Source organism: Glandiceps talaboti, chromosome 2, assembly GCF_964340395.1.
Source record: "Glandiceps talaboti chromosome 2, keGlaTala1.1, whole genome shotgun sequence".
NCBI classification, from domain to species: Eukaryota; Metazoa; Hemichordata; class Enteropneusta; family Spengelidae; genus Glandiceps; species Glandiceps talaboti.
The window spans coordinates 23,423,161-23,567,339 of NC_135550.1; the positions used below are offsets into that span (position 1 = coordinate 23,423,161).

The following is a 144,179-nucleotide window of genomic DNA, read 5'->3' on the forward strand; positions in this document are numbered from 1 at the left end:
TGCGGTTTGGGTTACACGGTGACTCAACGAGCTTAAGCCGAATGGAGTGCTTCCTTTTTGTAAGAACATTTTGAATGTACTATTGTAATATAACGACGGTTTTATTATTTGAATGCAGAGCATGAAGATTTTTTTTATATTACCCATATTACTGCTTTTTTTCCAGAAGCATATTTGTACCATGTATGGTCTATTTATGTTAACAGGCCTTATTTATTTGAACGTCTTATTATGCATTTTCGGTAAATTTATAATGCACCTATTTATCGGGTATCTTGATAAACATAGATATATATTATAAACTTATGTTAAATTATGGTTGTAAAATCATCTACAATTTGGAGTGTCAAGTTTACTGTCGTCTATTTCGAACATTAATAATAATATATTTTATGTCATTTTGACTTGTCTTTTTACAAGAATCGAGAAGTTTTGCTGATGTTGACAAGCAAAGTAATTTGTTGGACATTATTGCAATAGTTAAACGTTTTCCCAACATTACAAAGCAGTTTCAAGTTTTTACATTTTGACAATGTTTTGCTGAACTGTGATTTTGATCTCCCACATGCCAAAGTAATATTGAAGGGGGAGCTTATTCTGTACTGAAATTTACTGGTAATAACTACTTGTTTACGTTACGATGGGACTCTCTTGTGTGACACATCGTCAAACTAAAAACTTGGTTGTTTTAAATGTACTTAATATTTGTTCGTGCATTTTGTAAAATCTCATCAGTGTCGAAGTAAACAAACGCAATGTTGGGCTTTATTAAAGTAAATACTCGCCTAGTGTTTTCTTTTTTAAAAAAATCGTGTGTGGATGTAAACTAAGCTCTTTCACATCAGTCCATCCCCTCTCTGCCTATTTATGCATAAGATTTGTCTTGTGTGCTTCGCTTACATGTAAATAAGTAGTGACTTCCTGTGTCATCAATCATGAAAGGAGTTGTCCATTCACTGTATAGAAATGTTTTTGCCAAAGGCTGGCCATTTCTTCCATTATTTGTGTTTGGTCCATTGTCTGTCTGTCCATACAAAGTTTGTCAATACGTAGACATTTACTGTGCTCAACGTTCGATGCAAATAAGCACAGTACAGTACGTTCATTAGCATGCTTTACACTTTTCTTGTCTCAAAGTCCTTGCCTACTTGGGCCATTCACCTCTTGACCTCCATCTCGCTAGCGAGGTTTTGGCGGGCTTTCATGCATAGCAAATGAGGCCTTTCAGCGCTACACTGTGTTATGCTATATAATTTGGTAAAGTGAAACACGTGGTCACATGGGTGGGGGTTTGCTACATGAAATTGACACTATGTAGGGTATTTGTTTCAACTGAAATTCGCAGTTTCACAACAACAAACACGGCTAGCTGCAATACTTTCTTGCATGTATTCATTACATTTTGTTTGGGTGTGCGATATCTTTTGTGAGTGGGAACGATGATTCTATGTCGAAAGAGACTCTAAAGCCTATAAACCAGATTATAAAGTCGGGTGATGTAATTGTCAGTATGGTGAAATTGCCAGCCGAAGTTGCCTGCCGACAAAATCAAGCAATACCGTGCGTGTACCACTCATTCAAAACAGACGAACATAAATTTCAGCGTTAAAACACGAGCGTCCCATTCCAGACATACAAAGTTGATACAAAATGTAGCACACACTGTCTGCTAGTGAGGGGTATCGATCGCAAAGAACTTGTGGACTTCGCCATTCGATGAGAGGGATAATAGCCGCTAGCATAGTAGACATGTCAGACAGAATGTATTGCCATAGCATGCATATTCAGTGTTTTGTAATTGTTAATTGTGTATGTTCTTCCGAACACGTCTAGGAGAGTGTAATACGCAATTTCTTTATACACCGGAAGTGATACAAACGTTGTTCCTTGATTCAGATACCCTACGCGGAAAGTGACTAATGCATGCGACTGAGTGACGTCACATGTATATATACGTATATCGTGTCTTTTGAGAGTAGTCGTCCAGTGCGCACATGGTTTACGCATCATAGATGACGTTTGAACGACGCAACCACATGTTTTGGTTCTTTATCCTATGAATTGTTCAATCTGTTTGAGGGGTGTTGTCAAAGAGAAAATGTTTCATGTTTGTCATTTTTTTTGTGTTTAATAACCTGGGGGCTATCTTAAAATTAACCACGTGATATGATGAGACAATTTATTGTCAGATAACATAGGTGCTAACTTGAAATAACAAAAAGGTTCACAACGCACCGTTTTGATAATCAAGTAACGTGAAAAGTGGAAATTCAAATAAACCCTTACTTTGTTTTCAACCAGTACCAGAAATCGATAGTACATAGTCTTTGCATAAACGTGGTCATCCTGGAACATGGAAGTAAATGACACCTATCGCTTCGCTTCATATATTGACACTTGTGTGCGTTTGTTTTGGTACGTAAGATCAGAACATAGTCTGAGGTTGGGGGGTTATTTCCTTTCTGTAGTTCAAGAATACATCATGAATAAACATTTCCCTTTTACAGCTTGTAAACCAGTCTTTTTAGTTTTGACTGACTTAATTGTTCGTTTCTTTTGTAAAATTTGAATACATACATCGTCCGTCAACCATATCACAGGCCATGCGCAGACAGTGACAACTATTTAACAAGTTCTGCTTGTGGGAAACGTCAGAAGCCGTGTTGTCATTATACCAAATTTAATCAATCTCTTTGAAGAGGAGAGTTTGTTTCCTGGGCCCAAGGATAAGTAAGGCTTTGTTAGACAACGTATTCAACAAAAGTTTGAAAAAGTTCAATTAGCATACGTAAAGGGGTTTAATCTACAGCGGGTCACACCATGTGAACCAACACCATTGAAAAACACTATTGATTGCGTATTTTAATGTGATCACGTGACAGAATACCAATACAGGGAGTTTGGTGTAATGGAATTCATTCGATGGCTATTCACCAACATAATACGGCATTGTTAGTCGTGGATGTGTCTCACATGATAACGAAGGCATTTCATTTGCCTTTCTTTCGCCTTTGGGACACTGACCACAGGACATTACGATCGATAATAACGTAACAACAGAAACTTTGAACACAATATTTCTTTTAATTCTTTCCCCCAATGTTTACAGTGTAGTGCGGCTCGCTGGATAGCCTTAGGAATTAAACTCCTACGACGTTTTAGTGGCATCGCCGGTTAATATTTCGGGAATCCAAGATTTCCCTCAAACGGGATACCTGGTGCATGTAATGTTAGGGTTTTGGCCTTTGAGTAGATGTGGTACAAATTTCGAGACGCCATAACATAGACGTGTTATACAAGCAGATCAAACACTAATACACCGTACATAAGAGTTCATTTACCAAAATTTCGAAAATAAAAACAAAACGATAAAAATAAAAGTTCTCGAAACGTTGCATGCAAGCTTATTACACGTATGGCAACATGTATTATGTCACTGAAAACTATAGACCATGTAATGTGACATGACTATATAATGGAAGTATGACGTTTGTTGACTGGTGTATTTTTAGCATAATAGTTTAGCTAGCTCAATCGTCAATTTATTTACGACTTCTTAACTTTACGACATCGTATTGATTTGTAACTTTCATTTCATTAGTAACGGGGAAACCCATGGACTGACGAACTTGTCGAATATTGTGACGTGAGAAGCTGTTTTCAGCACAACGAAACATGTGCCACAGTACGTACCACGTCAATGGTCAACAATAGCAATCCAAACAGTGGGAGGGCTTAAAGATAAAGAGGATCACGTGAGAACTTGGGACGATCGGCGTAAACAACTTTAGTTCTATCATACACAATTGTCTATCGTTCTCATGCATTGACTGTTGTTTGGTTTGGTTGGTATTCAAAAATGCTCCAAACCACAAAGCTCAACGTTCATAGACATACAAGAAAATATACTTTTAATACAAAATCTACAGAAGTATTCCGTAAAAAAATGTTTCGACACTACGTTACTCCAATAGCGGTTCTCTCATAGTGTATTGTATGGCGACGTCTGATTTGACATTTTCAAACTGAGCAGAAAAGCAAGTCACCACGTTCTACATCACACGCCACATTGAAAAGTTAATATTAACGAACTTGAACCCCCCCCCCCCTTTCAGAAATGGCCTGACAGCAAAGTTCATTGAACCCACGTTGCGATGGCAACCTTGCTTCCTCTTCGTACCACGTGACTTGATTGCCGATTACGATTCGAAACTTCATCGGCTAAAATGTCAGTGTTAAAATCCGAAAACGGGAAGTTATCGACACAAACAATCAACCCCGCTCCATTCATCTAAATCAATTGTTGTGATCTATGACCCCGATAAAGCTTTATATATAGTTTGCAAATCTGATTTTTCACAAATAGTCAAATCATTGGTGATTTTTACTTTTATTTAATACTGCTTGCAAAGTTGTATCCGTTAAAATAAGCATGGACCCTTATGCAGGTTTGTATGTATGTATGTATGTATGTATGTATGTATGTATGTATGTATGTATGTATGTATGTATGTATGTATGTATGCATGCATGTATGTATGCATTACAGTTGTCATCCATGTTGTATTCCAGTCCATACATTTGGTCTTGGTACTGGTAGCATATGATAAAACTTTACAAAAGGGCTTGTTCTATCACTGTAGCAATATGTCAGTGTCAAGCTTTTAATTTCTTTTTACCCCAAATAGTCCCTCCAAACACACTCACACACACACACACACACACACACACAGTCTGTACCATTTAAACTTTTAAATACAAATCATAAGAGAATCTTCCATGTGTCTTTTGTAATTATGCACCATCGTTGCCTACTTGCAGTTGCCAGTGTCAATGTTGCCCAATTTCTATTATTAGACACAGCCAGACAGCTCCTTGACTGTAAACCTACACTATTTGCCTTTATATGTAATATGTAATCATTGACAGAGTGCTGAGAAAATAATGCATGCAACCTGCATTGAACAACCTCACTTTTACCAGTACAACAGACCCAGCATTGCAATACAACTTGTAAATTGTACATACATGTATTCACATACCTTTGGACAATCCCATGCTATGTGTAACAGTTAGTTTGATTACAAAGTTGATTCTGAGCAGGGGATTACTATGGTATAGAAATACTTTAAGAGATACTTTGCTAAAAGCACATCTTCAATTGTCATATGTTGATTTTGTACAGTCTAGAGACTATCCATTGGGTTTGAATCTTAAAATATCTTTACCCTGGAAAGATATCTTCAGATTCAAAGCCAATACCTAGTCTCTAGACTAGTACTAATTCTGACTATCTTTGCCACACTATAGTAAATAGATACATGTATGTTGGCCAAAAACAAAAGATGGTGATGAGCAGATTTCACCTATCTTGTGATAATGATACATATACAGGAGCACCACTCAGCAAAAGGTTCATTCATGACACATACAGAACTGGCTATCAGATGACATTGAAAGCATAAAAAATAAATGACTTTGGCTAATAACTTCCACTTTTCATAACATTCAAATAATGGCAACTCCTTACAAGTTATAAAAAAATATCTGCTTTTAAAAACAACATACTTGCTCTTCTCCCAGGAGACACACTGAACACTAACCGAGATTTGAAAAAAAAAGACAATTAGGAAAATACAGGTAAAAATTCTAAAATTGTAATTTTTTTTCATATGTAAGAAATAATCAGTACTATTCATTATTCATATATTTTAATTAAAAATAATAATTTATTAAACTTAAAGATGATAGCAATGGCATATACATCTGTACAATTTTTTTTCTCAAAAAAAATACATTTCAATTCCTGTAATATATATGGCAGTGGTAGCTTTAAAGTTGAAACAACAAAACTTTGATGGAGTCTTTAATCATTCATTTGTTGCAGTCATTTCCATACAAAAAATAAATATTTTTTTCAAGACACATCATACCTTAGTCTAAGTGCTACCCATGGTACTGAATCGGCTCTTCACAAAGAGAGATCTTGAGATTTGATGCCACAGATAGCACTAGACTAATCACACCATGTACTGGGTGATGTAAATATTGCGCAATCAGAGATGGAAGTCAAATACAAAATAGACACTTTACGTTTTTATTTGGAAAAGATATTTTGAAACAAGAAACCCAATTGAAAACACTAGTTGCATGGAATCATAGAATGCATAGTATTAGGTAGAAGTAGTAGACAAAACTATAATGAATTTTTTAAATTTCACAACGTTGTATCCAAGGCTATGCTTCAACAAATACCATTGATGGCCTAAAATGACTTTACTGCAAGGTTGACAAAGCTGTGTGTGCTTGCTTGCTTTTTTCTCTACATAACAACTGGTGGTCAGGTAACAAAAACGTTGTTAACATTCCTAAAGAAATTCAATAGTTTTAACAGCTTCATTAATTTGCATAAACTGAAGAAGAAGACTTAAATGTTTTTGTGCAAAATGAAAAGGGTTGTTTTTGTTGGTTAAATCTACAGATTAATTTATCCTGCACAGCCCTTGATTTAGTTTCAAAAGAACATTCAAGAAGGTGTCTGGCTGAGACAACCTTCCATTACTGGCTATCATTGACAAACACTAAACTATACTATTTGTTTGTTTTTTGTCTTGTCAGTGTATTTGCATATGCTAAGATCACAGATAAATTTACTATAATTGTTTTGAAGGTCTCTTATGTAGAGTACAATGTCCACTGTCAGATAAGCCAAATCATGCAATTTCCCCCAGCATCTACAAAGATTTATTTTCTTAATAAGGAAATGAACTTAAATTTGGAATCTTCCAATCAGTATTTTTTTCAAAGAGAACAATCTTTTAAAACTATCTTGGCATCTATTTCTGTCTATGGGGTCATAATCGCTTCCTACAGCCACCACACTGTTTTAGACATCATATTCCAGACACTCTTTGAAACCTGTTATCGCTATCATTTACGTGTATGTATTATTCATTATTCTACCCAGAGAGACACACTAATTCTTTCATCTGAGTTCTTGTAAAGACTAGCAATCACAGGATGAATTGAACTCTGTGGCCTGTGTGTGTCTCGTCTTGTTTGCATCATCAAAGAAGTGCGGTCACTTGTCGTCTATTAAAGAGTTCACTCCCTGTGTGAAAAAAAAAGAAAAAGAAAAAGGACACGCAACTTAGTGAAAATGCAAATGACATTAGGTTGGTCCAGCCACATTATTACCCTACACAATGCATCATGTTTTAAAGCTCACTCAAGCTATTGAAAGCAAGTTGTTTGTGCACTGAGTAAAGCCTTCAAGTGTATTGACTCAGAGTTTAGGAACTTACAGGTGGTTAAGGTGCCCTGTAGTCTACTGTGACCCCCTTGTTATTCACTACTGTGTACTGGTAGAGTGGTATAGAAGACTGACTCAGTGACTGCTCCTTAGGTTTTATACTCACCCATCCACCCACACCTATATTGATTCACTTCACAAACACACATCACTGCAGCCTAACAATTCATTTTTATGATGTCATCAGGATGCTAAGTTATTACCGGATAGGAAAAAAGATAACCACAATAAGACTTTATCAAGTTTTTTGAATGGTAGTTAGCCAATTATCATTCTGTACTGTCGCGCTCTCTTTAACTATTCCTTGAATCATTTCATTTTACAAGTCCAACAGAAAAAGGAGGTAATTTTCTTTGTGGCCATATCTATTTTATCCTATTACCAGTATAGTGTACATGAAACATCCCATACTTAGCATGTCTAACGTTATCATTACATTTCTCAAACACAAGTGACAATGTATCAACATGCAGCACACTTTATTTTTTACTTTAAAACCTCAGTTGCCATGACTTTTAGACACTTTTGTTAAATTTGGCTTTGGCCAAATACATCAAATCTTTAGCAGAGGCAGTTTAAATTCTTGTGATTATTTAAAGTACCTGTCTATTAGTTGTTGATGATGTAATGCATGCACACAGGCTTGATGTCCATGTGTAAACAGTACAAATAAATGAGTCAGACTATTCAATCGTTTGTCAACATATTATCAATTTGTAGGACGCCAATGCTGATAGGGTTTGATCACTATCCACCAAATCACAGCTAATAGAGCTCAAATTATCAATGGTCTCAATTATCAACCAATCACATGACTATCTATAACTACTAATACTTGATAATATTTACAACCAGAAATGTGGCTCAATGTTTGAGTAATAATAAACAACATAAATCAAAATTAGTTGGCAATGGGTGATTATCAAACACTGAAAATATTGACTAATGTTTAAGTAGGGAAAAAGGCTTGGTCTACCTAGTGTTACATCCTCTTTTAAAGTGATTATTTTGACTGTTTTTATATATCACCTAGAAACATACAAGGTAAAATATGTGAAAAAGAATCCTAGAAGGGAGTAAGAATTGGAAAATATAAACATCCTATAATCTTTGATTGAAAAAAATGATTTACTTTTTTAAAAACATGGAAAAATTATAGAAAAAGCTGATATTAGACCCTACCAAGTATTTATCAAATATGTTAACATTCACTACACCTATACTACTGATTCTAATTCAGATTTTGCTGTAAAATTCCCTGCTACCATATTTTCAATGTATTCTGTGGTTGGGATATAAAAATCTGAAGATGATACTTGCTACAAAACAAGACACAACCCAAAAATTTCAACTTCAATTGACTTTTAAAATTTTAAAATAGAGACAGGGAGGGAGGAGAGACATACATACATACATACATACATACATACATACATATATTATACATAACATACATACATACATACATACATACATACATACATACATTATACATACATACATACATACATACATACATACATACATACATACATACATACATACATACATACATACATACATACAGACAGACAGACAGACATACATACATACATACATACATACATACATACAGACAGACAGACAGACAGACAGACAGACAGACAGACAGGCAGGCAGGCAGGCAGGAGAAAAGGGTAAAAGATGTGAGGAAAGAGAGTACTAGAGTAGGGCAGAGAGCAATAGAGAATATCATGATAATTTATGGTAAGGTTTCCCAATCAGATATTTTCAAAGTACATTATTTACAATAATCATAAAACAATTATGACCTGTGATCAGTTCCTCCAAGCTCATGTATATACTAGATGTGCACAGCCTAAAAGTAGGTAATTACTAATGGATTTTGCAATCCTCTCACAAAACTTTCGTCTCAAGTGGTATTTTAGGTACAAGACTATGAAGATTTACATTACTAGTAATTTAATATGGCTTTGTTGAAAACTTAATACATTCACACAGACACCGAAAATGAAAATAAAGTCCTATTGAAAAAAAAATTGACACTTTGCATGACTAAATCTGAATTTTGTGGCAAACAACAAAAGGTCAGAAAGAGTCGAGAAATAATATAAATTATGAGGCATTCATTCTCTTGACTGCCTAATCATGTTGTGGGTCTGGGACCTGAATGGTAGCAAACACAACCTTTACAGGTCAGGAGACAAGGTCATCTGGATAATTCATCTTGTTGCCTAGCAACATTATCTACATCTGACAGCCTACAAAACCACATTGGTCAACAAGTACTTTCCTCTATCTGTTGACATCTTTGCTTGATGTGTTGATGAAAAAACAATGATAATGGTATTCCAGACTTGTTTCAAACTATAGCAAATTTACAAATATTTTCTAAAGGGCATGTCTAGAACATACAGATGGCATTTTTCAACACAGTCTGCCTTGTACCTTGGCAGCATCAGCCAATGATAAAGGATATTGTAAAAAAACCATTACACTTAAAAATCTGTTCCAGGTAGTATCACCAAAACACAATCTTAGATGTGAATGTACTCTGCACCCGTCACTATAACCTATTCTTCACTTTGTATGCATGTCATACACACACATAAAAGAATGTCTAGCAAACAACAGAATTGACCAACACACCGGCAACTCCAGGGAACAAATTCAACTCCATAAACAAACTCCTTCAAAAAAGAAATTTATAGCAGTATTCTACTTTGACATTGTGAGGCTATTCAATCCTGGCATTGAAGTGGACTACTGAAATGTCATCACGTTTTGGTCATTGACCTGATCCATAAAAGAACTGAAGCCCTCATAGCCACTATCAGTTTATTCATTAATAATTGACAATCTATATAATACCACTAACTGTATCATCAACTGATAAAAAAAAAACTGAGGCAATCTCATCAACTGGCTCTTATATCATGTCAGTCAGACTAAAATAACTTGACATGATATGTACTACTTGTGTGAAATTCCATTACACAGACAAGCCTGGCTGAACCACTTGTTGATGACTTACTCAATGTATGGTTACATGTCCCCATGTCATGGTTGTAGTCAAAATTCACAGAAGCTGTGAATAACTAAAATTTCATTTGATATTTTTTTGGCTTATTTGAGGCACTTTAATATTTCCATTCTTTTTACATGCTAGACATGTGTACTTGTAATTATCAAGGTGTTTGTCCTCTGCAAACAATCAATAACAATACCTTAGTATGATATGTAGTATGTCCATGCAAAAGTTTCACTATAGGTATATGTATATGAACAAATACATACACAAGTCTTTGGGCACAGTTTTCCTTTTTTTTTTTAAATGTGTAAAAATTGTAATTTTAGTTGATGCTATTATGGCTGTATACACGAGGTGTGCTATTGAAGTATGATAACACAGGAACACATGCACTTACTTAGACATGCTGATTTCAGTAAAATATTTCATCCCATACTCTTGTGTTTGACAAACTTGTTCAATGTCAAATTAAATCAACACAATTAACATTAGAACCTTGGGTGCAAAGTAGGGTTTTTTACTTGATGAACTGGGCATGGGTAAAGAGATGAACATTAGTCACTCATTGTAGATGCTATAAATTGTGTATGTGTTAGGGAGTCCACCTCTCTAGTTTAAAACTACTGGGGGGGGGGGGGGGGGGGCTACTCCCCTATTTTGAGTATACTTATATGTGCGTATTGTAGCCCTTTGGTCTAAAATGGGGTCTGTTTTTTTCTAGCTCAAGAGTCTAAAACGGGGTCCACTTTACATTCTTTTCGATCTTGGTTGGTCTACTATGTGGTCCATTGTCCTTTACCAATCATAACTGTCATTAATTGCCCCAAAATGTTGGGTCCTAAGCAAAATGTATTTTGGTCTATACTTTCATTTGTTAAAAACCTGTAATGGTCTAAAATGGGGTATTTTGGTTTTTGGTCAAAGGGGGTCTAAGATGAGGCCTGGGGTTTCCAGCACTGGCCACACACTCCTACCAGAGCTGACAACTAGTACAACCCCCGGGCATCTACTGTTCACTGCTCTATACACTCTTGCTGACACTCTAGCCGAGCAAGAAAGTGCAAAGTCATGTCAGTAATTGTCACCTACAGACACATTCATCATCAATTCTAAATGATGACAGCTTGTATATCTAGTTAAAAAATACCATTTTATAAAAAAAACCAAACATTTCATACTGGAGGCATCTAGTCTAGAAGTCCTTACAGTTCTATAATACAGCAATATCTTTTTCAGGTCCGACTATACAACAGTATTTAATAAATACTTGGAGAGTATCCAAACTTTCCTGAGGTACTTTTATTTTTTTCATGTCAAAGACCCTATCTCCATTCAGATAATTATATATGTCAGTAATTGTAAGAGCAAGTCTCAGTGTTTCCAGGGTATAAACATTGTGGGGTTGAAGTACTCATTTGCATAAATACTGTAGTACTTTCTATAAGAGGCAGAGGTGTATGACCGATGACCATGAAGTCCTTTAAAATAATGATCTAGACTTTAACCACAAGTGAGTTATTTAAGAGTACTCATACCCACTTGTCACACAGACATATCCTTGGAAAAACAATACTCTTTGTTCGCCATTTCAAGCATTTTCAAATGATTTAATCGCTACCTGTATCTTAAAAACAAACTTTCCAATGTAGTTATTTAACATACTCTGCTATTCCGTTGAGCTTTACAACACTGGTAATATTTCTCCAGCGCTAAACATAATATACAGATCTTCACCTCCTGAGAGGAGGTATGTATTTTACAGGAGTGATGAGATGGAGAAGTATTAATATTTTTACCACCTTGCAGCTGGTACAAAGTCTAAATGTACTTAATACATTCAATGATAATAAATAAAATATTGCATGTAATATGCCTAAATCCAAAAGCTACTTAGTGCTGTTCTCATCATATGTAATGATTTTAGTTCTCACTTGAAAGTACAAATAATGGCTGTTATGTTACACTGGTTATGTTATGTTATGTTATGTTACACTAGTTATGTTATGTTATGTTATGTTACACTAGTTATGTTATATTATGTTATGTTATGTTATGTTACACTAGTTATGTTATGTTATGTTATGTTATGTTACACTAGTTATGTTATGTTATGTTATGTTATGTTATGTTATGTTATGTTATGTTATGTTATGTTATGTTATGTAAGTGTTTATTAAGGTGTCCTATGTGGACTTAACAAATTATACAGGACTTAAATAAAATTTACAAAAAGAGAGCCACATCCAGCCCTCTGGCTGGCAGGACACAAAGAAATTAAGAATATCAAATTAAATACATACATAAATAAATAAATATCACATACATCTCAGTTGTAAATAAAGTTTTTCCTATAGTTAAAGACCATCATGTATAAAGTTTGCAGTATCAATGGGAAATTTTATCATTAAATGTTGTAGTTTATCATATATGTTCATATGACTGAAGTTTGGCATTCAAAGTTTTATTTTATCCGGGAATGCTTTCCTGAGATCCATGTATAGATTACAATAAAACATAAAGTGTACTTCATCCGCTGGTGAATTTTGGCAAAAGTCACATTTCCTGTCTTCAACGTGAAGACCCCAAAATCTGCCTGTTTCTATTTTAGTTTGTACCAATGTGCTCCATCAAGGTCTTATGTTTAAAAACTTCTGAAGTAGGCCCCATTTCAAAAATAGAATTCACCATTTAGAAATAGAACTCAATGTCGATGAAAGTTTTATAAAATCAAAATGCAGAAAAGTAACCATAACTTGGAAAATAATCCTGTTCAACCCTTTGGCAATGTCTTCTTCTTTTTCCTTTTTTTTGGAGGGGGGGGGGGGGGGGGGGGTAAAGTGATAAAAGTTACTCAAAGTGATACATCAAACTTTAATTTATATATTTAAAAAAATCTCAAATTTTGAATTTTTGGTAGAGACCATAAATTATGTTGACAACAACTTGACATCAATTAGCCTGTTTACAACGTACACTGTACATCGTTAGCTGGTTGTACCTCCTTAGCCCTCGCTTCCACAGCTTGTCTTGGGCTAGGGAGGTACGACCAGCTAACGATATACATCTTCACAGTGCCATCAACTTGCTAGACATCAATAGCATAATTTGTCATACTTGACTACTGTCTTGAGAGTACACAAACATTAGCAGGTACAAGCATGAAACCAACATATAATTTTAACCAAAAATTATAAAAGAAAAGGGCTACTTTGGCTCGAGGGACAGTGTGAATGTTTTCATGGATTGTGTGGTCTGTGAACAGTATGCACAGAATGGAAATTTTTTAATCTTATAGTAATTTGTAAGTTAGTACTCCCCTCTGATCTCATAATTGGTCGGTGTGATTATGCAGTTAATACTATACATGCAGAGATTGCAAGATTTTAACAATTCAATAAGCTCATCGATGCATAGTGATGTAAGACCTAGATATTCTCACGATTACAGAAACCTCAAGGGGTAAAACACCATATTTTATGTTGTTTTAGACCTGTAGGCGGTAAACGTAATACTCACAATGAAAATGGGGAAATTTGATCTGTGAAATGGATTTATTTCTCCACTGCACTTGTCTATATCCCACACCCATTACAAAAGCATTTATTCCTTGTATATAGTCTACAAACTATGTAACGTTTGATTCCTGCATACACAGATAACTAACACACAGTTATCTGTGCTGCATACAAGTAGCTGAAACTCTTGTGTTTGTAGAGCGGATGTAGTCAAAATCCACCCGTGTATAAATGACGGTCTAGGCAAGCAAACCAGTAAACCGATTACAAAACTAAATGTCAAGTGCTGTACTGTGGAACCTATGGTTAACCCCTGTAAATGCAAGTTGATTTTTTTTTTTTTACATCTTGTTGTAAGCTTTGAAAATTATTCTAGTATATCGGGGTATTATGAGTAAGTTGAACTTCTGTATAGCTCTCAACTTTGAAAACCTTCAACTACAAGTTTTTTTATTAATCTCTACTTACTGCATGCTAGATCCTACTGTAAATCCACGCCATTCCAGTTTAGCACTTTTATCAAACTTTGACAGGTATTTAAACCCACCACTTGAATAAATCATGAACCATCAGATATATTCATGATTATCATCTCAGTCTGAACAAATTGTGGTAAATAAGACCTGAACTTATGACAAAACACTTGTTCTAATCTTAACATAAGTTATGAAAATATACCAACGGGGACCAGCCTGAAAGTGAATGTTTGGAATATGAGAATAATGTTTAACAAGCCATCCATGCTGAAAAACTTGATACTTGTGGTATTAGATAGCAATGAAATAAACACCTTTCATGTTTTCACTGAATGCCTGAAAACACAACAATCAAACATTTTTGAAAGGGGTGGGACATTTGCATGTTTGAAAATGACTAATATTTTGAGATTTTCACAGATTTCTGTCTGATTTGCTATAAAAACAAAGATTGTTTAGTGAGTCACTCACTTGCAATGAGATTTAATCCACTCCATACTAGAAATATAAACACATCTACAAAGCCATAATTTTGGAGACTGGTTATAGTAAATTAACATGATCACTTTCAAACCTGATTCTTCCATGAATGATCGAGTTGAGCAAAACTATTTTTCAATACTTGACTCTAAACTTGAAATAATATATGTCTAAAAGTACCTGAAAATTAAGATATGAGTTCATTAAATTTTGGCTGAAAAAGGGCGGGAATGAACAAAATTGGTACCGTGAGAATTTTTTTTTCAGATCTCCATATAACATTTATAACGTGATTCAGTGAATTGTCGGAAAACAGAATAATTAACCAACAACCTTTACAAAGTGGAAAAAAACACACAAACAAAGTTTAGTGCCTCTTCGTAACTTTCCCTAAAATGTGATCATCCAAAAGCCACTCAGACCCAAAATTTGGAGGGGAAAATTACTCACAGTTCATCTCAAAAAAAGGCTACAAAGGAGAGAGTCAAGGTTTAAAGCAGTTTTCAGGTAGTTTTATTATATTTTGCTTCACCTTGATCAATAAATCTTAAATCTAGCCAGACTTACAAAACACAACATTTAACACCTCTACTACTGATCCCTAGATTTAGTGGTTTAGTCCTGGGATCCGCCCCCTTACTTCTCTTTGAAGCAACCAAGCTCTGTTTGTCTGCCGAACTGAGTTGTAATGTATAGCGTGTTTGGTGACATGTCATTCGGAGAGGTCATGCACTGCAATTCTGTAGGCGAAAGAAAACTGGCATGATCTCACAACAATTATTTATGCATTTAGTTCAGTAAGTGTCTAAATATAGAAAAAGGGATTGGCTCCATAAAAAACACAGGAGTTTGAAAACACATAGTCATACCTGTGGACAGTGTACCTTTATCTTTAGTAATGTGAGTCACAGATGGCTAAGGCTAAGTTGAGTATCAACTTAGTGGTGAGTTTTTGCAATCACTAATCAACTGACACAATACCAATACACCGTACCACATGTACGTGGTGACACAACCTGATGAATATATATATATATATAAATAATATATTGTGACCTTCATTAGATTATATCACCTTAGACTCTATTCAGTCACTATCTGCTACCATATCTACAGAAAGATCAAGTTGTGGTTAGAGGAAGGGACTTTTCCTAGTTTACCAATGTAAATTGAGACATAGACTCCCGAGATAAAATGTATTTCATGTAAATTGTGTACTGTCTATCATTTCCATCCTCTGAAGTAAAACTGGGAAGGATACCACAATAATATGCATAGGTTGAGTCTTGACTGTCAAGAAATGAAAACTATCTCTAAGTGTTAATGTCAACAATAAATCTACTATTAAGAAATCCACTTCAAGTTTTATTTGCTTCCTTAAAATCTAAGTCTGCATCCTGGTTATCGGAGTAAGATTTAAGGGTCTCAGCAACCAAACAAATCAAACCCTCCTCTCCCTCTTAAATAAATAAAAAACAAATTGATGACAAATGCATCAAAGTCACCAAAATACTATTACTACTACTAGTAGAGTGTGTGTAGCACATTATGTACATGGTTGTTGACAAGTTAGACCCAAAGTAATACTATACCCCCTCGTAGTGTATTTGCATAATTCCACCCTGTCATAACGTACTCTGCTCACCCTTTGGCATTTTGACTGCATAGTCATAATGTTCAAAAAAAGTTGCGAAATTGGAGGAAGTATCCAAAGAATGAGACATGAATGGGTGAAACGGCTAAAAACTATACTGATCTCAGTCCCTTTGGCATATTATGCATTGTCACCACTTTACAAAAAGTTGTAAAATTTGAGAAAATACCCAAAAAGTAACAGGAAATGGAGTAAAACAAGCAAACTAACTACAAAACTGTAAAACAAGCTGTTTTGGCCCATCATTATACATTGTACACTTGAGAATTTGAAGTATACAGTTGGCATTTAATTTTCATATTTATAGTAACAAGTGCTCTTCATTTTCCTGCAACATCATCATTTTTTGAGTGACAGTATTCTCATAAAATACTGTGTTCGTGAAACATGATCGGTTAGATTTCCTGTCCATGCAGGAAGTTCCAACCTTCAAGTTTGTGGTAGGCAACTGTGTTGTCGTGAGGTGCGGATCAAACCCTGTCACCTTATGAAAGATTCCATTTCAATAAGTAGAAACACATATAAGTTGCCAATTAAAACAAAAATGTGAAAATAACACCATTTTTGTCAACAATTCCCTTTTAAGTGATTAAAAGTCTTTTTTTGTGAATGGTGTGTAAAAGTTGACTTGGTACACAAGTAGGGATCAGCAGTCTTTGTAATTAACAGTAAGATCAAACTGACAACTTTACCTGTGGAAGTGATGATATGTGATCTAAGATATTACAAGGAACTGATTTCTGACCTAAGATGTTACATGGAATTGATTTCTGGTGTAACATAATACCTTGGATGTATACTTATTGTCTTCAGTTACCTGTTACAAATGAATCAACTTAGATGTCATTTTTTTCCATGAATTCTACTGTGGACAACACGAATGAAGGAAATCATAGCTATCAATTAAAGGTGACAATGCAATCAGTTGGAAATGATTCAAAGGACACATGTGACTGTGACTTGGGGGCTTTCCAAGACGACAAAAGATACCGTCTTCCTTGTAAGGAGTTAAGGAGTTCGACATAACCGGGTGATGACACCAACGCTGCCTTCCTTTCCTTTGATGCACACTATGGGTCGTGTATTGTGCAATGTCAAAAGGGCAAGCACGAGGATTTGAAGTGGTTGAAAAAACAGTCTGTCGGACAGCCTGCCCTAAATCACCATACCTGTGATCATCCACATTTGCAGTCTGAGTCTACCCTCAGCACAGCAAGGGAAAACGAATGAATGAATGAATGAATGAATGAATGAATGAACCAATGAACGAACGAACAAACAAACAAACGAATGAACAAATGAATGGATGGATGGATGGATGGATGAATGATAGGACGGCAATCAAGTAATCAAAGCAAGACAGAACAAATGAATTAATTTATGCAAATACTGACAGTTAGGTTAATGTATATGTAAATGAAGATAGGTAACAACCTAATATGTTATTAATACTCAGGTACTATTACTCATTCAAAACGAACCAAGAACTGGGCCAAAACATTCCCATACTTGGTGATGATTTCTCTATCTAAAATAACAGCATTCATTTGCACACCTTGTGACAAGCCATTTGTAGACATTAATGAATGACCTTATGATGTAAAACAGATAATGATTCATCCACACATCAAAGATAGCTGACAATAGAGATTTCACACAATTACTCACATCCGATTAAAGAAACTTTTTGAGTAGCAGAACAAAGTCTAAAACTTTATTGGAGACAAACTGTTTGCCATTTTCACGACTACATGTGGGACTGCACTCCACTGTGGTGTCAAACCATGAAGGCTGACCGGTGTTTTCTTAGTTTGAATACCTGTACTCTATATCAAGTGGGGCAAATCAAATAGGGCATCTAAGCTTTTGCACACGGCACCCTACTGACATCATCGATATTGATTAGTGTCTGCAAACTTGCACAGGTCAACAAAACTGGCCTCATTTACATCACAATTAACTTATTAAATGTAATCTCAAAGACTGAGTTGTGTGGTAACAAAACATTCCAGCACATACCCCGAAATGGATTAGTTTTTTTCTCTGCCATGATACCTCTACCTTGAGCTAATCCTTATGAAAAATACTTTCATGAACAAGTATTTCAAACACAGAAATGAATTGTCTGTATTTTTTCTTTACAAGGTAATATGTCTATAGGGTGTGGCAAACTGATAGGGCCAAACAATGTGCCATATATATGTAGTCTATTCACGCACCATTTCAATGCCATGCATTTTCATCTCCTTACAAACTTGGGTAACACAATTATCAAGAATCCACGAAGAGCTGCTCTGACTATCACCACTTGGAAAATCCATAGATTTTGACAGTCATACATTGTTCAAAGCACTGCATACATCGTTCTGTGTAGGAACTAGACTATGCCTATCAGTACAGTGCACTGATAAGACTGGCTAAGTCAATACCTGGTTAATGATCCACATGTGAAAACAACACATAGTTGGAGGACTAAGGAAACAACACACATTTACAGCAAGCTATTATCCAAAGTTCAGTTTGTTACTGATAGGGACAGGTTATTAGCAAACAAAGTGTCAGGTAATCTAAAACAAAAAAACTTCAACCCCATTACTCTGTTTTGACCCTTATATATTACCTGTCTAAGCATGTCCATATTTTTTCAATGAAATATTGCCCATTCTCACACACACAGGTGCCTACCAGACAGTCACGAAAACAAGGCTTGACATAAAAGGGCAAAGAGTTACTCAGGTGTATTGTTTGTTTAACTCACTCTGTCAATATGAGCTCATGACTAGACTATCACTGTCAATAAATACCTTGTTTGGTACAAAAATCTGTTGGCAGTGTTTGCACCAAACATCTCAAACAAGGTAGATTTTTTAGGTGTTGTAATATAATACAACTTCCCTTTCACACACAAAAAAATTGAGTCTATGCTAATACTCATGTCAGGAATAGATTCGCATGTTTGGTTTTCAGTAGAAATCATGACAGCCCATACTAAGGTCCATGTCCTCTGGGTAGATGGTTTAGATAGTGATGTAGTTTCATATTTGGAGCTAGTACATATGTAGTTTTGGATGATGGGTGTCTTGTTTTCTTGAAAATGAAATGTCAATGTGGTGAACATGGGTTCCAGACTATAGTTTTGAGGAAATGAAATGTCCTGTGATGAGCAAAGGTTCCAGACTAGTTTAGGCTGGGGTCAGATTTTACAGAAGGGGGGGGGGGCAATTAAGTGCTTGACACGTACCCCTCCCACGCTCTCCCTACAAGCTATCATGGGATGCCATTTCTGCCCAGAAACAAGACTGACAGAGAAAACCTTGCTAGCTATAAGTATCTCCATAGTATAGATTACAGCCCAATGTGAGACCTTTTTTGCAAAGCCCACATATATTTGTAAAGAAATCTCTCATTGTTATGAATGGACGCTGAAGTTGGTTTCCACCTCTGAAGTGGAGCTGGGGTTACTGTATATTACACATTAAAATATGTGTGGCCGGGAAGGTGGGGAGGTTTGAAAATTCTTGGGTACATTTCAGGGGGGCATGAATTTTTTTGAGCGTGCGAAGGGAGGGGGTCTGCAAATATTCTTTTGACCAATAATTTCTCCCTAGCCCCCCCCCCCCCCCCCCGGCCATAAATTCGGAACCCAGCCTTAGTCTAGTGCTATCCTTCATGGAATCTTTCAGAGATACCACTTTGATGGCCAGACTAAGACTTATAGCTCTGAGTTGAGGAACTATTCGCATGATTAGTCTAGATACGGCCCTGTACTATCCACTGAATCTGAAGATATCTTTTAATACCCACCATGAACTATAGGAAATGAAATATTCTGCAGACAGCATGGGTCCTAGACTAGTTCTAATATTACAAGGAACCATAGGAAATGAAAAGTCTTATGATGAGCATGGGTTCCAGACTAAGAAACTATAGGAAATGAAAAGTCCTGCAGACAACACAGTAGCATTGGCGGTACATTCAGCACTGTAACAGGCAAAACTAGTTCTAAATAGTCTGGATGCCAACATGGTATCTAAAGAAACTATAGAAAATATAATATATGTGTGGTGAACAAGGCTATACTAAAAGAGGCTACAGTAAATGAAATATCTGTGTTGAGTAAGCGTTCCCGGCAGACTAGTTCTAAAGCTAATGTACACTAGTGCAATAGGAGATTAGCCCAGAAACTTGGCTATCTAGCTTGACAATGTTCAATGTTTGGCTCACACCAAGCCAGATACCCAAGTTTCTGGGCCAATAAGACATGAAATGTCCTGTTGGTGTAGCATGCCTATCTATTGGCATGATGAGTCTGACACCACTATATCATTCTATCATCAACATAGACATTTTCACCATGTCGACATGACAGACTGACTAGGCCTGAGACTTGACTTGGTGTTACTATCTCAAGAAGCTCTCCACATGCTCCATATTATCGTAACACCAAGACAAGTCTCTGGGCTATAGACAGCCTATTGGAAGGTGAGTGCCAAACCTTAGCCGTAGCCAAAATTGGTAAATTGTGTATCTGAGAGTATATACTAATGATGTAGCATGTCATTCCCTTGCCAACACTGATATAGTGCTCCATCACATCACAGTCTTGGAGTACTCATTGAAAACTTCACAGCAAAAAAATAGATGGATTTTTGACTAGGCTGGATAAGATGATAAGTGAACAAAAATAGTTTTATAAATGATAATTTAACATTGATAATTGCTAAGTTTAAAGTGACCCTAAAAAATCATAAAGTTGCAGACTGTGCTCCTTTAACCAAAAGTATACCAAGTTATCATAAATGTTACAGACTGTACATATGTGCATTTTCTCCAACAGTACAGAAACCTGTTGCTTTGTCTGTTTCCTTCTAATCTCTTAAATAATGCTGACATGTCCATCTTGTTCAATTATATCTGAAAACAGCTCATTAAAGTAAGATTTAAGATGACATGGTGACCATGAATTTCAAAGCCTCAAGGTCTGTTAGTTTGTGTATTTGTTTATTCTCAATTTCATGGAACACATGTAGCATGTAGTAATGGTATATTAAACACTTGTTTTAATGTGCATCAACTGTCTCCCATCTGAATTAAGTCTTTCCAGAACCACAATTTTGTGCTGCAAAATTTCTACATTATAAGTCGTACATGGTGCCACATATGTGGTAATTTGCATTCAATATCACTCAGGCAGGTGTCACACACCGCTTCAAGTTTGGATGAGGGTGGTGAGGTCCTCACTCAAACAGTACATCTAAAACTAAAAGTCCATATTTCTTCACTTATCCTATTTCTTTATTGACAAAGAACAGCAAAGAAACGGAAGAAGTAATCAACAACAACAACAACAACAACAACAACAACAACAACAACAAAATATATATTCAGCCCAAACTGTCACTAGCACACTACAAGCAAGCTGGACTTAATACAAAGTTATGGCTAGCTTGGGTTGTCCATGCCCTGGGCCTGAGGAACACTGGACTTGAAGTATCTTGAAAAGTATATGGTTCCTGGCTACTTTGCTACATCAAAGGACTTCAGTTTGTGGTCTGAGGTTGCACTAGTATCATGATACATAGTTTACCAGCAATATTAAACTAATCTTTCCCTTATCATGTACAAAATTGGCTGACTTATAATAGATAACAATTACCAACATTTCCTGTGACTGTCTGTCACAGATTTGGCTCTTTGAAAGATAACATACAGCCTAATGTTCATATTATCTTATCCTCTACAGTTCAGAGCTTGCTGTCATAACAAATCCACAACAAACATTTCTTTTTTTCTTTAAACTTAAAATCCCCTTTCCGCTGAAAATTCTGTAAGTCAAATTGTACATTTTTTTTTACTGTACTCCAACAAACCCCTCCCCTCCTCTTCTATTCATTCATCACTTCATGTTTATCTATTGAATCATTGTTAGGTGAGAGAGAAAAAGAGGATGAAAATGGGAAAAACTGCTTGGAGATTAATAGAAACTGTGTGCAATAATCAACGTTCATGTAATCAGCTGTTTTTACTGGGTTTCATATTTCATGGATCCATTTCATAAAACGATGAAATGTATGAATACTTTTGAAAGTTGATGAGATTTTAATACACTGGACTAACAATCATGCAAATATGTAAGTCATAGTTAGCTTGCTAGCAGTAATACACGTACTATTAGCTGAGAGACATAGCTATCTGACATAACATACTGGCTCGTTCTGGCAAACAATATTGTCAAGCTGGGCTATAATACTGTAAGTAAGTACCAAGCTGAAAAATGAGATGCTCACAACCCAATATTTCAATTTCATACCCCATTCTGATTTTCAGGTGTTCCTTGATTAATGGTGTCAGGTATTATTTGGTAGTGCCCGCATGACCAGAATCCCTGCCATCCTGTCCTAGTATGAAGACAGTGACCTGGAGGTCAGCATTGATTTCATACTATATGAATTCGTGATAACAATGTAAATATTCATTTGGAATATGTCAAAGGTTTCACAGGGTACGATTTGATAAGCTTAGTTTTTTCTAAATAACTGTAGATAAAATTGCACTACATGATCAAACATGATTATAGAGATTTTTCTCTCTCAAAACATCATTCAGTGGTTTGAGAGAAAAAGAAATAAAAAGTCCTGTGTTGGTAAGAACTTGAAGCCCATTCTGAAAAAGTTTTATGGTAATGTAGTGATACAAGTTTATGAAAAGCCCCTACACAAAAGCATTACAGACAAAACTTACTATTTCTCCTGTGCTGAAAGTAAAGAAAGCATGTGAAATAACTATGATTTATCTATTGCTAGATTGCAGCTACCTCTGTAACATAGACTACACAATGTCTGGGGATTCCAGTTATTAATCTCTAATACTGAAACATACAAATAATTTGATATGTCAATTTGTTATGGATATCATGTGAAACTATAAGTGATTCAATTTAAATCCATCTGTGATATTGTTTCCATAACATCATGAAACAATATCCTATGAATGTCCAGCACGGCAAAGTGTTCCAAATCACAAACTGACTTCAAGATAAATGATACACAACTGGGATATTGTTAAGTGATAGAATTTTCGAAGACTGGCAATGAATGACTATCCAGTTAGATGTTGACTACAGGTGCCATTGAGTTGAACAATACATATCACACTGACTGACGCAAACATCTTCACACTGTGATTAACAGCTACTTTGTGGTTAACCACTGGAATTACTAAGAAGTCAGGCCCACAGCAATCGTGTCTTACATGAATACACCTAACACCCCCCCCCCACACACACACACACACACCCACCCACATCCAACTGCCTTCCATCCCATCCCATTCCACCCATTTCCTCATCCCCTTTAAAAGCTAAATGAACTGAATAATGCCTCCCAAGTAACATTTCCATAGCATTGTGTATGTGGTATGTGAAATTAATATGCACATCGGCAAATTTGCAGACTTTACAAACAAGATGGCCCTTGAGGGCTATAGCATCCTTCAAAAGAGAGATAACTTCCGTACCTTACCCAGTACCCTTGAAAACCAAATAAATCACGTATACACCAATAAATACTCAAGTAACTGCCCCTGTGGGAAAATTAAACCGTACAAAAACAGTTTAATAATGTCTAATGTAAAGAGGAGAGTGAGCAACAATTCTTAAATACCATTACTAAAACTTTATCTGATAATCTCACTCTGAAAGCTTAGTGCTTTACTTTGGAACTGGTGATTTTCACACACTGGTGTAATGGGTGACTAGCAATAATCAAACATCGGCAAAACAAACAAATAATTCTAATATGTTCATCCATAGGAGGTGTTGCAACACACATTACCAATGTCTCTGTGTTCAGGATTCAAACATATTGCCCGATTATTGATCCATGTTAATTCTTACAGACATGCTTAGCCTACTTGATTGACTGATAGTGATTTGTACATACATCAATCAATTGTTGCTGGTAGCTCTCATAGGCGATCTACTCTACAGTTGCCTGGTTTCTCTCACCTGCACCTACACTACACCTTTCTTCTATGCAACTCCAGAGGGCTCCCCAACAGGTGAACGGACTGGTTGAACTAGTCAAGCAGAAGTTACCTATTTCAAATTTTTACACATAAAGGGCTATTAAATATTTTTTTTTAAACACCTGCATGTCATATCGTTTATTCTACTTATATTGTGTTTTTCTTTTGAACGCCACACCTAAGTATTTCTACTTACTACTGATGCAGGTGTTACCCGTCATGTGATGAAACATTTACAGGATAATATGATGGTGTTTTTTTACTCTAGAATTTATGTTGCAGGACAGATGACAACTTTAATCCTATAAGCCTAACATGGATTATACACTTGCCAGGGAGTTGAAGAAGTATAATAGGGCATTGTGCCAATATAGGACTGTGCCAAGGGTACATCTGTGTCTATAAAGCTCTGCTCTGCAGGAAAAGGGCTCAATATAAAACCTCATTATTATAAGTACGTTACACATCATTTATATATCATAATTCATTTTCTCATTTTATGAGTTGGTCAAAGCCCTTAGGTCAAGTGTCACACAGCAAGTTGTCTAAACATTACACTATTTTTCAATAGGTATGAAAGTCAGTCCCAAAACTTTCTTCATAAATTCTCTGGTGCTGACTCCCATAACATGTTATGCAGTATATAATTATAAGAAGCTTTTACACCCTTTCACAAGAAACACTAAGCTATTCAGTATGTTTAAGAAGAAGTTTATCCAGTGTCTATTTTCTCCTTGAAGATACCAAAAGTCTGTTGGCCAGCTTTCCAGTTCTGTCAATTGTTAAATGTAATTACATGTTTGTAGAAACACTAAAGAGATGAGATCTCGATTATGCAGCAGTTGCAAAAAAGCTTTTATGACAAAACAGTTACGATCTCAGCCAAAACATCCTAGGCTAGGACATTACACAAACATATGTCACTGTGTATTAAAGTGGTAGTACCACTGACATGCACAGAGCGCTATAAATGATTACTTTTAACTTTTTCTTGAAGAGTTGACAACCACATGAAAAAGCAGACAAGTGGTTGAAGGTAAATTATGTTGTGGTGATGTGGTTGATAATTGTTGTCTTTGTTTGCCTATCGACAAATCACAGCACCAAGTAGATGGTGTTGACAGATCTTTGCTGCTAGCAAAGCATTGTGGGTGAGTAACTGTGACACTTAGATCTGTCATAATGCCATTTGAACTGAGGGCCACAGTTGAGAATAATCAATCAAATTTAAAAGTTTACACTGTTTTGCCTAGGATGTATTTTCCAGAAGTAGGCTTCAAGACCCACAACCACTTGTGTGGTTGCTTGTAAGAAGTTAAAGGGACTGTCACCCCTTTTATTCAGACATTTTGAAATATTTACAAACTTTTATAACTTATTGCCTCTAGAGTCTGCTAATTGTTCTGATACACTTTCAGACAGTTTGGAATGTCGTTTCTAATTTTGGAGATGAATAATTTTCAAGAGGGCAATCATTCACACTGAATGTTAGACTGTCGACAGTCTAACTGACTGTATTAGTGACTGATACCATAGATAGTCTATGCTGATACTAACTGTTTGCAGGGGATTGTGGGTTAGACATGATAACACCTGTATAGGTACTATTGATGAAAATAAATATTTGAACATCATCACATCATTTTTCTCTGCAAAGAATACATAATACATAGCAACTACAATGAATTCAAGGAGGGATTTTTTATGAAACTCACTTTCGCAAAAACTTGAAGGCTCACTTAGATTTGGTTTAAACTTTCACGTAAAAAAACCCAGATGTCTAACAGAGCTATAGAGAGTTAGTCCAGAACAAAAAAAATGATCCCATGTCATATTCCTGACAGCTTCACTGATAACATAACACTAATATGATGACCAAGGATTGAAATATAGCCGTCAATATTCAAGATCTGAAGCATGTCACACATTCCTTGTATTTCCAAGAATCCTGTATGATAATTTCCTTGAAAGGCAGTTCAGCTGAACATCTTTACACACAGACTAGATAAGTATTCAGTCAGTCATCTACTAAATACATACAAATATTATACCCTAAACATATATAAATATGTCATCATTTCACAAAACTCATTTGCAGAAAAAATATCAGCATTTGTCTTTCAGATTTTCTTGAAATTGTAATTCTGAAATTTCTGCTGATTTATTGTATAGAAATACTTACTACAAGCCGACATATACAAGCTTTAATTCATGGGAAAATTCAGCATATAATTATAAGTACTTTATATTGGGACTCAAATAAGTATACAAGTTGCGTCACCACCTCACCTCCATCCCCTTACATCACTTAATTTTAAAATCAATATGAGGTCACCTTTCCAAATACAAAAAAATGTATTGGAAGGGAAATTGATTTTGAAGAATCTGTTAAACCTTATAGTGAATCTATTATTTAGCTTTTTGGTTTTTAGAACTTTTAATTGAGCAGTATTATTATGACAACACTTAAAGACCTTTGCCACATTTTAAAGTTTAAAGAGGAAACTCACTTTCTACTGCCTCTAAAATGTTATTACCATATCATTAGGTTTACAATACCCAATATTGGGAATACATTACCCGATACAGTGTACTAAAACTAGTGGTATATCTAATTTCCTGTGTATACAGTTTCTACAACAGCATTCTATATCAGGACATCTTACCCTGTATTGTCTTGATCGTGATGACTGTCTTTCAGAAAGATGAGCAACATGTATAAGACATACTTCATATGAATCTATGACAAACATTTACATCTGTCTTAAAATGATTCAAGCTAAAATCACTGCCTGATTAATACTGGTACAATGTGTACATTACTCTGTATATTACTGATATGACTTGCTTGTCAAAGTTTATTGTCTTTACTTTTTACGGTCATCCTACCAGTATCATTTTTCTAAGTAATGATGAAACTACACTCCATAAAATATGTTTTAGCATTAAATAATAACCTTCATAAACGCTACTTCCTGCTATCCACTTACACCCTACCCTAGTCCTTCCCTTTGAAACGTATTTGTCATTATAACTTTGAAACATGTCAAAAAAAAAGAAATGAGAGAAAGGAACAGAACGATAGACAGAGAGACAGACACGTACAGAAAGAGAGAAAAACGTAGACAGAAACAGTGACACACACTTATTGACAAACAGACAGACAGACAGACCGACAGAGATACAATGAGATAGAAGAGAAACAGAGAGACAAAGTCAGAAGTAGACAGAGAAAGAGCAAGTTAAGTAAGTGTAAGAGAGAGATACAGACACAGTGAAGTTTTCAAAACAACCACTACATAAACTCAAAAACATGCACTTATCTGTCTTGTATATTTTTGTGAATTTCAGTACTATTTCTACACTCTCTCTAAAACAAAACAAATACCTCTTGGGTGAACACAGCTTAGCATCACATGGTGTCAAGAGGCCAGTCATTGGGGTTTGGAAACCTTAGAAAAAGAACTCTAATAGTTGATGTTAGATATTCCTGTATCACTACACTGAAAAGAAACCCAAACAAATACAAGATATACTATCAAAAATAGATTACATCTACTAACACTGTCACATGTGACACACCAATTAATAAATTTAAAGGCATATAGAAATAATATCCAGTGGTTTTATGAGTTGTACGGAAAACCCTTCCTCAAGAAGCTATTTAATCCACAGCAATGCCCAGAAAGTGGGTAGTGTAGACACTTCAATGATTGGTACAAGCTGCAAACTCATTGTAGCCACATGTGATACGATACAGGTCACGCTTTTCACATGCTCTCTGACAGCAGGCCTGCACCAACATATACATGTGTATAGTGTTACAGTGGGTTGGTGTAGGCCCACTGTCAACTTCCGCTGCCAAGTAATCTTATCCATAGGTCAGCTGCCTATATCCTATTTTCACTCTCTGCTTCCTGGATGATCTTTGTCTTGTACAATATGCTGGAAGCTGATAACACGTACATTCTACACTTTAGACAAAATATGAATTGCATAACACAATTCATATTTATAAAATTATTTGTAGTCATATTGTTGATTGAAAATGAAAGAATAACTGCCTGACCATAAACTTAAGATAAAAAATATGCAAACATCACATATTTGGATAAACCTTACGGTACTTGTAATTCCAAATTGAGCAAGATTTGATATCCATCTGTTGTTGGGTAAACTCAAAAGAAACACTACAACTTAGTAATCGGGTAAATTCACAAATGTACAAATTACACCCACTATTAAAATGTCCTGCTCTTTAGAACAGTGTTATCTGATTTGTCTGAAAAACAAAAAATATTTTATATTTTAAAAATTCCTCCAAAGTTGCACTAGCTGCAACTGAGATATTTTTCTTCATCATCATGTAACCAAATGTACATTCTTTACTAAGTGGTCAGTTACTTAAAAAAAAATTGAATCTGTTACTTAGTGGTCAATATTATCCATGGGTGGTGTAGTGACAAGTTTAAAACCTTGAGCAAAATCTTGGTTTTGAATCTGTCACCATGTTAAAAGCTGTACTGATTGTAACTGGAATATAATTTTTTGATCCAACAACCACAATGTATTCCCTGAAAATTGTTAAAATACCAATAATTAGATATTGTACATATTAATCAGTGGTCAATCTTTTCCATAAATATTGCAATAACAGGTTTAAATCATGATAGCCGTTGAGGGCGCTGATTTTTAGGTATGGACCCAAAAATCAATATGATTTTATTTATCATATATACTTCTACAAAAAATATGTTCACCCATAGATTATTCAATACTGTTTAGGGCGTACGATATTATCGGTAAGTTATTGCATCTAACAATACATTTAAACAAATATGTTCAGTTGCAGCTAGTGCAGCTTTAAAATGTAACAGAGATGACTTTATACACAATTTAACATTTAAACATTCTTTCACTACGAATATGTAGACTGCATTTATGATAATTTTGTAAATGTTTATACTTTTGACAAATATTTTGACAAAATTGATGAATGAGGAACATTTGTAAAGATGTTGATGAAAGCAGAGTTGAGAGGTGTCCAAATGATTACTTTCCTAAAGATATTGTCAATCTGATATTTTATGTTATGTAGTCCTGGATGAAAAACATTTTTATTAACTGAAAACTGGAATGTAAACTTTGAAGAGATCATGTCAGCAACTTTGCACCCCCATAAAAGTTATAAGACACACACAATATAGGTTGTGAGGAGTCAACAATTAAGAGTAAACTGAGAATTTCATTCAATTAGTTTTGGCGGGAAAATGCTCTGTACTAGAAAGGTCTACAGATATTGATAGAAATATTTTCATTCAAGCAGTTTTGACAAGAAGAATTTTGTACTACAGAGGGGCTCTAGATCTTGATAGAGATACTTTCATTCAAGCAGTTTTGGCGGGAAAATGGTGTTTACAACAGAGGTCTACAGATATTTTCATTCAAACAGTTTTGGCAAGGAAACACTACTACAGAGGTCTACAAATAGTGATACAGCTATGTTCAGTCAAGCTGTTTTGGTGGGAAAAAGCTGCGTACTAGAGAGGTCTGCAGATCTTAATACTACATATTCATTCAAGAAGTTTTGGCAAGAAAATACTTTGTTCTACAGAAGTTATTGACACAGCTCTTTTCATTCAAGCAGTTTTGGCGGGAAAAGACTTTGTGCTATCCCAGTGTACTACAGAGGGATCTAGATATTGATAGAGATATGCAAACAACACACAAAAACCAATCTCACTATGGCAGCAATGTCATCAACAGACACAAATTTGGGCATTTTCCATAACATACAAAATCAATGTTTCATATCAAAATCATAACTGATTTAAAATGTTTTGAGGAAGAAAGTTTGAAAATCAAGTTATTACTTTAAAATGGCTATATTTTTTTAACTTGTGGAAATCACTATTTCAAAGTCTCAAATGAATCAAAACCCATGACACACACACACACACAAATTGTATCCCACAACATCTGATAATACTCAAAGATTACTGAATAGAAACTAAAACTGATGAATCATGTTTTATATCGATAGTATGAAAAAATATCAAATTCAAAAAATATAGATTACATTTTACAGAAAGTGAATTTTTTACAACTAGAAAATGAGGGTTAACACATTACGTCAAAAACATGCATTTTCTTCTCTTCTGGGAAGTAGAAACTTATTTTTAAAAGTTTCCTTATTGGTCTGCTCGATGATTAACAAAGACTTTAAAAGCTTTGCCACATTCAATATGAAGTGTTGAATGCAAGGCTTACTTTTCCAATTTTGTTTTAATCATAATTAAAGTCTATGACATGTCTAATTAGCCTGACAATAAACAGTCTGACAATAAACACAGTTGTCTTTCAATCATCATTGACACAAAATGCTGTAAATAGAAAATGTAGTCACTGAAAAAAATGAAGGTCACCATCACAGTACTTCATTATCCACAAACAAAAACAAAGTTGTAAATCATTTTAATATTTATGGACGACACATACTTCCACAAGACTGCCTCTACAAAATTTGGGAAAGCGCCCCCATGTGGTGATTGTGAGAAAGCATGTACATTTGGGGTTTTCAATATTTCAACATTCACTGTTTTCTAAATATTAACATTATTTTTTATCTGGTTTTTGTTCATTCTAGGAAGTAACTTGTCAAATATGATGATCATTTCTAGCACTTTCTAACCACTAATTACCATGTACTCTGTGACTGGAAAGCAACAATGTCATTCCCAATCCTAGAAAATTTCTCTGTAGTTGAAATGCAGCTTATAAAGTACATCTGGTTAGTTTGGTATAAGTTTATATATCCGTTTAGATAAAACTGCCAATTTAATGATTTTTAACAAAAGTTACTTTCACAGACCAACAATGAGGACAGATGACATCACATATGAGAGTTTCACATGTAGTTTGTGATACAATAGGTTTTGATCTAGTTGCCCTTTGACACTGACAGGACTACCTTGTACACAATGGTGTAAAAGTAAATATATGTATCACTTTTTCAGTAAACATTACTAGTACATAACTTTTTGAATGCCCATTTTCATCTAGTTCTTTAATGTGAGAATTACTAGTAAGTATAGTTCAGTACCTCTGCCAGCAAAGTTGAGGGGGAGAGGATTGTTTTTAAGGAGGTTAAAGGGGAAGGGGGTTGTTTTTAATATTTGCTTGTATAACAGGATATCTGAAGAAGACGAAAGATGGATTTAGGTGAAATTTTGTGGAAAGACTGCCTATGAGTCAAGGACCAATTCATTTGATCCAGAAATATTACAAAGGAGTCATTATCATTGAGAGATAAAATTATGGATCCAGAAATATTACAAAGGAGTCATTATCATTGAGAGATACAATTACGGATCCAGAAATATTACAAAGGAGTCATTATCATTGAGAGATAAAATTATGGATCCAGAAATATTACAAAGGAGTCATTATCATTGAGAGATAAAATTATGGATCCAGAAATATTACAAAGGAGTCATTATCATTGAGAGATACAATTATGGATCAGAAATATTACAAAGGAGTCATTATCATTGAGAGATAAAATTATGGATCCAGAAATATTACAAAGGAGTCATTATCACTGAGAGATCAATGATGGCAGAGGGATGATATACTAAGTGTTCTCTAGCTTGTAAGTATAATATTAGTTAGTATTTCTATGTGTGCATCAATCTCAAGATCTCTATTTATATCTAGCTCAATGAGGTCCTGAGGTGAAGTCAAGAGATGATTCAATACCATGTGTAACATCTAGAAGTTTCAGTAATTATAGATTACTGGCATATACTGGCAATAAATGGTGATTTTTTGTAATTCAGCAGGTGACACTTAACAGGTGAAAATTCAACTTTAGTTTCATTTGATGGACAAATTTTGAAGTCCACTTGCATATTGACTATTTTCGTGACAATAAGAAATCAAGACTGTCGACAGTCATTTGTGCCTTTTTTGCTATGTTTCATCTAAAACAAGGTCGTCGCCTCGCTCCATAGCACTGAATACTAACCTGTTACTGTACCTGCTATCAGTACGTGGTTGTAGTATTGCCGCAGGAAGAGGCAACGACTTTAGTTTTAGATAAAATGAAGCAAAAAGGCACGAACAACTGTCGGCAGTCTATAAGAAATCTTTTACTTGCATTAATAATGAGCACTGTCATTCAACAAAATTGATGATTATTTTTATTTAGCAGATAAACATGACATTTGTCACAATCAGTGTTGATAAGAATTCAAGTTTGATATATATTACATTTGATGTACATGTTGTATATTACTTTACTTTGCTCCTAAGTTTTATGTACACCCTAGGGCATGTGCATTTTGCTCCTAAGTTTTGAATTTTAGGAGCATTTTGCTCCCAAAATTTAAAATTCAGGAGCAAATTGATCCTTAAAAATCTTGCTCAAAGAGTTAACAACTTCCTAGGCTGGATGGGAGACTAGCAAAATAACACCCTGCCATGAAAAACAGATTTTTCATGCAATGATCTTGATGTTAATACACAGGGCACTTGCAATCCAGACTGAGCATGCTCAGACGCAAAGGACTATGTGATTATCTGTGGTTATCGTAATATCTAATCTGGCGCTACTGATAAAATAATCCTCCCACAATGGTCAGGGTAACTATGAATTAATTATTTGTGGTTACAAACAATGTATCAGTATTGTTTACAATGCTGATTGATTAGTATTTATTATCACATTTCTCATTATGCAACATTAAACATGGAGGGTTTGCAAGGTCCCTATTTCTGCACTATTTTGGAAAAAATCACCTGTCACCATGCTGTATTGCATCACTTTACAACAGTATCTCACAGTTAAGCAGTTATTAGGATTTACAGAGTAATAACAATATATTGGATTAATTTTAAATTTCATCTCTTTCAAAATCTACTTTGGTCTGATTAATAATCAGAGTTCACTTACCTGTATGATATGGTTTTGGCCTTAGGTCAAAGGTCAAAGGTCAATGTAATTGATGTGGTATTTGATGTTCAATAGTGTCAGACTGGACTTGGATTGAAGTCAGCAGGGGCACTGAACCATTGTTATGTAGCATCAAAGATGAGGAAACTGTAATATACAAGATGTATAATATCATTCATAACTGAGTTATGTAATTTCAACCTAAAATTTGTCATCTTAGTATTAGCGATATATACCTACCGAAGTATACAAATCAAATGCATGTATAAACGGCACTCTGATTTTACTATTTAGGTATAATAATTGCCAAATTGTGTAGTACTACAAGTGTTTGTGTGTGCATGTATCTGTATATGTCTGTCTGTGTCTGTGTCTGTGTCTGTGTCTGTGTCTGTGTCTGTGTCTGTGTCTGTGTATGTGTCTGTGTAATCATTGCCCGTACACGAAATGGTGTAATATGTATGCATGTGAGGGTGTGAGTCACCATCACTGCTATTTGGCACCAATACAACTGTCCTTTGCCAGTGCACCACATCATTCAAATCTTTTACTGTACTATAATAAAGACAACACATCAATATTTGGTGAACAGTTTATATACAAATGTATTACTTGTTAGTCAATCTCCTTCTGGTTTAGTACCTGGGTTACCCAAATACCTCTTGAAGTAGCACTTATAACAGCATGACATATTATGTAGACATCTGATCCCTAGTGCACATTAAGCAAAGCACAAAAATGATGGTGCAGAGTACAAATGGCAATGTTTAGTAAAATAACACTGAAGTATGGTTGTGCTGAGAGCAAATGATGCATGATTAGTGAGAAGAAGGTCTGTCACATGTCACCCAGCTGGGTATTTCACCCAGTCCAGAGTGAATGTTGTATCAACACTTTGCAGGGCAGTCTCTTCATCTATCATCAAGGCCTACAACTTTTTGGCCCCCAGTCATTGACTTCAGCAAAAAATATTTCATTCATGACAAAAGATATGATACTGAGCAAATAGAGTGAATTAGGGGTAAACCATTTGATTGGGGGGGGGGGGTTTACTGGAGGATTTTTTATAGCTATTTGACATAATATAATTTGTTTCTTACACTAATTCAGAACTGTTTCATTGCAAATTTCAAAATACAACAGAGGAAAAGTTTCAACTTCTTTTTTGGAAAACTTGAAGGTTAATAAGACCAAGTGAAGTTTAGCATACACTTGAAGGTGTCAAGAGCTAACATGAGAGCTGTACTCTAGGATGCTTTTCTTTCCTGCATTTCATTATAATCTTGAGAGAAAATTCAATAAATGTTTGTAGATATTGATGTGACAGGTACATCACCAGTCACTTAGTCTAATTGAATAGGTACAAAAAGTTGAAGTGCAAAAATACAGAAATTAGCAATTCAAAATTGATAAAATTCAATATCAGCTTGCAGTCTTTGCCCTCACTTTTATCATACACTGCAACTATTATTGTCAGTCCGCTACTTACATTTGACTTATAAATTACACTGTACATTTAAAATCCCACTTATGCTGCTCTATATATACATGGTACACGACAGTGAAAATAACTGTGCAGAGTGCAAAATCCTGTGTAAGAGCATAGTTGTAGAAGGTGATGCTATACCTCCATGGTCAGACACTGTGCCAGGGTTTTCAAATTACAGACAGTGAATCTTTGTATGTATACAAGTGCGCTGCACTATTGTGATACAGTCCAGAGCTAATTTGCGCTTATAACTTGTGAATTAATCGATCATCATTGCTAGCATTACTAACATTTAGTGAGACAGTGAAGGAAAAATAACAGATCACGATACATACAGGGTAATACTATTGGATCTGTGATGCTATCTCTTGTTCTATCTGAACATTATAGTAGAACATTAGCTAGGTATATAGTCACAGAGTCAGTTACGTAGATAGGTTGAATCTGTGACTCTGTTACACCATAAACCCTACACGTGTAGGGTCTATGGGTACACTCATTCACTAGCTGTTTAGAAAACAAGTGGTGTAAAAGTCACAGATTCAACCAATAGATCGGCTAGGACTATGTAGTGACTTTACTAGTGATGCTAATAGCCTAGGGCATGATGAGTGATTTCCCAATGTCAGTGATAAAACAACTTTTCAGAATGTACTCAATAGCTATAGGCAACACTTTACAATGTAATAGCCCATCTACAGATTTGGCATTCACCTTCCTAAACCACAGGGAATACTTTAGTCAAATTTAGCATTCACCACCTCACATCAATACAAAATACCAGTATTTCTGACTTTAAATAGGTTGTGTTTTCACTTTTCGATCTAAAGTTGCTTTGGCTCACTTTTGTCCAACTTTGGTCTAATCACACATCTGTTAACACTATTGGCTTCCATACATGTTACATGTACATGTAAGATACCAAATTATCAGTTCTGCCTTATCACCAGCACTGTAAGTCATCCCATGTCTTGATAAAACATGCCTACAAGTCTGTCAGTCTTTTACGTACCACATCACTTTTAAGTTTATGAGCAAATCCAACACACACCAGGTCAGAGTTGAATCTCTAGACTGAGGCAATATAATGTTTATGACACAGAAAAATTTATCCAAAGATTTCAAATAGATTTAATCAAGAGAAAAGACATTTTGTCAACAGCTCTTGCACTATTTTGATCCTGAATATAGAAACTATCATAGCCAGCTATTGTCTCGCTTTTTATATCATCCATAAAGATAATATGTATAAAGACAGACTGATAATAACACACTGCATCTGTTCCATGCATTTAATGTTCATTTATAGACTCTCTTCAATAACTTTTACATGGCAAGGGTTTTTGTGAGTGACAAGGGATTCAATATGACAAGGCCACAATGACATGAAGAATAGTCTAGGGAGTCATCACAAATCCTACACATACTACTGTTACTAAACACATGATAATGTTGTATTTACACTTTACTTGCATAAAATGATATGCCTGGTTTCAATAACATGTTTTTAATAGCCTGGGATGGGTAGGTACTTGTAAGAGTTTTGTTTTATTTTCATTCTGTGCATTGTAACTTTCTAGCCAAAGATCCGAGACTTGGCTATCTGACACAATGCCAACATGGTATCGAATCATCTCTGAACGAGAGATCCTAAGATTCGATGAAGAACAACACTATAGACTACAATGTTATAGTCTATATGTGTGGGCTCATTTTTCTATGATCTCTCTCTCTCTCTCTCCACATATAGTCAAATGGACAAATTCTACTGAAAATCTAGCTAAATCTCTTGCTTGAGAGAGAGAGTGAACAGAGCATGTCAGTAGTAATCCATCTGAAGACTCATCTTTTTAAGAAGGTGTATGCCTAATTTTAATTTGTTTCATTGGTTGCCACTTTTATCTATGAACTTGTGTGACTTTGAACGTTTCTTAACTTTTATCCCTTTTCAGTATTCCTTTCACCTTTTTAGTTTTGTTCAGCGCCTTTGAGCAAACCCCATTTGTTATACTGGTGCTCTATAAATGATATTATTATTCGTATTATTATTATTATTATCACAATGCACGGACAGGTAGCTGTATTAAATTGGTTACTTCATTCAGTTCACCACAAACTCAACCTTCAGTCTTAAAGTAAGTCACATGAGAACATCTATATATCAACGATTGAATAGCATTAAACTACCATGTAGGTGGTAAGAATGGAACATATGTCATGCTGGAGAAAGCCATTTGGCTATACATACATGGATACAGCAAAATAGACAGATGAGTTGATGGTTAGGATGAAAGGAAATCCTAGGTAGTCTTGGGCTATAAAAAACATATTACATCATTAAATCTGGATTACAGTTGATCTGTCACAGTGAATCTATAAGATGAAAATAACTATAGATAACTTACTAAATAAATTTCTCCGGCTCAAAATTGTAATGCAACCATGGTTTGTATCAAACTAGACTATGTTGGTCGTCTTCTGACAGCGTCGTATAATTTACAGCTAAACAGACTCACTTTTTATCACACTTGACATAATCAAGCTCCTAGTATTGGATTAAACAGAGATGTTTTAGCCTGTCTACTGACTGGATATGTGACTCCACTACGCTGTATTCTACATCCTCAACATCATCAAGTCAGAGATCCAGCCTGCAGACTGTACTTCTGATATCAAAGTTACATGCATAACATATCATGATAGCTAGACTGATAACTGCAAACTGATATACCAGCCCAAAAATCTGTAGCATTCAAAATGAAAAACACAAGACTGAATTGCTTGTTCTATAGAGCCACAGTATCCCAGAGACTTACAATCATCTATGGTGAGACCACATTAAGGTTAATAGGCTACAGAGCATGTTTAAATTTTGACCAAAAAAATGTCATAAATTTCCAAAATTTGTTTCATACATTTAGTATCCTCACATGATTCCAAATGCTTTCCTTCTTACAGCAGGGAAATATTTGTCAGGGGAAACATACATTGGTTTGCTCACCACTTGTCTCTCATGTGTTATAACAAGGGTTTGTTGTTTAAGTTTAACCATAGACGTCCTTTCATGTAAATTTGCATTTCTTTAATTTATACAGGTAGAAAAATGTCTGCAAGAAGGTTTCAATTACACTACGATGTACGGTACATGATGTACGCTGCTAGAAGTATATGTGTATTTAGATCCACTTCAAAGTTCTAAACATATCACTAAAGAATAAAATTTATGGTATTGCTACAGCTAAAACAGGGAGTATTTGCCAAAAAAGACTGTACATAACATGTACACTTAATGATCACCCCCCAATCATTTGGCAAGTTGCGGTTGTTTTCTCGGCTAGATCATTTTTATTGCTGAACAATTAGTTTATACAGGTAGGAAAATGTCTGCAAAAAAAATCTGAATTAGACTATGGTGAATATTAGTCTGATGCCAACATGGTTTCTAACTAAACCACGTGTGAATGGAGATGTAAATGGTAAAGATAATGCATAGGAACTAGACTAGGTGAATACATACTGTTGGGAACATGTTACATGTAATGCACTTTCAAAGTTCTAAACATATACAGAATGAAATTTATGGTATTGTTAGTTTATACTATATACAAAGACAGACATGAATCTTCTTTTTGCTGTTATCAGTTGTAGTCTGTAAAGATAGCTATTCCGTATGCTACAAGACAGTATCGTGAGTTCTTAGTTTGTTTATAAAAACAAAGGCAGATTATTGTCAGTTAGTCTACAGACTTGTCCTGGTGTATCAGTAGTAGTTAGTGACAACAGCTATTCCGTATGTAACAAGACAGTATTATGAATTCTATAGCATATGAGAGATTATTGTCAGTTTAATAGGCTACAGAGTTGTCTTGGTGTCACTAACTCAAAAAAGCTGTGGTGTGTGGAGAGCTTCTTGAGATAGTACACCAAGACAAGTTTTAGTGCTATATGTCCATCATCTATATGTTCATCATCTATATGTTCGTCCATGTGTGAAGACTGATAGGTGTCCTCCTTTCTGTTATCTTGACTCTAGCTTGTGTTTACACCACACAGGCACCCTGTTAATTTGTTTAAATCAATAAACAAAGAAATAATAATACAGAAAAATGTGCTAAATAACACAAACGCCCTAGGTAGGTAGGTAGGTAGAAAGGGAGGTAGGTCAGTCGGTTAGTAGGTAGGTAGGTCAGTCGTTTGGTCGGTAGGTATATATGTATGTATGTATGTATGTATGTATGTATGTATGTATGTATGTATGTATGTATGTATGTATGTATGTATGTATATATGGATGTATGTATGTATGTATGTATGTATGTATGTATGTATGTATGTATGTATGTATGTATGTAGGTAGGTATGTGTGTGTGTGTGTGTGTGTATGTATGTATGTATGTATGTGTGTATGTATGTACCCGGTATGTATGTATGTATGTATGTATGTATAGATGGATGGATGGATGTATGGATGTATGGATGGATGGATGGATGTATGGATGTATGGATGGATGGATGGATGTATGGATGCATGCATGTATGCATGTATGCATGCATGCATGCATGTCTGTCTGTCTGTCTGTCAGTATGTATGTATGTATGCAAGAACTGATATATGTATGTCTGTTCCTCTATCTGTGTCTGTACATGTATATATGTACATAGTCTGTTGACTGTTGCTTTTGATATTTCTTTTTTGTTTTTTTGTTGCGTAAATGTTTTTTTGGTAAACAAAAATACAAATTAAGCCTGGATACCCTGTATGCATGTAGTGATACTGAGTCATACTAGTAAGTTTATAAGTTCAGAACTAGTTGCAGAAGACTACCCATGACTGTGACAAAACATTGAAACTAGGAAGTGGAGAGTTTCATACTTCTCTCTGAACTGTAAACACTGCACCTTCCTAATGATGGTTAGAGCTGTGTAGAGTTTAATGTGAACCTCTGAAGAGTAATGTACTCGGCAAAAATTTGTGTGATATTATGCTTATTTTTGTGACCTACAACATAACACAGAATAAGAGAAACAATAGTGCCTGGAGGATCACTTGTAGCCTAGGCAACATCATTTTCAGATCTCCTAACTCACAGAAGGTCAGTGACCTTTTGATGGTTTCACATCACACACAGGGGGCACTTATAGCTGCAACAGAAATGCTCTTGTAAATTTAGAAAGCTAGAGTTTGCATCAAGTCTAGCTTGAAACATAAACACAGATCACATTACAAGCCCAGCAAGACTATCAAAGTCTGAAATGTTTACATCAAGGGGGCCCTGTGGCGCTAACTCTTGCTTTTACACAGAAAGATAGACTTACTAAGAGATTATGAAGTTTTCTTAAAATCCCTTGTAGTGTCAATTCAACAACAGAACAAACTACACAAAATTGAGTACCTCTGATATCCTGGGAAAAAACTAGAAACAGCCAATCCAGTCTTGAGATGGGGTAAAATAACTCGACACCAGTTCATAACCCGACCAAGAACTAAAGACCATATGTTTGGACCCATGCCACAAATATTAACATTTGAGTAGTAACATGAGATGCAGAATGACATAAACAAAATGAAAAACACATGCAGCAACAGAAGCAGTTTGGTGACTGACTCTTGTTGTTAATCATAAGTAGCTACCCTACCAGTGGCAGTCACACGGTTTCATTAGCTCCCTCTAGTGGTTTGACAAGTATAACTCAGCTAGAAAGTAATATAGCCATGGTCTTGTAATGAAATGATTACATCAACAATAATATTAAATATGCTAGTGACACTATGGCCCTAGTGACATAAGTAAACTAAGCTACACTATACAAAACTATAGTCTGTGGTTTCTTCACCCTGCAGCCCATCTAGCTCATGAGAAATCATGAATTAAAACTAAAAGTTGCTGCAATTGAGTAAACACCTAACTATTAGAATAATGTTGAGGTAAACAATGTATAAGTAGTGTCCTGGTATAAAAAATGCACCATATTTATATATATAACTATAATATTGGACAGAATTCTATGATTGATTAACATTAATATCAAAGAGATGATGTTAATGGCTGTGGGTGGAGAGTGTAAGAAAATAATGATACTGGTGGGTGGATGGCTTCATTTGAATTTGAAATTTCATCTCGGCGCCCCATTGAGCTAGATGTGAAAAGAGATTTGAAGCCGTGGATAGCGTCTAGACTAACAACTAACTAACTGGGTTGGATTGACAATCACTGTCACTGATTGACAGTTGATAAAGTATATAATATAATAATGATGACACAGTAGTTTTATTTCAAGATAATATTAAAACTTTAACTGAACATACTGCATGAATACAAAATCTCACAGGTCTCAATAAAGATAGATATACATGTCTGCTATGGTATCTTTCACCTTTGTGCCAAATTGTAGATACATTCTATACCAAGCTGCAAAATGGAAGTGAGTAAATAAATGAAAAGAGAAGTATAAATAGACAAACTATATATACGTTTTTAAATCAGATTCAAACTCAGAGTGTAAATTTACCTTGTGTATATCATATACAATAACAGCTGAAGAAGGCTGAGTGATTTAGCCAAAAAAATATACTAAATCATTTATGCTCTGGGGTTTGAACTATAACAAAATATGATTCCAGAGTAATGAAACAACGTTTTGGGTTTTATATTTTTTTTTATATTTTGATTTGTATTTTCTCAAGTTTCATTTCACACTGCAATATGTGTAAGTTTCAGAGACAATACTAGCTTACAGCTGTTTCTGGGTGATAATGAGTGAAATTCATTTAATCACGTAATTTTACGCAAGACAATTATAAATGTTTGAACAAACATGCTGAAATTGACACTAGCTGGGTTGTTTGAATTTTTCGCTAAGTGTTTATAGCATTGATGTCTGATTGTGCCCACCCATCCTGTCCTCTTACAAAGTTCTTACACTAATTGGACAATGACCGCTTTCTCTTAGCCTTTTTTGTTGATGCCTTGTAAAGTGAATGCATCTCTTATCAGACATGTTTGATGATTAAACCAGAATGCAATATTCATTTCCACTGTATTTTCGGACATCACAGATATTGTGATATTTACATTTGACATTGAGAATGTGAAGTAAACTTCAATTTCCTCACCAATAAGTTTATCTAGAAAGAATATTATTTAATAGTCTCAGAATCTTGAAATATTCTTTTATATTACATTTTTAATATCAGAAATAATAAAGTCCACAATTCCTGCTAACAGTTTTGTTGCACGTTCACAAATATTTGACTAAATTCATTTTGTTATAAGGGTACTAATGAGAAGAGATTAGAACATGTTATCAGATGTCGATTTATGGTTGCTTGGCTTGGGACAAAAATATGCCTTGCATAGTGCCCTCAGTGTTGAAAATTGACTATCAGTGCCCACTAGCATTCGAAACAAATGACTTGAAGATGATCATTAGTTTTTTTTAACTGGAAAATAACCATCAATGTTTTTACACAAAATTGAAAAAAAAGTATGATGACAACTAAGTAAGTATTATTTTTCTGAACAGTTGTTGGAAAACAGAATCCAGTTTCTTGCAAGGAAGGTACTTAAGGTATCTTGAAAGTGATATGGTTCACATTTGCAACTTGCCCTGACATATAGTTCATTTCATAAATTATGCAACTAAAATGATATATTACACATGATGCTAGGTATCAATTCTTAGTGGTAGTCTTGTAGAATTACATGGTCATATTTACAACAGTAGACACTGTCTGTTTAATGAATACATCTTATTGTAATAAATCACTCTACAGACAGTATGCTTATGAAGGAGATGTTTAACATACAGGTTAAAGGGCTACCAAAGGATAATATATGTACATCATACTTTTTCAACAGCTACAGCCTGTGAAAAAACATCGGTGCATTTGCTTGTGGCAAGCAGGATGAGGTAAAACATACAATGTAATTACATCTATTTCCATGGTAATAGCATGCAAGTCAGTGTCATTTCCATAGATGTCAAATCACAAGTTACGATATATTGCCAACAGATCACCTCCGCTCAAACTTATCCATGGATTCTTAGAGCCAGTCAATGACTGTGATGACCATGGAACGACTTTCTAAAGTATTTTGATGTACTACTGCATTATTCTGATTGATGTCAATGTCCAAGTGGTATACATCTGTGTGCCATCCATAGATAGATTTTAAAGATGTCATGCGAAGAGTTTGGAATTTTGCTATTTTTAAATTTATGACTATGATCATGTGGTAATCATGTGGTAATCCTCTCAGCATCAGTGTCATTCCTGATGCAGAAGTTCAATAATTTCATTTATTGTAAAGGAGTTGGTGTTTTGGAAAATACTCTGATCAGGGCAGTATTAGAGTCAGAAGGGTTACCTAATACTTTGTTTGACAAATGAGGTAGACAGTATGTAGGCTGAAGCTTGTATTGAGTAGGGCACAGACCATTAAATCCACAATCACATCATAAAGTGGAATATCATTAGTTGATGGGTTATATTCCAGATTGTGATAACCTTTGTTGAGGCATGTGATAGTCTAGAGATAAGTCGTTTGGGGATTTTGTCTATCATCTCCCCTCTCGCCTAGCATATTTCCCTAGCGATTGTGAATCCATACCTCAAATTAGACACAGCGACATTCCTGAGATGGTAATCATGTTTACAGGGTATTGCTCCACTCTCCTTGTTGGTTTTAATCACATAATGATGCAATTGATGTAATCTCACAGCAAGCAACTTTAAAATCCCAATAAGAGTTTGTGTCAGCTCTCTGGCTGAAGCTTCAAATTTAATAATAGTTAAAAACCATTAAAAATGCTAGGTGAGAAGTGACACAATAGTCTGAATCCCCATATGACTTGTCCCTAGGCTAGGCATGACAATGTAAAGTAATGATTTAGCTATAAAATGCACTCTGTGTACACATCTATAGGTGTACATCAGTTGTACATATCATGTGTATTTTACCTTCAACTGGTCCTTGGTCTTCAATGACATAACTGATAGATGCAACTGGAGCTACAGGTGATTTGGCAACAATAATCTAATGATAGGGAGAAATTAGAAACCATTTATGAATTTACAAATAATAATAATGATAATATTAATAATAATAATGTTGGTTTTTTATATAGCACTTTCCAACTCTGTGCTCAAAGCACTTCACAATTATTACGCCTCGCAGGGATCTATAGCAGCACAACGGCCCTTTACTTTCTGAACTCCCTGGGGAGCATAATAATCTAAATGTCTAACCACATACTAGTCTACAGTAAAAGACAATGATTCTTCAAATTGATTATCTTGACTTATAATGTGTACATCTTGACACTGGATGCGTTTAATTATGATCTCATCAATTTTCACATCTTGAATTTCTAGGGTTTGTTAATTCAGTTTCCCTCACTTCATAACCCTCAGTGACATCTTCACCTCATTTTCATGTACACAGCATCCCCTCTCATACTGGTACAAAATGATGCTGGCATAGATTTTGATTCTTGTGAACAGAGCTTCTACTTATTCAATGGTCCAAAAGTTGGAGAATAATGTAAATCTATGGTCATGTGGTGGCATGCTACATCCAGGACAATCAGGTCAGTCTCTTCAAAGGTGAGAAACAAAATTAAGAATCCTTGATATTAAAGATCTATTTTCCTAGTAAAAGGTCTAATACGAGAGCACATTCAATGATGTGCACACAGATGTTGATCAAACAATGTAAAACTCGATGGAAATCAAACACTCACTTGGTCTTTATTTTCACCAAATCCTATGCATTATACCGCATATTAACTTACTTTCTCACTGTGTTTACTTACTGCACAAAAATAAGTTTGTCTTGGTGTTATGTTTTTATTGACATGATACACAATTCACTTTTGTTCTTACAGTCTATAAATAGTATTACCCCCATCCCTCCCTCCCCCAGCCCCGATACACTGTGTTAGGCTGCATATACCTGTCTCTTTAGATCACCAGCAAATTGTAATATTAATCTTGTGTTAACACTATGCGTCCAACTATCACCTAATGCTGCTGTCACATAACTCTCAGTTTCTTCAACATCAACATCTAAAAATAGAAGAAAATACATCAGATGATACCTTTGTTTTTATATGTTAATACCTGAAAATTTTCACTGAGGACTTATGTTCACTAATATTTTGCTGAAAAACAAAAATGTGATAATTAGTTACTACAATGCCTCTCTGTACATAAACATTGCCACTAGGCTTGGTAATTTGTCAATATTAGAGTTTGGGAACTTAGAATATATATATATAGGTTTACAGTGTATCCAACTAATGTTGATTACCATAATCTATACAAATTACACATGAAAAGAAAAGTCAAATCTAACAAATCTGCAGGTGAACAGCTGAGAATTTACATGACAATTGATAACCCATGCCAATGAGTACCGTGGTGAATATTCCCTAGTCCAGCACATTCTCATTTCTATTTGTAACTTACAATTCACTTGAAGTAGAGAAACCAATAATCTGAATTTAGGTTTATCATAGAAATTGTATATTGAGACACAAAAAAGGAAATCCACAAATAAAGTTTGGTATACATATTAAAACACGACTGCAGGATAACAAATTATGTTTTGACTTACATGTCTTTCTAGGTTTATTTTGTTGTACTGCTGATCTCAATCGTGTTGTTATTTGATTGGTAACCACTACCTATAGTAAGAAAAATCATCATAATCAAAGCTTTAATCAGTCGACTAATTTCATAATATGAAATATTACACCATGCGCGAGCCAAGTTGAACAAAAAATATGGAATATATACTCTGGGTGTTACGCGTCACAGTAACGTATGTCTATGTCATGGCAACATGTGTCTATGTCACTGGTTCTGCTGTGTTCAAAATATGAGTTAAAACGTTCAAAATTGCCATTATTTTCACCAATTTTTCCTTGATATTACTGGCCCTAGTATAATTATGTTATTCTCTAATATTTTTCTTCATTGAGCCGGAAAATACTTGTGACCTAACGGTTGTCAAAACAAGTCACTAGACGAGTAGTGACAACCCTTAGGTCAGTCATATTTTCCAGTATGTGTCAAAATGTTGGAAGTCTCTGATATTTAATTGCACTGTTGGTTGAAGAAATTAAATTTTTTTACAGTGAATGAAATTATTTAAATGAATAAATATATAAGACTACATGTTAGTTACATATCATATATATATATATGGTATAGGGGATATATATAAAAAAAATTGTGTGGTTCTGGTTACACTAAATTTTAGAATAGGTGGGGGAGGCAGATTTTTTATTTTATTTTATTAAATTTTTTTTTTGTGTGAGTGTCTAGTTCAGGTTTTCCATTATTTTCCAAAGGGTATCTGTGTTGTTTATTTCTTCCTATCAGATGTACAGCCATTACAGATTGGAAGAACAGTTTTAGAGGGTCTTTTTAAGTTGATGGCACTTTCCGCATCCACAATTTCTCGTGAGACTTCACAATTTTTGCGATTTTATTACTATTTTCTCGAATACATAAAAAAAAAAGTCTAAGGTCGGCAGTGAAAAGCTAGATTGGGGGTCGGGTAAATGGAACCAAACAATTATTATTTTAGGCCTAGGTCGTGTCAAAAATAAAATTCTATGCTTCTGAAAAATAGGAAGGACTGGTATTTTATCATATTTTTGTTTCAAAGAGTGGTTGGTTGTGATTTCATCTCATAGTGTACATGTACGTTACACGTTTCCTTTCTTTCAAGCCCTCTGATGTCTTTAATTTTTTTCTAAGCAATGTACTACTTTAAGGCTAATAGCCTATTGCATGAGCAATGAGAACTACCTTAGTTAGTTCTCCTGACAAGTCAGCAGTACTTTCGCAGTAGATGGATTATCCATCATCTTGTATCTATACATCAACTTATTCTATTTTCAACTTCTTCTTTGAAACTGATTGTCAGATTAATACTTTGATATTTAGTTTGAATGTCCCTTGGGGACACTATTTTGATGTGTTCATGGGACAATGATATCTTTTATTTCTTAAATTAATTTTTGATTTTAAAGATGAATTTTTGGAAGTATTTTTGGGTCAAAAAAAAATAATATTTCGACTCCTTTGAAACCATTCACCGTTTAATAGTATGTGGTTTGTATGTTTCTAGAATTGCAAGATTGAGATAATTCAAATATCTTTATTAGAAGATATTATCTTTTAATTTCTAGATATTTTAAGTCAAAAATAATATTTTTGTACTTCTTCAGGTGTATCATATTTACATATTTAAATCATTTATACATTAAATTTTTACTGTTGGGTACATTAGATTGAGATTTGATCCCACTACAAAGATGTATAATACTAACAGTGTAACAATTAAGACCAGCTTCTCATCCTAAAATTTGTCCTGTATTTTGTCAGATTGGTTGGGCATTGGTTTTTGTAACCGAACTGATGTCCAACTGATTCTGCCTTGATTACAATGTAATACGGCGTATTCCGGTTATCGAACTTCCGGTTGTTTCGCAGGAAAGTATCGCGAGAGGGCGCACCATATCTGACAAAGTGAGGGCCAGAATTTTCGTCATGGCATCTAATAGTATGGCGATGTATGAAGCTGTCAACAAAATGGGCGTAAAAGAACTCCGTGCATTCATAAAAGAGTGGAAAATTACTACTTCTAAATCTACTAGATATCGCCAGAAATGCTGTCAACCTTGGTCTTGAAACACTAGAAAATGATAATTTTCTGAGAGAACGGAAGAGAAGACGAATAGTGGATGTCAAGCATCAAAAGATAGAACTAATCGACAGCGGAAACATTGAAAGTTGGACGGAGGACCTTCGAAATATACCCAATGTAGACATGATAAACATATTTCTTTACCTTACTGGTGTCTGTTGCTGGACAAAAGAACGATTAGAAAATTACAAATCTGACAACAGCTTCCAATCTGATTAAAATCCGATGTAGATGTTGGCTGATCGTTCATTGCTATTTTACCTTCGTTATTTTGCCTGAATTGACCTTCTTGGTACATGTTTACATTTTTTAGCCTTCCTGATCGCCTCCTCTACGATCAGGCTAAAAAATGTAAACATGTACCAAGAAAAATAATATCAGGCAAAATAACGAAGGTAAAATAGCAATGAACGATTAGCCGACATCTACATCGGATTTTAATCAGATTGAACAGCTTCCAGCTACAGTCATTGCAATATTGAGAGTTCGGTCGACAATTACCAAGCCACATGTTTATATTGTAACTGATGTCGCCGCATACTTAGGCCTTTCTTGTTTATTAGAACAGTGGTGTAGCACCACGGGTGAAATCATAAAACTTTGTCCGGAAAAAAACATTTCATGTACTGGTTATAAGTTGGCATAAACATATGTGTATTGATATCACTCAACTTTACTATCACACTTTGGTTAGCTTGCTATTCTTCATTCAGGACCATCAGTGTATAAAAAACCCCATTGAAGTCGGCAACGAATCATAAATATTGTTATTGTGATTGATGTACCACACCGCCCACCCCTTCAATGAATCGGCCTTCCATGTAACGTTTACGTGGTTCACTCATCATACCATGTCTTATACCGATCTGATTAAAATCCGATGTAGATGTCGGCTAATCGTTCATTGCTATTTTACCTTCGTTATTTTGCCTGAATTGACCTTCGTGGTACATGTTTACGTTTTTATCCTGATCGGTAGAGGAGGCGATCAAACATGTACCACGCAGGTCAATTCAGGCACAATAACGAAAGTAAAATAGCAATGAACCGTAACGATTAGCCGACATCTACATCGGATTTTAATCAGATTGGTTTTATACAAGCTGCAATAACTGTAGCGTATATTGTGGTTTTGAAGGTTCTTTCCTCTGTTTTTGTACCTTTTTCCGTTCCGATGTTTGACTGGAAGCAATCACTACAATTTCTCCAACGGTAACGCAAATGGACGAGGTCACACTGAAAACGTGAGTGAGATGTCAGTGTACTACCCGTTTCAAAATGTTGCTACTTTTGGGTTTTCCTCACGTTCGAATTGCAGAGCCAAACTTACGCGAAATATTAGGAGAACGAGAGGTTAATTTGCTATTTCGTTATTTGATGGGCGATAATGCAATATTATAGCGTAAAGTTACGGGGAATGACAGACAATCTTTAGTCAGTGGTTACGATGCCTATAGCAACAATGCTCTACAATTCTGGCCCTCACTTCCGGTTCTAAAACAGCGCCCCTAGTGGCCAAACAATCATATCTTTTATCTTTTCGGGGCTTTTTCGATAACCGGAATACGGCGTATTTTCTCACTACAATAATAATACAGGACATTATCCAAATATGTACCATAACTGATCAAAGTTTTTTTCTATGTTAATTCAAATAAAACACAGTTTTACATTGCACAAAATTCCTAACACCTTACACAAAGTCTGTATGTGTATATGCACATATGCACATATCCACATATACAGAGAGAAATAGGCACGCTATTAAAGTAATCTGTCATACTCTGCTAGTGACCCTTCACCTACTTTTGTAGAGGGTCTGAATACTGACTTTAATAATCTAATGCACCTGGTAACAAGACATCTTGGCTTCTATCTAGGATTGACATTGAAGGATAGCACACAAGACACTGTATATACATCTATTTCTTTAGGTTCAATTGATGAGTAGCTTCTATCAAGTTGTCATTTTTGTCACGTAACCTTTACTACACAACCTATATAAAGGGAGCTACTTTACAATTGAAAGTGATGAATGGAAAAAAGATTAGCAACTCTCTACTTTTATAACTATGACAGTTTCTCTAACTTGACTATATATCCACAAATCTAATTACTAGTAGCTTGGGGAAACGACATCATTATTTTGATGTATAATTGATAACAAATGTTTGAGTATTTTATCAGTGATTGAATACTTCTGATGACATGATTAAGTGTCTGTCAAGATTACAAGCTAATCTGCAAGTTCTCAAAGACATTATTGTCTGCAGGTTTTAGGATCAGTTGACAGTGACAAATAAAGCTTCTGTGCACTGCATAAAAAGTATTTGGTGACTAGACAGCCCCCACTGTGAAATGTTGTAACTCAATGCACAGTGATCAATACCAGCCATACACAAACAACTTTTATCAGATCTCCATCACATCATGACATAAGACTGGTTTTTTCAGTAACCGATCCATGAAATTATAATATTCTATCCTACTGTTCAACAATATGTTGAGGATTGTTCACATTTTCTCATCCAGTTGGCCTCCATTGTTCACACATTCTGATTATAAACAACATTCAACGTTATGTAAACAATGATGAATAAACTCGCCCCAATCCAATAAAACTAATGTCAAAATTAATATCAAAACAGGTTAAGTACAAAAACCTGCCTGAAAAAACAGTAATGGATGAATTCCTTTTGACTACTATAGTTGTCATAGCAATAAGTAACAACTGCTATTGCTAGGAAACTAACATTGTTTATGAAGAAATATAATCAATATTTGAAGATAGATGAAGTTAGGGAGCTCTACAATGACCTCATCTTAAATTACTTGGCTTAAACAGCTGGGCTACATAACTCATGTAGTCAAGGCTGTTTATGCCGTCTACGCAGTTGAATAGAGCAGAGCAACCACACTTTGAAAGAGGTGCCAGAGTCTATTGACAGTGAAAAGAGCAGAGGTGACAGTGGTGATTTACTTAGAAGATTTACCATCTTATTTCTATTATGTGTGACGACATACTGTATCGACCAACTTCAAAATTGTCCTTGGATATGTTATTCTAGAAGGTAAAACTGCTCCAACATATTCACTGTTGATGGTAACAGTGAGAACCTGTACTAAATAGTGTCTGTGTGCTGTTCAATGCATAATTTGAAGTGCTGTGAGACTAGCTGGTTTTCTTAACAACAACGTGGCACTATGGTGTTAATTTTTCTGCAGCCGATTCACATGACCTTACTGATAGGATAACAAAAGTTTTTTTGTGCTTTGTGCAGTACACAAATGTCAGCATAGCTGAGAGTGGGTATGTCTTCAAAGCTGTGTTGGAATGTGGAATATGCGTGGGAAGAATGCCGGAGAAGCCTCTCCAACATGGGAATGAAACCCAGCTTTCCAGTGTACGTAGAACCCATCCTGTATGAACCACAGGACCATTTTACCAGTACTGGTAGGCGTCGTGTTGTTAATAATCGAAAGATGGTTGTCAAATATCATCTGACAGAGTTCCAAAAAATTAATAATCAAATTTATCAGGATGTTGTGACTCAAAGACGAATGACAAACTTCCCAAAGAGAAAATTACATAGGGTTGATTTCCGAAAACTACATCAAAAGTATCCCCAGTGGGCACTAGAGAATTTGTCAGAGTTCCGAGTAGAATTTATGGCCTTCGACACAGACCAAGATGGTCTCTTAAATTTTGAGGAGTGTTGTAATACTCTGACACAGCTTGGTAATGACAGCTCACACCAAGTACGGGACAGACTATTCTATGAAAATGTCTCCATGGATTTTCCAGAGCATGTGGACTTTGAAGAATTTGTCAACATGTGTGACAAGTTGGCTAAATTGCCACCTGAGAGAGAGTCAGTGCAAGTACAGTTGATTGAAACCACTGAAAAGAATTCAGTGAGTAGTGAGAAGGCGACAGGCTCTGCAATTGATGTTAACAACTATGATGAACAAAGTGAAGAGAACAAAGAGATTTCATGACATCACCTCTATGACTAGCCTTTAGAGACTTTCTAATCACAGTAGCACCAATCTGTTAGTGGTAATAAATAATCACACAATTGAGTGATGACAAGAAAGGCTCTATATAGTTAAGTACTATCTACATACAATAACTGATTGTTGTCTCTTACTTGATAAGCTGATGTTTTACATGATAATACAGAGAAACTGATACTGTGGTTACTTCATTTACAAATGAATTCAGCTTGACACTTTTTTTCCTATTATCATGCCAAGAATGCCTTTGACCTTGGCAAATGTATAATACCACTATACTAATATAGTATTTTGTACTAGAAAATCCAAATTTTTTTTCCACCTTGACAAATGTACTAGTATTATACAAATACAATTATACTGATAGAATATTGTGTGTGTAGAAAACCAAAACTGGTTTGTTTTTTTTCACCATGCCAAATTTATAACACAAGTACCACTATACTGGCAGTGAGTTTTCATACATAGAAACCCAAACTGTTTTTTTCACCATGGCAAATGTATATACAAAGTAGCACTATACTGATACAGTGACTGATAAGAGTATTTTGTGTGTAGGAAACCCAAACTGTTTTTTTCACCATGGCAAATGTATAAAACAAGTAATAATATACTGACTATGAGCTTTCATACATAGAAACCTGCCAAAACTGTTTTAGTGTATAGTTACAGTAAAAGTACATGTACCACAACGGCATTTTGACCTTGATAAATGTATAATACCACTACAGTATACTGACAGTAAGTTACTTGAAAACCCCCAGCTGTCTTTGATTGTACACTGGCAAATTTACATGAACTATGATACTGACCATGTAATACTGTGTGATAGTGAATATTTTCATGTAGACTTCAAAATGTAATTTTTTTCTCACAATGACAAATATATAATACATTTATTATTATAGTATACTGACAGTTTGGTATTTTGACCTTCAAAAATACATCTACCATTATCCTGGAAGCGGAGTTTTTTAGTATGTACACTTGACAAAACCCTGAACTGTTTTTATTTTCATCATAGCAAATGTACACCTGTAACCATCTATTACAAACAACCTAATTTCACACCCACACTATACATAATGCAAGCTTTTTTCCCTGATATAGATTTTTTGATATTTGCAATGTATTGATTTTTTTTATCATACATAATCATGTTACAAAATGGTTTACTTAATTCTAGAATGATAACTCTGGATATTTTGGAATATCTTGTCTTTTTTTAAATTTGAGATTTTTAAAAAATAATTTTACACAGAATACGATCACCTTGTAAAGAACAGTAATGCCTGTGAGTTAAAATATCACATGTTGTGCGATCAATTGTACAAACAGAATAAGAGTCTCAATTTTTTTTTTGCTGGAAGCTATTACAGTGCACTATATGGAATACATTATAATCCATGGATGCCAAGAGAGTGGGTGGACTGTAGTAACACAAAATGTTAATTCAGGGGTTGTGATAACCTCATATTTTAATTCAATCTTTCATGAAATAAATTCAAAATTTTGCACCAGAAAAGTCTCATTAACTGATATTAAAACATTTATAACTGTAAATACCTCAATTGTCTTTAGAAATATTCAATATTTGCTTTACTTCATTTTCTTCTTTTTTTAAAAAAAGTTCTATTCTGCTCAAACAAAATACATTCTACACACATTTCTGACAAATCTACTTTAAATGGGAATCCATCAAGCAATAATACATTTTTTAGATTTTAATCAGTAACTTTTCATATTACATTATCTCCAGACTTATGGCACAGTCATTTGAAATACCAGTAGCTGGAATTCAAGTACCAATATTTAGTTGTTGCTTTTGAATAATACATAATAATATAAATATTTTTTACAAATCCATATGGATACCAATCCAATGGACGAGAAGTCTCACCATCATTGTTTTACTGCTACCAGTACATTATGCATTTCAAAGACGTGTAAAATGGATGTGGTGTTTTGGTCGAGTGTGGAGGTATGACAGCGACATTTTAGGTTTTGGTTTTATACAATGGACACAAACTAACACTATAGTTGTGACATGCTAAAGCTATTGAATGGCATTGGTTTTATTGTAGTTTGTACTCACAGTAGGGTGGTGATTCTGATGACTTCCATGATTTGGCAGTGTACATTTTTGTGGACAGTAGGGTGGTGTTTCTGAAGACTTCCATGATTTGGCAGTGTACATTTTTGTGGACTTTCAGTGTTTACACTCTCTTGATTACAGGCCTGGGTGATTATATCTGCACGACAGAGCAAAAACTATCACCCACTTGTATAATTTACCACTGTGACATCACACAATAATAGTTTTAGTTTGTCTCTAGCTTAGTACGCCAAATCCTCAGTTGTCACTGCAGTAATTGAGGGACAAGTGGCTCAAGTGTTTGGTGTGTGAAATGAATGGTTATATGGATAGAATCATAGACCCTCTGACTTCAGGATCTATGATGGAATCGTGAGAATAGATTAAGTAAAAAAGACAAGCACACTTTTTCTTACAAGTTGGTTTAACGTAAAGATAAGGTGGACATTTTTTTGAAATTCACATTAAGTAAACTGTTCATGAAACTTGATGGATTAGACTACAAATGCATTTGTCATTAAAAATTGTCAAACCTATCTTCCAGAATCTCAATAGCAGTAACATTTTACCATATTTTTTATCAAATTTTTGTTTGATGAAAAATATACTGAACCCTTACTGGAAATGTCCAAATCCTTCTGATAGGCCAAGTTACCTCTTTACTCATTGTTGACAATAGTAGTACTATTGACAATACTGTGTAAACTGGCTTGATGTCCATGTGTAAACAGTCATGAACTAGGTACAGCCTTTGATTTTTTATTTGTCATCAAATCATAACTTTTTGGGATGCAGAGATAGAGTTTGATGAAAATAGGTGCTTACATATATGCTTCAACAAGTACAACAGCAGAAGTTGAAAGCAAGAATAACCATTTATGTAAACATACTGTTACAGCTACTGTACTGGGGATTTTGAGAACAGCAGGTAAACTTGCAGTATTTCTAAACCAGGATTTCTTAACAACTGAAGGTATACAATATTTATAAACCACTATTTCTGTAGTCTAGTCCCTATACGATATCATTGTGATTTAGTTAGAGACCACGTTGGCATCCAGACTACTATTTCTGAGTCTCTACAGGAGACATAAACTTCTCTACCCATCATCTTGATGATGGTGATTTACAATTTTTATAAACTTGTAGTCTGTACTGTATTTCTGATTTTCTGCAAATACATGAACCTCTAACACAGTATGTCCCGCTATCATAGAGAGAGTATGCCCCTATCATGTCAATCACCCTAAGGGTTCATTTGGCAATCTGAATTGTATCTATGTAACAATAGCTGCATTGTCATTGTACATAAAAACATTTTTGTTTTCGCATCAACTGTGGATAGGTGAACAATTGTTTCCAAGTCTCCACTGATAAACAACACACTACTAAAACCACTATTGATGAACAATGACACAATGCAGCCATTGTTACAATGTACAATTCAGAATGCCAAATGAAGTCTAAATTAGACTTATCATAGTTGTTTATCTTATGAGTGTAGGTACCATATTACCATGCTTTCTTTTTTTTGTTTCCAAAGTTCTTAAATCAAACTTGGAAGTGTTCAGTTGTAGTTAGTCCACAGACTTGACTATCTGTCACGACATTGTGGCTTGACAGACTTGGCTAGATGTCACGACATTCTGGCTTGATAGACTTGGCTATCTGTCACAACATTCTGGCTTTGACAGACTTGGCTAGATGTCACAACATTCTGGCTTGACAGACATGGCTATCTGTCACAACATCGTGGCTTGACAGACATGGCTATCTGTCACAACATCGTGGCTTGACAGACTTGGCTATCTGTCACAACACCGTGGCTTGACAGACTTGGTTATCTGTCATGACATTCTGGCTTGACAGACTTGGCTATCTGACATGACATATGTAATGCTGGCTTGACACCGACATTTCTTGTAAATGACATACTCAAGCCAGATAGCTTACTGTTCTATCAATCATATCAGTTAAACACAACTGACTGCTGCACGTTATTTCATATTTAACAGTCACTGCTTTATTGTCATGCTCATTGTCAATAAAATATTATGATTGTAGGAAATCCGGCATAAAATGTTGTCTTAGGAATAGCGATGAAGTCAGCCAAGAATGTATCAAGTGACACTAGCAGTATATTAATGACTCATATGGTTGTCATATCTAGAATTAATTATATTTCATTGTTTTTTCATTTCATCGGTGACGCTAATTCATGACTGTCTGCCAAGGAATTTATTCTTGATATGGTTGTCATATCTACAATTAATTATATTTCATTGTTTTTTCATTTCATCGGTGACGCTAATTCATGACTGTCTGCAAAGAAATTTATTTCTTCTTGATATGGTTGTCATATCTACAATTAATTATATTTCATTGTTTTTTCATTTCATCGGTGACGCTAATTCATGACTGTCTGCCAAGAAATATATTTCTTCTTGATATGGTTGTCATATCTATAATTACTAATATTTCATTGTTTTTTCATTTCAACGGTGACGCTAATTCATGACTGTCTGCCAAGGAATTTATTTATTTCTTCTTGATATGATTGTCATATCTATAATTAATAATATTTCATTGTTTTTTCATTTCATCGGTGACGCTAATTCATGAATATCTGAGAATTCATTTCTTTTTATGACATGGTTGTCATATCTATAATTACTAATATTTCAATTGTTTTTTCATTTCATTGTAACGCTAATTCAAAACTGTCTGTCAAGGAATTCATTACTTGTTGTAATAATATTTTCATGTTGGGTGAGGCTGTTTGGCGAGTTTAGCTGCAGTGAAAATTGACAGAAAATTGAACTATGCCACAAAAATCAATAGGTTTTGCTGTTGTCAAAATGTCACTCGGGTGACAGTTTGTAATGAATTATCTACTGCGTTTTCAACACACCACTATTGTATGTCTTAATCAAATATTTTTCATTATTTCCAAATTTTTCCCTATCCCTGATAATTTTCAATATTATGTTTTGACAGCTGTGAAAGAGGGTTTTTTTTTCAGAGCAACACACAAAGCTACATTTTAAGGGCTTTCAAACCTGACCTAAATTCTCCCTCCTCGTAACAACGGTCGCATAACAAACTTCCTCAATCTTAGGGTGTTCTCTCGATAGGCATGTTGAATCTACCCAACAAGCCTCTCAGTGTATACATTTCATAGCCTTGAAGAAGTTCACTTCATTGCTGTCTTTCTACTCAACATAATCCATACCATCAAAGAGAAGTGAATTTATGGTACAATAAAACACTGCTAAATAATGAGTAAACCTTGTCCAAACAGTAACCAGCCACTACAGTTCCCAGACTACAGAACACATGGATATGTGTACTGTACATGTGGGGGGTTGTCAGTGGCTGAGCTAAGGAGCTGAGCTCGTATGCCTCTTACTCCTGCAGTCTGGGTTCGAGCACGCTCAGGGATGGGTTTGATTAAAATATAACCAGTTCTGTATGTAAAATGGGTTTTGCTCAGTTCGACCCTTCCAAACAACACAGGGTTTCCCCCAGGTACTCCAGTTTCCTCCACTTCGACATTATGGCACTTGTGCACAAGTGACGACATAATTGAATTTCTTAATCTGATTTGAATGAATAAAGTTTATCATGGTAAGGGGTACTACAAACAGTAACAAACAACTACAGTTCCCAGACTACGGAACACAAGGATATGTTGTGATACGACTACAAACAGTTGCCATGTATCTACCACAGAACACACTTTTATCATATGTGTATACAGATGTACATGTGCTATATGTTATTCACCTCTAACTCACTATCTCACTTCCTGTTTTCCAATTAATTTAATTCTTATAATGGTTTGCTTGAACTCTCTATAGAACATTAAAGGTTACCCAATGACATCATCTTTGGAGTCATTGTTATTTAGTTTTTATACTTGAAGGTAATCATTAATGTACGTCATCAATGATTTGAACTCATTTCACCCATTTAGCTTACTGATTTATTTCTTCCCACTGAAGGCATTCAATGATTTGAATACACATACTATTATTTCTTTACTTGCAGGCAATTAATGGAGCATGTCATCAATATAAAACATGACATATACAATCGTACGCTAAGATATGGTTTTATGATTGTTGTATTTTCAGAAACTGTGCTAATTTATTATGATTTTTTGTTTTCATGACATATCATTTTGGTTTATTCAAATAAATATTATAAGCTACCCACCATATACCAGTACACACAAATGTGTATATAAATACATAAAGACAGCCTCCCTCCCTCCCTCCCCCCCCCCCCCTCTCTCTCTCTCTCTCTCTCTCTCTCTCTCTCTCTCTCTCTCTCTCTCTCTCTCTCTCTCTCTCTCTCTCTCTCTCTCTCTCTCTCTCTCTCTCTCTCTCTCTCTCTCTCTCTCTCTCTCTCTCTCTCTCTCTCTCTCTCTCTCTCTCTCTCTCTCTCTCTCTCTCTCTCTCTCTCTCTCTCTCTCTCTCTCTCTCTCTCTCTCACAAACTGGCAAAATTAAGCATTTGGTTTTGTTTTCCCCAATTTCTGTGAAAAGTTTCAAATAAAAAGTGAAATCTTGCATGATTACATAACACAGTGACACCAAAATCCGGACTGGATGACACTGCGACAGTTTAACTAATAAAGACTATTCACAAGCAGTGAGTGCACAACTGAATTAGCATAACCACAAAAAATAAATGTACCGTAAATCATAATCATTAGTATAATCTATCAACGAGGAGGGGGGGGGGGGGGGGGGGGGGGGTTGCAAAGTCATGAAGTCAGGATTTTTCAAACACTTTATTATGAAATCATGTGAGATCTGCAGTCACACAAGATTCACTTGCTAATTCATATCTAAAAACTTGCAGCTATACCTCAAATTTGATAAACATCATATTTCAAAACCCCAACTATGCAATTCTAACGCAAACCTATCAAAGCATTGTATTGTCTCACTTACTGGTATATTGAAGGCCTGAGCATGGTTCTTCAGTAATGTGGCCTGTTTACTCAAAATATTGCTTCTATGTATAAAATTGCCTTCAATACCACTATCAAATTCTTTCCTCACTAAAGAGGCAATTGAATCAATGATGATCAACTTGACATTTTGTAGGATAATTTCTTCTTCAAGGCTTTGTAACCTGGAAAACATAACAACGACATGTGAATCAAATACATACCCATTATACTCCACATGGAGCAAAAGAGAGAATATCAAATATCCACAAAAAATAACAACTGAATACACAAAACACCTTAGTTACCTTCCTTTTTAATAACTAAAGATATACATCATGAAACATTTATTCCTAGGTTTCAACAAATTAAAAATATAACACTTAAAAATAAAACACTTACTTCTCTTAATCATACACCCTACGTGAGGGTGTATCACTCTACGATTTGATTTAATTCAAGAATAAATGAATTTAAGAAATAACATATTTCCATGTCACATAGGAAGTAAGCATTGTAGCATAGGTGCTAACTGCAATAATCGTAGCCTTTGCTGTAATTTTGAGGGGTTTTTCTGCTGTTTTTGTGCTTTTTGTCATTCCAATGTTTAACTGAAAATGTGAGCGAGATGTAAGCATACTACCCATTTCAAAATGCTGCATGCATTGCTATTTTTGCTGATTTTGACGGGATTGGGGTACCTCTGTGAACACTTCTTGGGTCTTGAAGGCTCTGTAATTAATGTTGGAGTTAGGAAATGTCCGATTTTTTGGCAGGTATGGTGTAATTTAGCAGAAAAATTCACCCAACTTTACGATTCAGATCTGAATCGCTTCTGTCTATTTGCATTTACGTTACAGGAATTGTAGCATTTGCTTCCAGTTAAACATCGGAATGACAAAAAGCACTGAAACAGCAGAAAAAAACCCTCAAAATCACAGCAAATCCTACAATTATTTGCAGCTACATAGATGCTGGAGAGAGATCACTCTCCAACATTTCAATATATTTATCAATCAGAGCCAAACATGCAGCCACCTGTGACAGCTGACTGCATTGAGAGACACAGATTTTTACTTTCATTGTGATATCTATCATCCAGATATTCATGAAATCAGTCACTTTCTATCAGATGCTTACTGACTTAACACTAGATTATGCTGAGCATTTAATAGCCATAGGCAAAGAAGCTACCATGAGTATTTGTCTTTTTATGGTACGTGCTCCCAGGATAGTTTTATATCTTTTTGGGGTTGATTTCATGCTTATATGTGGTTTTTGTACAAATTATAATCAAACAGCATTTGATGTCATAGAAATAATCATTACCACTGCTTTCATGACTTAGCATGTTTTGAAAAATAATTGGAAGTGACAGTCTGTATGAGGTCAGGAGGTGAACAGTTCTGTGTTGAGGCCTTTGTGAAGGGCGCCCTCACACTAACATGTTGAAATGGAAACGCAGCTTTGCATTAGACCATAGACACTGGAGAGAGACTCTCTCCAGTGTCTGTGATTAGACTCACTCACAATCATCTGGAATCAGCTGGCTTCACTGAAAAGTCATTATTTATGTCAACTTTCACCAAATAGCTATAGCTATACTCAGTACTCCTCTATATTTTTGCAAGGTAAACACAGGTGACAAAAGAACCTTGTCACAACGAGTTGAAGACGAGTATAGAGACAACCCTTACATTCTTACAGTCACCCTCCCCAGCCACAATCAAGCTACTAGTTGAGTCTTGTATCAAGTTTTTAAGAGGTGAGCATCCTCTTAACAGACATCTTTATCCCATATCATATTTATAAAGAACTGCCCCACCTTGCCACCCATCTTAAATCAGACAGGAGGAAACAGCCACAACACTATAACCATGACAACCTGATGATCTATACACTATAGTCCAAAGAACTGATCATTGCTTGTCATTTCTGAATCATATTAAAAAGAGTACATAATGATATCAAATATAAAGGAGATAGGAATATGAAATGAAAATAATTCATCTCACTCTGGCTATAAACATCACTAATTATAAATTCTCCATTACATTCAACATGAAGTTCATTGATGAAGTGACTGGCAAATTCATATAATACTAATTCTTTACCTTGTAAGAAGACCTTCACAGGTAGTTTCAGAATGAATAGATACTTTGTGGGTTAAATCAGTCATCCTGTCATCTGTGCTAAAATAATCTGGAAACCTACATTGAGCTACTTCAACCAATCTGTACAGTACAAACAAATCAATAGAAATAAAAACAACTGAATTCTAAATTGCATTTAATTCATTGGAAAATTTGCCTTGAACTTTTCAAATATAATGTCATAGGCATCATTCAACATAAATGGTTACTGTTTATCGATAAATTTTCTTACTTGGTCAAATGGTTTATTTTAATGTCAGAACAAAATATCTGGGTAGTAAATTACAAGAACCATTCACAAAAGTTAGTCACCTTCACAGAGATGAACTTCCTTAGAGACTTGGCTATCTGACTCGGTGGACTCATCAGTGTCAAGCCAGAAAGCCAATTCTTTAGGCAAGGCATGAACAAGCCATACATTTACAAATCAGTAATGGTGAGTTAACAGAGAAACAGAAGTAAGAAAAGTTTCATCAATGGATCTTTAATAGACAAAAATATTGGTACTGAAAGTCTAACTTGAGCATGCCTGGACTATAAAGAGCCAACAAATCTGAATAAAGGATGAATGTTACCTTTCAGCTGAGAATGCTCCCTCTGTGTCAATGTAAATGACACCTCCATTCAGACCACCAAGACGTGAGGGCAGTGTTGCCAACACACTTAGTAAAATTGATGTCTGGGTTTTACCACAACCAGGAGGTCCTGCAATCTGAAATAAACATGTTCTCTTACTTGTTGTCATAGTGAAAGTGTGAAAAAAATAAATAATACTCTTGTCAAGCTTGAAATCTGTTTATGAAGTGACCCTGAGGACCAAAGGTTTTAACTCTCTATATACATGGCCTTTTTTTCTCAGTGTTGCTTTATACATTTTGTAAAGTACATGTATATTACATCATCAACTTGTTTTGGCACTAGAACTACAAACTACAACCATGTGAGGAACACTGACAGTACATGTATTATGTAGATAAAAGCATAGGTAGGAGATGAGTATTTATGATATACTATCATGGGAAGAACATAGCTTGAAGGAGATGACATGTTATAGGGATTAGCATATGGTTTGTTACTGTCAGATCCATGCTCAAGTAATTTGTACATTTCTCCAACATCTATTGTACAATGTACACAAGTTTTAATGATACAGGTAATGCACATGTATCTACACCTTTACCTCAAAGTAATTAATGCACTGCACAATTATTCAATTATTATCACTACCAAAGAGCAAAACGGTACAAATCTCCTTTTTATACTTGGTTCATCATCAAAGGGGAAAAGAATTGGTGGCGACTACGATCAAAATTGAATCACCGAAACATTATTGTGTTGCACCTCACCTCTGTAACACTTCCAGTAGGTATACCTCCATGGAGTACTTGATCCAATGCAGGAAAAGACATGGAAAGAAATGCACAGTTGTTATCAGCTTCTATCATATCAAAAGCCTGTGACAAATATACAAAGAGTGTGTTACAATTCTATTAGCCTTCACATGGAAAGAACACTTGCTAGGTCGACTATCCAGCCTCCTATGGAGGCTACAGGCCTACCAACTTATCTACAGAGAATGAGAGGCCGACTGCTACAAAGACTTTCATTCATTTTTCAATACATCAGTCCATGCAAAAGTATATGCTATTGAAAAATAGTATAGCAACACTGACACTTTTTCACAAAAAGGTTCATTTTGTTTTAAAAAATCATCAAGACAGCCTCTAAGATCTATGAATGAACGTAGGCTGCATACGCTTTAAACATTTGCTTTGATAAAATTTAAGTGCAGCTTTCATTCAAAAACTATCTGTATCTGACTTTTAAATGTCACGAATTCTTCAACACTGATACAAGACAGAAATGGCCAATATATCTTGAACACCTAGAGCTTCCTATCACTTTTGATCCTACACCTAGAGTCTTGTTATACTTTTAATACACCAGTACACTATTAACTACCCACTCACTTTGAAGTTTGACCATACTATTTTCAGTAAAACATGTGCCTGTATGACCAGCTAAGGTCAACATTTTTAGTACTTACTGTGTGTGATTTGGGAGCACAGCTCCTACTGGCAGTAAGAGAGATCATTTTGACAGTGTTATAGCTCAGATTGGTCATCTTCAGTAATTCCAATGATGTTTTAGTGATAATATCCTGTAAGAAACATAAAGAATCTAATCATGCTGTAGGTCCATATTGACAGACTTTAACATAGAAACACTCACTTTAATTACAACAGGACATATGTATCTGAAAATTTTCCCTTGCTTGCAAAAAACCAATAACTATATTTTGCTTCATAATATGAACTTTAAACTAACTAACTACTTACACATTTTACATGACAAATGTGTCTACCATTTTGGGGTTTACTATCAATCTGATCACAATCCAATGTTGTGGTCGGCTATTACCTTCACTATTACCTTCATTTTTTTGCTTGAACTGTCCTTTGTATTACATGTTCCCATTTTGGTTTTGGTCTTTAACCCACATCTGACCAATTCTCATTACTGGTAAATTTCAAATCTCTCGCAGATAAGTGTAACCAATCTACACCAGCCTTACAGTTATAATAACACTGTAGTACAACATTTATTCTATGGTCTCGTGTGATAAAGAGAATCAGTCAAATGTAGAGGATATGAAAAATGTAAACATAACAAATCATGATACAGGCAAACACAAAGGTAATAAGTCGAAGTGAACAACAAGCTGACCAATACATCAGAATTTAATCAGATAATGTTTATTACATACAATCTCATAGAAAAGTTACAAGAAATATTTCCTTTGGTGCACAATAATTCTGAAGATATGATCAAGAGTTATGATTACAGCATTTTGTCTGTTTCTGTTTTTGGTTATTTTTTTTTATTCTACTGGAATTGCGCCCCATAATATTTTTTTTATACAAACATATTTACAATTCTACAGACTTCCATTCAGGTTTGGGGCTACATGACAGAGTTCTGTTGCATGCTCACTATCATGTCTCTGTGGAACTGTCCAAGCTTTTCAAGTCAGTGCAGTCTATCCCAGTGAAATGCCATGACCAACAACAACATAGCAACTGTGAGGTTTGCTTGCTTTTTTACTTTCTTAATATGCTAGGATGGTGACAGGGGAAATGTTAACAGCGGGTAATATTGAGTAGACTGTAAAGACAAATCATATAGTTCAGCTCTAATCAATCCTCTCTATACTAGAGTGTTGGCTGATAGATTGTAGGGTGGCACAATATATTACGTACAAACTATTCACTGACCTGATAAAATAATTCAAGCTTGGACAAATCAACTTAGTAAAGAACATCAAGCTTTTGATTTGCACAGATCAATAACCCTCATCAGGATGACAATTTCCTTTAAATTACAGCTGACTTCTAGTTATGATGAAACATTTTCACATTAATTAATTGTCTAAACATATCACTTACCTTACAAGTTGTCACATTATGTTTTTCAAGTCGTTTGACAATGATGGAGTCTAGTCCCAGCCTTTTTACTTTCTTACTGGTCATACTTGTCTCTGAATAAACATACAGTGTATCTCTCACTTCTAAATCTCACATCATCCTATGGATCAGATACCGTGTACCTGCAATAAAGTAATGCCAACAATACTGATGTGTTCAATTTGATGGTGAAAGATAAAGTACATGCACAACTACTACTGGGGATCTTATAGACTGTCAACAGTCGTTCGTGCCTTTTTTTGCTACGTTTTATCTAAAACTAAAGTTGTTGCCTCGCTCCGATCCAAAGCAATTGAATCGCGTACTGATAGCAAAGGCCATAGGCCCGAGCTACGGCCTCAGCCATCAGTACATGGTAACTTATAGTAGTATTGCTTCAGATCGGAGCGAGGCAATGACTTTACTTCTAGATAAAACGTAGCAAAAAAGGCATGAATGACTGTCGACAGTCTAGGGATCTTAGTCACCTTGTGGCATGTGATGATTTTACATTCAAATTACAGCACAATTAATGTCCCAACAAAATACTGAGTGCAATTCGAAGTGATTAAAATCATAATGGAATTGAAAACCTTGTGTGTATGATATGATGCAAAGCTGCTTCACAATTCTGATGTCACAAAAAATGTTGTCTGAATAATTTTATAATTTGTTTTCCACTCAATTTAATACTTTATAACATGAACAATATCAGTGGAACACCACGAACATAACTGCAACCTCTTGAATTATTTCATGCTTTGACATATCTGTTGGCTGATGCTGCACAATTTTACGATGTGAACAAATGGTAGCAAATTTAGGCAATACTCAAATCACAAAGTCCTTTGCCATGAAACCTATAGAAAGTGATAAAATGACTATTTAGTACCTTGCATATTGTATGTAGCATGTTGAATGAAATGGTACAAATTACAATGATTTCATAAAAAATGAGAGTAAAGTACATCCTTCAGGTCCACAACCTCACAAACACTTCAGACCATTCTAGAAACTAGAAACTTCAGACCATTCTAGAAACTAGAAACTTCAGACCATTCTAGAAACTAGAAACTTCAGACCATTCTAGAAACTTCAGACCATTCTAGAAACTAGAAACTTCAGACCATTCTAATTTCTAGAAGCTACAAACGAGTATTAGTACTAAGTGCATAAACTTTATTTTATTTTATTTTATTTTATTTTATTTTCTAAGTAGAAAATTCATTTTTTTACCTTACTTATAGCATGGAGGTATGGAGCACCACACTTTTACCTCCATGTTTAAGCATCCATCCATCTGTTGGATGAAATCTTTGCATACTGATCAAACAGTTTAACACAGTTGGTGCACCCGAGTTCTGGACACCCAAGACGAGACTGGCACCTGAGTCCCTTGGGAGATTTGTTTTTTGTCTCATACCTCATCTTTTGAATTTGTTATTCATTACAAATTTTTGGAAAGAAAATGTGGTTAACTTTTTTTCATTTCTCCCAGTTACTAGTAGCCTCCCAAGGGTCCCTAGAAACTTAGAAAAAAATCTAAAAGTTGACTACACCATAGACCCTCCACGGGTCTATGACTGCACTTTCCTTCCTGAAATAAATAACAAACTCAATCTCCCAAGAGGGCCAATGGACTATCTAGCCCAAGATTTGATGCGCACAAATAATTGTATACGCGATTCTGTTATTATTAGGTCATCCATCAACTTTCATTTCCGACCAAAATACTCATTCCTAAAACTTATTTTACTTTCCTTTTCTCGTATTCTGGATCATGATCATCATGTGGAATGTGCGAAGGTGTATCGGTTACATGACCTTTTACCTCTCACAACGACAAGCGAACTGTATTGCTTCTCCCTGCAGTTCACAAACGAAATATATTTACCTGAATGATGCAGTACTTCACGGGATATCAAGTAAAGAAGTTCAGTATATGTTGTATAATGTTAAGTAAGAATGACTCGAGGTATGACTATGAGCGTACTACAGCATATGCATATGCACTGCACTGGAGATACGAACTCATGACTGGCGCTGGAATGGCCCGAGCTTTGCTGTCGTTATTGCGCCCTCTACGATATTATTTGATTTACCTTTCTTTTGTAATTATTTTTCGTTCCCAACATGTCAAATACTAGTCTAGAATTCTAAACTGGTACAGTATTACGTATTAAAAACTTCATTATTAATACCATTAGTAATTAGTAATTAAGCTTTTAATACATAACACTGTACCAGTTTAGAATTCTAGACGAGCCAAATACTAGTGAGTCTTCTTCGTCTTCAATTTGCGCTAACACTAGAGAGTGCGCCCTCTGTGCACAGAATGGGTGGCTCCTGGGATGGCTATGTCGCATCGTGATTCTCTGGTGATTCGTATGTCGCATATGAGGCTCATGAAACTGCGAAAAGAAAAACGGAAAGTTTTCCTTGTTTTCAATTCGAATACAGAAAACGAATAGACGGTATATACAATTGCAGTGTGTACATGTGTGTCTATCTTTGTGTGTGTGTGTGTGTGTGTGTGTGTGTGTGTGTGTGTGTGCGTGTGTGTCAGCATCTCTCAAGAACCAATGGTTGAGAAATAAGTGAGCCTTCAGTATTTACAGGGGGAGGGCCGGGGGAAATCACACACGGTCTGTTAAGTAAAACAAGACCCTCACCCATTCTCCACCCCTTTGTCCCATTTTGTAAAACATGACCCTCCCCATGCAAATTGCATATACTGAACGTTAATCAATCTTCCCATTATGTAAATTATTTTGACTGTATTAGAAAGTAATATTTGTACGGATAAAGTGACAATTAGAATCTAAAACGTGCTTTCCATGTTGTGCATACTCTGTCTGATCTGTAAAAGTTCCCTGATATCATTGTCATCACATCACCTTCACCTTCAGTATTGCCATTATTAGTGTCACTCTCATCTGACTCACTGTCACTACTTGAGTCAGTACATGTATCACATGTGTATAAAAGAGTGATAAACTTGGCACTGGTTACTATAACTGTTAATTATATGTAGATATTTTAGCAACAACATTCACGGACAGTGTGAGTGATAAGGTGAGATTGTACATTCAATAAAATCTCAGACCACTACTGGTCTGTCAGAAGTCCCTCTACGGCTTTCGTAGGTCTGACATAAAATGCATCGTTTTATTAAAATATTTTCTTACAATATATGTATTTGTACTTTGGCATGTAAAGTACTCGTAAAAATAAGTGTTGAGTGCTCATCTCACTTTTACATCTCAAAACACACAAAACAAATTGACTACACATTGAATCTTCAATTTGGTCACAAAACTACGGATTGTAAAATTGTAAAATGTGACCCTCCCCGGCCCCAAACATTATAATGCAAAATATGACCCTCCCCTAACAACAGGTTTGTAAAATGTGACCCCCGATTCCTCCGGCCCTCCCCCTGTAATACTGAAGGCTCCCTAAAGCTTTGCGACATGCTAGGTGATTTAATTATATTATCCATAGACCCACCATACCCATATGGGTGGAGGGTCTTTGAATTATCTAATAGGGAATGCGATGAGCCCTAATCACATATATCACTTCTCAAAGGTAAAATACTCAGGTCTCACATGTACAGTTAACTCGGAAGGTAAACACGTAAAAGTATAAATTAACCAATTCAAATTTATCAATCAATACAGATGTGAACAAATGCTTAAGATTATTGAATACTGAATTGCTTATCGAGTATTGCAACTCATGACTTTTGCTGTATATTGTTGATGATATCATGTTACACACGCCCCACTGCAGGTACAACAGTTGTAGGAGTACGCCTTTGAAAAGACCTCATGGAGATTATTAACAACTGACCTCCTTTTTAGATCATAATAACTCAGATTTGACTTTATGATATAGTTTTCTGCATTCTTCAATAACACCACTATTTTAGGCATGATATATGTTAGGGGGAAAAATATAAAATAAAAATCATCAAAGACTTCTCACATCGACACTGCATGTAGCCCTTTCTCATTGGTCATTAATCAAAGTTTGCAAATATTTTTTATCGCAAACAAATAGATCCAATATTGTCTCAGAATTATGTTTCATAGTTTGAAGTTTCGACACTTATTTGGACAACTGAGAAATATTTGTAATTTTGTACTTGGCATTGGAATCAACCGACTTCCACCCACAGTAAGTTTGCCCTACAGCAAAACACAATTATTGAAATAACTGCATGTGTTGTCATGTGGTTTAGTCACTTGAGTTAGATCCAACCATTGTCTGGATTGTTTAGTATTGGTGTTATGTTAACATTTGATTGAGAAAGTGTGTCAAGGTTTCAGGGACAGAATCACAACCATTACACCACCACAGCAATCCCATCACCATCACTATCTCCATCACTACAGACATCCACTCATCACCACAGCCATCCTCATCACAACTGTCATCGCACCACCATCCCTGTCACTACAGCCATCCTCATCTCCACAGCCATCGCACCACCATCCCTGTCAATACATCCATCCCCATCCCCACACCCATCCTCATCACCACATCCATCGCACTGTCATTTTCATCACACAATCATCGAATCACAATCCTCATCCCAACAACCATTACATTCCCACCATCTTCATCACCACAACCATCGCACTATCACCATTCTCATCAACACAACCATCTTCATCACCTTCCTCATCCCAACAACCACATCGCACCACCATACATCCACACCACCACAAAACTACCATTGCCGTTATCAACACTGTCATCACTTTTATGATGATCATCACAGTAATCGTTACGAAATCAGACTAGGCATGAAAGGAGTCCATTAGTTTGTGACTGGCAGGCACGCACACACACACACACACACACACACACACACGCACGCACGCACGCGCGCGCGCAAACAAACAAACAAACAAACAAACAAACAAACAAACACAAACACAAATACATATACTAGTATACAGACAAAACCAAAAGAAAATCATAGGCACCCCTTCGTGAATTTAAAATGAGAGTAAAATTAAAAACTGCTATAAACATAATATCTTGATAATATTAAATCAAATCGCAAAGCCAGCTTGGTCTAGATAATAAAAGTGAGATGAGTCTGACAAAGCAAAACACGAGTAATTTTTGTTCCGATACTTCTGGCGGGAAAGAACAGATACTGAAAAGTTTGTAGTCATTGGCTGAGATTAATCACACCAAGTAGACGTCACCTTGACAACCATGGCCAAATTCACGTTTTCCTGATGGTACGTATAGTATGATATGTAAGATATCTGTGTTAGAGAGTTGTCCCTTTCTCTTTGAAAAAAAATGATGAGAATTATTCAAATGTGGACCCAATTCGTTCAATAAGATTATAACAACTTAATAGCAATATCTCATTTTTAAGAGTTAGAAATGACATCATTGTATTTATAGAAATGTGTCGTTTTTTCTTAGAAGAAGTAATGACTTGTTGATCTTATAACTGGGGCACTGACTGAGATTGACCTACAGAGCTCTTCCTGAAATTTTGCAACTATATTCCATTTTTGAAATCTGGTGACGTCTCCCCCCCCCCTCCAAAAAACCCCACACACACATCTTCAACACATTCATCTCCAAATTTTTTAATTTTTCTGTGTCACCAGCTATACTTGATTTGTAGCCGTGGCAGAGCGCCAAGTATACATACAGGCCATCACCTCATTATCGGCGACCTAGATATGGGAAAACTTGTGCCCGTAGTCGACAATGTAGAGAGGTATCGAATTGCCCAGACTTTTGAAATCTTTCCAATCACCGTTCGATTGTTGCCTTGCAAAGGTAATTACAGACAATTTGAAACCTTTGATTACAAGAACAAGTATACCCCCGAGTGCCATTGGAGTTATTCCAACAATTGTTCTAAATGTCATCAACATTTTGACACATTTTTTGCAAGATTTAGTTCATCAAACAATGAACGACTCATGAAATTGGTAAGACAGGTTGAAATTAAAAAGATGAAAATTTATACTTCAATTTATGTCTCAATTTTTACTTTCATATTTATTCATCGACTTTACGGAATTAAACATGAAGGAATCTGAACATTGGGGTGAAAAGGTGAGCAACTACCGGGTCGTTGATACTAGTTCTTGGTAACTCTGGGTATTTCACTTGTATTATAAGTTTATGCGTAGGCATAAAGGATATGTATAGTGTTTCACTGCGAACTAAGATCTTTTTTAAGAATTACAAGTGTGATATTAAGTATCAGCTCTGATACATCTCTAACTAGAACATGGCCGACCAATAAACAATATGCCACTATATGGTTTCCGCTACTTTGTCCTTGTTTGCCACTATATGGTTTCCACTAGGGTGTACTTTCTCCTTGTTTCTATCTCACAGTTTGTTCCTACAAGAATGTTGCATTTTCATGAAACTACATCATATTTCGTTTTTGAACCAGAGTTAACATTTTTTTTTTACACTTGAAGAATGTCCAGCTTAGTTTGACAAATCAACAGATATTATTCAAGGCTATCCATTTGTTTGGGTTACCTTCTTCTTATAAGTCGTACATTAATTCAGCATGGTTAGTGAAATGGACATAAACCGAGTATATTTTTTGCAACATATTAAAAGGTACCTGGTACTAACCATAGCATAGCATAGTTGACCATCACTTATCACTTAGGGCGAACTTAAACTTAGTATTGCGACATCATATTAGTCAATTAGAAACGATCTATTGTGGCACTCTATCAGACAAATAGTAGCCTGATGTCGATTGAGTGACACCACGTAAATTACAGTCTAGTATAACAAATAGTCGATTCCATTTAAATGTAGTATACTTCTGACTAAAATGTCGATTAAATTATATTTATAATGTAAAAAACTGTGCTGATAACACCAACATCAAAAGATGCCTCTAAACCGGTACCCATCAAATACATGCATCAAAATTATTACTATACTAAAATGATTTTATGATTTGTTTAAGTCGAGTGTAAATTTAAGTTTATACATTCATCTTATGCCTCTTTAATATTTGATAGGGTGGGAGTAAGAGTTTCTTAATTACTTTCACGGAATTAACAAATTTAAGCAAAACGAAAATTAAGTGTCAACTCGCTCGTTTAAAAACTATAACGTTGGAATTTATCGTTTCGATTGCCATAGATCGATAACGGAAAAGACATGTATGGACATGTCAGTAGAAAGGGTATATAGACTAATACCTTATTAGTTACATGTATCACTGATATTTCCATTCTTATCCGGAAGTTAGTCAATCATTCCTAGAAATAAAAGAGAGTGGGTAGGGTGAAAAAACGCCACCTAGTGGTCACGGTGATTCACTCTGCCAAGAAACTTTCACAAGCAGTGCATTGACGTTAATACGATATCGTCAGTGTTTATTCCGGAGGATAAATTCAGCAGTCCTTTACCAGTTTCTTGACGGAATAAGCATTACCATTACGTTCTCATGTTTTCCTTTTTAAAAGTATCATTTTATTCCCAATTTATGGTGACATCTACGTTTTAACTATCAATTATGTAACATTGCACTCATTACCTGATATCGAGATAGATGCCATCTCTTTATTAACATTGTTTTATTATTTATCATCGCACATTATAAGTTCGGTATCATGGTCATTTTTTTTTCATTATTATATTACGTTTTTCTTGTTGTAAATTTCTATATATTGTCTTATTTTCTTCATTGAGTGAGGTCAAACTCGATTAGCTGTTTTGTCAACTATTTTTGTCCTCATGTCCACGTCTGCCCATTGACAAATGTATTTTATTGTTCACTCAGATTTTGTAGTTTCAGTTATATTAATATAGTGGAAATAAAGTATTATTATTATATTATAAAAATATCAAAACTTAAACGTTTATGGTCATTTTCTTTACAAAATTAATTTTTTTCAACCAATTTTTTTCGTGGATTCCTTTATTTAGATTAGTCGTCAGCAGTAACCAGGCTATTCTTTATCTGATAGGATTGGACAACATATTGTTCTTTAATAATATTTTATAGAAAATGGTGCGCTTTATACTAAAAAAAACTGAAATCGGACTAAACACGAACTTTTCTCAGCTAACATCAACAACTCCAGTTCTTTTTTTCGAGGGCATTGGGTTCATAGTATACAACATTGCTCGTATGTGTTTATCACATTGGATATTTTCTGTCAAACGATTTTGTGAAGCCTATTGAACAATCTTTGCCGACAAATGTTATGATACAACAAATAAACTTGATACATTGCCTACAACTTTACAGACTGTAAGATTTCAATCTGAAGTATTTATATTATACAAAATACCAGAGAAATTTGTGCATTTTCTCTCTGCAGCATAACATTGTTAAATTCGATCATATATACACTGACTCGTGCTGTCTCCTTGGCCAAAATTCAAATTCTTTTAATATACCCCCAGGAGCTTTTTTTCTGACAGAGATCCTGCAATCGTTTTCAATATACAGAACGACTTCATGATTGCCAGTACCTTTGTACTGCATGTGTAGAACAACTTGAAGTATCAGTAATCTGTACTTATCTACGTCGCTATGGCTCCGCTACTCACGTTCACAATTGTTCACAGAGTCACACGTACTGAGATTCAGTGAACGACAGACAGACGTCAAAATATGAAGAAAACAAAATCAAAATTGTAAACTTCTGTAATAATGAAAATACAAGTTATATTGTCATCGATGTCAAATTTTATGAAAACTGGACAATGAAAATTCCAATTCCAATTTTCCTATTCGGCTTGCCATATCCATTCTACTCTACACGCATTTCACACCCGACAAATGTAATCTTGGAGGATAAACAAAATTCGAGACATAAAACACTTAAATTAAATTACGTGCACTTTCTGAGTTTGAAAAAGTTTGCAAGTATCTGTGCCAAAAAAGTAATTTTATGAAACAGAATAGATGACTGACTTCTCAATTTCATGTTGGCCTCTAAAATTATTTGGAGCAAGTTACCACATGACAAAGGGACAAAGAATTTGAAATATTTCTTGTCTAAGCTAGTCCTGACTGGAATTTAAATACACGATACATCAATTTTAAAGGGAAAGTAACAATACTTGTTTTTCGCCAAAATTTAAAAAAATAGATACTTTTTCATATTTTATCGAAAGATGTAAAGACTAACAATTTTTTCATAAAACATTTCTAGAGCATACTTTTAAATATCCAGAATATGTACAAGAAAAGTGGGAAAGACAAAAGAGGCTAGAAATAACAGTGAATGATGAAGAGTTGTATAATATGTATATTTGGACTGACAAAACAGTGCACATCAAAACAGGTTTAGCTGCTTTCCAGTTTACGATCTTACGCACATTGATGTTTAGTTGAACACATTACTTTACTGGACACGAATGAGATTGAATCTGCTCTTTGTATCATTTACGGGGAGCGACCTCAGTCTATTGAACACTGCCTTTTTTCACGTAGACAGGTAATCGTTTTCTAGCATAAATTTACAGAATGGTGGACTGCTATTACAGGAATCAAGATAAGCCATTCTCGCAAACCAGGTGTTTTTTTTCTTCCGCGAAACTGCGAAATAACTTGGCGGTGCGCCTTGGACGGTGCCGTAAAAGAGACTGTGGTTTACGACGATGAGGTGAACTTGACCAAAAAAAGGTGTTATTCTTGGTTATAAGTTTAATAACGAAGCATGGAAAACCTCCTGCTAAACTATCGTATTCTTCTCTGTAAACACTATATTTATAGCTGATTCCAAGTTTCTACCATGTTCGTTGCCTCTTCAATTTGCTTTTATTATAAAGTACTGTAATACAAAGTTAAATTTACTATGTTAAGAAAAACACATAAATTTCTGTACAAATGGCCCTTTTTCATACCTATTTTTGTGACTGAGGGGTGTATTTTTGTATCGTTTTTGTGTATTATATTTTTCTGCTCTTTTCCATAATAATGATATTTTTTATTACACATTAGTAATAAACCCGCCAAAAAGCTTTGACCAACAAGCTATTTCAATTGCCAGTGATTTAAAATATTTTGTCGGGACAAGAGATTTGTCACACGAGTCAGTCTTAGCAAAATATACATCTTTGGTTTGTAATAGGTTATCATTAGATACAACAATGAGAATCTTGTACGAAGCAAACACGGAAATCAACAGTAACTATTTACCCGTATATGATTAACTGTGAAGGTAAAAATTGGTCTGATACCTTTCACGACGAAAAAATAAGTTCCGTTCTTAAATGACTCCTGTCGTAGTGAAAGCTTCCCGGAGAACAATTAGAATTGTGTTATAGGCGTTGGTCGATTTGTTAGGCTTTAGTCTGTTGTTGCGGTGTTACAAAATCTATGGATTTAGAAACATGAGGTGCTAGGTGTAATATGTCGGGTAATCCGGACCTGCCAGGGTCATCAATTCTCGGAAACAGTGACACGGACAATCACGACTTAAATATACTCAAACAACCTATTATCGGTAGGAATAATTTAAGGCTATCACTTTCCTTCAACATCGTCACGAGATCCGGCACAAGCTTTTGAAAAGCAGTATTCATCACTGTGTTGTTTATTCAACCAGAAACAACGACGAGAAACCTCGAACTGGTTAAATGAGTAATCAAGAATAAAGTATGGTCTGTTACGTAAAAGGTGCTCCCCACTATGGTTTCGAAAAAGTGACCACCCTCAATTTCCTTTCTCTAAAACATGACCCCTTATTCAAATATATGATAAACATTAGGCTAAAATGTTGACAGAAATGAAAAGGGACACGAGTCAGACTCAAAAATAATGTCTTCTTCCCACCACTGCTATCGTTTTTTTCTTCTAATTTTAATGGTTTTGGTTATTCCCCGGCCTGCTACTGTCACCACAGTTAATGTGTGAAGGCAATTTCCGTGTTTGGATCCATTTGATAGAGACAAAAAGATTACATGGATGCACTACCGATATTGCCTGGGTAAATATCCCCACTTCACAACATTATCCCAAATAGCTTCAGATTTTACTATTACCCCTTTCTATCCTGTGAGACACACTCCTCTCCTGACATTCCAAGTACAATTGATTCACCGAATGGTTAGTTTGTCAGCAGTGATAAGACTGATATGTGTATTCGGTACAATGGGATGTGGCAGCAGTGCGACGTGTTAATGGTGGCAGCGGTGGGATACCTGAATCATACAACGGTGCAGTTATCTAATATAATTATAATGAGTCAAAGTAAAATGTAACCTTTCTTAATAATATTTTCTTAGATATGTTCCTCCATTGAGAACCAATTTAGAAAAAAAAGAACCCTGATTCCCTCACCTGTAATTCTGAAGGCGCCCTCATGTTCAATTTTACTCATATTCATAACGCACATTGTCCTTATAATACATTACATGCACGTACATCTACCGGAAAACATATCTTACAATACTCAAAAGATACAACTTGTATCGAAATTTAGCTGACAAGCAACATTTAATATATTATCTAAGCCAACTAACAGTTCAGAACCTTTAACCGTCTTCTATAACGTTTTCTACGCAAACAGGAAATACATTGATCTAATTCAGATACATATATTTCCATCCCACAGCTGTTTGACACTAACTACGTAAAATGAGTAAAAAATAACAAAAACCATATGTCTTACAACATCACGCCATTTTTTCGCACATCTGTGTCAACCCTGGTTTAAATATGTAAATACAAGTGAGCCATCAGTTGTTACGGAACGATGAACGGCAAACTAAAGGGGAGGGCTTCACCTGAATTTACTGGTCAAAGAAGGAGGGGTGTATCGCTTTTACACTGCGGATCGGGAGGTAGAGGGGTATTTTCGACGTTGATTTATAATTTTTCAAAAAATTGAACCACAGGACTGGAGTGGTCGTTCACTATATAAATGTGCAGACAGGTAGTATATATATATATATAGGAAGTCAGTGGTAAGATTTATCCGTAGCACAGTGCTCGATACGTCTGCACGCAGAGCGGAGTATATGTTGAGGGTAGAAGAAAATCAAATAGGGTTTTTCGTCTCTACAAGCCTGTTTCGTGAGTAAATCACTCGTCAGCATCTCCTGACGAGTGATTTACTCACGAAACAGGCTTGTAGAGACGAAAAACCCTACTTGATTTTCTTCTACCCTCAACACATACACACACACACACACACACACACACACACACACATATATATATATATATATATATACAAAAATGTATATATATATATATATATATATATATATATATATATATATATATATATATATATACATATATATATACACACACATATATAAATATATATACACACACATAAAATATACATAATTGTCCCTAATATGTCCCTTAACAAATAAATGCAAAATTAACTATTTAAAAAATGCATGATACTGAAGAGAGAGAATAGTGCATGCTAAAGTACATGCATGCATGCATGTATGTATGCATGCATGTATGTATGTATGCATGCATGCATGCATGCATGTATGTATGTATGTATGTATGTATGTATGTATGTATGTATGTATGTATGTATGTATGTATGTGTGTGTGTGTGTGTGTGTGTGTGTGTCTGTCTGTCTGTCTGTCTGTCTGTCTGTCTGTCTGTCTGTCTGTCTGTCTGTCTTTTTTGTATGTATGTATGTATGTATGTATGTATGTATGTATGTATGTATGTATGTATGTATGTATGTATGTATGTATTTATGTGTGTGTGTATGTCTGTCTGTCTGTATGTATGTATGTATGTATGTATGTATGTATGTATGTATGTATGTATGTGTGTGTGTGTGTGTCTGTCTGTCTGTCTGTCTGTCTGTCTGTATGTATGTATGTATGTATGTATGTATGTATGTATGTATGTATGTATGTATGTATGTATGTATGTATGTATGTATGTATGTATGTATGTATGTCTGTCTGTATGTATGTGTGTATGTGTATGTATGTATGTATGTATGTATGTATGTATGTATGTATGTATGTATGTATGTATGTCTGTCTGTCTGTCTGTCTGTCTGTCTGTCTGTCTTTCTGTCGGTATGTATGTATGTATATGTATGTATGTATGTATGTATGTATGTATGTATGTATGTATGTATGTATGTATGTATGTATGTATGTATGTATGTATGTATGTATGTATGTCTGTCTGTCTGTGTGTGTGTATGTATGTATGTATGTATGTATGTATGTATGTATGTATGTATGTATGTATGTATGTATGTATGTATGTATGTATGTATGTATGTATGTATGTAAGTATGTGTGTGTGTGGGGGTGGGTGGGTGGGGGGATTTGTATTGAACAAATGTCATTGAATTAGATAGACCAGCTAGCTACATGTACTATATGTAGGTCTGAGCATAAAACGCATTCAGTCTAGTACGACCACATCAGCGGGGACCAAGGCAAACCATGTTTGTCTCCACAGGTGTCGAAATTAATATGGGATCGACTCTTTATGTTTTTATTTGATACATATTTGTCTTAGTCATCTGTTCGCATCAATGTATAAATCAGGCACATTGCTACACACATACAGTTTGTGTGTGAAGAATATCGTAGTAACATCCGATAGGAGAGGAGTGCCTACGAGTGAGATATCTGTTTTAACCATGAATTCATGCTAAAATCACAGGGTTCTGTGAACCCCTTAATCACTGATAGAATTGGACACACTCGACAAGTTTACAACTTCTTACTGCAGTTTATCGGAAAGCAAGTGTTTACACTCGGCGGTGTACTACTAGTACTACTACTAGCGATGATGACCCCCGGCGACAAGACGCGACGTGTGTCCACACGAATGGTTTGATTACGCGAAAGGGTTCAGACAATGAGTTTCAATAATTTCTTTTTTAAATAATATGGAACAAAAAAGAAATAAACCATATCATTTGAACGAAAATGTTCATTACAACAAAGAATAAAAGTATATAACCTAGACATATTTCAAACAATCTTTCATATCCAGTTCACAGGGACATGTACTATAATTATTTTCCTAAGGAAAATATCACACGAATTCGGCTACTACAAATTTTTAGGGAAATCTACTAAAGTCAAGACGTTATTATATAGCCTGTAGACAAGGAAAACAATGATTAAAAGAAAAACTGCGTGTCCCTATGATCGTGATACAGTTTAGACACCGAAGAAAGAAGAGTAACTGTTATGATTGTTCGAAATATGTCCGTTTCAAGATCAAAATGGAAGATAACCTATTTTGTGTGTGAATTAATAGTTTATTAGTTTCAAATAAATTACTAGACTCTTGATGTATGAAGTTAGTTGATGACACCGACTCCAAACTATGTTATAAACTTTTACCCAGTTCTAGAAATATGCGCTCCAAGAATTCCGACACGTCTATGTGTCTATGTCGGTGTTCTCCAAGTCGGGGCGCATATTTCCAGAGCGAACATTTACAGTGTTAAATTCAACAGTTTCCTAAATATCCCTGGTGGTTGTGTCCAAGTCGAATCGTAAACATACCTAAATCTATATATGTTTCTATAATGAGCGATTGAATAGGGAGATCGAGGGTTAAATGTGAAAACTTTGGCAGAACTCAACCCAGGAAGTTTAAACGCTGATTGGCCTGTTGTTGTTTACGTTATCTGACATCAATATTGAGATTATTTCGTAAAAAAAGTGATTGTTCGTGGTCTAAAATCCGTTGTGTTAGAGGAGCGGATGTGGGATGCCAGTCATTGGACTAATCGTGAGGTCACTTATGTGCTGGAAAACAACGTACTACACCTAGATCAGACGCCAATCACACAGCAGCACGCGGAGGGGGTTCCTGGAAGAAGGGCTTGTCAATTTCTCGCTACAGCTGGCTCAGAAGTTAATTGTCTCTGTAATATACACTTAGCAACGAGAAAGTAATCTCATTAACATATTGATTCTAGCATTCTCATTGGTCCAATAGTTTAGTTCTATGAGATATAAACCACTGGCGAATATTAAAATCGGTGCATTTCTCCGTGGCACTACGAGTCACGAAGAACCTTTCAATAGTCAGCCATAAAAACGGTTCGGCCCTGAAAAAAAAACCCTGTTAAAATCAATCGAGACTTGCTTTTTGTCCAGTTCTATTCCGGTTGTTTCGATTTCCATTTATTTTAAAAGTTTGAAAACTTTCGTTTTATTGGGCGTTTAATTTCTGCAAAATGGCACTTAATTGTGCAACAAAGTTACAGACGCTATGTGTAGTTTTGATGATCATACTCAAGCTGTACACCGTAGAAAGTTGGTCTTCTCAACGTGGCAACAGCGACAGGTAGGCAATAATTTGCTTCACTTTTTTTTCCTTTTTCAAAGCCATATAACATATTTATTTTACTGGTATTTTCACCCACTTTGCTATCAACAGATGTTATCGTCTCATGTCATGTTTCAATCTCAGATTTTGAAATCATTGGACTGTACTCCCTTTTTCAGGACCAACTTTTTTTTCTTTATTGCAGTGTCGCTTCGCAACAAACCCATATGCATGATATATATGGCTATGTCAGACAATATCGTTTCTCACACATAAATATTAATGCATAACTCGAACTTTAACTGGGCCTGTAAAGAAGTGATGTACGAGGGGACAAGTACTAGTATATGATATCTTAACCCAAATCTTACGTTCATCCCTCTCCTATCTTTGATTTTAGGAACACACATAAATATGTACTTCTAACCCAGCGAACAAACTGCATTTGCTGTGTAGATTTAGACAATTTCTGTCATTTTTTTCTTGACGTATATATTGAAAATATTGTTTTTACATTGTATTAAGTTTCGAGTCGTTGAGTTAGAAAAGTATTACTGAAGAGATAATTAGCAAAGTTGAGACCGTCAACTAGTTCCCCCTCCCCCCCCCTCTCTCTCTCTCTCTCTCTCTCTCTCTCTCTCTCTCTCTCTCTCTCTCTCTCTCTCTCTCTCTCTCAATCCACATTAAACATTGGGTAAACGTGCATGTCTGCTGACATGCTTGCATATTAGTAATTGGGCCATGGGAATAGCACTTAGCTAGGATAAAATCTTACCCACCTTGACGTCAGAATTCATAAGCCAGAAATATGATATTCTAAATTTTTCCGGATTACTTCACAGTGTACTTGTGACTCCCAGAATTGAAATATATTAATTGTTATTTTGAATGCAAAAACCATAGAGCGACTGAAACGGTTACTAATTTTATTCCTTGAATTACAGTGCACGTGTCAGAAACGGAAGAGCAGCGCCAATACGTAAGTAATCCTTCTCTCTATATATGTATATATAATACATGTACTAGTATTATACATCTACAATATTGTCAAGTTACTCACGCTGAACTGTGCAAACTCCGCCCATGTGATTTTTATCCTAATTACAATACGCATGCGTGTTTCACTTTGCAATTTGAGTGATGTGTTAGTTTGATCTGATTTCCACATTTCTCAGCACGGATTCCGTCAGCTGGTAACCCGGATCCGAACACCACAACGGGTAAGTTCACATCAGACCTTGAAACTGCAGCATTTATACATCAGTATATATGCACGTATCCCTCCCTTGCAGCGCTTGCGCTAGTGATTAACTCTTACTAATACTATTAGTATTCCATGTTAATAAAAGCACAGACATGCATGACAGATAAGTAACATGCAAGTATTACATGTGTTACTTGTCTGTGAATAAAGTTACTGCTCAACCTCAGACCACTCTTTTTAGTGGTCTGAGGCGGCTAGCGGCTATTTTTAAAAAGCTTTTAGTGGTCGTGCCCGATGATGACCTGTGTGACTACATAAGTTCGGCTATATTCTGGCATGTGAGATCTCAAATCATCTCCCAATAAAATCATGGTTCTGGTCACAGGCACTCAAATCAATGTGTATGATTTTAAAAAAAAATATGTATGATTTATTTACATACATATTTTTTTTTAAAATCATACACATTGATTCGAGTGCCTGTGGTTCTGGTAGTGGTGTGGCCGGAGCTCTTCTTCTAAGTTCTAGTGGTCTGAGAATGGAGGTTTTACCCTGGCCTTCTACATAGCATGCGCATGCATGGCATGGTTCAGACGAACTTTACATGTTTTTTGTTCTGAATACGTCTTCACTGGGGGTATTGCTGGTTCAATGTCATGGTCACTGCTGCGTTTTAAATCAATGTGTCACCCCAGTCAAATTACCGAGAAACTGTATATGATACATGTATGAAGGAAGTTTATTCATGCGATGACGCACTCCGCCAGGTGATTGACAAGAAGCGAGGGCATTTATGTTGTCAAATATTGACACATCGTAGGTACGGTTGATTGTAGGGAGATAAAAACACAAATCCCTACTGTGGTTTTCCCCATGGCCTTGATTAGTCACAATGCTGCATGCTATAAATGATAGTATAAAATACTCGTTTTCACGGGTCAAAAATTGTCACATTGAGTCATAATTCAACGTTCACATAAAAAAATGTGAAATTATATCTCTTGATTTCTTGTAAAAAAATGTCCCAGGTCCATTCTTGAAATAAGTCATTTGGTGAATATTTGTGAACAAAAAACATTTTTATTAGAGCAAAATGCTTTTCTGTGAAGGTTTGGTGAGTTTCAACAAGTAGTACCAAACCATCATTGTAAACCTTTGTACTTCTCTTGATGCAATTGTAATAGTGGCCCACAAATAAAATGAATAGGTAACTTAAAGTTACTAAGATTTCCGGAATCTCACAAAGTGACAAATATTTTTGTACAATATTCACTTTTTAGATTAAGTTTACTTTTCCTAAATGTATCCGGTACATACAATTGTACATATTTTTTTATAAACTTTCATTTATGTTATTTTTTTAGATGAACCTGAAGCAGGGAATACCTGTTTGCAAAATTTACCAAGGGCACCATACAATGGCCAGAACACTATATTTAATGATCCTACGGAAAGGTAGGAAAAATTTCATTTTTTTGTACTTTTGGTTGACATAGCAGCCTGTACAGATAGATAGGGTTTGATGTCATATGGCAACCAAAAGCCCAGATTTGTGATAGTACAGTTAGGCAATCAAAAGGTCTGTACAGAATTTTGACAGTAGAGTTAGGCAATCAAAAGTTTCACAAAGAAATTTGACCATAGAGTTAGTTTTGTTACAGTAGAGTTAGAGGCAATCAAAAGTTCTGTACAGAATTTTGACAGTAGAGTTAGGCAATCAAAAGTTCTGTACAAGATTTTGACAGTAGAGTTAGGCAATCAAAAATTCTGTACAAAATTTTGGCAGTAGAGTTAGGCAATCAAACAATTACATGTTATTATTATTATTATTATTTTATTTCTTGTAAGAAAACGCGCTACACATGCGTCTCAGCGCATTGTACAGACTGAAGTTTAAAAAAATTGCAGTAAAGTAAAGAAAATAACAGCACACAAAAAGGGACTAAGTGTGAAACTGGCCGATTAAAATAATTCACAATGTATAAAAACCAACAAGTTAAAATCAATCACTTAAAATGTTGTCTAAAAAGATATGTCTTTAAACTACGTTTAAAAATGTCAACAGTCATTACATTTCTCATTTCAGTTTATGAAAGTAGAGTTAGACCCTAGATTTAGACATTCAAAACTGTTTCATACAGATTTATGACAGTAGTGTGAAGGCAATTGAAAATGAATAGTGACAGTACCATATTACAAAGAATATAAAGTTAAATTTGAAAGGTTGCAGATAATTAAGTTTTATTTTGTGAATATAGCAGAGTTAGGCAATTGAAATAGCGCCCTCACTGGCATATTTTATTGTTAGAATAAGTCACTACATGACACTCAAGCCTGACAGTATTTTGTTGTATCTGAATATTGATATGATCTTATTACTTCTATTGATGAGTGATTAATTTTTTGAATTGACAGTGTCTTACAAGTATCCTGTCTAACTGGCTTTACTTGGGAAACAGACCCAACACATACGATATACACATGTAATTTCAATGACGGAGTCTGGCTACCAGATTCAACCAGTCCTGATTGTGTTCGTAAGTCTGACATTTAACTGTCAAATTTATCTTTTGTGTTTTCTTATATTGATATGAAATTAATAATTAGAACAAAGCAATATCTACTGTGTGTATGTGCAACAATAAATGCAAGTCATCTGATTGTGTCACAGTACTGAAATAAAATTGCCAAAATTTATGCAAATGCTGTAATTTTGACTTGATAATTTTTGGTATCAGTTCCTTAAATGATTTAGGTTTTTATAGTCAAACAAGTGATTCTTTTCTCAGATGTTAGAGTTGAAAACTTTTAATTTTAGAAATTGGATTTGAAAACATGATTCAGATGGGATTGCTGCAAAACTTTACATATTCTGTGGCATGTTACTTGTTAGTTTTGGTTGCTAGCATTTCCCGTATATACAGCAGCAGTTATCGATATATTTGTCTTCGTTTTGTGCCCATTTCAGCTGTGTGTGACCCACCCTGTCAGAATAATGGAGTATGCCAATCACCCGACCGCTGTGTATGTTTGCTTGGGTTTACTGGTGACCACTGTGAGAATAGTAAGTTTGCATATGTGTCTTTGTAGATATTGAGATAAATTTGTTGGAAATACTTTGTTACAGTGACTAGGCACACACACACACACACACACACACACACACACACACACACACACACACACACACACACAGGCACATGCACACATCGTCGTGTCAGTGCAGAAAGGTTGTATCTGTTAGGTAATTGTATAGGCAGATATGAACTTACTGCACTGACGCGACAACACATGTTTCCACCATCAATCTATATAAAACTTCTTTATCAGAAGAAATAAGCAAATTAGAGCGTATGGTTTGAGGAAGTCTCAAGAATAACTTTATACAGACATTTTATAGTATTTGTTGTAACACTAATTTTTTTCCATTCTACAGACCCAAGCAATTACTGTGACAACAATTTATGTATGCATGGTGCTACATGCATCAGTAATCCTGAATCACAGAATTACCACTGTACATGTAACCACGGATTCACTGGATTCTACTGTGAACATTGTAAGTTTTCATTTCTGAAAAATGGGACTTGGTACTTTAATATCTATAACTTTTCCATGGTGACTGTCTAGAAACTGACAAACCAGTACAAATTTGGTTGTAGATACCTTTTTTGTTATAGTGTAGAAATATGAGAGCATTCTGTTGTCGAAGGCAAAACAATGAAAAAATTGTCTTAATCTTTGAGTCTGCATCACTAGCTGCAACAAGCCAAAAAAAAAATATTAAAAAGTACTTCAAACTTAAAACGATTTTTGGCACAACTACAAGCTGAACCAGCATAAACACATTTGAAGTGAGGTATTTGATTTTTTATGAGTGTACTGGTACTTCTGGATCTTTGATTGTGAAAAATCAACATAAATACATGGACTGTACACCCCTAGCTCTGCAATATAAATTTCGTTTTGGCTCCTGCTCTTATATAAACATTTTAGCACTTATTTCCTACCTCCAAATTCCAGTAATGTATTCCTTTTATAAAAGAAGTATTTTGCAATAAATTTTAGAAATTTAGTATCTAGTATGAAGACTACAATTAGGGTGCATCTGTTGATTTGAAATGAATCAAAGAATGTAAGAATATTACAATTAGACTGATGAAGTTGAACTGTTGGTGGCGCTCTTTTCAGTGACAGATCTTTCAGTCCATATCTCATTTAGTTCAGAGATTTTATTATTTTCACTCATGATCTGTCTGATATTTTGTTGACAGCCATATGTGAGCAACCTAGTGCCCCTGGAAGTGGTGCATTCAGCTGTGAAATCAGGAACAATGTGAAATCATGCCAAATACAGTGTTTACCAGGGTATGAACCATCTCAGCCAGTAGCTGCTTCTTATAGCTGTGATTTTAATGCAGATATTTGGCAGCCAGCATTACCTCAACTTCAGTGCCTAGGTAAGGTTATTCAAAACACTACATTACATTTTTTGTCCCAGTTCAGTTTCATATATCACTGAATGTGATTTTTGTCACTAATTTCTACTTATATAGAGGAACATGCAGTACATGTTATAGATAACACTTTTTTTTTCATATTCAACAGCTATTGAAGACCAAACACCAGTTGTGATTCATCCAACAGGCTACCCAACTCAAGAACCAGAAGGACAAGGTAAAGCATTATAAATTTATGTAGTAAATCACCCTCTAGTGATGGTGTGCTGTGAGGTTTTGAAAAGTTGATGACACATAGGCATGACCATGTGTAAATGCATATATGGAGTTAACTGATCAAAACTATGACAATCTTATTTTGAGAGGTGAGAACTAGGATTGATGTGATGACCACATACAGGGGATCGTGATTCTGCAACAGTTGATATCTTTGTTTCAAAGTATAGTTCATTGCTGTCGCAAACAAATGTTCCTTTTAGCATTTGAAATACAATGATAGGACAGTGTTTTACACCTATAGTTACTGATTGAGTTCTTGTAATTCACCATTTGTACAAATGAATTATTCAGGTTGTCCGCTAGTTCTGTCAGTTGCATGGAACATATGTACAGAAAAGAAGATTACCAATATGATTAAGTATAGAATGTGTACATCGTTACTGAGTTAGCTGCCATTAATGAGGATGATCTGGAATGATAGGAAACCTGCAGCAGAGTGATAAGACTTTCTGTTTATCCTTACAGATGAGGTACATATTGGTGATAGTGTATTCAAAATTGTGACCTCCCCTATGCTGAGTTGGAACGATGCTAATCAGTATTGCGATCAGGAATTTTCAGAGAATGGAAAAAGTGCTCATCTTGCTATTTTTGCATCGCAACATGCCCACGTTACCATACGGGATCACCTGAAGAGCAGTCAGGCATTAGAACATCCAGACACACATGGATACTGGGTGGGATGTACTTCCCAGACAGAGGATGGTCAGTATCTGTGGTTGAATGGATCCAATGTGGACACAGATAGATGGTCAGTCAATCAGCCAAATAGAAACCCATGTCGTGATACTGATGACAATCAAGAATGCTGTCAGCTCTGGTGAGTCGATACATTCTCTTATAATCATGCTGTTAAGGGATATATACCCCCCAGAATTTGGTTGTGTTTGATTTATAATGCATGGTCAAGTGTAAGTCACTTTTTGGATATCATTTCTCATGAAGTCAGTGCAAATGTTGTCATGGCAACAGAAGAGAATTATCTGACGCCATTACAATTTTACCAATGATTAGAAAGCATACATAACTATACTTTCAAAATAATTGTGTTTTTTCCATTATTTTCAAACCAAGCACAGTAATATCAAAAGGAGAGTTGAAATGAAATCTGGTATTTATCTGTTTGTTTACAGGGAAAAGCCAAGATCTGATCCTTTATTTGAGCTTGATGATGATTGCTGTCCAAAGGAAAAGCCCTTCATCTGTCAAATTGGTAAGATATTAATTTGCATGACATTATGAATTTTAGTCATTTTAAGTGACTCAGCATTTACTCTGTTATTCTATTTGTTCCAACATTTTATCATCTGTGAGGTGATCAAATTCAACTAGTTCAAAGCCCAAAAGATTGTATTCTAAGCTAAGATGAATCAGTAAAACGGCATTATGAATATGCAAATTAGCTACTACATATTATTATAGCTAATATGCAAATCATCTGATTTTATATGCAGTGTCACAAGCTGTATCAATATTGATCACATTAGGGAGGGTACTATCTTCCCAAGTAAGTAAGATATTTTAAACCATTCTGTTTTTGTGGATTTTTTATTGACAGAAAATGCTGTTAATACAGTACCCAACCCTGACCAACAGCAAGGTGGTTATTGTTATTCGTGGAGTCAAAATCATTATCGTACATTTGATGGCAGACTTTACACATTCCATGGTTCTTGTAGTTATCTCCTTGCTGGTGACTGCTTTGATAACAGTTTTAAGATCTACAGTCACAACCTGCAACGTTGCAGTGACTGGGATAACTGCCAAGCTGCCTTAAGTTTCTACATTGGTGATATTCAGTTTTCAATGTATAGTACACAAGATGGCTTCCGTGTCAGTAAAGGCTATGAAGAGATCATCATACCAGCCAGTGTCATCGGTGTGCAGTTTGAACAAATTGGTCAGTATTTGGTTGTGCGTAGTGGCCTTGGATTCACCTTGAGGTGGGATGGTCAAGATGCTGTTGCTGTACAAGTAGAAGAAGTGCTGTCTGGGAAGACATGTGGTCTTTGTGGTGTATATAATGAAGATTCAACTGATGACTTGACAGATTTGACTGGAAATGTTGTCATCTCTGTTTTAGAGTTTGCAGATAGTTATAAGATGGATGATCTTGTCAATGGTAAGTGTAAAATCTTACCTTCAGTGTTTGCTACCATAGTTACAAGTTAGCATTGTGGATGGTGAGTACAAAACTGTTGCCTGTGTTGCCATATTTAGAAAATACAATAAGTTTATTGGTGATGAGCGTGAAACTGTTACCTGTGTATGTCGGCATACAAGGTTGATGACACTGTTTAATTCATGGCGATAAGTGAACTTTTTTTTCATGAAATTAAAGATTTCGTTTTGTGTGTGCTCTCTCTCTTCCAGATGAGTGTCCAGATAGCAGTCAGCAGCCATTTTGTCGCTATGACAACCCTGAGTCCATACTCAAAGTGGAGACTGCAGACATGTTGTGCATTGCACTGAAGGAGGATGAGTTTTCTGCATGTCATAATGTAAGTGTCAAGTTTATGCAGTAACAGAGTCTGAAACAAATGAAACATAAACGCTTGATTGAAAATACTCCATATTCTACAGCAATCTGATATTGAAAAATACATATCAAAATATTAAGACCTTCATATTTAGCAAAATGAAGAATTTAAAAAGTTTTATTTCTGGACAGTTCATTGAAATAGAGATCTGGAGTAAAACTAAAAGTACTGTTAATAGTTTGTATATATGAACAACTTGTCATTATACACTTTGAAGCTTCAGAACCTTTCAGTTTGTCATATAGGTAAGTTTATTGACCTTTTATTAATTGTTGCAGGTTGTTAACCCAGAACCTTATTACCAAGCCTGCAAGGAAGACGTGTGTGGATGTGATAGTGATAGTTGTCAGTGTAGTAGTTACCAAGCCTATGCCAGTGAATGCAGCAGACACGATATTATAATACAATGGAGGAATGCAAACAGATGTCGTAAGTGATCATATTAACTTTAAAAATGAGACTTTCAGCCAAAAGTAGCACATTTAGGATATCATATAATACCTACATCAAGTGGTTTTCGAGATAAGTATATGTATATGTTACACCCAATCTGTGAAATTGAACAATTCATGAAATGTGCATGTAACTTTGCCCAGTTCATGAAATAGTCAACCTTATACAAATGAGAGTATAGATTATGATCTAAAAGGAGCGAAATTAAATTTTTGGGGAAGAGTTTTGAACTGGGGTGTTGATTATCGAACTCAAAAAACACAAGCTACACTGATTATAATAAAATAAGAATTGTGAAGTGATGAGTTTGTAAATACATGTTTGATTCTTATTATTTTGTGTGTGTGTCCTATAAAAAATGCTCATTTCATGTACTGGGCATATCTTACCATACCCACTTCATAACCTGGGCAACACCATTGCCTATTTAAAGAACTGGACAAAGTTACCAACCCATTTCAAGAATTGGGCAATTTCACAGATTGGGTGTAACATATATATACACTGGAGGGATTGGCTATGGTGATTACAAAGTTGGCTCTTGTATAGGACTCTGGTTGGGGTTGGGTAAAGAGCATGGGAGTTATAACAGAGCCCACAAATTTATTGAGTTGCAGTGACCATGCAGTTAGGTTTGTCTTGAACCCTTAACTTGCTGTTCTCTTTTACAGCATTAACTTGTGATGGCAGTTATGGCTGTATGGTTCTTGATCAGTTTGCCTTGCTGTTCATAGTTTTGTTTTATACCTTATATTAACTCTGTGTTTATTCTCCTCACAGCATTGAGTTGTGATGGTGGTATGGTGTATGACCAGTGTGGTTCAGCCTGTCCTCAGACTTGTACACAAACTGCATACCAGTGTATTGATGATCACTGCATAGATGGGTGTCATTGTCCTGCTGGTACTGTACTCAATGAAGGTGTCTGCATCATGCAAGAAGAATGTCCCTGTGTACATGCTGGCAAGGAGTATTCTCCACAGTCTCAGATCCCAAAGGATGATGGCTGTAATACTTGGTACGTGCATTATGAGATTGAAATCCATAAATATGTTATCTCAAATACTTTAATTTAAAACACTGTTTTGGGAATATATTAATTCACAATGTTAGTGTTTTAGTTGTAGGGTTTGGGGACCTATAACAAGGAGAAAATCTGGTAAAATTTAATTATATTTCCAAATTCATGTGCCATAACTGTATCACTTCTAATTCTAGTTCTAACTTTTTTCTAATTGCAGTACATGTGAAGGTGGTTTCTGGAAGTGCACGGAAAGACAATGTGGTGGTAAGAACCAAAACACTCTTCAAACTATGTACTTTTTTTTTATAATACTGTGATGATTAGTATGACAAATACAAGTAACTTAAGGGAGCTTGTGACTGAGTCTGAAACAAGTGACTTAAGGGGGCCTTTTCGACTCTGACCACTTATGATAACTTGCTTTATTTTTTAGGAGTTATATATTCTTACTAGAGACTTACAAAAGATTTTTGCTTGACAGGAATACAATTTTTTGCAAGCCTAATTTCAGAAGTTTGACGCTAGAGAATATTAAGTTTGATGATATTGGTATAGTACACATCATTTCAAACTTTCATTTTGTACACAGCCACTTGTTCAATCAGGGGTGATCCACATTACAAGACATTTGATGGCCGTAAATATAGTTTTATGGGGCAGTGTAGTTACATTGCAATGAAGAGTTGGAAGACTGACAATTACAGTATCATAGTGGAGAATACACACTGTGGAAGACAGGCCTCATGTACAAAGTAAGTCTGTGTATTCGAACTAGTATGTAAATATCTATTCACCAAATGAAAGCATTGAAAGCACCATGTAACTGTACAGTGTTACTGAAATATATACATCAAATAGGATACGGGTTAATTTATTGTATTTGATTGATCAGTTAATTTATTGATTGATATGCACCTACAAACTAATATTGATTGTTTGGTTTGTCAATTTATTGATTGATTGTGTATTTGATTGATCAATTTATTGATTGATTGTGTATTTGATTGATCAATTTATTGATTGATTGTGTATTTGATCGATCAATTTATTGATTGATTGTGTATTTGATCGATCAATTTATTGATTGATTGTGTATTTGATCGATCAATTTATTGATTGATTGTGTATTTGATCGATCAATTTATTGATTGATTGTGTATTTGATTGATCAATTTATTGATTGATTGTGTATTTGATTGATCAATTTATTGATTGATTGTGTATTTGATTGATCAATTTATTGATTGATTGTGTAATTGATTGATCAATTTATTGATTGATTGTGTATTTGATTGATCAATTTATTGATTGATTGTGTATTTGATTGATCAATTTATTGATTGATTGTGTATTTGATTGATCAATTTATTGATTGATTGTGTATTTGATTGATCAATTTATTGATTGATTGTGTATTTGATTGATCAATTTATTGATTGATTGTGTATTTGATTGATCAATTTATTGATTGATTGTGTATTTGATTGATCAATTTATTGATTGATTGTGTATTTGATTGATCAATTTATTGATTGATTGTACACACCTAAAAAAAGAAAGATATAAACTCACGTGAAAATAGAAGTGATAGAGTCCTACTTCACAAAATTAAATCTATTTTTGGTCAAATGTTGAGTTGTATAGCATATATTTATTATATTTTCTTATTTATTTGTGCTACCAGATCTGTGATCATAAATGTGGAAGATACGTATGTAAAATTGAAGAGACAACATTACCTTGTTGTCAATGGTTACGATCTTGACAAGTCAGACTTACCATACAAAGCTCCGAACGTCTACATACAACAGTTGTCTAATCAAATCCAACAGGTAAGTGTCATTATTTCTTCCAAACTTTCTGTATTATTTCAAGTACTTAATGTGCACGTATTCAAAATATGATAAATTCTAGATGAGCAAAATGGTTTATGTCTAGCTGTTAATATGTCTATGTTGTTTTGTCTCTAAAGGTGATTCTAGACAACGGTATTCAAGTGAGGTGGAATGGTATCAATCGTGCATACATCAAAGTGACTTCTAGCTTCTACAATGATACATGTGGATTGTGTGGTACCTTTGATAGAAATCAGGAGGTAATTATATACTATTCACTTTGTTTGTTGGTAACTGGGGTAGGGTAGGGGAGGGGGGGGGGAGGGGTGATGAGAACTATCACAAACATGTTTTATTGCCCAGGGTAATTAATATTACTTTTTTGTATGGAATGTATTATTTGGGTTTGGTGAGACCTGCAAAAAATCTATTTATGGATATATACCTGGAAGGTAATTTGCATATATGCCGTGATGGCCGAGAGCACTCAACACTAGAGGGCGATGTTGTAATAGCTACCATTTTGCCACAAAATGATTGCCTAAACACTATAGGGCGATGTTGTAATGTTTTTTTTTTTGTTTTTTTTACAGAATGATTTTCTAACACCAGAGGGCGATATTGAAAGACAACCAACACCATTTGGTGATAAATGGTCAGTTGATGGGAGCTGTAACTCAGTAACACCACCTACAACCAATCCGTGTGATTTACACACCCAACGAAAACAGCAAGCTGAACAATTGTGTGGCATCCTCAAACAACCTCCTTTCACAGGTAAGCGATAAAAAATCATAGCACTATTGGAATTTGTAAAATGTGAAATATCGTATTTTCAACTCATGACGTAGCTATGTAAGATCGAGATTAAGTATTACATACAGGGTGATGCAAACATTTTATCATTATTTCATTCAGATTTAAGACCAGTCTTTGGATCACAGTTGTGAGTTTCCAAAATAAATATCCCTTACTGAGGGATCCCATTTAAAATGAGATGTTGTACTGATTTCTTGGAATGACATGTTTCTGGCTGTGCTAGTGTCAATCTTGTGTGACTTTTAAACGTACAGTGGTGAAAATAAATGGGCTAGTTCAACTGAAGAAAATGTCTTCTTTTTGCACTGTTTTACAGAATGCCATAACACTGTGAATGTTGAGGAGTTATATGCAGATTGTATGTACGACATATGCAGTGTAAGTCCTCCAGAGTCTGTGGAGATTATCGTCTGTGACTACTTGGCCAGCTATGCATTGGAGTGTGCTAATAAAGGTCTCATACTCACTTGGAGAGATATGGTTACAAGAGACACTCAACTAATGTGTCGTATGTATTATACATATTTACTCATATATATTTGTGTTATTTGAAAAAAATATGCAAATCAAATATTATGATGTGGATTTCACTCAGTTTTAATGTGTATACGATATTCATCCTTTTACAATGTAAAACCTAAACAGACTGAAATTATAGTGATTGTATATTGTTGGTTACTGATGCTGTGAATTTTGTCAACAGGCCGAATATTTCTTTGACAAAAAGAACTGTTTGTGTGACTACCATAGTATAAACATACTACGACAAACAAGTTGATTGCTTTATGCCCAGTTTAAATTATATACACCTCTTACTTTTACTTTGACCAATCAGAAAGGGTAATGATAGTAACACCACCTGATTGACATATGGTAATAAGCTGTATAATTATGCATTCCTTCAGCTCAACAATGTAAGATGGGCCAAGTCTACCAGGAATGTGGGTCCTCCTGTCAAACATCATGTGCCGCCATGGCAACCAATCTAGCATGTCAGGAAGAGTGTAATCCAGGTTGCAGCTGTCCTCCTGGTATGGTAGAGGATTACCATGGCAACTGTATATTGGTGGAAGAGTGTCCATGCAAGTACAATGAGAAAGTTTATTTAGCTGGTGAGATAACCCAACAAGAATGCAAAGCATGGTGAGTTTTTTGTAGACACTCCTTTACAAAGTAATAAACAGTAGTTTTTGTTTTAGACGAAGGAATCCGGAAATTTTCCCTTACTAGTGTAATTAGACATGAATCCCTCTCAATTTGTTATAGCATCCTCAGTCTTGTATATGTTGTGCCATGAGAAAGAGTTCTATTTCAGTTTGTCAGAAAGCAGTTTGATCCTTGAAGCACTTTTGAGTTTGAAAATATATATCATTAGTAGTTACCAGCCACTCTCAACACATATAACACTCTGTGTGTATTGATCAAAGTTAACCACAGAATGCTGATATTTGTTTTCTCTTAGAACGATTTAACTGATTCCACCTTTTATAGGAAAGGATAGAGAAGAACCTTTTAATAGTTAATGTCATTACCAAGTGAAATGTAGTTCAAGTTATTAGCTTTGGGTGTCATTACAGGTTGACGATTCTCATCAGAATGACAAATTCCATAGTTAAAACTGACCACTAGGTGGCAAAGATGACCAGATTGAAATGTCAACGTACTGCTTGTACATTAAAAGTTACCTGTGTATAAAAGTCATTTGATCTAGTAGCAAGCCGACATTTTGGGGTCACGTGAAAAGTAACAAATTTGTTTCTATCCATAGTGAGTGTATGAATGGTGGATGGCAATGTGAGGACAAAGAATGTGATACTACACAACCAGAGTGTGGAACAAACATGGAGTTTGTAAGTTGTAAAGACAACTGCCCTCTAACTTGTACAAATATGCACCTCAGACGTAGCTGTGCATCAACTACCTGCCAACCTGGATGTCAATGTATACCTGGCTACGTATGGGATGGTATGTTACACACTTTAAACACATTTTATTATCTAAAAGGATCTTTGTTTTTTTTAATTACCTTCATATTTGTCAATTTTTCTATCTAATTTCTGAAAAATTACATTGTCTGTACTGTCATTTTGTTGATACTTTTCACCATTGTCAGCCAATATTTACCTTGTGTCATCGGTAATGTTATGGCTTTGGTAATCAAGACTTAAGTTAGTAAGATAGACACCTACTAAAACTATTGTTGTTGGATGTCATAGATTACACAATTATTTGATAGCAGTACCTTTGTTGTGTGAATCTAATCACCGTGTGATCAAGATAGTGTAAATATCAGAAGTCCAAAAACAGTACACTGCAAGTTCATGGAAGGCTAGCAATAAAACATTGCCTGTGTCATTCTATGGACTGGTACATTTGTATGTGTGTGGCCACTTGAAAAAAAAATTAGCTTTCAGAGATGCCTTCCTACTGATACTATAATTAAACTAACATCCATTTTTTGAACACCACAGATACAATGATTATGACTTTATTTGTTTGTTTAGGTGATCAGTGTGTTAGTACCAAAGACTGTCCCTGTCATCACGGAGGACAAAGCTATAAAACAGGTCAAACTATTACTGTGGATTGTAACACATGGTAAGTTTTAGTCATCTATACAGTGATATGTGTAGAGTGAGTGAATCAATGAATGAATGAATGAATGAATGAATGAGGGAATGAATGCATGTGTGCATGAATGAATGAATGAATGCATGGATGAACAAATGAATGATTGAATGAATGCATGAACAAATGAATGATTGAATGCATGAATGAACAAATGAATGAGTGAATGATTGAATGCATGAATGAATGAATGATTGAATGAATGAATGAATGAACAAATGAATGAGTGAACAATTGATGAAAGATTAAACAAATGAATGAGTGAATGATTGAATGCATGAATGAACAAATGAATGATTGAACAAACAAACGAACGAATGAATGAATGAATGCATGAATGAATGAACAAATGAATGAGTGAACAATTGATGAAAGATTGAATAAATGAATGGTTTATTTCACCAGATACAAAAAGACAAATGTGTACATACCAAAGAAAGAAATTTGAAAGAAAAATTAAAGATGTGGTTATAGCCACATGATTATTTGATAACATGGTTGGAATATTAATGAGCTATTTTGCATAATCATTTGATGTTGATTTCAATGGTGAATTTGAATATCTTTAATTCCATGTTATTTATTTTTACAGCTTGTGTAATGGACAACAGTGGGAATGTGAGAACAGACAGTGTGCCGGTGTATGTACTGCCTGGGGTGATTCTCACTATGAAACATTTGACGGCAAAATGTTCACCTTCCAAGGTCACTGCACCTATACTCTGTCAAAGAGTATCTCCAGCAATCCTTATCTTCAATACTCCATTGCATCAGAGAATATTATATGTGGTACAAGTGGGGTAACCTGTAGTAAAACTATTGCTGTCACTGTATGGGTTGATGGTCAACAATATCAGATCAGACTCATACGAGGTTCTCCTGTCAATGTGCCATACCCATCACCATTTGAAGTGTGGGAAGCTGGTCTCTTTGTCTTTGTACATGTTCAGCACCATTTCACTGTACAGTGGGATAAAGGTACTAGAGTCTACGTCAAGTTGGATCCCATACACAGAGCTCAGGTAAGCAATCTATTAAATAACTGATACGTTTGTTACATGATAACACCATTCAGAAACAGTGTCTGAACAATTGTGTCATCTTGGAATTAGAATAGGACATTTACTGGCAAATGAAATTGTAAAATTTTGGAAGATTGAACTCATTTTTTGTTCATAAAGTTTTGGTTCAGATTCAATCAGCAGCAAATATAAACTGTGCTGAATTTGTGTGAATATGTTTTTAACTCTGCATTAATTGACTTCTACATGATCTGCCTATAGGTTGAGGGTCTGTGCGGCAACTTCAATGATGACCAACTGGATGACTTTGTAACACCATCAGGAGGTCCACCAGCTGTAACATCACTAGAATTTGGTGACAGTTGGAAATCACTGCGATCCTGCCCAGATTCAACCCATATTAATGATACATGTAGTATGGCTCCTCACCGTAAAGCATGGGCTGTCAGAAAATGTAGTATCCTCAAGTCTGACCACTTCCAGTCCTGTCATAGTGAGGTTCCATATGAACCATACTTTGACAGGTGTGTTTTTGACGCCTGTGGTTGTGATATGGGTGGTGATTGCGAGTGTCTTTGTACAGCCATAGCTACCTATACGCATAAATGTAACATGAATGGTATTCCTGTACGATGGAGATCACAAGAATTCTGTCGTAAGTATGATGTTCTGATGATCTGATTACTGTATGATGTTCACTAGGAAAAAAGGGTCCTATTCAGTGTTGATGAAAAATAGGGGGAAAAAATATTTTTAAAAATGAAAATTTATGTTTCCTATTTCTCTAAAATTGAAGTCATTCTTATCATATTCTACTATTTTGTTTAAAAAAAAGAAAACCAACAAAAACAAAAATGTACTTTTTTTCTATGATGCCCCAAAATAAAGAATCAAATATTGTTGTTTCTTTGTATTTCAGCCATGCAGTGTGAGGGCTGTGGACACTATGAGGCCTGCACTACGGCATGTCCCAGGACCTGTGACAATTTCTATGACTACAGTTCAGTTATAGAACAATGTGACCAAAGCTGTGTTGAAGGATGTCAGTGCCCATCAGATGAAGTTTATGATCCAGACACTAACAAGTGTGTTCCACCAGCAGAGTGTTACTGTGCTAAAGTTAATGGTGTCAAATATTTTGATGGTCAGATCATCAACAGCTACTCAGATCCCTGTCAAACATGGTAGGTGACCCAAATGACTTCTAATACTAATGTACTTCAGACTCTGATAATGTATAGCTGCCAAGAGCCATGCTTACCTATATAGAGGTAATTCCTGGTTTTCATACCCACTTTGAGGAATAGAAAGTAAAATAAAGCTAGATTTGCTATTTTGTTCGTAGCGCCTTACAGGAAGTAAAATAGGACTTTCCTTGAAAAATTAGGTTACACTTTGAAAATATAAACCTCAGGATTCTGACGCGAATGTTTTTAATAGAAATATTAGGGAAAGAAGGTATTGTGTTATCAAGATATTTCACAAGTGTGATGGAATGGCTACAAATTTGAAAGAAAACAAAATGAAGTTTAAGGATGTTGATTCTTGCTCTTCATGGCATTGAAGAGTATCTGGCAGATGTAGGAAAAATTGTATGGAAATTATATTATCTTTTTAATAGCTGAAAAATAATCACCAATCACAAATCGTGATGTATATTATAAACTATGATGGTTCTTTGATTACAGCTACTGTTCCAACCATACCATTCATTGTCTGGGTCAGCCGTGTACTACTACGCCATTCTCTACAACTGCTCCTACAACATTGGCTAATGCTACTACCTGGTTTACAACAATACCAGCAACTACTACACCACCTTCACCAACCACAGTAACAACTGGTACTACAGGTGTGACTACTGAGGTTGCAACAACACAAGGTAGGTCTACAGCAGGCACAACAACAGAAATTGGTACTACAGCTGTAACTACTGAGGCTGCAACAACACAAGGTGGGACTACAACAGGCACAACAATGGAGATTGAAACCACCAAAGCTGAAACAACTCAAGAAACAACCACTTCTAGTGAAACGCCATCTGTCATAACAACACAGAAACAAGAAAGTACCACCCTTGCCGCCGCATCAACAGAAGGTACTACTACTACCGCCCAGCCAACCACAGGTATCACCTCTCCACCCGTAACAACCATCACTCCCTGTGATAGCTGGACACCATGGCTGAATGCATTCACACCTACATTTCAAACACAAGGGGACCTAGAAACCGTGGACAACTTACGACAGAAATACATATTCTGTGAGTCTCCAAGTGCCATTAAATGCCGTACAGTCAACACCCATTACAGACCAAATGACCATGATCAGCATATCACATGTGACCTGGCCAGTGGTTTGATTTGTGACAATACTCAGCAAGTAGCAGGATTATGTTACGACTATGAAGTCAGCTTCTTTTGTCCTTGTGGTAAGATATTCACAATTTCTTTCAGTTTTCAGTTTTCAATGTAGCATTATACTTGTCACAGCTATAGTTGAAGTTGCACAAGGATCATCCTAAGAAGTAGACTATTAAAGTGAAAGTATTCGAATGCAACAACATAGGTTAAAATTTTATCCAATACGCTTCTTCTATTTTTTTAGAATGTGCATTAGCGCCCTCACTCAAACAAATGCCATATATATTTGTTTTAGCAATTTTATATGTGTTCATGTTGGACTTATTAATTTACTATCAAGTTTAACTGTAGTAACTGTACTTTTGATTTTATTTGCTAGTTTGGATATCACATTCATGTTTTATGAATTGAGTGAAATTAAATACATGCTTGAAGTACTAGAGACTTCAGAATGTACTTTTGTCAGATTAGTGCAAGTGATAATTTTCATAAGTAGTGTACATGGGTAGGTTTAATACGCTTTGTATGTCCTTACAAGTCAGACCATTCTATTTTTCATGATGAGAAAATCTTTTCACAGGACAAACAAGCAGTACCATGGCAACCACCACATCAACAACAATGGTGTCAACCTCAACCCCAATAAGCAGTACACCTCCAAGTACCACAAGACAAGTTACACCTGAAGTAACAACTCCCCAAACCACAGAGGCAGCAACAACCATATCCATGGCAACCACACCATCTATAATGGTTCCAAGTTGTAATCAAACTGGCTGGACTGACTGGATGAGTGTGTCTGAACCTACCTCTGCTGAGGATGATGGCGATTATGAAATTTTGCCCTCTTTGAGAAGACATTTCAGTTTCTGTAAGCACCCAGAAGCTATCCAATGTCGGGAGAGAGGAACTGGATTGTCTTACGATCAACTGAATCAAGACCATGTAGAGTGTTTACCAATGTTTGGGTTACGATGTGACAATAAGCACCAAACTGATGGCCGACAATGTGCAGATTATGAAGTTCGTTTCTTCTGTAGATGCGGTGAGTCATAAATGAAAGTTTAACTTTAGACATTTTGTAAGGTTTTGGAGTGTATACTACTTTTTTCTATTCAGCTGACAGAATTTTTTAAAACAGTTATTAAAATATGCAATTCATAACAGATATATTAAGTACGTCCCTCTATTAACATTCAAATGATCAAACATTGTTTTTACAGAAGAAATTACAACACCATCAGAAGTGACTTCAACGCCATCTGGTAGTACTGTTAGTCCAACCACAGGCCAACCAGAAGTGACTACAACACCATCTGTTAGTACTGTTAGTCCAACCACAGGCCAACCAGAAGTGACTACAACGCCATCTGGTAGTACTGTTAGTCCAACCACAGGCCAACCAGAAGTGACTACAACGCCATCTGTTAGTACTGTTAGTCCAACCACAGGCCAACCAGAAGTGACTACAACGCCATCTGGTAGTACTGTTAGTCCAACCACAGGCCAACCAGAAGTGACTACAACACCATCTGGTAGTACTGTTAGTCCAACCACAGGCCAACCAGAAGTGACTACAACGCCATCTGGTAGTACTGTTAGTCCAACCACAGGCCAACCAGAAGTGACTACAACGCCATCTGTTAGTACTGTTAGTCCCACCACAGGCCAACCAGAAGTGACTACAACACCATCTGTTAGTACTGTTAGTCCCACCACAGGCCAACCAGAAGTGACTACAACACCATCTGGTAGTACTGTTAGTCCAACCACAGGCCAACCAGAAGTGACTACAACGCCATCTGGTAGTACTGTTAGTCCAACCACAGGCCAACCTGAAGTGACTACAACACCATCTGGTAGTACTGTTAGTCCAACCACAGGCCAACCAGAAGTGACTACAACACCATCTGGTAGTACTGTTAGTCCAACCACAGGCCAAACTGAAATTGCCACATCAACATCAGAATACCTTACATCTACAAAAGAACTTGAAACAACACCAACTGTTGTCACCATCACAACAACTCGGCAACCATCTGTACCCCCAACCTTGTGTGTTCCAGGCTTTACTGACTGGTTCAATCTAGATTCTCCATTCGATGATGGCAGTGACATAGAAAGCATGGAAGATATCCGTAGATATTACGGGTTCTGTAGATTCCCAGAGGCCATTGAATGTCAAGATGTAATCAGTGGTTTACCATACACACAGACAGGAGAGAATGTTACCTGTGATGTGGAGAATGGTTTGGTGTGTCTAAATAGCCAACAAAGTGATGGTCAGTGCCAAGACTATGCAGTTAGGTTAGATTGCGGTAATTGTGGAGGTAAGCATCTTTTTGTATACATTTGTGAAGAACTAATGTGTATAGCACAGTTTCACATCTTAATAAATAATACTTCAGTGTTAATTTATCAATATCTGCATGCTTTTAGTGAACATTTCTTTATCAGGTATTTATAAACTGGTTCATTAGACAGTATGATAGCATACAAGTATACCCAGGACAGAGTTCATTTGAGATTTTTCCCTGGTAAGATTATGTATTTTCCTGTGCTTGTGTTTCTTGTGTCTATTTTGGGTGTTTTCAGTGAATGCTGATAATTTATCTGGTCATCATAAATAAGTACAACAAACTTGATATTCTCTTCATCGCCATCGTCATCATCATGTTACACTCTTTGAGAATACTGTGGTTCTCAAAGCCAAGACATGAATTCAAGAAATCAAGATATGACGTGTAAAGAGTTTCACTCTATTAATTGTCATTCATTTTGTTTGTCATTATTATTTTTTTCAACAGCAACAACCACACCTGTTACTGAAGAGACAAGCACACAAACTATTTCTGTAACAACATCTACAACTACTACTACTACAGCAGAAGAAACTACGATGCCAGAAACAACCACAGCAAGAAATATGAACCAAACTACAACACTTATACCAACAGGAGAAACAACTCAAATTGGTACTACAGAAAGTACCCCATCTGTCACTTCTGAGCACACCACTCCTGAAATTACCACTGAGCAAACCACTCCTGAAATTACCACTGGGCAAACCACTCCTGAAATTACCACTGAGCAAACTACTCCTGAAATTACCACTGGGCGAACCACTCCTGAAATTACCACTGAGCAAACTACTCCTGAAATTACCACTGAGCAAACCATCCCAAGCACAACTATAGGTAAAACGACTCCAGAAACCATGGCAACCACACAACAGGCAACTTTAGGCACATTGGCACCTGCATGTACATTCCATGGATGGGGTCAATGGATGGATGTCTCTCACCCAAGTGTGCTGTCGGATGGTGAATATGAAACATTTCCCACCTTAAGGAAGTACTATCAATTCTGTGAACAGCCAGTTGACATTCAGTGCAGAACCAGAATGATATCTAGCGGTGTGTATGCATCTTACATTGAAGCCAGGCAGAGAGGTGTAACATGTGATGTCAACCATGGTTTAGTGTGTACAAATAGAATACAAAGACCAGTTCCTATCTGCTATGACTATGAAGTCAGGGTCTATTGTATATGTGAAGCATCTACCACACCAGGTAAGCAAACAAACAATTGAAAAAATAATGACGATGGAATATACAGAGTCATCAAGGGTGCATGATGTCTCCTTTCGAAGCCATATAGACTGAAGTAAGATCTATAGTTACCATTTTTTGTCATTTTGGTTGGAAAGGAATTCTCCTAAAAATGTCTATAATTTACAAAAATGTTCACCATTTTTATCTCCACATTCACTATTATATATATGTTTTGATTATTTTCAGTGATGACCACAGAAAAAATAACAACAACTACAACTGTCACCCAGACAACAACAATCACCACAACCAAAGCTACTGTTCCTAGTACGACTCCACTGGTAAATGTGACAACTCCAGAAACAACAACTGTCAAAGAAACTTTCACCAGTACCATGCCAACAGGTTCACCCCAGACAACTGTAACAGAACAAACAACAGAAAAAACAACACCAGTATCTACTGGACAACCAACAGAAATGACAAGTGCAGCAAAAGAAGAAAATTTCACCAGTACCATGCCAACAGGTTCACCCCAGACAACTGTAGCTGAACAAACAACAGAAAAAACAACACCAGTATCTACTGGACAACCAACAGAAATGACAAGTGCAGCAAAAGAAGAAAATTTCACCAGTACCATGCCAACAGGGTCACCCCAGACAACTGTAACAGAACAAACAACAGAAAAAACAACACCAGTATCTACTGGACAACCAACAGAAATGACAAGTGCAGCAAAAGAAGAAAATTTCACCAGTACCATGCCAACAGGTTCACCCCAGACAACTGTAGCTGAACAAACAACAGAAAAAACAACACCAGTATCTACTGGACAACCAACAGAAATGACAAGTGCAGCAAAAGAAGAAAATTTCACCAGTACCATGCCAACAGGGTCACCCCAGACAACTGTAGCTGAACAAACAACAGAAAAAACAACACCAGTATCTACTGGACAACCAACAGAAATGACAAGTGCAGCAAAAGAAGAAAATTTCACCAGTACCATGCCAACAGGGTCACCCCAGACAACTGTAGCCGAACAAACAACAGAAAAAACAACACCAGTATCTACTGGACAACCAACAGAAATGACAAGTGCAGCAAAGGAAGAAAATTTCACCAGTACCATGCCAACAGGTTCACCCCAGACAACTGTAGCCGAACAAACAACAGAAAAAACAACACCAGTATCTACTGGACAACCAACAGAAATGACAAGTGCAGCAAAGGAAGAAAATTTCACCAGTACCATGCCAACAGGTTCACCCCAGACAACTGTAACAGAACAAACAACAGAAAAAACAACACCAGTATCTACTGGACAACCAAATGTTACAGTTACAGTACCAGAAATGACAAGTGCAGCAAAGGAAGAAAATTTCACCAGTACCATGCCAACAGGGTCACCCCAGACAACTGTAACAGAACAAACAACAGAACAAACAACAGAAAAAACAACACCAGTGTCTACTGGACAACCAACTGTTACAGTTACAGTACCAGAAATGACAAGTGCAGCAAAAGAAGAAAATTTCACCAGTACCATGCCAACAGGTTCACCCCAGACAACTGTAGCCGAACAAACAACACAAAAAACAACTGAAAAAACAACACCAGTGATTGTTACTACACCTGGAGAGACAACTACCAAGGGGCCAAGTACGACCAGACCATCTTTCATAACACCTTTCCTACCTACATGTACCAAAGATGGATGGTCTGATTGGATGAGTGTAGATACCCCAACAACAGGTGATAACCATGGCGATATTGAAGACTTTGTTTCTCTCAGATACGGCTACCAATTCTGTCGAGATGATGAAATCAAGAACATTTCATGCCGTGTCAAGGAAACAGGAGAAGATAGTAGTAGGGTGACACAGGATGTGATCTGTACAGTCCAAGATGGGTTGGTTTGTGACAACTACAGACAAGGACCAGGACAACAATGTCTAGACTATGAAATCAGTGTCTACTGTTTGTGTTGTAAGTATCCTTAACTATATACACCTGTTGATTATGTGCATGTGTCTCAATTTGATCAAAATATGATTCATCATATCTCAGCTCAAAAGAAATGCAATGTTACAAAGAGTGTAATGTTCAATTGGAAAACAGTATGTGCTTTGCACTAGAATGTTACTCTGTGCATGAAAGATGCATACATTTTTTTGATCAAAATATTAAAAAAAGAAGAGCACAGAGAAATGGTAAACAGAGTTTACAGAAAGGCACGTCTTGAAAAATTATAAGAAATGTGCTTTGAATGAAGAAATATTTCCATACAGTAGCCACCTATGAATTACACAATGTCCAATTTTATATATCCTTACGTTACTTTCATCTTTACAGCAGTGACAAGTACCACAGGTGTGCCAACAAGAACAACACCAACTACCACTACTATTGGAGGACCAACCACCCCTATATCAACCACTGAGGAGTTGACGACGGTTAGAACAATATCACCATCTGGGACATCCACCATCAAGACACTTACACCAGAAGGTACCACCATAGTTGAAACACACACACCATCTGGTACCGTGACATCTAGAATGACAACTCCAGGAATGCCCTCAACATTCTCAAGAACAACCACAGTTGAAGGTACAACCACACAGAAGACAACAACTGAGGGTGTAACAACGATTACAACAACTACTCCAGAAGGAAATGTCACTCATACCACTATCACCCCTGAGGGAAATGTCACCAAAGTTGTCACTGTCACAGAGGGAACAACAATCATCAAGACAACTCCAACAGAGGGAGCAACAACACTTGAAGCAACACCAACTCCCAGAACAAGTCCAGCTGTTTCAACCACAGGTTATACTCGCACACCACCCATAGTGTGTAACAATGGTTGGACAGACTGGATGAATTCAGACACCCCAAGTACAGGAAATGGTGACTCTGAACTGATTCCACAACTACGTACAAAGTACAGTTTCTGTGCAGATGATCAAATTATTGATGCTAACTGCAGGGTTGCTAGTATCCCATACACAGATTCTTCACTGACAGGACAAAACTTTGAAGTACCGTGTGGTGTCAATGGACTTCACTGTCTAAATGATGCTAATGATCCAAGATGTCATAACTATGAGATCAGATTTCAATGTTCCTGTGCTGGTGTAACCACTGCAACATCAACTGCGACACCAACCACTAGAATGACACCAACTGGATCACCAAGTCCAACAACTTCCAGAACTACAACAGAGGTTATGTCAACTATGACTCGTAAGTAAATTTTGGTGAAAACCTTGTTTAAAAATCTTAACGAACTCAAATGAACTTTTGCCACATGTAACAAAAAACCTGAAAATTGTGGTACTGACTAATTTTTTTTAGCGAGACTTATCAACATTGGGATGACAGTCAGGGGAAACTTACTGATAGGGAGAGCAGTATTTTAGAAAGCTGGAACAGTTTTTCTTGGCATTTCGATTTTTTTCAGTGTTGTGTAAAAACTTCTAAAAGCAAATACTGTAGTTAATGAGACTTCAAAAAGTGTAGAGAAAATAATCTTACAACCTTTCCCCTTAATTTTGACAGCAATCTGTGATCCAGGACAGGTGTATGTAGTGAATGCCTTCAACTGTGATCAGTTGTGTGACTCCATGCAACAAATTATTCCTGAATGCCAGGATGTTAATGCCAACATTAGTGCCTGTCTGAATGACAGTGTCCTACCACCGGAAGGATTCTGTAAAAACCAAAATAACAGTAAAATTATGAAAGTAAATGGTCTCTGGAAGTGTGTGTCGTCTGCTAGTTGTATGTGTTGGAGAGAAGATATTCAAGAAATGGTTGCAGTAAGTCTTGCCATTTTTATAAATTACTCCTTTTTTGCAGTGTTTTTTCATGTCAAATATTGAGAAACTGAACTTAGTGTCTACTGTACAAAATAATATAGAGAGAACAATTTTTTGAGCCATAGTGTAAGAAAAGAGTTATTGGTATATTTCCAACAGGGCCTTGCTCTCATTATATGGCTTATTTCACTTTTTGAAAAATGACATTTTGAATTGGTAATATCGACTTCTGAAAAATAAAATTTTGTACTGGTAATACTGACTTGTTACAATATAGTCAAATACTTGAGTTGAAATCTTGCTTGCATTATTTCTAGTATTCACCTGTTAAATCTAGACAGAGGAAACTACTACTAATAATATATTGATGTAATATGTTGATATAAAATATTTAGTTAGTGATGACTACATTTCTACAGTAGGACTTTTTTAATTCATCACTCACACTTTTTTTAATGCAATAGCTCAAAACATTTTGACATGGAAATTAATGAATCTTTTCTATATTTTCTCTCATCAGCCTGGCTCAAAATGGGAAGAAAATGAATGCAAACAATGTGTGTGCTTTGATGATACAATCTTCTGTGTCAACAAGACCACACAAGAGTGCCAGCCAACACCTACATCTCCCACTGAAGGTACCACCACTTCAACTGTTGCTATGACTATTAAACTCCAAAACATTACACATATGTACACAATGATTGAAATGTTTGATACAGTGCATGAAATATAAATCTGTGTGCAATCAAGAAAATAATGGTCAGATTTGTGCAAGTAAAGTTTCCAAGCCAAAGTCATAAAGTTTTGTATTAGTCTGACTTTCTAGCTTTTGTTTTGCCAACATCACCCGTACTATGATTTTTGTCTTTCTAATTCCAGGTACACCAACAGCCACATCTATTCCAACAACAACGATAACTCCAGAGTTGGAAGTTTGCCAAGGTGTTACAAACTCATCCAGATGTCCTGACTCCTGTCCAGTTGGTCAACGTTGTGATGGTAAAAAATGTGTGGACACAGTGGACTGTCCATGTCTGTATGAAGGAAGCCTTTACAATTCTCACTTCATCAATGACAGATGTGAAACTTGTTCCTGTTTCAATGGCACTGTGATTGGTTGTTCTAAACACTGTGAAATTCAAGAATGTCCTGAGGGGGAGCAGATTGTCCACCCAGATGGAGAGTGTTGTCGATGTGAATGCCTGTGTCGTACAGATGAATTCCACTGTCATTTATCAAATAATGCCCTCTGTCGGGACCAATGTATTCCAACACCATTCCAATGTGATGGTACAGTAGACTGTCCATCAGGTGAAGATGAAATGAACTGTGTGACACCTACACCGACACCATCTCCTTGTCAAGGACCCAATGGAGAGGAGATTCCAGTTGGTCAGTCAGTGACTGTAGATGGTTGTAGTGTCTGTACCTGTGAATCTGATGGTGTGTTGTCCTGTACTTCATCTGCCTGTCCTAAGACTTGCAAGATCTACTATGATGTATTCCAAACCTTTGACAACCGGGAATATGTGTATGAGATTTGTGATCACATCCTGGCGATGAATAGAGAGTCCTATAACACACAGTTTGAAGTCAAAGGTAAGGAGAAGATTAAATGATGTATTCTGGGTTAAATGAAAATTACTACTCACAGAGTCAAAAGAAATTTGTGGTAGTGAATTTCTGACTCTTTGAGTAGAAACATTCATTTGAAACTAGGTACCCGTGGTCCATGAACATTCATTCTTATATTTTGGGTCAAGAGTTTCAAATAGTTTCCACTTTTTGAATAATTCAGATAAGATCGATTTTTATCCTGTTTTCCCATTTTGTAGGTTTTTTTTGTACAAACAAATGTGGTAGAAGAGGAATAATATTTATAGTCTGCCAATGCTGTCATTCACATTATTTTGATGCCACAGCAAGCAAAAAACATTATGTAAACAGGACGTAAAAGTTATTGATAGTACAATCTATCCATAAAATGTATTGAAATCAGTAACATTTCAAATATTAAAAACCTCGTGAACACAGAGTGGAAGAAATATGACAGGTAACAAGTGTATAGATATATGCAGATAGAGTTTCATCCAAAAACTCACCAAGGCAGCAAACATAAAAAAACAACTCTCCAAGGCAGCAGTTTGCATTTCCAACAATCTTGCAGAAGACAGAATCTAGCAATCAAATAGGATAAAATTGATAGAAGTTATTGCTGATGTGACATACTGTGACATACTAGTAACTATTGAGTCAATATGATAAACTAATGGTTCATCTAACTGGTAGAACAGCATTTCGAATACTAAGGACAGTACAGTTGATTGAGTTAGTATATGATCAGCGATAGAGATCTAAAATGGCTAAAAAGTAAAAATTGTATAAATGACCATGCAGTATGAGTTACTTGTCTATTTCACAGTTAAGAAGAACTGTACAAGAATGACAGAAGGAGATACTGTTTGTGACAAGTATCTGGAATTCACCATATATCAACTGAAAATTGTACTGAGTAAAAATTACACCATCCATATTAATGACCAAGAGGTTCATGTGTCTCAACTACAACAAGTTAGCAGTGTTCTGATGGCAAATGCTGGTATTGGTATCTCAAAGACTGGATCTGAAATCATCATTCATACCAACTTTAGTCTTTTCATCTACTGGTCTAGTATGGCCGAGAGTCGTATTCAGGTCGGTACTCAGTTGGTTGACATGGTGCAAGGTATGTGTGGTATCCCTAACAACAGTAGTCATGACGACTTCACCAAACCTAATGGTTCTTTAGCCAATGATGAACAAGAGTTTGGAGATAGCTGGGGATCACAAGAAGAGTGTGAAGAGAAGAACTGCATAGCCAATAATCCACAGCTAGCTCAGTCTGCTCAACAACAATGTGAAATTCTCAGGTATGGGATTTTGGCACCCCTTCCTTCTTTTTATTATTTATTTGCCATACAAATGTTCGTTTGTGTGAATTACACCATTTACAACCACATCAAGATAGATGGAATAATTCCAGTTCTAAATGAACTCTATACTAATGAGAAACAGATACAATTTCTTCAACCTGGGTGGCACTCTAAAAAAAAGTATGTGATATCTCACAGATTACTGAGCATTAGTTAGTGTACATGTAGGGCTTCAGTCATCACCACAGTACACACAAGAAAACCCATGACCATATGCAGTTTTTCACATGCTTCCTTACCTGATATTGTCTAGAGATAAGTTATTATTTTTCTTGAAAGTTTATAAAGCTAGAAGGGCTGGTTAATCTCTTCATGGTTTTCATTTATCTGTTCCAGTGCTGTAACTTCAATCTTTATTTTATAACTTTTGATGTTTTAAGGTTTATATAATGTGGTACATTGCCTACTTAAACCCCAATGTTTGAATCCCACAATCTTGGATGGAGCCATGCATAGAGATTAAAATTAGTCTAAGAGCATATTTTTGTTTAGGATCAACTCTTTCCATAGTCTTGCTGCTAGACGTTCGGGCTTTCTTTCGATGCTATAACTATAAGCGAACGAAGTTTGCATGTGAGGGCCTGCCCGAACAGTCTAGCGAATGTCATTTTCAGACCGGACATTCCATTGAGATTACATTGAGCGGTGGGTTGGGCCATCTATGCATATATATACTTTAATATATTCAATAACCTATGACCTCGGGGAATCTCTGCATGCAAGTGTTGACAAACACATTTACGTCATTACTATGGCTTATCGGTTTATGGTAATTGTGTGTTTGATGAGTGTGTAGACGTTGTCATTCACACATTTCAGTTAACGCATTGGTGGTTATTTATACAAGCCCCTCCTTAAGATGAATATGCATGAAAATTTAGCTATTGTCCTCTGTTTGTGCTTGTCGCTAATACGGTTCTCTGATTGGCAGTTATTTATATCCTGATGACATTCGCTAGACCTCGGATGTTCCATCCTCGATAGCGTTGTTCGGCTGTGTGTCGTATTTTATCGGAAGAACATCCGAGGGCTAGCTGATAGACTACTCTTTCCATAGCTTTTAACAGACAACTTTTTGTCATCCCAAATTATATAAACCTTAACTGTTAATCCAACATTGGTCTTTAAATTCTGTTTAATTTTTGTGATTTCAGATCTGATAAATTTGCTGCCTGTCATGGTGTGGTTGATGTAGAATACTACATTGGACTCTGCAAGCAACATGTTTGTGAATGTCTAGATGAAGGTATAGAAGAGGAATGTGTGTGTGATGCCCTGACACTGTATGTCAAGCAGTGTGCCAACAGTGATCAACAAATCCCCTTGGAATGGAGAACACCTCAGTTCTGTGGTGAGTATACTGAGGCCCTGTGTACAGTAAATGCTACAAATAAACCTTTTCACATGAAATTCTGATTCTAGTTTACTTCTTGTTGCTTGTGGAAATTTGTGTTCGTCCAGCTTGTGTTTGCGCTCTACATTTGACTTGCAAAACACACCTGTCCACTTTTTTCCTAATATAGCATTTATAATTGAGAAGGTGATTCAATGTTTGTTGTAATGTCATCTATGGATTTTCTTGAACGAGTGAAGTAAGCTTTCAAGTTTCATATTTTGGAATAAGAATGTACAAAATGAGTAGAATTTGTCATATAAAAATGAAGTGTGACTTTTTACATTTTTTTTTTCATTTCTATTTTTTGTCTTATCTAGCACCCCCACAGTGTGATTACCCTATGGTGTGGCATGACTGTGCTAGTACTTGTGAATGGACATGCTCAGCTGAAGGACTACCTGTCTCACAGTGTGAAACAGAATGTACAGCTGGCTGCACTTGTCCTAGTGGTATGGTCAAGAAAGGAGATACTTGCATTCCAATAGATGACTGCCAAGAATGTAAGTGATTGTAATTTCCTACTACATGTATAATGTAATAATCAAAAATGTCAATCTCAGGTTGTCACGTTAGTGTTATCTTACAATTGTATCAGTGGAGCCATGAGGGTGTAATACATAAGATCATTCTTTTATTATCGACCAACTTTTTCTATAATAGATCTCTTTATAGACTTTTTTTCACTCCTAAAGTTTAATCCTATGCTTTTAAAAGATTTTTTAACATTTGTTAAAAAAAGAGTGAGAAATCAAGGCAACTAACAAACACAGCTTCCCAAAGCTTTCAAGGCTACATAGTCTGTCTTTGTACTTTAGCATAGACTAGGTTTACTATGCTATTATACTTTGTCAGTGGGTTTGGTATGGCATCACATGTACCCACTTGTGAAGCCAATACCAAACCCATTGACGAAGTGTAATGATACACAAATGATGGATGGTCCAGGAAGAAGTGGTATGAATACTCTGAATTTAACTTTTTTGAAATAGCCTTTCTCTTAAAATATGTTCTCTGTGCATACCCAAAAGTTTTAATTATTTTTATTTCCTCTTATTCACAGGCTATTGTTATGGCTTTGGAGATCCTCACTACGTCACTTTTGATGGTTCCTACTACCCCTTCCAGGGCAATTGCAGCTATGTAGCAGCCAGAGACACATCCCCCAGTCAAGACTTTGAAGTCCTTGTATACAATGAAGAATGTGTCTTAGCACCTCCCCTTACATGTACATTATCAGTGACAGTCCGTTACCATGGAGATGAAGTTATTCTTCAACGGGAACAAAAGGTATGAGTTGTATATTTTGCTACAATTTTATGACATCTCAAAAGAGAAAATAATTTACTCAGTATACTGGCTCACAAGTGAATCTGTGTACTAAACAAGTTGTAATGGTAATATCTTGACTTGTTACAGATAATAGCAAATGGTGTTGAATATCAGTTACCACCTAAAGTTACAGTTGGTGGTATCCATGTTGAACTGATGGGCAGTTGGATTCTTTACGCTACTGTTCCTGAAATCAACCTGATTGTAACATTTGATGATTTCAATGATGGCTTTAGTATTTCCATACCAAGTAACAAATACTTCAACAAAACTGAAGGAATGTGTGGTAAGTCATTGAAGGCAAAGTCAATTTCAAAAGTTGTAAGAATGAAAGTACTAGTATAGCACTGATTTCACTGACAGCAAGTCTAAAATATTTCAGAAATGGTTATATCATGTCTGTGTTTCCCATAGTGTCTGAAAGATGAAAAATGTTTTGATATAATTGTTCAGTATGATTTTGTTTTACCACACAAACTGATGATGTTGGCACTAGCTGCTTTGTACTCAAATGAAAATACTTAATACACAAAACCTTGATTGAACTATTCTAGTATAATGTTAATGTTGATGGATACTTTCTGTGATATTACAATTGTTGTCTGGCATTGTTAGAAGTATTGATTGCATGGTGGGAATTTTTTCAACATTTTTTATATTTATAAAAAAATTACATTATCTTAAGACCGAGTTTGAGTTCAGTTAATTGCAAGTGATGAATTGCTGTAAGTAAACTTCCATATAAAAGTAGAATATATGTACTACAAATACCTTTTAAATAATGGCAGCAAAAATTACTCCTAAAAATATATAAATACAGCTCGTGCCCCTTCAAAAGAATGAAAAAATCATACTCTTTTTTAGCCACATTACACTATGTATATTCATCATGTATGAATGAGCTAGATTATTGACAGTATATTTGATTTTTTTGGCAGGTGTCTGCAACTACAACAGCAAAGATGATTTTACTAAAAGAGATGGTCAAATTACAGATAGTAGCGATGAGTTTGCCTTCAGCTGGTTAGACAGAGAAGATGACCAGACCTGTGTTAGTGTCACACCAGCGTGTACTCGGGACAATTATGACAGGGCTGTGCGCAAATGTCAAGAAGTCCTGTACAGTGGTGTACTACAGCAGTGTAATGTGATAGTAAATCCTGAGCCTTTCTATAGGTCTTGTTTGCTAGACACTGCCTGCAAAGATAATGCCTGTGATACCTATGCATCGTATGCCAAGGAGTGTTCACGACAAGGGCTGTGTATTGACTGGAGAAACGATGAGTGTCGTAAGTAAACAAGTTGATAGTTCTCATAATTTACACAGACTGTGTGCTCTGTATGTTGGGTTATTCTTACAGTATAAAGTTGTATTTATTATGTCATTTGATGCCAGTAGAAATTAAAATGCGTTGATAAAACAATCAAGTAATGACAGAAAATTTTGATTTAAAAAACGCTGTTAAAGTAAAGTAAGAATAATGCAAAGAATGACTTGCATGTTACTCATTATATTATTTTGTACACATATCTGTGTATCTCCTGATGTTAAACAGATTTACAGTGACATGTGCTGGCTTAATAAAAATGAAATTTGATAGAAAAAAAAGTATTGCCACACCACTGTAGGTCTTCTTTTGTTTTAATATTTGTATTTCATTGATTTATTTTTAGCTCCCCCTGTGTGCAAAGGAGACAAAATATTTGAGCCATGCCATAAAGGTTGCAGAGAACATTGTGAAAATTATAAGTTTTATAACACAATGGCTTGTGATATGCCTGACTCAGAGGGATGTTTCTGTCCACCTGGTACTGTGGCAAATGAAACTGGACAATGTGTTCCATCGTGTGGTGAGAAATGATCTTGTTTTTCCTGTACTTTGTAAACATTTCATAGTTGTATGCATGCATAAACAGTCACCTTTCAATTACAACTGTAATTTGTATGCTGGGTTTATGAATGCGGTCGCTGACATGCAAGGAAATGGTTTTGATTCAATTGTGTATGAGATGTCACAAAGTTATGACGACATAATTTCATACACAGTATATAGTCTTGGTCAACCAACACGGAATATACATGTACATATTGTCAACAATACTTTGGCAGACCATGGTCAAATTAATAGCATTCATGTGACTTACAAGTTACAAGTAGCAAATTCACGCTTGATAAAAATATTTTATCTGTTTTTATTTCAGAACAATGTATCGATGACAGTGGAGTGACTCATGAGGTATGAATTAATATTTTGATATTTCCTATCATTGTTTGCTCACATGTGTATTGAAGATTCATCATGAAAATGGTTTCTAAATGTTTGTAAAATCTCCTATAGAGAGTACTGTTAATATCACAAAACACTGGTCAACTCCTGGCTCCATGATTCAATCCCAGGTTCTCACATTAGTGCTGTTTTATCAGTACAACCATAAAGATGACAGAGGATGATTTTTGTTTTCGTTCAGGACATAACCCTCTCAGACAACTGCTTTTTTTTTGAACATAATAAAAATTTAGTTGAGGTTATTTTGCATCTGAATATATGCTATACCACAAAGTTGTAAATGGCAGTATTTTTCAAGACAAACTAGGTTGGATTGACTTATCACACTTTACCTATTCTCCGATGTTGATAAACATCAAGCTTATTATTTGAATTTTTGTGATTTTGGTCATTTAGTAAACTATTGCTGTATAATGTATGTTTACACAGGTAGGGGATGAATGGCAGCAAGGCCCATGTCAGTATCATGCATGTCAACCTGGTGGTGTTATTCAAACCAATATTACTGAATGTCCACCAATACCTCACTGTCAATCTCCAAAGATCCTTGTCACCCACCAAGATCAAAATATGTGCTGTCCTACACATACATGTGGTAAGAATTTCATTGGATATTTTATATTTTTTACGTTGTTTGTACTCTTCAGCTATGGCTGATTCTTTTTCAAATTCATCTTTCTTTTATTACTTTGTTTATGGCACATAACTAAAACTCAATGACAAATAAAGTAAATTACCATGGAAAAACACAAATTTCATGACACCAGGATTTTGTGGTTTAGAATTTCAAAAGAAAAGAGTTTCATTTACAGTTGAAAAAGTTTGGACTTTTATCAATGTAGTAATTTGTTTTTGAATCAGCATTTATGCCATGTAGGAATGTTGATAATTTTATTTTGGTTCTCATCATAGATTTACTCTGTGTGTGTTTAAATATTATTAGAATGTGATATGTCAATGTGTCCAGTAGCAACTAATGGTCCTGTACAAAGTTAACCATTTTTGTAAAAACTTGCCCTCAAATTTTATTCTCTTTTCATAGAGAAATTGTTCCAAACTGATTGTGTAGTTTGGTTTATGATAACAGTGAGCTCATGATGAGTTTTGACTGCTTTTAGTTCAGTGTGAGTCTACTACATGAGGTTGGAGAAGTCATCTTTATTGTTTACAGCAACTAGAGCCAAATTTAGTTTGGAAACTGTATATTTTGTCTGGAGATTTTGTGTGTGTTTTATTCGAGTAATTGTATGCATTGTGTCCTTGTACAATAAGTTTGAATTTGATCATTTTGAAACATTTTTGTTGCAGTTTGTGACTGTCCTGATGTTGACAACACTGAATGTCCAATTGTAAGTATAAAAGGATTTCCTACTTTATAGTATTATAACTGTGGAAAGTACACTTTGTATCGGTCTATGTGGCCTTGAGGAGTGTCATTGTCAGTATAAAATATCATGTATTTACATGTAAATTCATGACCAGCCAGAAAAATATTTCAAATCAAAACTTCTGGATAAATGTCATATAAATAAGGGTGTGATTTCTCGGTAGAATAGAGGTGTGATGCGTGATACATGAGTGTGTATTGAGATGTCCTAGTTAGTGATAAAGTCAAGATTATTCAAAGGGTTGCTCATGTAAACAGTCAACTCAGACAAGGTTATTTAGAGGTGTTTGGGCTGGTAGTAGAAAAGAAGAACATAGAAAACATAGTACAGTTGTTTAATTAATTAAAGATCCAAAATGGCCACTTTAAACACACGAGTAATCGTCTATAATATCTTTGTCTCCACAAAATCAACTGTAACCCCCCCCCCCCCCCCCGACGTCTGAGTTTCCCCTTGAATTAACATAATGTGTTCCCCTTTACTTTAATACATGTAGTACAACAAAACTAACAATTCTTTTACATGATGATGAAATCTAACCTCTAGTTTTGCCATTTTCAGGGTTATATTCTTGAAGAAAGCCTTTCTGATGATGAATGTGTGTGTCTACAACACAAATGTGGTAAGTTATTATTTTGTAAATCCATAAATCCTATGCTTCTGATAAATTTGAAATACTGTATATTTTGATAATAGTATACACATTCACAAGCAGTTTTGAAAGATTTGAAGCACACTGTTATCAGAATAAAAAGCATAATTTTTACACATTTTCTCATTTTCTTTATTTTGTCTGGTTTTGTTTTGTGTGATTTGTATCGTTCTTTTGGTGAGTAATTTTTCATTGCACTTCCCTTTTTTTCACAGTGCCAAAGGAAGTATGTCTGTGGAATAATACTCTAACCAATGAACTTGAAGAAATACAGGTATGTTGTCATAGCAACTCCTCAGTCAAATTATGACACAGAGTTCAAAGGTCATGCAAATTTGTAACAGTCACTGCAAATTATTTGTTAACTCTATCCATAACCATACATTGTAAAAAACTTGTTTAACAGCTAAAGAGAAAATATATTAAAATTATTTCCTTGTGTGATAATTTTGATTGGTAACCTTGGTAACTGCACTTTGCTTGTTGTAACTTGTACTTTCGTGAGTCTGCAACTAAAAAAAAATATTTACAGATGATCTAAATTAACTTATAAATAAATGTTTTATTTGTTGACTTCAAATACAATGTTTATGTAGAGGATGCCAGATGTACTGGATGTGTTACATTTTGAAGGAATTCATTCATTTGAATTCTGGGATGCCTGCAGTGTATGTACTCCATATAGACATACTTGGTGATTGAAAATGGCCATTTTGAAAAAACTTACATTTCCACATTAGGAAATACAGAGTTAACACTGAGCATGAGTGCACATTCTGTTACCACCCTGGTGGTGAATCACAGCCATGAGATATGGCCGAAACTGTGGTACACCTTTCACATGTACGGCAACGTTTTTGTTCCAAAAGGTATCTTAATTATAATTATTCTCATTCTGTTACCAGTTTTTGTAGTTTTTCAAATGAAATGGTTGCTAAAAATACTATGTTTGATATTTACAGCCTGGTACACTTGGTCTGCAAGGTGTTGATCCATGTAAGACTTGTGAGTGTTTGGAAGAGAAGGAATCTGGTAGCGAATTCTATACTATACTGTGTTCTGTATCTGTGTGTCCTGTAAAGTCACCACAAGATTGTCATCAGGTAAATACACTTTGTTTTACATGCTATGCACTAGTAAGACATCTGGTCACAGTGTACACCTGGTCACAGTGTACACCTGGTCAATGTACACCTGGTCACAGTGTGCACCTGGTCAGTGTACACCAGGTGACAAGGTGCATGTGTCTCAGTTTAATAGTAATTACAATATGATGTATAATATCTTTAAATACCATATATAAATCTCTAATATGAATTGTGGTCTATTTATTCCGTATTCGGAGGCCAAAATTTCTAATGGAAATTAATCTTTACACTGGTGACAAGGTACACCTGGTGTTAATTTACATCTGGTCACAATGTACACCTGAATCACAATTTATATATGATATAATCACAGGTATGGATGTTCATTAAACAGTTAGATTGATAGATACAAATGAATTGGATTTCATTGGTTGACTGATGTTTTGTACCATTACAGGATTCTGAATATGTAGCACCTGCTGACAATACCTGCTGTGGTAAATGTGAACAAAGATGGTGTGTAGATGAAATGGGAAGACATGAGGTAAGTTTACAAACATTTGAGACAACATAATGCAACGCAACACAACGCAACACAACACAACGCAACACAACACAACACAATGCAACACAACACAACGCAACACAACACAACGCAACACAACACAACGCAACGCAACACAACACAACGCAACACAACACAACACAACACAACATAACACAGCATAACATAGCATTTCAAAGTCCAAATTGCTAATTTACTAAAACTGTCAACAAACATTATATATTATAAACATTATATTATTCAAGGCAATGCTATAATACTACTACTTTGATTTTGTTAAAATTTTATAATCTTCATAATTCTTTCAAGAAATCATCTGCAAGTTATTGTGCTGTCTACCTCATGTCATGACCTTGTGCTAATAATGATGTGTCACTGATACAAACTGACTTTAAGTATCCCATCACATGATAAGTTTTACTTATCTTTTAAGAATGTCCAATGAAATCATATCATTTATAGACAGCCTGACACATACTAGTAGTTTACAGGCAGTGCAAATATTTACCATTAAGGTTTCCCCTATAAGTTACTTATGTGACAAATACAAGTCATCAACGTACTTACAAATACTTCGTACTTTCAGATTAATGAGACATGGACTCCTGTGAATGCTAATAACCCATGTGATGAGAATGAATGCCGAGTAGACAGTGATGGTATGCTGAGAATATTCCCCACCCTGGTATCTTGTCCACCGATTGTACCTGAAGGTTGCCCAAGTCCTGTAAGTACTGTAAATTGTAATTATTATCAGTCATAGTTTCATTTCAAACCAATTAAATCTAGTACCATTTAAAGCTGGATTTGCTGAGTAGAGCTGTCAAGTTATAAGGTGAAAATATTTACTTTTTAGCAATTAAATTTCTACTCACTCAATTTTTTGGTGTCTCGGAAGATGCACCTCTGGCAATACTGATGAGATGTCGGTGAAAATTTGGGATTCACTTCCAAGGAATATTTTAACCTTGAATAGAAATTTCATAACTAAAGTATGAACTCAGAGTCCATGAACATTCATTCTCGCATATTTGCTTTTTTTTTTAAATTCGGATTTGGATAAAATAGTTCAATTTTGTAACATGTAATTTTGGCTGATCTTTCTTTGTCAGTGGCATTGAGTCTGTCTTTTTCATGTTTTGTAGGACTATGAACTAAGGAATGATAGCAGTGGGTGTTGCCAATATTGTGCAGGTAAGAACATTTCACATGACATAATTATTTGCATGTGTCAATAAGACTGATAGCTGGGGAGAGGCTGTAGCTGAGGGAGGGGCTGATAACTGGGTGGCAGAGGGTTGAGAGTTTGGTGGTTTTATGTGGTATTCTTGACAGTTCTTGAATAATAATATCAAATTGCATACACTTGTTAATCAGCAGTGAAACATTTGAAGTGATATATGACACTAATAATAATATGTGCCATTTCTGTAGAATGATGTTGTCAAGTCAGTATCTGTGCCATTGGCACATTATAATAAACTGGAACATCATTTAATGTAGTAATGACTAGGCCATACATGTGTAAAACGTGCATTCCATCATTTTCAGTCATAATATCTATTAACCTACGTTGTGTATAAAATCTGTATGCCCCTATCATATATTTGTTGTTTCTACTTTACAGTGGCACCAGTCCGCAACTGTCGACTTGTGGAGACAGAAGTAATCTTAGAAGTGGATGAGTGCGTTAGTGCTGAGAGTGTGATGTTACCCTACTGTGAGGGTCGATGTAGCTCATCGTCTGTCTATTCCACTGACACACACAGCATTGACGTCAATTGTAACTGTTGCCAAGCTGTGTCCTCACATCGCAAGGAAGTCACTTTATATTGCAATGACAATACCACGATGTCATACCAATATGATTTCATTGCTGGGTGTGACTGTCAGGGTTGCCCTGGTGATGTAGAGGTGTAAACTTTGACCACCAAAGCCAGATATAGCAACTCACTAATTTTTTGTATAGTTTTCCAGAAAATGGTGATAATATTTTATACACCTAGTATTTTCATATGGTAAAGAGGTAAAAACCTACCCAAGAATGAATAAAAGATGCTGGACATGAAGAAAGAGTAGTTGAAATATTTTAGACTGGTTTCTTAAAACAAGTTAAACAAGTTTATTATCCAAAATGCAATATTTTAAAATTAATATTTGGATGGGGCCGGGGATGAGGGAAGGCTTGTTATTCGTAATGTCACAGTAATGCATGTCTACTACTGCCAGGGATAAACAAATTATTTCCAGTGTGTCCACTGCCGTATATGTACAATTCTTTTTCAGTGTATTCCCCCCAAAAAACCTGGGATATTGCAATCATTTTCTGTTGCAAAAAAAGTGTGTTACTAAAAATGTTGGGAGGGAAAATATTATATGTTATCTTTTGAAGGAGTACATTTTGTAAAAGTAATATTTTGCTGGTCAGTAAGTAATTTTGTCTTCATAGCTGTATGCATCTTGTCGACTTTAAATCTTAAAACTTAAAGTTCTTAAATTTTATTTACATCTTATAACTTAAAGTTCTTTAATCTCTTTGCAATGTGTGTGTGAACTGCTTTGAAATTGAAAGTGGTATCATGTTTTTGATTATTCCCTCATATAGAAAGTATGCATTATGTGAGGTACATCTACTTCACAGCATTACTTTACATGTAAAAGACTCATGTATATGTAACACTTTAAGTGTAGGAGGTTATGTGGGAGGGGGAGGTGCAAAATTGTTACTACCTAATATTCCATAAAACCTTGTCACTGTATGCATCTTCGTCTGTTACTTGCTCTTTCTAAGCTATGATTTCATTTTTTAAATCAAAAGTTGTTAGAATCACTAACCTTGCAATATTAAGTGAGCTATACACGTGTTATCATTTTATTTTCATTGAAAATCTTACTTGTAACTTTATCTGAAAGTCATTACTTTTTGAATATAGCTGGTATTGGTGGCTTTTATTTTATTCTGCTATTTGAATACTTAGAAGAGTATGAAATTTGCTTCATGTCTGTGATTTGAAATTTATAAAGTTTGCCAATTTCACAACATATCATAGATTTAGATTATTAAATTATGAATTTCAATGTAATTTCCTTTTATTATGCTGCGCATAACTTGTATTTATCTGAATTTATATTAAATATAGAATAAATTATATGGATCGGTATTATAGTGATATGTAATATCCAACACAGTGAACATGTAGACATCCTAGTCTTGGAGCAATAGTGAATTGATAGTACCCTCAAGAGCCCACTTGTTTAGTTTTCACCCTGGTGAAACTTGTATCTGTAGTTATGGTTACCAAGCTTAACAGCATTTTGAAAAGTGTAATGTATGCATAATTATATGCAGTCTGTGATATCTCATAAATAATAAAGTATATTATCAAACCGACATGATTATATGATTTATGTCCATTTTCTTTTATCTTATCAATATTTTTGATGTGTATGTGCATGTCTGTACAAACATTCACAGACACAAGACCACTCACTCCCAATTGGAGACATTACCACTGAATAAATCATTTTGTCAAGTATTTTTGTTGTTATAACTCATACCCCAAATCAGTCTGATTAAAATCTGATGTGGTAAAAGCAGCTACATGTCTTTGTTTACCTCTATTTCCATTGTTTTGTGTCGTTCGTTTTGTTTCGGGTCATTCGCCTCCTTCCCACATTTGACCCTGTGTAATAGAAAATCTCATTTGAATCTCAAGGATCTTGAAAGGTTTCATCAACCAATGAGCACACTCTTTCAAAATTGTTCAAAGAGATGTCGCTGCCACTGACAGGTCATGTTGTCAACACAATCCTTCTTGTGTATGTTTTTTTTTTTTTCTTTTTTTTCCCCAATTTTTCCAGTATGCGCAGCTGCCAATGTAATGCTCATCCTGACTGGCTATTCCAAAAGATTCTTCAGATGTGGGAAGGCAGTGATCATCCGGAACAAAACAAATGACACAAAACGATGGAAATAGAGGCATAAATAAAAACATCTAGCCGCTTTCACCACATGAGATTTTAATCAGATTGACCCCAAATATGGTCTTCACCAAAATATTTTTTCTGTTACTTTCCAAGTTTGTATGTTTGTTTTCTCTTTCTGGTAATAAATTTCATTAATTCAATCAATCAATCAATCAATCAATCAATCAATCAATCAATCAATCAATTAATTAATCTATCAATCAAGCAACTAATCACTAATCAATCAATCAATGTCTATAATAGACAAATCAAAATTTGTCATTCCATTCTTAGAACCATAAACAGTGTATTTTCCACTCCCCATTCATTGTTTGCAGCTAAATTTCCCCCAAAAGAGAGGCTGATATGAAATAATGAATCTAAATGAATCTGATCACACCTAGTTTACTTACCTACTGGCCCTAAATGAATCTGATCACACCTAGTTTACTTACCTACTGGCCCTAAATGAATCTGATCACACCTAGTTTACCTACCTACTGGCCCTAAATGAATCTGATCACACCTAGTTTACCTACCTACTGGCCCTAAATAAATCTGATCACACCTAGTTTACTTACCTACTGGCCCTAAATGAATCTGATCACACCTAGTTTACTTACCTACTGGCCCTAAATGAATCTGATCACACCTAGTTTACCTACCTACTGGCCCTAAATGAATCTGATCACACCTAGTTTACCTACCTACTGGCCCTAAATGAATCTGATCACACCTAGTTTACCTACCTACTGGCCCTAAATTAATCTGATCACACCTAGTTTACCTACCTACTGGCCCTAAATGAATCTGATCACACCTAGTTTACCTACCCACTGGCCCTAAATGAATCTGATCACACCTAGTTTACCTACCTACTGGCCCTAAATGAATCTGATCACACCTAGTTTACCTACCTACTGGCCCTAAATGAATCTGATCACACCTAGTTTACTTACCTACTGGCCCTAAATGAATCTGATCACACCTAGTTTACTTACCTACAGGCCCTAAATGAGTCTGATCACACCTAGTTTACTTACCTACTGGCCCTAAATGAATCTGATCACACCTAGTTTACCTACCCACTGGCCCTAAATGAATCTGATCACACCTAGTTTACCTACCTACAGACCCTAAATGAATCTGATCACACCTAGTTTACCTACCTACTGGCCCTAAATTAATCTGATCACACCTAGTTTACCTACCTACAGACCCTAAATGAATCTGATCACACCTAGTTTACCTACCTACTGGCCCTAAATTAATCTGATCACACCTAGTTTACCTACCTACTGGCCCTAAATTAATCTGATCACACCTAGTTTACCTACCCACTGGCCCTAAATGAATCTGATCACACCTAGTTTACCTACCTACTGGCCCTAAATGAATCTGATCACACCTAGTTTACCTACCTACTGGCCCTAAATGAATCAGATCACACCTAGTTTACCTACCTACTGGCCCTAAATGAATCTGATCACACCTAGTTTACCTACCTATAGGCCCTAAATGAATCTGATCACACCTAGTTTACTTACCTACTGGCCCTAAATGAATCTGATCACACCTAGTTTACCTACCTACTGGCCCTAAATGAATCTGATCACACCTAGTTTACCTACCTACAGGCCCTAAATGAATCTGATCACACCTAGTTTACCTACCTACTGGCCCTAAATGAATCTGATCACACCTAGTTTACCTACCTACTGGCCCTAAATGAATCTGATCACACCTAGTTTACCTACCTACAGGCCCTAAATGAATCTGATCACACCTAGTTTACTTACCTACAGGCCCTAAATGAGTCTGATCACACCTAGTTTACTTACCTACTGGCCCTAAATGAATCTGATCACACCTAGTTTACCTACCCACTGGCCCTAAATGAATCTGATCACACCTAGTTTACCTACCTACAGACCCTAAATGAATCTGATCACACCTAGTTTACCTACCTACTGGCCCTAAATTAATCTGATCACACCTAGTTTACCTACCTACAGGCCCTAAATGAATCTGATCACACCTAGTTTACCTACCTACTGGCCCTAAATTAATCTGATCACACCTAGTTTACCTACCTACTGGCCCTAAATTAATCTGATCACACCTAGTTTACCTACCCACTGGCCCTAAATGAATCTGATCACACCTAGTTTACCTACTTACTGGTCCTAAATGAATCTGATTACACCTAGTTTACTTACCTACAGACCCTAAATGAATCTGATCACACCTAGTTTACCTACCTACAGACCCTAAATGAATCTGATCACACCTAGTTTACCTACCTACTGGCCCTAAATGAATCTGATCACACCTAGTTTACCTACCTACAGACCCTAAATGAATCTGATCACACCTAGTTTACCTACCTACTGGCCCTAAATGAATCTGATCACACCTAGTTTACCTACCTACAGACCCTAAATGAATCTGATCACACCTAGTTTACCTACCTACTGGCCCTAAATGAATCTGATCACACCTAGTTTACCTACCTACTGGCCCTAAATGAATCTGATCACACCTAGTTTACCTACCTACTGGCCCTAAATGAATCTGATCACACCTAGTTTACCTACCTACTGGCCCTAAATGAATCTGATCACACCTAGTTTACCTACCTACAGACCCTAAATGAATCTGATCACACCTAGTTTACCTACCTACTGGCCCTAAATGAATCTGATCACACCTAGTTTACCTACCTACAGACCCTAAATGAATCTGATCACACCTAGTTTACCTACCTACAGACCCTAAATGAATCTGATCACACCTAGTTTACCTACCCACTGGCCCTAAATGAATCTGATCACACCTAGTTTACCTACCTACAGACCCTAAATGAATCTGATCACACCTAGTTTACCTACTTACTGGTCCTAAATGAATCTGATTACACCTAGTTTACTTACCTACAGACCCTAAATGAATCTGATTACACCTAGTTTACTTACCTACAGACCCTAAATGAATCTGATCACACCTAGTTTACTTACCTACAGACCCTAAATGAATCTGATCACACCTAGTTTACCTACCTACTGGCCCTAAATGAATCTGATCACACCTAGTTTACCTACCTACAGACCCTAAATGAATCTGATCACACCTAGTTTACTTACCTACTGGCCCTAAATGAATCTGATCACACCTAGTTTACTTACCTACTGGCCCTAAATGAATCTGATCACACCTAGTTTACCTACCTACAGGCCCTAAATTAATCTGATCACACCTAGTTTACCTACTTACTGGCCCTAAATGAATCTGATTACACCTAGTTTACTTACCTACAGACCCTAAATGAATCTGATCACACCTAGTTTACTTACCTATAGGCCCTAAATGAATCTGATCACACCTAGTTTACCTACCTATAGGCCCTAAATGAATCACACCTAGTTTACTTACCTACTGGCCCTAAATGAATCTGATCACACCTAGTTTACTTACCTACTGGCCCTAAATGAATCTGATCACACCTAGTTTACCTACCTATAGGCCCTAAATGAATCTGATCACACCTAGTTTACCTACCTACTGGCCCTAAATGAATCTGATCACACCTAGTTTACTTAGGGACCGGACAGAATTTACGGCAGGGGGGGGCCTGGGGAGAAATTATCTCTGACTTGTTTTTTTTCCTGGCCCCCCCATCCACTGTGACCAAAATTTCACAGCCCCCCCCTTTCAAAAGTATAAAAATTTCCTGGCCCCCCCCCCAAAAAAAAAAGAAAAGAAAAGAAAAAAGTGCACAATATCCTGCCCCCTACAATAACTAAAAAGAGTACAATTTCAATTTTTTTGTTACTGTAGCACAACTGTAATATTTCTTTTGGTACTACTATTATGTTACTATTTCAGCCCAAACAACTTAGTAGTTGTAGAGGAAGTTTTTTAGAAAACAAAACAAAATAAAACATTTTGACCATACATGTAATCATACACATGTGGTATAATCTTGTGTATTTCCCAACTAGACACCATAAGTAGTCATCACTTAATACCAAGGCATTTGATGTGATGGTTTTAACTGTCATTCACTGATACATACACAGAAACACAGACAGAGTTAAACACACATTCACATGCGTGATTTGTGAAAGACTGTAGTGGGGACATTTGTGGGGAGTATCTAAGACCATCACATCACCTACATAGTGTATTCAAATATCTATTTACACTCATAACACAATAACTATCTAATGTCAGACATTTGTGATGTCATGAAGTGCTAACAAACTAAGGATTTTATGCAGCTTTCACTTTCCTACACCAAATGCATTACCAATACACCTGTAAATGTAAGACATTTGTGACTTCATGTCACTGATGAAAAAACACTTAACACCACGCAGACATCTAAATGCTTTACAATATTTAGTACAGATAGATGCATTTGATGATGCTGAGGAGGGAAATAGTTTAATTTCACTGGTTTTAGATAGAAAGAAAGACAAGTCTTGCCTCATATCTTCAGACTCTAGTGAGTCTGAGAGTGAAACTCAAGAATAGTGTCAAGGAAAGAAATAAAACACCTATCTAAATTAATCTGGCCAGACGTTTTTGTATTTACATTTTTCACCAAAAGGTCACTTTTTAAACACATAAATTACAGGTCCTATGCTAGTATATTACCATATATATATATTAGGACCTGTAATGTATCCTTGATGGTAATTACACACTGAACCTGTTTCCACAGTGCTAAAATGTATGTATGTATGTATGTATGTATGTATGTATGTATGTATGTATGTATGTATGTATGTATGTATACATATGTGTGTGTGTGTGTGTGAACAACTTGGAGTATATAAGAGTAATTAAGGGTGTATCAAATTAATCTTGAGTAGTGTTTTTATGCTTCACTAAATAGGTACATACAAACGTACACACTTCCATTTTAATACATAAATGAAAGTGTAGACATTCAATATTAAAGGCGATATCAAGTGCTATCTCATGCAATGCTAAATTTTCTAACATATTAATTTTTTTCAATGACAAAATATTTCGCGGCCCCCCCTTTCAAACCATGAGAATTTTCATGGCCCCCCCTTCAAGCCTCCCATTTTTTTCATGGCCCCCCCAATTTCTCCCCAGGCCCCCCCTCTGCCGTAAATTCTGTCCGGTCCCTTACCTACTGGCCCTAAATGAATCTGATCACACCTAAGTTTACTTACCTACTGGCCCTGAATGAATCTGATCACACCTAGTTTACCTACCTACTGGCCCTAAATGAATCACACCTAGTTTAATCCGTCATGGTTTAAATTGTATTCATGTATGCGGACGGTTCCGAACTGTATCTCACGTGTGAGGGTGACCGGGTTCCGACTTCAGTGATTGAGTCATGCACTAGTGAAGTTAGACAGTGGATGCGTGATAATATGCTCTGTCTTAACGACGGTAAAACAGAAATTGTGCATTTTTCTTCTAAATTTGGTGGTGCAAGTCCGGTACCCCGGTGTGAGATACGGATTGGCGATGTCGATATACAGCCATTTAAAAAATGTACAAAATGTAATGTTGTTCGCAATCTTGGTGTTTCCATGGATTCGGCGGCATAAGCTTATGTCTGATCATGTTATTAATATTTGTAAAGCTGCCTCTCCTGCTCTGTGGAAAATTTGCAAAATTCGCAATCTTCTTGATAAAAGTTGTACTGAAAAACTAGTTCATGCTTTTATTACACAACGTTTAGATTATTGCAACATTTTACTATATGGTCTTCCACTTCAACAAATTCGTAAGCTCCAAATTAATCAGAATTCAGCAGCAAGACTTGTCATTAGAAAGAAAAAAGTTGAGCATATTACCCCAGTTCTTCATTCATTACACTGGCTACCTATTCAGAAGCGCATTGAATTCAAAGTACTCTGTATTGTTTTTAAAGTTCTATGGGTGTGGGCCTTCATATCTAGGCGATTTATTAATGATTAGATCCACCCGTCGTTCCCTTCGGTCGCAATCCGGTGGCGTAGTGAATTTGCATCAACCGATAGGGAACACTGCATACCGTGGTGATCGGGCCTTTCTCTATTTGCGGCCCACGCCTTTGGAATGCCCTGCCATCATGTCTTCGTTCTTCTCATACTTTGAACAGTTTTAAATCTGCCTTGAAATGTCATCTTTTTAGATCTCATTTTAAACTTTTTTTTACATGTCAGTCTTTTAATTGTCATTCCGTGTCTTTGTATTTTTATCCTGTTTCATATCATGTTTATACTTGTGTATATGTACCTTTTAAAATAATTTTATACTTTTGTTCAGCGCATTGAGATTGTTTTAATGTAACGCGCTCTATAAGAAATGTAAGAAATAATATTATTATTACGACGATGCTGTAACTTGCAGACTTTGTTCACTGATTCGAATCCGATAACGCCTTCGAAAATGAATCCGAAAATACTAGTACTCAAATCCGAAAACTAACCAAACAACACCATTCAGTTGAACGAGAAACATGGGTTGTAGGCCTAGGTCAACTCTGGGTGAACTATGTTGAACGAGCAGTACAGTTGATGCATTGAAGATAAATAACAGTTCGTGCTTTTCGTGAGTAGTGTATGTTCTGATTGTCTATCTGTAGTATTTGCTACTGACTCTCCATGGTCATGGCCACAGGCATTTGTCTTCTTCGCGATCACAGAAACAAGTGTAATTTTACCCCTTTCGTATATAGTTGGTTATGTACGTCAATATTAATGATATTATCGACATTTTATTGTATTCTGATAGAAATATTCTGAGACATAACTCGGGAAACAAATGCCTGTGGTCATGGCGTGTGGATGTTGTTTACGATTGCACTGCTCAGATCATGCAAGTACGTACAAAGTCGAAGGCCATTCCCTATTTATGCAAATTATTATATAACCATACAATGGGGTTATTTATCACGGATGGGATGATATTCTGCCCCAATGGTTACATCATATATTCAGTGTATTAAAGTATATTATGTAAGTATATTCGCTTTCGTGGGATGGGGATAGTTTCTTGTCCGTAGAAAAAAAAAACGATGTTTGTTTACATAACGTATTTGTAATGCAAATGCCAAGGTATGATTGCTCCATGCATACTTCCATGCTCCATGGAATGTTTTATACCGTAATAACATCTGCTGTCACATCTTGTACTGTTTGATATTCTTTTTGTATCTCAGACCCTAACCGCAACTCTAACCATGTTATAAGCGTAAGTCTCACCGTTACATGTAATGTATTATTGTATATGCCAACGTAATGCTGTATTTATAGTAATACCATGCTCTGTCCGATTTCACGTCCATATTGTATTTAAGATGTAGACTCTATGTAAGTAACACACAATATTAAATATGACCGTGTGTAACTTTAGGATACATGTATGGATGTAAAAAATTGAAACATGGCATCAGAAGGAGAGGAATCCATAACAAGTACAACAAGTACAACAGAAGAGTGTGTGGTATGCAGTGATAAATCTGCTGGCAGATACTTCGGAGCGTTGGTCTGTGAAGCATGCAAGGTGAGGAAATCACATTGGCTTGGATAAAGAAGGGGGCCCGGCCTTGACAAAAAATATATATAACGAGAAGCAACGTACAATGCAGCAGATAATACAAAACATTATATATCAGAAATTGCATGCCATTAACTTCAGCACACTGCTGTACAGTCTTGCCTGGATGTTCATGCAGTGTTCATTATTACATATGTGTAATGTTCGGTGAATGTTTTTTAGAAGAACTAGACATTTACTGAAACTGAACAATATAAAATTATATATGCGTAATACTGCATGATAATATGCTTATATGTAATTCAGTTGACAAAAAAAAGACAAGATTACTATGTTGTTGTATGTTTAATTAACACTCAAAGGCAGGTAAACTATTGTTCACAAATATATAAATTTTACTAATAGTGATCTTTTTCATGTGTTACTTGCCCTACAGAGTTTTTTTATACGGAGTACGAGGAAAGGAGAACCCGATTTCTACTGCTTTCATTCGCAGAATTGTAAAATTACACCACTGACAAGACTTTTATGTCAGTATTGTCGTTATCAAAAATGCCTCACTGCAGGAATGTCAAGAAAAGGTAACCTGAAATTATAAATTATGCTATTGTTTGTATGATCAAAGTAAATAGAATTTAAGGTAAAGATCAGTAAACCTATCTGCTGTCATTGCTTTTGATGTTGTTTGATACAGGCCCATTACATACTGTAAATTCATTTGTTGTCAAACTGCTTTAATGTGTTCATATTATTCTCTTGAGGTATGGCTACCAAGCCTATCATACAGCCGATTGCTGAAGTTTACATAGACCACAAAATTGGCTATAGCATGCTTAGTCCCAACTGCATCTTGTGGTAGTATGCATAGTACTGCCTCCTTGGGGTAGAGGACCATGAAGTATGGTGAAATGACTTGTTTGTATTCTGAGTGTGGCAGTTCTTGACACCCTTGAATACCTCTTTACTTGACAAATTCTGAATTATCGGCATTCACCACAGATTCAGGGACTGGTGTCTTCAAGGGCCTATATGTATCTTTACCAGACTCTTAAACACTCTGGAATTAGCACCAACTGTTTATTCCCTTTCGACAAAACTCACGATGTGATTTCTCTACACATATTGAAGGATACTGGTTTTTGCTTCCTGACACATTGCTTTAACCATTACCTGTCAAAATAAAAAGATTATAATATAATGAGGTTTTATTAACAACTCTTAACCTCTTATGAGAGAGTTTCAGTGACAGCTAGATTGGTCAAAAATCATTGCAAACACAGTGTATCGAATAGACATTTCACACTCACCTTTGTTATTTCTGATTGCCATGCCATAAAATATTTGCAGTGTATCTGTCAGCTGTCATTTCAGCCTTCCACGTCCTGTCAAAATCTTTCCATTATTCCAATTTCTGTCCGGGAATTTTATTTCATCTGAATCAAAGTGTGGCTTATTTTGTGCTTTACAAAAACTAAGTGTCCAGGGTACTACAGGCATGGTTGTCAAGTCAATACCGTGTAAATCAAATCATCAACCTTTCACCTTTCATTCCTTCATTTGTCAGTTCTGTGCCGAACGTTTGCATTTAGACATACTAGTAGTGCACTGGCAGTGGCAGTGCAGTATAACAAACTATTTTAGACAATTTTGATTAACAAGATTTTAAGAAGCGAAAATCGTCAGGTTACTTCAGTATAGCATGTGGTTGAACTGTCAAAAATTTGCATAAAGTTGCACTAAGATGAGTGGGCAAAAGCTAATGATATGCTTATAGAGGAATTAACTTTATCAATACTTGAATATGTGTTTGGAGGGTAAATTGCAACAATTGAGCTGCCATCGGAGTCGTTTGCCTAAGCAGATGATGACATGTTGTTACTTGTATATCACATGAATACAACTGTACATGAACATGTAATCCAAAGTTGCAGACAACGAATGGCTTTTGGAAATTCTCTCGGAACATAATGCAACATGTTGAAATCCATCAGATAGAAGTTTTAACGATATTTTCAAAATCATAGGAGGAAAATTATGGCAAAATCTGACACAAGTCTGGAAGTCAAAACTCAGACTGACTGTTCGACTGAAACTACGATACAAATTTTAAACTGATTTTACTGATTCTGTCAAAAACTGAGATGAACAATAAAAAAGACCTTATCTTGTAAGACCTACTGGCAAATGAAATGGACATATTCAAAGTCACTGCATCCTCAACAACATTACCGCACAGTATGTATTCAACAACCAATCTCGCCTCCTTGAGATGCACTGTACATACCAAATTCTCAACTTTTTGGATGCCATCGGGAAAATTTTCAGCAACAGTTGAAGTGTACAGAATGACATGTTTGTTTTCAATCTGTTGTCAGGTCGTGTTCCTGCCAACAAACAAAGTACAGGGAAAGAGATGCCATGCAAAGTTTGCAATGATACGTCATCTGGAATTCACTTTGGTGTTTATACATGCGAAGGATGCAAGGTAAGTAGGCTCATTACACTGGAGGGGGTTTTGTGTTCAACTGTAATTCTCAGTAGGGCACAAGATGGGTTGACCATAGGAGGCTGTCCAAAAATCAAGGAGTCCAGCAAATATATTAATGTGCTTGTGCATACAAGTGAAAGTATACAATGATTCTATACCTGAACTCAGGATATTCATTACAATGCTGTGCACAAAATGATATTGGAGAATCAATGGGTACTATCAAACCAGAAAGACTATGTAGTGTTTCTTAGCACAACTGAACTGACAGGTTCAGTAGTGCTATAGGCATGGCAAAGTGTCTGTTTGTTTGTCTGTCTGTGTGGATGTGGATGTGTGTGCGTGTGCATGTGCGTGTGCGTGTGTGTAAACAACTTAAAGTAAAAAATGCCAGACTGAATGTCATGATATTTAGTGGGTGTATTACCTTAGATGTCTAGTTGGGAAATTGTTCAAATCAAAATGATCTTACCACCAGTTTGTGATTTGGGTAAAAAATGTGATGTTTGGTTAAAAAAACTCACCCCCCTCTCCCATATAGTAGCATGGAGCAGCATGTGGGTAAACATTTTAAAAATCTGTACAGTTGTACTACAACGGCATTGGTGCTATTTTAATGTCTCACACAACATTTGTTGTTCTTATCACACCAACAAAAATGCACTGATAAGCAATACACACCTGAAATGTTACATTTTAACAAACTTTAAACACAAATAAACAGTTTTTTCATCCTCACTATCAGTGTATTTTGTTTTTTATGTTATTTGTAACAAAAAGATTTCTGTGAGAACCATCATGCTGCCTAATTGAAACTCTATAGTCACTCTGGTTTGGTAGTACATTAATTACTTCAATAGGTTCTCATGCACTACTCATATTGGTTTTGACTGCATGAATTGCAGCCATGTATTTGCTGTATGAATCTCGTGCTTTATTTATAGAATTGCACTCTGGGTAATCTACAGAGCGTTCTAAGGTCTATCTGTATGTTATGTGACATGACCTCTCTGTAGGTGTGGTGAGATTTGACCTTGACCTGTAACGTTAAGGTAAAATGCCTGATACCACACAAATTACAGTTGGTTACTTTGTTATTTAATATAACAAGGTATTTGAATACAGAACATTGGACATATGATAGGTGCCCATATCAGTTATGACTAAATTGTGACCATGTTTGTCTGAAAAGTATGTTATATAGTTTGTAGAGTAACTATAGGTCAGGACCTGTTATATACACACAGAGACTGGATTCAAGTGGTCATAGTTCATATAGTTGTTTTGTTTATATCAATCTCAAAAGAAAGACAGTCTGGAGGGGGCTAAAGGTGTGGCCTACATCTGTTTTACATGTATTTTGTTTGTTACCAGTAACAAATGCATGTACACATGTCAGACACTATAGGGTACATATGCACATGACTATATTTGGTGACATTGACCAGTATACCACCAAATGGCTGTATTTGTAGTATTTCATAGAAATATTGTATATACACAGAGATTCCATTCAAGAGTCTACACCCATATATAGAATTTATTTTAAGACCTTATTTTGTGCATTTGTGCTATAACTGGCCCGGAGGTTTTTTTTAACTACAAAGACCATATGTGTCTGTATGTATGTATGTATGTATGTATGTATGTATGTATGTATGTATGTATGTATGTATGTATATTTATAGGAATTAACGTTCATGTCAAACATTGACCTTTGACATTGACATTCATCTTCAAGGTAAAACTGCATTTGGCTCAATATAACTAAGGATGTTTTGTACAAAGAGATACCTTATTCAAGTGTCTACATAAATATCAGGGGTAAGCTTTCTGGTAGGACACTGATGAGTGACATTGTCCTTCATATTCAAGGTCAAAACTCATCTTTTGAACCTACACATAAAAGTAACATCCCCAAGTTTCACTGCAGTCGACCTAGCTTTTTTTTCTACCTGTACTTGCACATGTAAAGTTGTTTAGATGCACTTACATCTACATAAACGTACACACAGATATCCCACCATCATGCCTTTAGCACTACTGAACAGTGGTGTTAAAAAGTAGTTATTGTCTGCTACTTGTTTGTTTTAGGGTTTCTTTAGGAGAAGTTTGAAAGATTATGCTACATATTATTGCCAATGTAAAAAGGACCAACCTTGTGAGATAACACCAACCACTCGAAATGTCTGTAGATATTGCAGGTTGGATAAATGCATCACTGTAGGAATGTGTAGGGATGGTAAGTCATACATTTTACACATTTCTTTAAATCTAAGACTTTATTTTACGTGAAGAGCAACAAAAAGGAGTCACTCTTTACACTTTAATGGGAGTTGCATATTTCATGGTATTTCAACTCAGAACACAGTGTGTGTGGTGCTTTTGGCTCAGCACTTCATTGAGTTTTAAGAAAGTCAAGGAATATACTACATATGTACTATAGCAGTGTTTTCAGTGATAAAAGTGAATGTGGACATTTGAGATAACATCCACAGATTAGCTCTGTGTGCACAAAGTCACATAGTCAATCAATGTGAGTATAAAGCCAGCAAATGGACAGTTTGACCTGATGAACATGGTTATCTCGGTTTGACTTAGTACACACTGAGCTAATCTGTGGATAATTCTTCTTTACACCATGGCCATGACTTTAAAGGGTGTAACTGATTTGTTTTGAGACAAAGATATAGGGCTGCTTCTGTGAATATGATATGATTCTACCTCATCGTATATGCAGTTGTTATGTATTGCTACATACTGTATTTTTGTACACAAACAGGTATCAAACTGGGAAGACATCAGAAGTCATTTTGTGGAGACAAACCAATTCAGGAACTCTCAGAACAGACCCAGGATCAGTGGGTATGTACTGCTGGATCCTTTGGATCCTTGCATGTCAAGGTTATGCAAGCTGGTGGTAGTTGTGGTAGTACTAATACTAATGATGATCCAGAGCAAAACCAAAGCACAATAGTGCATTCTTTCTCTCAGGATATGTCTCTCAGATCTATATCACAAGTAGAGATGGCGGCTAGTTGTAGTATGGATGGAGGAAACTCAAAGGACTCAACACCATCCATTGCAGGTGATAGACTTCAACTAAATGACAAATTAACCATGGTGAATGAACCTGTCAAAGAAACAGCAACACTAGATAATGATACAAATAATATGGTGTCTGTACAAAGTCATGTTCAAAGTTTAGGAACATACAAAAACACAGGTTCCGTGACTTGCCGTTTCAATGATTTTGAGAGAGATGCTGAAGCCGTAAGCCAAAGTACAAACAATTTTGGGAAGCGATTCAAGACATCTTCCACCACATCAAGTTTCAGGGATGTGCCACCATGTATGCAACAGCAGGGAAATGACCATCAACCAAGCAAACCAATTTTAAGTACCATTGCAGATGAAATTGATCGTATTACTAAGGCAACGCTTTTGGGACAAGAAAGTGTAGTGCCAAATTACCACAAAGAAAATCCAACCATTGGCAGTCCTCAAAACGAGTTTGTTGGCAAGAAAACAATGGAATACAGAGAAGTGCAATGTGCTGGAGAAGACATAGAAGAAGAAACTACCAGTAAAGACATTGTAACTACATTCCAACAAGAACAATTCATGTTTGAAGTAGCAGGGGCCTATGATAGACTAGCATCTATTTTCCTTGAGTTAGCTGATTCACCAGCTCAAAGGAATTCAATTGAAAAGGTTAGATCTCTTTACTGTTCTTTCAGTAGTCCCCTGAAGAGGGACTTTTACAATGGGGTCCGTCTGGCCATACATCTGTCCATAATGCATAATTTCTCTGATATGCAATATTCATATTTTTCAAACATAAAAACACAAATGTTGCATATCAGAAGGGACATATCTATGTCACTTTGTTTCGCGATATAATAGCATGCAAATTTGACCGAATGGTGGCCATAGTTGTAGTTAAAAATCAATATTTACTGCATAACTCAAACTGTAATACATAAAGACTCTATTCCAGTATCTACCCCCATTTTATTTGGTGTAAGCTTTCTGTTAAGGCCTTGACCTTTGACATTGACCTAGACCTTCAGGGTCAATTATCAAAATCAAGCCATTTCTTGCATATCACAGACACTTTGTAGTATTACATGTTGCCAATTTCTTTTAAGTCATGTTTACAGGTAATAGAGAAGAAGAGAAATATATATACCAGTTACTGCTCATATAAGTTTTTACTGAATGGCGGCCACATTTGTTGTAAAAAACCTGATTTACTGCATAACTTAAAACAAACTGTACTAAACAGGGACATCATTCAAGTGTCTACCCCTATTATATATGGAGCAAGCTTAAGACCTTTAACTTTGACCTTGACCTTCCGGATTGATTATCAAAATCAAGCCATTTCTTGTATATTGCAGATACTTGATGGTATTTAAGTGTGGCCACATTGAATATTTTATGTGATATTGGACACATGTAATAAAGAGCAATGAAAATGTATACATGCATTAATTTTGGTGCTCACATAACTTTCTTAACTGGAATGGCAATACTTGTTGTAAAAATCACTCTTTACTGTGTAACTCACAAAATGTAATACATACAATTACATAGTGTCTACTCTGATGTGATTAGGGGCATGATTGTTTCCTATTACCTTGACCTTCAGTCACCAAAATCAAGCCTTTCTTGCATATTTTGCTGTTTGTACACTTGGTGAAATTTAGAAATGATCAATTTCTATCAAATTTTGTCCAAACGTACATGACACAGAACAATGGACATACACACATTGTCACATGCATGCTTATGTTACTTCTTTCTGAATAGTGGCAGTCATATTCAGTGCAAAAATCCACAACTTGTACAATATTTCAAGAACAGACACTTAATTCAAGTATTTATCAAGTGTATTTATCTGTTAGTATCATTATATGTGACCCTGACATTTGCCTTTAAAATCAATATTATATGTTGTCACACAGAAGTAAAGTCTTTGAGGGAATATGTCTTCTACGAAGACTTGTTCAGTACTTCCACTGCTCTAGTCAAGATTACAAGAATAAACAAAAGGCTACCAATCTTATTCAAGTATTATTCTAATATTTTATCACAAATTCGTTTATTACTACTTTGTGACATTTGGCCAAGGTGTTTCACTCTTGAGAATACAGTTCATAGTAACTTTAGCATTGCCTGTGGAAACAAACAAATAACAGTGTCAATTGCAAAGGTTACAGCAGTGATCAACCAACCAAGAATGAATGATGTCTCACAATCAAAGTCTCCACAATGTTATTTGCATACCTTAATTCCTTGCTACAGCCTCATTTTTTCTATGTTGACCTCTTCAACAAATGATATAGTCCATAGATATTTTATATTCCTTCCATCATTTTTTGCTTCCAGATAAAAATGAATCCTGGTAAATTAACTATTGCTGAATGGGCACTACAGAAAGAACGAACTGTTCAACATATAATGGCCATCATCAACTTTGCCAAAAAGATACCAGGTAAGATGGAAACAACACAACCATAGCAACAGTCAAATAATTGTGTATATTGCAAAATTGACAACAGGGCTTGGTAGGCAAGTAAATAAACATTCAAAAAAATGTATATGCCCAGCAACATGACCATGCCCATAGAATTACAACAAGGATGGCCATGCAAGTAGATAAACATTTATAAAATGACCACACATACACTTAGCAACAAGACAGCCACAGCAACAGTGAAATGATGTTGTATATTGCATAGATAGACACAAATATGAAATTTTGAATATTGACACATATATACATAATTAGCAACTATGACCACAGCAACAACCACCAATCAAACCTATTGAAATGATATCATCAAGGATTACCCAATTCTTTCTATTTGTGCTATAATGCCATTGGTGCTATTTTTTTCTTCTTGTTTCTAACTATCAATCAAACTGAAAAAAAACACTAAACATTTGAAAATTAACAGAGTAGGACAGTATGGTTTCTCAAATATAGATTTTGTAAGAAATATGTAGAAAGGCAAAACAGTGAATAACTATGAACAGAAGTGTTAAAAAGAGACAGAATAGCAATACGCTTACAATTACATGCAGACAGTTTCAGAAACAAGCAAACAGAAGAGAACTTTGTGAGAAATATCTTTTTAACATGCATTTTTTTTATATTATTCAATAAAATCTGTGACTGGTCTTTTTTACTTCTGCGTAGCAAATACCACTAGTATGCACACACAACTGTGCAAGTAATCTGTGGCACACATACAATAATACCAACAATAGCACTCCTCATAACAGTGATGTTATTACTCCCTGCAAAAGAAACCAAACATCATAGATACACAAAGGTACATTTAAAATTAGGATATTCCTAGACGTGTTGGAATGAGAAACTGCAACATTCTAAATTCAAACTTTATCATTACTACTTGTTAGTGAAAACTGCATTTGTAATTTAAAAAAAATTAACTTCTTACTTAATACATGCTTTTATTATTATATGTATTGAATTGTACATTTCAGGCTTTTCAAAGCTGCATGTAGACGACAGGACGATTTTGCTGAAAATGGGTGTATTTCCAAGTATTTTGGTGCGTCTAACACGCAATTATGAGGATGAATACAATTGGTTTACAAATACTTGGTTAACGGCCACCTATCTCAAGCCTTTGGTGTGTGGCATGATGGAGTCAATACCAAGGTTTAGTGAACGATTTCGCCACGTCAGCCTTGATAGAATTGAAATAGCTTTATTTATGTGCATGTTGATAGTGAACCCAGGTGAGAGAATCGTATGCACTGTACAGAAGATATGGTAGATTTTATAACCTGCATCTTAAAACCACCTTACTACCATGTTGCAATCAGATTTTTCATGTGAAACTTCTCAGACTTGTCAACATTTCAATATGTATAGAAAGACATTATAGCAGATCAGTGAAACGTACATGTATTTGATGATAGAGGATTTCTACAAATGTGCACATTTTAGATTTGATTCTCTTTGCCAAGCACCATGTCATTTATTAATCACCTGCCATTAACAATCCTCTCTACCAATCACCATGCCATTTATTCATCACCTGCCATTAACAATCCTCTCTACCAATCACAATGTCATATATTCATCACCTGCCATTAACAATCCTCTCTACCAGTCATTTACCTTGATGAAGCTATCATATATGATGTCAACAATGTTCTCCATGAATCATTCTTTGATTTCTCCATCACATGATGTGAAAGCTTTCCACCTATCACTATGTCTCGGTCTCCACATGATGTTTATCATGTTCTCTACCAACACACTTGGTTTATCCATGACATTATGGTGACAATGGTAGAATCCACGTGTATAGGTGTTCATCACCTGTGTGGAGTACCCGACTTTAACAAAAAAAGAAAAATAACTTGGGACACTCACATTTAGTATTAAGAGATGAATTATATAATATGAATTATACTATTGTTATTTCAGAACATGTTTGTCTACATGATTCAGAAGCTGTCCAAGAGTTGAATAGACATATCAGAGATACATTCAAAGCATATTGTTTAGGTGAGTATTTCCTGTAATAACTACCCTACTGTGTGCATCTGCAGTCTTGTACAAGTACCCTGGTGGGCAATTTAAAACCCATTCTCTGACCAATTAGCCAACCCAATGGGCATCTGCAGTCTTGTACACATACCCTGGTGGGCAATTTAAACCCATTCTCTGGCCAATTAGCCAACCCAATGGGCATCTACAGTCTTGTACACGTACCCTGGTGGGCAATTTAATACCCATTCTTTGGCCAATTAGCCAACCCAATGGGCATCTGCAGTCTTGTACAAGTACCCTGGTGGGCAATTTAAAACACATTCTCTGGCCAATTAGCCAACCCAGTGGGCATCTGCAGTCTTGTACATGTACCCTGGTGGGCAATTTAAAACACATTCTCTGACCAATTAGCCAACCCTATGGGCATCTGCAGTCTTGTACATGTACCCTGGTGGGCAATTTAAAACACATTCTCCGGCTAATTAGCCAACCCAATGGGCATCTGCAGTCTTGTACACATACCCTGGTGGGCAATTTAAACCCATTATCTGGCCAATTAGCCAACCCAGTGGGCATCTGCAGTCTTGTACATGTACCCTGGTGGGCAATTTAAAACCCATTCTCTGGCCAATTAGCCAACCCAGTGGGCATCTGCAGTCTTGTACACATACCCTGGTGGGCAATTTAAAACACATTCTCTGACCAATTAGCCAACCCTATGGGCATCTGCAGTCTTGTACAATACCCTGGTGGGCAATTTAAAACACATTCTCCGGCTAATTAGCCAACCCAATGGGCATCTGCAGTCTTGTACACATACCCTGGTGGGCAATTTAAACCCATTATCTGGCCAATTAGCCAACCCAGTGGGCATCTGCAGTCTTGTACATGTACCCTGGTGGGCAATTTAAAACCTATTCTCTGGCCAATTAGCCAACCCAGTGGGCATCTGCAGTCTTGTACACATACCCTGGTGGGCAATTTAAAACACATTCTCTGGCCAATTAGCCAACCCAGTGGGCATCTGCAGTCTTGTACATGTACCCTGGTGGGCAATTTAAAACACATTCTCCGGCTAATTAGCCAACCCAATGGGCATCTGCAGTCTTGTACATGTACCCTGGTGGGCAATTTAAAACCCATTCTCTGGCCAATTAGCCAACCCAATGGGCATCTGCAGTCTTGTACATGTACCCTGGTGGGCAATTTAAAACACATTCTCTGGCCAATTAGCCAACCCAGTGGGCATCTGCAGTCTTGTACATGTACCCTGGTGGGCAATTTAAAACACATTCTCTGGCTAATTAGCCAACCCAGTGGGCATCTGCAGTCTTGTACACATACCCTGGTGGGCAATTTAAACCCATTCTCTGGCCAATTAGCCAACCCAGTGGGCATCTGCAGTCTTGTACACATACCCCGATGGGCAATTTAAACCCATTCTCTGGCCAATTAGCCAACCCAGTGGGCATCTGCAGTCTTGTACATGTACCCTGGTGGGAAATTTAAACCCATTCTCTGGCCAATTAGCCAACCCAATGGGCATCTGCAGTCTTGTACATGTACCCTGGTGGGCAATTTAAACCCATTCTCTGGCCAATTAGCCAACCCAGTGGGCATCTGCAGTCTTGTACACATACCCCGATGGGCAATTTAAACCCATTCTCTGGCCAATTAGCCAACCCAGTGGGCATCTGCAGTCTTGTACATGTACCCTGGTGGGAAATTTAAACCCATTCTCTGGCCAATTAGCCAACCCAATGGGCATCTGCAGTCTTGTACATGTACCCTGGTGGGCAATTTAAAACACATTCTCCGGCTAATTAGCCAACCCAATGGGCATCTGCAGTCTTGTACATGTACCCTGGTGGGCAATTTAAAACACATTCTTTGGCCAATTAGCCAACCCAGTGGGCATCTGCAGTCTTGTACACATACCCTGGTGGGCAATTTAAACCCATTCTCTGGCCAATTAGCCAACCCAGTGGGCATCTGCAGTCTTGTACATGTACCCTGGTGGGAAATTTAAACCCATTCTCTGGCCAATTAGCCAACCCAGTGGGCATCTGCAGTCTTGTACAAGTGCATTTTAGGATAATGAACCAGTGTTTCAACCTCCGATTGTTTTACATATCATCTCCATCACCTGACATCTGCAGGAGAATGTATGCCTCTAGAAGATAAAATGTACTTTATTCATCACAGTTAATCAAAATGTTATTTTCTGTAACATACCAATAAATGCAGCAAGCTGAAATAAGTTAACATCCAGTAATATTTGTTTTGATTTTTCAGAGAAGTACAGCAAGATTGACCTGTATGATACTCTGAAGAATTGTTATTTACCTGAATTGACTCACATTGAAGTACTTCACAAGGAGAGTATCCGAGCTGGAGCACAGAATACTAATATGGAAATGGACCTTCCTGCTCTTTTTACAGAGATAAATTTGAACTGAGTCAGGAGAAAACACACACACACACACACACACACACACACACACACACACACACACACACACACACACACACACACACACACACTAACACACACACGTACACTCACACACATACACTCACACACATTATATATGTATGTGTAGTAGAATCATAACGAGGTCTTTGTTAAACCCATGTGCAATGATTTATTTGATATGTACAAACATACAAAGTTCTAATGTACAAGTGAATCTATTGTCATATTGTAACAACCTGACTGTACCTGACACATAATGTTGACTTTATACTGAAATGCACTTCAATGGTTATCTATATTATTGGCCCCAATGGACACTGCCTGGGGATGGGGGTTGGGTGGTTATAGGAATGACCTGTGCTACCTGTCTGCCAGTCACAGCCTTATCTCTGACATACATGACTCAATTTCAGTTAAACATCTGACAAATATCAAACTAATCCACATTATTTTATTTCATGTCCTGGACCAGTGTGGCCAAATAGTGGTTTTATTTGTTGTAAAGATTAAGTTTGGCCAAAACTCAATAAATTAAATACACATAGTTACCATTCAAGTTTAAGTTTCTACATCCACATTATCAGCAATAAGCTATCATTCTAGACCTTTGACCTTCATTTTCAAGGTCAAATAGGAAATTGCAAAATAACTGCAAATTGTGTAGACATCATTACCCTGTATATAGGTGCACCAATGCTTCTGGAATTATGGATTCAATTTCAGACACTGACATTTGACCTTTTCCTGTATGTATACGGAAACACCAAGCATTGATACCAATATTATGAGATGTAATTAAGCTTTCTGATGATATACCTATTTCTGTCATTGCCCAACATATTCAAGGTCAATTAGCAATTTACTTTGTACTGAAGTCATATTTGTGACAGTGATGAAATTTTGACTAAATGACATAGAAACCCATAAAGCTCTAACTTCCTGGTGGTGAAAATTAGACCAAAAGAACATAGAAACCCTTAAAGCTGTAACTAGAACTCTTTATAATGGTGAAATTTACAGCAAAACCATATGTCAGCTCATATTGCTAGACTACATTTCTTCCCAGTTGTTAAAATTATGCCAAAAGCTTAACTAGCAATAGTTTAATCTTTCCAAAATACTACATGAATGCCCATAATAAATACATGATTATTCTTGCAGAGAAGTCAATTTCGACAACAACTTGCAATCCGACTGCAATATTTGCAAATGAACAAACACTTTTAAAATTAATACTTAGCTGGGCTAGTTACTGTCATAAACATGCATGGTTTCAACTAACTTTAGGTTATATACCTAGAACATCTTTTATTGTATAACAGTGTCTGTGGTACTATAACCTTTACTAGTTGCAACTGGAACTTGTTTTTGTCATCAAATAACAACCAAAGGTGTATGCACTAAAAATTGGTCAGTTACTTACAAAAAAAATGTCATATCTGTTAATTCGTTGTTAATATTATCTGTAGCTATGTAGTGCATTTATAATGTTTAGCAAAAGCTCAGTGTTGAATCTGGTACCATGTTAAAACTATATTAGTTGTAACTGGAGCATCATTTTTTCGATCAGACAAAACACAATATATTCACTTAAAATTGTTAAAATACAAATAATTAGATATTGTACATTTAATCAATGGTCAATATTATCTGTAAGCAGTACAGAAACAGGTTGAAATCAGGATCACCATTGAGGATGTTGATTTTGAGGTGATTTTATTGTGTATACAGCTACAAATACAATAATTATGTTTGGCCATAGCACTGTAGATGAGCAGAACAACAGAATTAAGCCCATCCTTTTATCGAAATATTAAAATGGCTTATATTATATAGCTTTTATTACATGAAGAAAATTGGGTAATTTATTGAGAACAGCTGTCTTTATTTATTGAGCGTTTAATGAATCAAGTGTTTTATCTTCTGTATTTATGCATTTGGAATAGAAGAACAGCTGATCAGATTGCTATGACATTTTATTAGACACAAGTACTTTATCAACGGCACTCTGAAATATGTGATGTGGATATTTTTCTGCAACTTGCAGTGCTTTGATTTTTGTTCTTAATTATTTGATGTGTTTATTAAAAATTATTTGTTTTTTGTATCTTTTTAGTTATGGTTTTTGTATTGTTTCTTTCATTGACAGGCATTTGACGAGGATTCTCTCCCATTTTGTAACCATTGTGTATATTATTGTGTATAATAATGTATTGTTTGACAGTGACTGTGTCAGTGTTGAACTTAGTTATAGCATAGACAATGAGATTTTACTTACATTGTTTGTAGCCATACTAACGACATCATATGCATTGCAACATTCAAATGTATTGGAAGTAATTTTAATGTTAGGAAAACTTAGGGGAAAAAACAACCAAGCAAATATACTATAGTTGTCTTATAATTTATTAGCCCCCCAATGGATGATGCCTGAAGGGGGCTTTTACTTTTGGTTCCATCCGTGCGTACACCTGTCCCTGCATCCTCAGTTCTTTCTACAAAGGTAATATACTATGTTGGACATATGCACTTCCCTTAATTAGATGACTTTGAACTTTATGGTAAAATGGTGGCAATATTTGTGATTTGTACGTTTAGTCTGTCTTATATCTCCAAAAGTTTTATACAGGCATGCAGACACCATTCAAGTGTCTACTCCAATATTATCAATTGTTCAGCTTTCTAATGAGGTCAAAAAGCTCTTAAAAAGTCTTAATGTGGACAATTTACTTTGCCATACAGCAAACCAAATGGAGGGATGTCTTCTGTGAAGATTTGTAAAATAATGTACTTGTCTATTTTTGTACCCATGAATTTAAAAAAAAAATTGATGTATTAAATTTATTAGATTAGGTTTA

General features: G+C 35.8%; 5 protein-coding genes across 7 annotated transcripts in view; 4 read left to right on the forward strand and 1 right to left on the reverse strand.

Annotated features, from left to right (window-relative positions):
- The window catches only part of LOC144453828 (mRNA decay activator protein ZFP36L1-like), a 2,476-nt gene extending 1,688 nt beyond the window's left edge, over positions 1–788 (forward strand). Inside the window, exon 2 of the mRNA XM_078145195.1 lies at positions 1–788. This exon is cut by the window's left edge and continues 1,308 nt beyond it. The gene's annotated coding sequence lies outside the window, so the exon portion shown is untranslated.
- Positions 789–5,756: 4,968 nt separating this feature from the next.
- LOC144448704 (DNA repair protein RAD51 homolog 2-like) lies at positions 5,757–66,374 on the reverse strand. 3 transcript variants are annotated; one of them, XR_013482120.1, is made up of 13 exons: positions 66,240–66,374; positions 64,328–64,488; positions 62,929–63,042; positions 62,228–62,335; positions 61,457–61,593; positions 60,843–60,962; positions 58,730–58,913; positions 45,555–45,624; positions 44,892–45,004; positions 43,898–43,973; positions 33,447–33,593; positions 23,984–24,049; positions 5,757–7,111 (listed from the first exon to the last, which is right to left on the reverse strand). XR_013482120.1 is itself a non-coding variant. In XM_078138995.1 (12 exons), exons 2-11 carry the CDS (start codon positions 64,409–64,411, stop codon positions 33,487–33,489), a joined length of 1,113 nt encoding a protein of 370 aa, XP_077995121.1. In that variant the 5' UTR covers positions 64,412–64,488; positions 66,240–66,374; the 3' UTR covers positions 5,757–7,111; positions 33,447–33,486. The 3 variants fall into 3 exon arrangements, 1 of the variants encoding a protein (XP_077995121.1); XM_078138995.1 differs by lacking the exon at positions 23,984–24,049; XR_013482121.1 differs by lacking the exons at positions 23,984–24,049; positions 33,447–33,593; positions 43,898–43,973; ... (7 more) ...; positions 64,328–64,488; positions 66,240–66,374 and adding an exon at positions 7,305–7,400.
- On the forward strand, positions 50,515–53,197 carry LOC144451716 (uncharacterized). Its single transcript, XM_078142623.1, has 2 exons — positions 50,515–50,728; positions 50,939–53,197. Exon 2 carries the CDS (start codon positions 50,970–50,972, stop codon positions 51,654–51,656), a length of 687 nt encoding a protein of 228 aa, XP_077998749.1. The 5' UTR covers positions 50,515–50,728; positions 50,939–50,969; the 3' UTR covers positions 51,657–53,197.
- A 40,123-nt stretch (positions 66,375–106,497) lies between the features above and the next one.
- LOC144445740 (intestinal mucin-like protein) lies at positions 106,498–120,705 on the forward strand. The gene is made up of 18 exons (XM_078135386.1): positions 106,498–107,242; positions 108,066–108,552; positions 109,770–109,966; positions 110,329–110,511; positions 111,072–111,298; positions 111,428–111,626; positions 112,279–112,629; positions 113,015–113,191; positions 113,543–113,577; positions 114,058–114,223; positions 114,937–114,977; positions 115,578–115,638; positions 115,884–115,942; positions 116,631–116,771; positions 117,214–117,300; positions 117,908–118,048; positions 118,467–118,515; positions 118,949–120,705. Exons 1-18 carry the CDS (start codon positions 106,498–106,500, stop codon positions 119,239–119,241), a joined length of 3,639 nt encoding a protein of 1,212 aa, XP_077991512.1. The 3' UTR covers positions 119,242–120,705.
- A 7,998-nt stretch (positions 120,706–128,703) lies between these two features.
- On the forward strand, positions 128,704–141,304 carry LOC144445751 (nuclear receptor ROR-alpha B-like). Its single transcript, XM_078135396.1, has 9 exons — positions 128,704–128,823; positions 129,254–129,398; positions 131,193–131,302; positions 133,400–133,547; positions 134,088–135,019; positions 136,700–136,805; positions 137,825–138,082; positions 138,780–138,860; positions 141,141–141,304. The coding sequence occupies exons 1-9, from the start codon at positions 128,704–128,706 to the stop codon at positions 141,302–141,304; spliced, it is 2,064 nt and encodes a 687-aa protein (XP_077991522.1).
- The last annotated feature ends 2,875 nt before the right edge of the window (positions 141,305–144,179 follow it).

Excerpts from the sequence above, each read along its gene's own strand:
- LOC144451716 (XM_078142623.1), top strand. The coding sequence starts at position 50,970 with ATGTCTTCAAAGCTGTGTTGGAATGTGGAATATGCGTGGGAAGAATGC.
- LOC144448704 (XM_078138995.1), bottom strand. The coding sequence starts at position 64,411 with ATGACCAGTAAGAAAGTAAAAAGGCTGGGACTAGACTCCATCATTGTC. Across the intron at positions 58,914-60,842 it reads TGTGAAGGTCTTCTTACAAG|GTTACAAAGCCTTGAAGAAG; the intron begins GTAAAGAATTAG and ends TATGTTTTCCAG. Across the intron at positions 45,625-58,729 it reads CTCAGGCCTTCAATATACCA|GTAGTGGTTACCAATCAAAT; the intron begins GTAAGTGAGACA and ends TTCTTACTATAG.
- LOC144445740 (XM_078135386.1), top strand. The coding sequence starts at position 106,498 with ATGATTTTTGTCTTTCTAATTCCAGGTACACCAACAGCCACATCTATT. Across the intron at positions 113,192-113,542 it reads ACAATGTGTTCCATCGTGTG|AACAATGTATCGATGACAGT; the intron begins GTGAGAAATGAT and ends TTTTTATTTCAG. Across the intron at positions 115,639-115,883 it reads GTGTCTACAACACAAATGTG|TGCCAAAGGAAGTATGTCTG; the intron begins GTAAGTTATTAT and ends TTTTTTTCACAG.
- LOC144445751 (XM_078135396.1), top strand. The coding sequence starts at position 128,704 with ATGGCATCAGAAGGAGAGGAATCCATAACAAGTACAACAAGTACAACA. Across the intron at positions 129,399-131,192 it reads TGCAGGAATGTCAAGAAAAG|GTCGTGTTCCTGCCAACAAA; the intron begins GTAACCTGAAAT and ends ATCTGTTGTCAG. Across the intron at positions 131,303-133,399 it reads ATACATGCGAAGGATGCAAG|GGTTTCTTTAGGAGAAGTTT; the intron begins GTAAGTAGGCTC and ends TGTTTGTTTTAG.